Source organism: Candoia aspera, chromosome 9 (genome assembly GCF_035149785.1).
Source record: "Candoia aspera isolate rCanAsp1 chromosome 9, rCanAsp1.hap2, whole genome shotgun sequence".
Classification (NCBI taxonomy): domain Eukaryota; kingdom Metazoa; phylum Chordata; class Lepidosauria; order Squamata; family Boidae; genus Candoia; species Candoia aspera.
In genome coordinates, this window is record NC_086161.1 from 25,030,976 (window position 1) to 25,164,606 (window position 133,631).

Genomic DNA, 133,631 nt, shown 5'->3' on the forward strand with positions numbered 1-133,631 from the left:
AAGCCCTTGAGGTCAACCCCCTGCTCAGTGTTGGGATTCAAGCATGTGCACCATATGACTGCCCATTCTCTGCTTGAATACCCCAGTGGAGTCCACCACCTCTCTGGGTCACTGGTTCAACAAGCTGCTCATACTGATCTTTCAAATATTCATCTGGAATCTGCCTTCCTGTAATTGAATCCCATGGTTTCCAGTCTTGCTTTCTGGATGCTGAATAGGCCTTGACCTTCTTCTGGGCGACGTCCCTTCAGGAACTTGAAGAATGCAATCATCTCTCCATCTCCCTCCCCTCAGTTTCCCCTTCTGATGCTTAACCATACCCCAATACCTACAAGCTCACCTCAAGCTGAGACTATCCACTTAGAGGGAAAGCCACTTGTCTGAGATGGCACAGTGTAAGGATTCTGGTGACAGACAGATCTGGGCAACAGAATGTCAGAAGACCTCCAAAGTCCCTTCGAACCCTATGGTTCTATGAAGCATTTGCCTCCCATGATTTGAAAACTACCCATCTACTGACCAGCCTGGCATTCCTTTACGTTTTTGCAGCCACATCACAGGCTCTTATTTGGCCTCTGACTGACCTCTGTGCCATGGTTTAATGGTGGCTTATTCTAATCATAGTTAAAACAAGACTGGCATTGTCAGCCGAACAAGGGAGATTGGACTAAGAAGCCAATGCTATATTGGTCAGGACTTCTTCTGTTGTAACAGCTTTAGTAACAGAATCTTGCAAGTTTGAATGAGCTTCTCCCTCCCTCACTTAATCTTCACGTGATCAAGGGAGGGGCTTGTCTGAAATATTTTCTCAAGTTACTTTCTTGGCCTGGGCTCAAGCCCCTCTTATCTGATCATTGCCTTGACAGCAGCACTTCTGCCTGTCCTTCAAGGCCTCATAGTGTTTGAATTATATCATGCTGTATATTTTTAACTTGTTTTCATTTTTATGGGATTTTAACATGTACTGTTATTGTATTAATTTTATCAGAAACCGCCCAGAGTCCCTCTTTGGGGGAGATGGGCGGTAACAAAATTTGAATGAACGAATGAATTCAACCACCATCACTTGGAATGGCCTACACCACCACGGCACAGGCCGCCTTTTCACTGATTATACCCCCTCACCTGTCCCTATTGTTATATGCACTCTTGAAAGCCACCAGCATTCCCTACACATCTGGTTTTCTAGTGATATACTTAGTATGTAAACCTCTGCAAACACGATGGTTACTCAGCCTGTTCACTTCATGGACAGTTGGAGATGGAGATGTCCACTTCATGGAAAGCAAGATGCTCTCGCTCAGCAGAAACATAGTTCAACTTAAAGCTTTTGATTCAAAGCAGAGAGAGGACTGTCATCTACTCCTCATCCCTCCCCATGGGGGGCTGAACACCCACTCTTCAAAGCCGAGGAAAAGCTTTTTTTAGAAGCCACCACCATCGGCTGGGGACGTAGTGCTTGCTTCCTGTTTCCATCATAGTGTGGCTTCTTAACTGTGAGGTAAGATTTGCCAGTTCCGGCATGAGTCAACTCTCCTACGTACAACTCTGCATGTGGTCTCGTTGAACAAAGGTCTGGGTGAAAAGATCAGCAGAGCATCCCCACTCACCACCACAAAAACAGAAGGGACAGATGCAGCAGCAACCCCCAACCCACTTCTTGCATTTCCAGCTGCATCCCCCAAGAAAACCATGAGTAAAGCGAGTAGAGAATTAAAGGCTCTGGAAGACTGTGATGGTAGTGGCCATCGCACAACTGTTCAAGCTCCCTGCTCTAAGAGGGAGAGGACCAGGCCCCATCTTGGGGAGCAGAGGTTTAAGGAGTGAAATAACTGCCCTAAGCATCGTCAGGCCTTAATTCTGGCCCTTAAAATCTACCCCCCCCACCCACCCCCCGATAAAAAGAGAGCCCAAATTCTTGGTCCCACTTGCTGGGAGGACTCCAGGCTCTGGAAAAAAGATGTTTGCAGAATGTACTTGGCTCCAAGACCATTGTTTTTGCACCTGACCAGTACAGAAAGTGGCTTTTCGTATGTCTCTTCCCTTTCAAAGAGTTTGGAAGCAGCTAATTCCACCATATTGAAGAGGATCGTCCAATTATTTCCACTGCATCCAACTTATGAAAAAGCACTTTTTATCTCAGCACAATCCCCTGCTGTTGCTTTGCTCTCTTCAAAATATGTACCACAATGAAGAATAACCCACTCCTCTATGTTGGGCATCATCAGATCATTTAATAATTCCACATATAAGCACACGCCTCCAGCCCTCTCAGTCTGCCTCCACTGGAATCCACTAGTTCTGCCATCTGAGAATCACTGAGTATTCCAAAAATGAGGACAAATGAGCCAGTTGCCACCTTGCATGACTCAGAGCTCCCACCATGATGGCCTTTTTCTATTAAATCTCATCTAGCAATAAGAGATAGGGGGATCTTGATGTCAGCTAGATCTTTTCCCACTTTTTTGAAGCAAAAAATGTGCAACAGTGAAGTGTATTTCAGAGTTTAATTTATGGAGGTGAAGAGCAGAAGGCCCCAGGGTACACACCGTGAAGATACAAATTCTCATTCAGATTTTTTAAAGTTGTCCCTGCTGATTTATTTTTGCAGAACAGGAGTATGTGCCAGCACCAAAGACAAGGTCTTCTACTATTTTTCAGCATGCGTGGAGCTTCTCTTAGTGGCTGGATGAGGAAAGACAGTTAAAGAATACACCATAATCACAAGAAGCATTAATATGTATTACTCCTCCAACAGATTAATGGTAAGTTTCAAAACTTGAAGCCGGGCTGTTAAACTGAGTTCACATTCTTGGTACTGTAAGGGTTGGATCAAACTTTGGGGATCTAGCCCAACTCCTTGCCCAGCTCAGGAATCCACTGTTACAGCACCCTCAGGAGATGGTCAGCCCGTTTAAACGCTTCCCAAGGCAGTCTGTTCCATTGCTGAAGGTCTGTTACAGTTAGGAAATGTCTCACCGAAAGCTGCAGGCTCCTTCGAGATTGATCCCACTGCTTCTTATATTGCCTTCTGAAACAACTCTGAACAATTCTGCCCTATCTTCTATATGACAACCCTTCAGATACCTGAGGACAACTCTCACATGTTCTTGCAGTCTTATCTACCCTAATCCTCTCCATTCTTCATAGTTTTTCCCCGCTCTCCTAGCCCCTTTACTAACTTGGCTATATCCCTCTGGACACACTCATCTGTCAATGTCCTTCCTACAATATGGTGTCCATAAGTCAACATGGTAGTTTAAATGAGACCTGACCACCACAGGAGAGAGGAAAGATCTCTTGACCATGACATACAGTACTTTTGATGCAGTCTAGATGTTTTGGGGCAGCTGCATCACATGATGTAGAGGGCAGAGGGAATGGCCTTGAAGGACAAGAGGACTGACCTACATGGCACTGGTTACTTAGTCTGGTCTGCATTACAGGGCTGACCCTGTTGGCTCACGTACAGCTTGTGACCACCAAGACAAGACCTCTTTGTGTGCACTACCGTCCAGGATGCTTCCCCCTCCCCCAGCTCCCTGAGACTTGTGCCTTTCATTTCTCCCACTTTACATTTTTCCTTGCTGAAATCCATCTGGCTGGTTTCTCCCCTTTTTTTCCAGATTGTCAAGACCCTTTTGAATCTTGATACTTTAAATTGCTTGTTATTCACCCTTTGGGGCATTAAAAGATCTGGGTATTTTCTACCCTCATCCAAGTCTGTTATAAACATGTTGAACACAGGGCCCAGAATGGAGGCCTGTAGAATCCAATTTGATGCATCTTTCCAGCTTGACACTGTTGAATATTTGTTGACTATGATTGTTCAAGCAGTGTCATCACACATAGCATAGTCCAGCTCACATTTTGCCATCTTCTCTACTGGGGCCCTCATGGGAGGCATTATTAAATGCTTTGCTGAAATCAAGACATACTATCTCCACATTTCCATGGCCAACTAAACTGGCTATTCTATGGGGAAAAAAAGATCAGATTGATCCACCATTTCTTGAGTTTCCACTTATTTTTTGATAAACCTATGCTAGCTAATCAATGCACTTTTTGAAATGCTCATAAATGCTTAATAATTTGTTCCAAAGTTTTGCCTGAATTCAGTGTCAGCTGACCAGTCCATAGTTACCCAGGTCCTCTTTTTGCCCTTTTAAAGAACGTTGGCCCTTTTCTGGTTCTCTTGCACTATGATTTCTCAAAGCTTACCAAAACAGGGTATGAGGTGACATCCACAAAGTCCTTCAAGAATCCCAGATCCTGAAGACTGAAACTCATTCATGGCAGCAGGTGCTCCTTAACCATTTAGTCACCTTGGAATTCCACTGTGTCATGTATACTGCTTGAGTCCCCAGAACAGCACCCCTTTGAAGGAACTCTACTACAGTTCCAGCATCTTCACCAACCTGTGGGCCCTGCCCTTCCTTTTGCTACTCATAGCCACCAAATACCTTTCATTGTTATCAGCATTCCTTGCAAACTGAAGCTCCTTTTGTGCTTTTAGCCTTTTTGAATCTTGCTTTCTGCAGGTATTAATGCCTCAGTGGTCTGGTTCCTTGGTGATTCCTCCCATCTTGTATTTCCTATTCATGCCCTTAACTCTTGGCAGTCAAAAGCTCTCTATGCATATTAGAAAATAATATGCAGAGGTTGTTCCTCATTAGAATTGTACTTCTATTATCTTATTGGTGAGAAGTTCCTCTCCTGGGTTCCCTTTGATCTGACAGCAGCTGTCCACGGGATCCCACCGTGCACTTTTCTAAGCTTGTTTAAACTGGCGATTCCATAAATCCAGAAAATGAGTCAGACTAAATCTTCTGGATCTGCACTGGCATAGGCCTATTCAGTAGGATGGTCTTCACAGGGCAGTGGCATACTGCCACCTAGTGGGCAATATATGAAAAGGACATCAAGTATAAGATCAGGAACACAAATGAGGAAATTGCAAAAGTTAACTTGAAATTTTGATGTTCAGTTGCTAGCTCAATCTTCCCCAGCTGATGGCCTCCAGAGTACTGGAAATTCTCCTATGGTCTGAAACTGGCAACAGAATATCCCAGTTGGAGTTATAGAGGTTAACACAGCAGTCGTTCAAAAACCATTAGGGATCTTTGCTTTAAGAAAGGGTGTTAAATTTTTTGACTAGTTGGAGCACTGCAACATAGTTAACCTACTGGATAAATTTCCCTCTCCAGATAAGAAACCAAGCCAAATAAATACTAAATTGTAAATGATGTATCTGCGATCTGACCTAAGATGGGGCAGGGATTATAGTGAAGGATTTGGACCATCCCAGAGAAAGTGCCCCTTAATCACAGGGGGGAAAAAACATAGTCCCCAGAATTTATGGGGACTGGAGAGGCATCAGTAATGTCAGCGACTCAGGAACTCCTATTCTGTTGCTGACATATCGCTAGAAAGGTAATGCTGCTCTGTGTGTTTGGTCCATTCCTACCCTAAGCCCATTCCATTTCGGGATGCAAACGTGGGGGGCCAAACCTGTACGGATGGTCTAAACACAAAGAAAGCTTTTAGCGATGGGAGCCTTTTTCTCACCCACTCCCCAGAAGGCAGCCTGGTTAGATGGGCGCACCAACGAGTCACATTTATTGTTTGGTTGTCATAAAAACATTAGTTGAAATAAAAACACGAATCACTCAGCCATTATATTAAGACGGTCCCAGGACAAGAACAAGATCGCCACGTACGTACAGTATCTCCTGACCACTCACCCCACACCAAAGTCCTGCTGTCCCTGATGAGAAGCTCTTCTTAGTCAGCCTATGCATGTCCCACTTCCCGCCACTCAGGGATTTTTTTTTTTAAAAAAAAGATCACATGCAGACACACAAAACAGAAGAGAAGGGGAGGATACCAATTCTCTCTCTACTGGCACAGGAATGTTCTCTGAGGAACCATTCCGTATTTGCAGTAGTATCTAACCTCTCTTTGGGGGGGAGAGGGGGCTGGCAGAGAGCAGAACCTCCTGCTCCCTTAGCATCATGAAGGACCCACCAAGGACCCACTTTGGGAAAACCCCACTTGTGGGAAACAGTGCACAAGCACGCCTGGGCTTGGAAAGAGGAGGTAAGCCTGTTCCCTGTTTTGCACGGGACATGCTTGTAATCCGATCGGTGAGAGAGCCAGACGTATGAGAGAGCCTGCCTTGTACACTCACCAGTCATAAGGCACCCCGAGGAAGCTTGATTGAAATATGTTTGAGCTTGTGGAAGATAATCAACCAGGAACAAGGGCTTAAAAACTGGAGAGAGGGTTTTCCAGCTTCGCTTCCCACCATCTTCTGTCAACACATCCACAGGGTGCCAGGGTTGGAAAAGAGGCCCCAAACACCCTTGGAAGGAAACATGCATAATGCTTAACCACCTTCCTTGTCCCACATGAAGCAGCAATGTTATAAGCTGCCTTTCCCCACTACCTTACACCAAGGAGGCAAAGGGATCTTGGAAGTGCTCACCTGCCACATGAACTCTTATGACATGCATTCTGGTGCCCATGTGAGTCCTCCAAGAAAAAATTATATTCCCTCTTCCTCTTTCTTACCCTGCTCTGGCCACCCAGGAAGCTGGCTAGCTAGCCCACCACCAAGCAGGAATCTCCACTTCCAGCATGGCAAAGGGACACCCTGGACCACCGTGCATGAAGACAGTACAGGCAGGTCCTTCTTTTACTTTAAACAGTTATACCCCAATTCAGAGATGACGTCTTTGGACAGTCAAGGTGGCACTTTCACTGATGTCATCAGATTGGCAAATAATCTCATCACCCCCACTCGGAAGTTGAGGAAGAAAACCAACAGCGGTCAAACGTGATCAGCTCTGAAAGGGGAGGAGGGAGAGGCTTAAGCTGCATAAAAATACGGCCTTCCTTCACTCTGTGGACAGAGGCTTAGCATGAGCCCTAATGCCAAGGGGCTCTCAACTGCCCACTTCTGGTGGCCAAAGAGGCAGCATTCAGTGATGCCTCAGAAAAAAAGGCACTCTGGCAGCAAAGCCGCTCTTCTGTACGCAGAGCTCAAGACTGATGGACACACATACGCAGCAAGCCAAAAAGAAGCCTCCGGGCCGATGCAGGAGCCAGCGCTGGGGCTGGGAACGGCCGGACTCGCTTCTCGCAGCACAGCGACACGGCTGCCTGGCGCTATTAATCTCCGCAAAAGGGGAAAGGCGCAGCAACCTGGGAACTGCAGGGAGCATCGCCCCACATGGCTTGCAGGGGAGCCTCAAGTGGTGGGGGAGGAAGAAGGGAGTCCCCCCCCCCGGAACACAGTGTGTTTCTCCACCAAACGCCCCCCCCGCCTCCACGGCCAGAGCGAATAAGATCACTACGCAGAAGTGGCCGCACAAAACTGTTTTTCAAGATGGCCGAGCCTGGTTCCCAAGGGCTGACGGTGTTGCTTTCTTTCAAGGAGGAGACGTGGCAGAGAAGGGGAGGAAGAGGAGTACAGACGCAGGCAGAGGTGATCAGCTGAATTGAGGTCCCAAGGGCATCCCTCGCCTTGGTTGTTTCAGAGCCTGGAGCAAGAGGCACGGGCTGGCAACGTTGCAAAACAAGCCCTCTCCTTTAAGCATAGTCTATCTGAATAGGGCTGCAGGTGCCTTCGTTCTTATGGTCTTGGCTGGGCCCGTTGGTCTTCCCTTCGCTTGTGCCGTTCTCGCTCCCATTGTCCCAGGATTTGGAAGAGGCAATATAGTCTTTCACCGCAATTTCCATGTTCCTTGCCTTCAGCGCTGCCGTATGCAGTTTATCCAAGAAGTCAGGCATGCCTGTGATGGGGGCAAGGAGGAGGACAGGTGGGTGGAGAGGAGAGCACTCCAGGTGTCTGAAGGAATCCAACACCGACACATGGTCAGTGAAACTGACCCACCCTCAAGCACTAAGCAGTCAGAATCAGTGGGGCTCCCAGTGGGCTGCAATCTCACAGGGGGCTTAGGATCTCACCTATGCCTTAACGTATCCTTGTCTTCTCCCTCTGGGGTTTAGGTTGAAGAGCCCTCCCACCCACTTCAGTTGCTACTTGGCCAAACAGAATGCAGGATCCCTGCTCCCCCCAAAACATGGCCACTTTGGCAGATCAAACCCTGAGCTACCCTCAGGACTGAAACTTTCTAGAGATCTGAACAGGAATCCCACCAAAATTCTAGGGACTTTGTTCTGCTAGGGAGAACCAGAACTTGAAGTGGTGCCCTCCAGGAGACAGCGGACAGAAAGGCCTGGCGTGCTATGGTCCATGGGGTCACGAAGAGTCGGACACGACTTAACGACCGAACAACAAATGCATTAATAACCAATTTTGAATGAGCTCAAAAGGCAACAAAGTACAGGATCTTCTCCAAATTCTTTTAGCAAAGGGGAAAGGTCCTCAACTACCAAACCTGATGGGGAGCAACGAAGCCCCCCTTCATACAAAATCAAGCTCTTTTCATGTGGGGTCCAAGGATAATCTTCTGTCCGTCCATCCATCCATCCATCCCATTTCTATACTGCCTCCCCATTAAAAGAAATCTTGAAGCAGTCCACATTTACTGAAAGCTGTTAAGAGGTCCAGGAGAATCAAGAGGATTGCACCCTCCCTCTCCCAACAAAGACTGCCAAGCAGGGTGACCAAGGCTGTCTCAGTACCAAAACAAGCCCTAAACCCCAATTCAGATGGAACTAGAAAGCCCATTTCAAGATCAGCTGCCACATTCTTGAGAATGCGGTGTAATCAGTACATACATTTGATGGTATGTTGGCTACTGAGCTATAATTATTTAGGTCTTCTAAATCCAACAATATTATTTTCCATCTGAATCGGGGTTTAGGGCTGGTTTTGGTACTGGGACAGCCTTGGTCACCTGTGGTTTCGCTACAGGCTCCTTTAGAGAGCCCGGGACTATTCCTTCATGGAGGAATTTGTAGCTTCCTGCACCCTTCTTAGCCAGGTAACAAGTTATGGGGCACAAAGGGCACGCAAATCTGTCAACGAGAACACCTTATTCACATCAACAGGCCTCCAAAACTGAAACGTATTTTTTTAAATCACCGAGTTCTGAAATCTGAGAACACCAGATGTTTTATGCCACAACAACCAACTCACAGTTCTCATTCTACCACTTGGTAGCCTGTTCTCTAAGCTGAAGAACCAGAATCCCAAAACTCACCACTGGAAACCATCCAGCTGACACAATATCGAGGAAACACAGTTTGTGGGTTGTCACTGTATGTTAGCAGGTAGTCAAAACCATTCTGAAAGGAGAAACAATATGAACTGACTCCTCCTCCTTGTAACAAGGAGACCCCTCTGTATCTGGCACGTTCAGTTAACTTACCCAATTTAACCCTTTACTACATAAAATGAAATTAGTGTAAAATAATAAATTATAAAAGCAAAGAAAAGTGCCAATTGCTATGATAACAAGGAAAGAATCATGAAAAACTTCTCTGATGCCAATCTTAAAGGCTCAGGGAAATTTATACGAGGGATGGCAACTTTGCCATAAGTCAATCACAAGCAATGAAAGGCTTCAGAGGTGTCTGGCAGCAACTTTATTTCCAAATGGGCTTTAAAGTTGTCCCAGAGAGTATGCCCTTCAGTAGTAAAGATGTGATGTAACTGGGGGCATGAATAAATGTGAAGGAAGTAATGACACTGGAGATTTAAACTGCAGCTGTTCAAGAGGCGAGTTCCCATGTCGGCTTGTACAGTATAGCTGATAGTCAAACATGTTCTTGTTCCTTTTCCTAAAGCTGCCTTTAGGAGCTTCACCCCATACCATGGACTTCCGGGGGAGGTATGGCTTTGGAAGAGCCGATGACCATGGTAAAGAGCAAGGAACCAATGAGCAGACTGGTTCCTTGGAACCTCTCCAGATAAGGAGAGGACAGGAGATCGCCCACATGTGCTCTGGATGGCTGTTCCTCGTGAGGAGACTGCAGCACAGTGGGTTTGAGTGCCAGGAGATGACGGGACTAGCCATCTTGCTGGCAACTGTGGCACAGACTTTTATAGGATACTTTCCTCACTTTCTAATCACAAAATTGCCCATTAACTATTTTTATTATTTGTTTGTTTGTTTGTTTATTATTCAAATTTTGTTACCGCCCTTCTCCCCCAAGAGGGACTCTGGGCGGTTTACAATAAAATTCATACCACAACAATAAAAATTAAAATCCGATAAAATAAACAAATTACCAATATAAAGTACAATGTAAATAAATATAAAATCCAAATGGCTCTAAGATGCCAATCTGGTGGGAGGAGCTCTAAGGAGCAAGCCACCCCCAAGACTGGCTACCCACCTTCCCGCCCCAAGTGAGATGGCAGAGCCAAGTCTTCAGGGCCTTCTTGAAGGTCAGGACCAACGGAGCCTGCCTATTATTTTCAGAAATTGCTCATTGAGCTATTAGAGACCTTCGGAACAACAAGTTTTGAAAATGCTGGGTGAGCCTGCCTTCAATCCTGAATGAAAATTTTAATGGTAAGCTTAAGATATTAAAGAATCTGAAATAAACAGCAAAAAGCCAAATAAAATTTTGATCTTAGAAAGTTATAAATGGATTAAGGGTCCAGATAAAATTGGAATATTGAAACTTTTACAATAAAATTATGGAATTAATAATAAAGAACAACAGCTTCATGTGGGAAATAGATTCTGCTTTGGTTTTTAAAAGACATCACAATGATAACCAATTTCATGATTTCAAACACTGGACACTAGAGGGGGCTAAAGTTTTTAGGTCGAGGAAAGATTTACAAGCCTGTAAAATGTTGCAAAACATTTTAACAATAAAAAAACTGAAGGAGACTTTTGAAGAATGGAATCAGAAAATAGTAGTCATAATATCAACGACGTCAGTAATGATGTCTGCTTCTATGACTAGACTATGTCCAAAAGATGTTATTGAAGAAATGACAGATGTAGAACAAATTTTATCTGACAAGATAGAGATGGTATTGAAAGTGGATTTACAATTGATAGGCCAAGAGAATGACTTAGAAAAGGATGTTTCGCTGGATCTGCAAAAGAAACTGGCTGAAGTTTTAAAATTTAAAAGGGAAATGCAAATGACAAACCAAGAGAGTGACCCAGATCATTTTTTCCTATTGGATTTACAAAAGAGGCTTGTTAAAGCCTTGAAGAACTGTGGGCAGTGGGACAAAGAAAAAAATCAAAATCCTATGACAATATTTGAATGAACTAAAAAGTAAGACTGTTATGTTAGAAGTAGAAGGAAGGAATATAAAGTTGGTTTATTTGAGTGAAGTCAAAACAAGGTATGTTGTTACTTCGGGAAGACTTTATGGGCTTTCTGCTGACTCCAGGACTGAAAAGATGATGTTTTATGGATTTGTTTATAGATAAGAGATGGGATATGGGATGAACAAGTAAATGTTTGTAACCTTTGAGGGGGTGATGAGTCACTAAATTTGTTTATCCTTGTGATGAAAATTGGAAGTAACTTCTTGATATATTTCTTTTCTTTGTATTATACTTTTACTTTTCTTTCTCTTTTCTTTTTTCTTGCACTTTTTATTCCTTTCTATACTCTTTTCTTTAAGTTTAGTTTCTATTAGATTTTACTATTATAATTAAAATTCTTAACTCTCTCTCTGTTGCAATATCTAGCACAGTGTTTCTTCAAGTGTGGTCCAAGGACCTCTGGGGGTCCCCCAAGACCCACCCAGGGGTCTGCAAAATCAGAATTATTTACCATTGAACATATTTGCAAAAATTTAAAACAATGCTCCTCTTCTCATTATTATTTTTTAGTTGTTAAAGTGTTTTTCATGAAAATATTTATGTTAATATCTAATGGGTTTAATATTGTTATTTTTATATGATTCAATAAGTATTCTACAAATGTGTCAATTTTAATTTTTAATAAGATAAATACCAATAAATATCACCCATACAAACAAAAGAGAGAGAGAGAGAGAGAGAGAGAGAGAGCACATTCCCAAAAAAGTTCAACGTAATTTTTATAACTAAAGAAAACCTAAAAATACAAAGGAATCTCCTTAGAATATCCTGACTCCACCCATTCTGCATTATCAAATGGTAGTCATGAAATGAAGTAAGATGATCATCGCTGCTACTGATCCAATAGTCAACTTATAAAGTCTGGCAAGAATTATAGAGATGATATATAATGCATGTCAAATGCTGAGGCCTGTAATATAGTAAAACGTGCATAACAAGACAAAGGAACAGGAATCAAACACACATTAACAATGGCTGCTTCAGCCTCTTACATATTCCTGCTCCCTGTAAAGAAAACCTCTTCTAAATTTCAGATTACCTGTGGGGAAAAAAGGGACTCACCTCATCAAATGTTTTGTGAGGATGGATAACCATCTGCGATTCATAGGTTCGGACACGGACAAATTCAGGATCTTCTGGGACACTTGGGTGCTCAACCGCTCTGACCAAAAATAAGGAAGAGGACACATATTTTCAACCAATCATCAGTTCAGTTCTAGGGCTGCAGACTTTGTGCAATTGTAGAGTACAGAAGATGACTTTGACAGAGATAGGCGAGAACTGTTGCGTAGGCAAAGGGGGCTAAAGCATTTTTTAAGTCCAGAAGGAGATAATGTTTGGAAGCAGCTCAGGCAGATGCCTCCCTAATTCACTGGGGTGTAAGGAGGAGGAGGCCCAACACAATCAGTCCTGCAAGATTCTGTTCTTATAGCTAATCTCAGTCTAAGTAGTTTTAGCCTCCCTGTGGAGTTTCCTGGTCTGGTTTGCCTTGCAGGGTTGACATCCATCTTGCAAGCCTGATCATGCTGGACCTCCTCATCTTTCTTATACACCAGTGAATCAGGGAAGGATCTTCCTGAGCTGCTTCAGAATGTTATCTCATGGTTCCGGACTTAAAAAATGCCTCAGCCCATTCTGCCTAGGTAATACTTCCTGCACATCTCTGTCAAAGTTATCTTCCATACTCTCTACACCAGGGTTCCATGAGAGGTCATTAGGAATTCCTTGGGAGATCACAATTTATTTAAAAAATTATTTCAAATTCAGGCAATTTCACATTAAAGAGGTAAGTTTCATTCTTTATTTTTAGTTTAAGAACACTGTTAATGCAATAATGTTGTAAGTTCTGGCCTATATTTGAGCCTGAATCTGCAGGGGTTCCCTGAGGCCTGAAGAATATTTCAAGGGTTCCTCCAGGCTCAAAAGTTTGAGGAAGGCTGCTCTACACAATTCAAATTAGCCCTATCCTACAGCTCAAAAGGCTTTCAGTTACAAGACAAAAGAAACAGGTGGAAGACCAGAGTGAAGCCATCAAAAAGTGCTTCAAACGAGGGATCTCAAATTGATAGGCACGTTGAAACAGAGGAAAGAGCACAATTTAAGTTTCCGGAAGAGCTCTTTATCACCTAGAAACAACGTTGACTTATTGCTCCTTCGTTCTTCCAGCATTTGCCCGAGAACCTTTCCAAAAGACTGAGAAACCCAAATCTTAGCAGGCAATTTGGCAGACTGACTTGTCCTTTGCTGCACAGTAAAGGTGCCTCCCGGGCACTTGATCACTTACCGCGACACCAGCACCATCAAATTGTTTTCTTGGTCCACATCATACCGTCGAATGTAAACGTAATCCCGTGAATACATTGGGTACTGGAAAGGGATGGGTGGTGGAGGGAGAAGAAAGAGCACAGTCATCACATTGGATGCCCACAGGGGATGTGCCTTGCAAGGGGCACAAGCCAAAGAAAGGAGTCCTTACCGGAAAGTGAGTTACCCAGTGCACCACCTCTGAGCCCGTGTCATGGTCTCTCTCAATCACCTCCAGTTTGATAACTAGGGAGTCCCATTTCTTCCGATATTCTGTATCCAGCTAGAAGAGAAGACCCCACAAGCTCAGCCAGCTGTCCTAAGCTTCCCGTTTGCTCATGCAATCCAAAACACACGGCAAGGACTACATCAACCATCTTGAGGCCTCCTTGTTTGTTTTCATCTCAGGGAAAAAGTACTGCCAAGAAGGCAGTAAATCCTTCAGGTTCAGTTTTGGAATCTTGGAGAGAAACTTGTCAAGCTTTCTTTTCCCTCAAAGGGGTAAGTGTATGAGAAAATCAGAATTAAGGAAAGGTAGAGAAAAACCCAAAGGTGCCCTTCTATGCTCTTTTAAATCCAGAACCCTTTCTGCAGAAGATGCAGAACAGCTACCTCTGAAGGCATAAAAAAGGAGGTAGGAGAATGAAGAAGGGAATGGAACAGAAGATATTTTGGAAAGCTGGAAGCAAATGTTCTGGGCCAAGGCTGCCTCCCCTTAATGCCAGCAGCTACTGCATGCGTAATTATTGGTACTTGGTCATTGGACTATCAGCTTGACCGAGGAAAGCAAGTGAACCATCTTTTGAAAAAACTATTTCTTTTTAAAGGAAGAAAGAAAAAAGAAATATACATAAAAATTACAAAATACTATTATTAAATGGAAAAGTTTGCAGAGTAATGCAAGATTTAAAAGAAAACACAAACTATTCCACCGGAAGAAGTATCTCACTTTTCAAGTTAATTTGGATATTGATGTGTTCTCCCCTAGTTTGCCATTCCTCATTTCATTAGAGGAATGGCAAACCAGGGGAGAACACATCACAATTGTTATTTCCAGTAAAAAGAATGAAGCATCCTGGTGGCAGTTATCATATATAAAACCAGCTGTGCTTCTGATCGTGTTCTTCTGCCAAAAATGATAACGCGTGTTCAGCCTGGCTGTGAACTGGGAGGGAGGGGGAGGATTCCAAAGATGCAGCTAATTGTTTGGGTAACAGCCAGGAGCCAAGGCCGACCTCTCTGAATACATCTGGAGCGGGCGTGAAAGAGGCTGTTTGCAGGGTGCTGAGAAATTGAAAGGGAGGGCGCATCCCTCAGACTGTAGAGAGTTTTTTAATTAGGAAAACAGACCGAAATACCAGTTGCAGCTTTGCTTTTGAATTGAAGGTATTGTTCTATTTATTGAATGTGTTGTTCTATTTATTGTTCTAATAAATAAGGCTTTTCTGCTTCTATACTAAATAGACCGAAAGCTCTGTTATTGGAACTTGAGCACTGCAGTTCTTACACCAGCTCAGTGCATTTGGTAGGTGTACAAAATTTAGTTATACAGTATTTAATAGAAAAAAATAATCAGTAGAAAAGGAAAGTCAGCATTTAGGACTTGTTTCAAGCCACAGTGAAATTGTGGCTTGAAATAATAATGCAATTTCAATAATTATAAAATAATAAAATTTCAATAATAATGAAATTATTCCATTTTCCAAAATAGTTGAGCTTGCCACCAAATATGGTAAAACCATCCAGCTTGTTAGATTTCCAACCATTTTTGAATATGCATCACCCATTTTAACAGTCATCATGGGAGAAATGTACCAGCAGAATAACATCTTATATTGACTTCGTCTTTGTGTTATTTGCAGTGACTGGATTATTTTGCTATGCTTCTGAGAGGCCCTTCACACTCCCCCCACCCCCCAAAATAAGAACAGGACAAAACAGAATGTAGGATGAATTAAAGATTTAAGCCAGAGACATCCTACTGTCAGTGAGAAACACAGAAGCACTCACCTGCACATTGAAAAATTGTCTCGGAGTCACATCTGTATATGTCCCAAAGACTACAACAGAAAGACAAATGTCACAGCAGCCATTAAAGCAAACACAGGTCTTGGTTAGGCTGCATGTCATAGCTGGGTGACTGAGTGCCTGTGGGCTCCAAAGCACCTGGATGCACCTCTCTTACCAGTCTCTCTGCCTATGCCCCACCTATCTAATTAAGTTTTTAAAGACCATTCTAATTTGAAAAATAAATGGAAAACAGCAAAGCAGAGCATCCTTTTCTCACATAACCTTTATCTACTTATTCATTTTAGTAAGAATAGTCCTGGCTCTCACACAGACTCAGAAAATAAAAATGGTGGGTGGCTAAAGTTCAGTGCTTTGAATGCCTCCTGGCATCTCAAAAAACAATGTTAAACTGAAGAGCAGATGTTAGAATGAACTGGTGGCGGGGGGTGGGGGGGACGCCTCATCAGCTTGCTGTCTGGTAAATGAGTCTTTCATGACCAACCAGGCCTACTGAAGCAGCCACTTTGTTAATACAATCACAACATGCTCTCAGCATGCTTCTTGGTCCAAAAGACTGCCAATTCCTGCTGCAGACAGTATGATTTGGCCAAAAACAAGGGGTATGAGGTAGTTTGAATAGAAACATTAGAAAGCTAATATAAAAGGAAAAAGAAGGGGAAGTTAACATTTGGAAGACAGAGAAAGGAGGATACAGATTGGCTTAGGAGCAGGAACAGAGGCTAATAAATCATGGCAAATTTTACTCTGCTGTTTCCAGCAAACAGGTAGGTGATATTGGATATGGCAACTTAAATGTCAAGTTAAGAAGGCACATTTTTCTCCCCGCCCGAAACAACTGCTGTGCCATTTTCCACTTGTTCAGTGCGGCAAAATTCTTTGAAAAAGAGCCAAACTTGTGAGCCATCCAGAGTCTTGAGAAGTGGGCATCTTACAAACATTGCAAACTAATTTTTTAAAAAGGCAGCTCCTCCTCCTTTTATTTCTCTCCTTAGCCAAACTGCAATACGAGAGAGGTGAGATTCTACCTTTGACTCTGCAGGAGTGCTCAAGGAGAGGGTAGCCAGGACAAAGGAAGACTTGACTGGAAGGCTGAGCTGATCTTTGTGGGCCTGCACACAGCCTACTTTATCCCTCCCCATAACTGATCATTTTTCCAAGAGTGGGTAGGGCCCTTCAGCATTATGAATACCTGTTATCTCTTTCTTATGCAGGAGTTGGGCTGCTTAACTGCAGGTTCTTTTCTTTCAATAGGAAATATACACAGCTCGGAAGGCAGTGAGGCCAAGGCTGCCAAGAGGAGACCAGCAGAAAATGTAGCACCCGAATGTTGCTAGGAGGGGCCCTGGAAGATTGCCAGTACCTGTGCCAGCCTGAGTGTCAGCATATGATAATTTGGCACATATCAAGGAAAAGGCTTTTGTTTGGCAGGTGGAGAGAACCTCCTACATTGTCTTCTGCAACAGGAACGGAAGACTTATTCCAAACTGCTTCTGTGACACTGCTTTTGGGATAACTTTTTTTCTGCTACTCCTTCATTTGTAATACCCATTTGGTTATTCTGAAGACTTACCTACTGACGGTAATCAGTTTTTGTGGCTTTTGTTACTTAAGTAATCTTCAGTCTGCTCTAACTCTGAAAGTGGGCTGCAACCTATTAACATTAAGTGGGCCGTTTAGGACGCTCCTGGATTCTCAGGAGACAGCAGTGGCGAGGCATTTTTGTTTACAACTCCCACAGTCCCTGCACCCTGACCAGGAGGGTCAGGGCTCGTGAGAGAGGCTCCGTACTTCTGGAGGGCATCGGGATGCCTTCTCATGGCTCTGCTAGGCTCACTACATTGGGGAGCAACTACAGATAGTCCTCAGGTTATGTCCATTCATTCAGCGACTGTTCAAAATTACAGTGTCGCTGGATGAATGGTAGTTATGACTGGTCCTCAAAGTTCTGGCCATGATTTGGGCATTTGGCAACCGTCCCACATTTACAACCGTTGCAGCATTCCATGGTCACGTTCTCCTGCCCTGTGCAAACTGCCCCTGCCTCAACTCCCCCTGCACCGATTCCCTCCCCCTTCTGGCTGCCCTGCACTCTGCCGCCTCCCCCGCCACTGCCGCCCTGAGCTGATTTTTGCTGTCTTCTTCCTCCTGCTGCAGGCCTGGGATCCAGGGGCTGGGCGAGGGTGCAGCCCAGGAAGCGTGTAGCAGGCGTGGCCAGGCGGTGGAGCTTCACCCACCGAAGGAAGTCACTGGGCCCGGCTGGGGAGGAGGCAGCGGGACGTTGCTGGCAGAGTCCAGGCGGCAGTGCAGGGGGAGGAACCTCACCTTCCACTGCCGGTGCGAGGAGTGATGGCCCGCAGACCATGGAGAGTGCAGCGGGACAGGCCAGCAAGGCACGGTGCGCTCCGTCACCAGGCGAGGCAGGAGAGGCGGCAGCGGCTCTCCAGGCAAAGATGGCAACTGTGTGGGAGATGCTGTTTGGGGTGGCGGCGGAACTGCAGGAAGCAGAGGGACGAGGCCGTCCCAGAGGCACAGCGCACACTCTGCCACTTGCATTGGAAGCTGCTGGCCCTTTGGGAGGTCTGGCAGGAGGAAGGCTGGGCCAAGCGAGCAGAGGGCCTGCAGGCAGGGTCTCTTGGCACCAGGCCCACCTCCACCCCTCGCTGAAGCCCGGTTCTCCAGGAGCACTTCCAGCCCGGCAAGCTCCCTTGGGCAGACGAGGCTCTGCTGCTGTGCCTTGCTCGCCAGGCGCATCCCTTGGCTGTGCCCTTGCCCGGCACCTGGATCCTGGGCCAGCAGCGGGAGGAAGAAGACAGCAAAAAGGTCAGCCAAGGATGGCAGGGGTGGGCGGCAGAGTACAGGGTGGCCGAAAGGGCCAAGATAGGCAGGTAGGGGGAGTTGAAGCAGAGGCAGTTCGCGCAGGGCAGGAGAAGCGTCAGGTCCTCACCTAACGACCACAACGGGGACTGCCAGAGCTGCCGTCCTTAAGCGGCACAGTCACGTGATGTTTTGCTTAACAATCACTTTGCTTAGCGAGGGAAATTCCGGTCCCAATTAGGGTCCTAACCTGAAGACCACCTGTACAAACAGTTTGGAACTTGTCAGTGATATAAAATGGGCCTACTTGGATACTGAGAGGCAATGGAAAATGTTAGACCTAACTTAGAAATCCCTGAATCTGGATTCTTTAAAGATCTCCTCTGCCCATAAGTTGGTGCAAGCTTTTCTCCCAGGGCAGATCCTGTATGTTATTATCTTGACTCATATAGTTGGAAGGGGTTAGCAAGTCATCCAGCCCAACTCTGCCATGCACATGTAAGATCTGTGTACCAAGAGAATATGAGTGAATATGAAAGGGGGCACTACCTCGATACTGGTACACATGTGTCTCGCCAACTGGGCGCCTCCATAGTTTGAAGTGCTTCTTGTCAACCACCATTTCCCAACTCTGCTCTTCAGGATCAGATGCAACACTTTTGTAAGCGCTTTGCTCCTGCTCCTGCATCTGGTTTTCTGCCTCATCGCTCTGGAAGAACCTAGAGATTTCTTGCATGTGTTTCATTTCTTCCACAGACCTTGGGAGAACAAAAAAAGACGTACCAGACTCAGCATACTCTCATCTATTACATCTAACAATACATTATATTACTTTATTACGTCTACTCTATTACATCTACCTGCCCCATCAGATCCAGCAGGAGATCTGATGGGGCAGGTAGATGTAATAGAGTAGGTCCCATCCGCGAAAGGGTTCCATCTGACGGGACCTGGGAGACGAGACTTTTCTGCTGTCGCCCCACCCTCTGGAGCATCTTCCCTCCCGAGGTGAGGTTAGCCCCCATCCTTATGGCCTTCTGTAAAGCTCTCAAAAGTGTTTCTTTCAGCAAGCCTGGGGATCCCCTGGCAATAGGGAGCCTGCACGCTGGTTGTACTGCATGTAAACATCTTCCCTCTCATGGTCTTGTTTTATCTATCTTTATTGTTTTAAGGGGGTTACAAACTGTTTTAATTCTTGGTTTTATTGTACAATGCCCAGAGTCACTCTGGGTGAGATGGGCAGCCATATACATTTGACAAACAAACAAACGAATAAAATCTAAAATGAACCTATCAGCTAGTTGGGCTATAACGATATCTGCTTTCCAAAGACTTGGTAGCAAATGGCGACATCAAACCAGGGCAGAGATGGTTGTGAAATAGGAGCCTTATTCCTAAAACTGCACAAAATTGGTAAAATTGCCAGACTACCCTAACTATGAAATACTTCCAGGCAAGGATATTCTTGTAAGCGAAAACCCAAAGTGCGTATGGACTAATACCTTTTTGCGTTTCACTAGAATCTCTCCTGGAAGGAAAAAGAAGACAACCAGCAGCCAGGTGGATGGATTCAGTTACGGTCACGACAGGGGTACCAATGGAAGAGCTGACGGACCAGGGTGGGGACAGATCCTCCCGAAGAAAATCTATCTTTGTGGTGGCTCAGAGTAGGCACTGACTTGATGGCACGGAATCAGAATCAGCCCTTGCCCCTGCCACCCTAAGGAAGTGGACAACTCTGTTCCCATACATACATCATCTGCTATGCCCAACAAGGCCACCATCTTTTCAAAGGCTTTCAAAACTACCTCAGGTTGCGTGTCCTCTTTTAAATCTTTACACGTGCAGAAAGAGACATAAGGTTTTCCCTCCTACAACAGCACCAGTACGAAAGGTCAGAAGCTGGGGATGGGTGGTGCCCCAAACCTCCAAACAGTATAGCTCATTAGGTAATACGCAGCAAACAACTGGGAGAGCTATTATCCGTATTCACAACAACTCCTTGCCCTGTGAAGTCTGCGGGCAATTCCTCCACTTTGGATTCTGGCCAGGTATACCTTTCCAAGTCTGATCCTAGAAACCTGGGTTTCCTTGAAAAAAATTGGGTTGCTCTGAATTCTAAACCTTGAGAGGTTTTTGTCCCACCATGCCACCACTGAGAAAACCTTTCATATATACTTCTTCAAGCTTGCCAAAAATAAAATGTAGTCTATTTAGGGTAATAATTGGCCCAGAAATCCTGCCCTAGTTATTGGCATTTTTTTTAATGAATCACCTCTGGTAAAATTTTGAATACTACATTCCAAGCATCTGGGGCCACCGAAAGGATGCTTTTATCTCCTAGCAAACAGACTGAACCAAGGATACTTACAATCCAACTGCTGTGGCCAGAAGATCTGAAACAAATAATCAAATACAAATGCAAGGCGTGGCTAAACAGCTTCCTGAGCGTCCCAGCTAAGAAAAATAATGTGATGTTAAGTTTGAAGATTTTTCTAGTGAGGGAAAAATGCCTGGGGTCTAACTTGCAGAGGGAAGTTCATCATTTTTGGTAGCCTGGGAAAAATTGTAGAAGCTCAGTCTGTCTTATGACAGAGCCTCAAAAGTGTTCCCACAAGCTGTGTTTAAGATTAAAGGTACATTTTGCATTTAGAATTTATACAGAAGTGGACTTGTAACATCTAAGACACAGTTACTTCATAACACTGTAAATTTATCTATTTTACCATTTACTGAGGACATAGTATCTTAGGAGATCTATTCATATGTATCACTTGGGCATATGTGTGTTAAAGAAATACTGCAGTGTTCCCCCCCAAGCTAAAAATGTTCTAGGGAAGTGGAGTTAACTGTCCTCCTAAAGCCATCTCCATGGACTTGTTTGGTAACATTTAACATATATTTGGCTAGGGAACAGGAAACTATTTTAAAAATGCTGTCCTTAGAAAAGACTCCCTTGAGTCTAGCTTGACTGCTATTGGCTTCTTGAACCATGCTCACAGAGTTTTCTTGACAGCAATACGCAAGCCGTTTGCCAGTGCTTTTTTTTACATGATTTTTAAAAAGTTTTTCCATCCCTGGGTTTTCTTGGATTTCCTTCCAAGTACTAACCTGGTTTAACCCTGCTTAGCTTTGGAAGAACAAGCTAAGAACAGCTCAGTGCTGCCGCCTAGCAAGGCTTTTACAATTTTTTTTGTATTTACTGCCAAATTAAGATGGCAGCTCTATTTGCACTTGTTTATGGCACAGATCAGGCCGTGCCTCTGCTACTCCTGATCCAACAAGTTAATTACAGCCCCTGGATTGTTCATTTGTATTCAGGCAGCAGAAATTCAAGTTGCACTGTATTCAGGTTGGTAAATCACAAATGGCAGGGGGCAAACTAGAAAAAGGGTAATTTGGTATACCTACAATATATTCTATGTTTGTTCCCAGTATAAGAGGATGACAGTAATTCTGTTTCTCCATAGCTTAACTCTGCAAACTCGTATTCTTCCAGCTCAGCAAACAAACAGATGTCGGCTGAAGAGTGACGTCCCGTCTGGGTAAACTAATTCTCATCCTTTTAAAGGGTTCAGATTAAGCTGCAAACATCTAGCATCTTTTTCATCCTACTCACTCCCTGACTGGGTTTGCACAATACGCCAGCCTAGGTTAAAACGGAGTTGGCTGGTTTGTGATTCAGTGTGTTTTGGGACTGCCACCATTTTCTTAGCAGGCTGTCATTTCATGCCATGTTGTGTGACCACATGAACTGTGCTCTGCTAATCTTGAGTTAGAGTTTAGCATATTGTGTGAGTCCAGTCATATTCTAGCTAGCCGTGAGAGTTCGGCTACTAACTCCAACATACATGACAGAGGTTCGGTGGAAAGCCAGATGTTTGAAATATGTCAAATGTATACATGACTAAAGAGGGTTAAATGAAGGCAATAGGTAAATTAGTCAAATCTTCTAGTGATGCTCCAAGAGCTGCTTTTAAGACAACCGCCACATTAAACCTGGTCAATGGCACTTGTCATGAACACACGCCTCTCATTCTCTTCAACTGGGCTTGCGCAAGAAATATCTCTATGTTGACTTTAATTTGCACTGAAGTCAAAGCTGAAGGAAAACAACTCATTCCAAAATGTGTTTACCCTTCATACATTAGACATACCCTTCTTTCCAATGAGTGGCCCAGGTTTGCAAAGGATAGAAACTCAGACTTGAAATTTTTAGAAGCTGCTTGGAACATACAGGGAGTCTAAAAGAAAAGTCACATGCACATACTACACTTGCTGCAGGAGCTGGGCAGTATACTGCTCCTGACTTACTTTATTTTCACAGAAAACATGTTAAGGTGGCTTAGGTGGAGATACAGGGGCTTGCCCAATGTCAGAGAGAACATCAGGGTGAACTGGGAGCCCTCTACCAAATCTCTTTCATCATAGTTCAATGTTAATCACCACAGAGACCTTCACAAAAGTACAAACTAGGATCCAGGTGATTACAGGCAAGTGCTTGGGTAACAGCACCCTGGATTGCACAAAGCATTCAACATTTGCGCAAGATTCAGAACACCCAGAGACCTGAGGTCAACAACACGCAAACAGCAAAAAAGTCAGTTGCAAGTCCTCATCTAATATTGGTTCAGAACAGATTTGCAACACACTGACACATACTATATACGAGTTCCTTTCTATTAAACATTCTGAGGACTCTTAAGCATATGAAGAGTTGCCTTTCCTGAAGTAAAAAAGTTTATTGTGAATTTCATGGCTAGTATATAGTTCTTAACAGTCTGCTTGCATTTTTTTTAATGTTAGAAGCTTCACTAAATAGGCGTTCCAAGAATTTCTGATGACATCCTTTCTTTCTTCCCTTCCTTTTCACATCCTCTGAATCCTGTTTTAATAAACCCCACTGTCAATGCTTTAAATCAATAGTTTGAGCCACACTGTCCCTTTCCAGAAAGAGAAATGTTTCTTTCTGCACAAATTAGCTGAAACATCTTTAGTTTCGGAAAGTGGCAAAGAAGCTTCTTCTTAAGTTAACAGAGACATATGTTCCCCCCACTCCCAGCAAAAGAGTGAATTTCCACTAAACGCAGCAGCAGACAGACAATTTCAAAAAGTCATTTAAAGAAGGCCAATGGAAATGAGGGCTAAGTAAGCCTCCCAAGGAATTAATTTCAAAGCCTAGGAAACATCATTTTTAATACTGTATTCACAAAGACACCAAGCACTGGAAGGTATTTCCCCGGGCAGCTTTACCCGGAAAATGAGGCCTTTCAGATTCTTTGGTCCAAGCTGTTTAGGGCTAGAAAGATAGCCAGAGGAATACTGGGAGCCATTGTTGGCAGCCTACTGTTTAACAATGAACTCACACATTCCCAGGAACTGGCCCCAGCTCTAATGGACTAGGTTCCTGCAGCTTTCGTGAGCTGTGCTCACTTCATGACACACCTGGCCCCTCCTGGCTTTTAAATCTTGCAAGTACATGGTCTGCTAAAGTTAGGGAATCTGGCATGTGCCAGATGTTTAGCACTGCAGATTTCATTAGTGACCAATGGAAAGTTAATCTGGAATTTATCATACAAAACATGGGGGGACACCAGGCTGCCCCACACTACATAGCAAATCACACATCGACATCCACAGAATCAAGTGCACTCCACACAGATAGGTGAAAAAATTAGATCCCAACTTATCTAGTCCGTGTAATTATTGGAAAACACAAACTAACAAACACTGTATGCTTTGACTAGGGACTACACGTCACGTGTTAGATAACAACCCCCATAATGCCCAACGAAGCACCTATTATTATAATACTGACCAGTAATTAGGGGAACTGCAGAGCACTACTTTGGAAAATTCCACCTGTGCGTATTTCTACTTATTCCCCACACTGCTGCCCCTGCTTTCTTAAACAGTCTTAAGCCTGCCTGTGAAAGCTCACTTTTAAAAAGTCAATTAACAGTGAATTAAGAGATAAATGAACAGTGCAGTAGAACAGCAGCCTAAAACTCCTCAGATGCTAGTCAGGAAGGTCATAGGATGGAGGACAAGAGCTGGTGGGTGCCCACTCTCACTCCTTCCCCCCCACTCTGGCCTAAAGAACAGGTGCTGACTTCTCTCTCTTTTTAGAAAGAACTCAGGTGGCTGGGGGCAAAGGGGACAAAGGGAAACCAGGCTCACGTCACCTGTTGGATGTACAGGAGTTGCTAGAAAATCTCTTCACGTCAAGTGACAACCCTGCCCTAGCCCCTGAGGAATTAAAGGAAACCGGGTCACAACGTGCTCCGCTACCAACACAGAAGGAGCCCTTTCCACCTGCAAGGGCCCCTGAGCCTTAGGAGAAACCAAGAAGACCAACCTTTTCAGCTCTTCTTCTTTGATCCTCTCCTCCTCCCACAGGAACACGCCCGTGAGGGCTGCCATCAGCTTGCAGGCATTGGCATGATGACCCTGGAATCGGTGCCACAAGGAAGAGAAGAGATTCTTGCGCGCCCTCTCAGAGTAAATATTGCTGTATAGCTGCGCAATCTGCTGAGCACGCCTGATTCTCTGGCTTGTCACATAACTGCACTGATTGGCCAGCAGGGAGAGGAAGCTCCTCTGCCCCGGGTCTTGCCTTGAGCCTTTCCGCAGCCAGGTGAGCAGCCACCGGTATTTGCCCTTCAAGAGCTCATCGTTCCACCACAAGCACCGTTTCCCTTCATAGCCGATGAAGCGGGCCGAGTTAGCGTAAAAGGAATAAATGCTGGAGGGAGGCCTCCACTGAAGCGGATGGAACATTCCTGCCACGCCTCACGTCAATGCCCTGGACAGAAAACAAAACCACAACGGAGAATTACTCACAGAAAATGCCAGCAGCCTTTTAGAACTCCGCGTTTAGGATCCTACCCTCCTGATTGGACATATGGCCTCATAATTAAAGGTACCTTCATTTTGTGTTTTGGGGAGACAGCACGTGGGCAAGGCAGCTACTATCTACCAGAGGCTCAGAGACCAAATATAAGTCGCAGAAATTCATTATAAAACACCTTTGCTTTGTTCAGCCTATTTTTTTTAAACAAAAAGTTAACTCCCTCCCTATCTATGCTATGTTTTAGTAAATATTCCAGACAGAAAGCACAGTTAAAGAATTATTATTCTGCTACGCTCTTGCCTTAGTGTTATTTGTTCTAAAATAATTTATTTCAAGCTCTTCCGTAGAACAGAACCAAATACACTGAATGCAGATGTATCAGTAACAGCTTATGTAAGAAGGGTCGACAGGCCATATATTACTTGAAAATATTTTCCCCCCATCTGATCCAAAAGTCAAAGTATAAAATGGAATGACTGACTACATTAATATCCTGCATCTCTCGTGCAGGGATAAAATATCTGGACTCATACATCCCACTATAAACTATGGTTTATAAATCACTACAATACATAGGCATCATAAGGTACGGTAAATCAAAAGCAAGCTGAAGGTCCAATGCATAGCGTCAAACTGCATGAAATCACTGTAACAAATGCACCGATGAACAGGGATGGCTGGAGGTAGAAAGAAATTAAGCTTCTATGGAATTTAAACTCATGTCTAGCATTTAAAAACAGTGTATCCAAAGAAAGGTGTTTTCCCCAACACAGGGGAATCGCTCATAAGGACAAGCGAGAATGCATCCAGCCACATCCCGTTCTTCTGACAAGCAGAACCTACTGCCTCACTATTCAATGTCTCCAGCACGGAGACCTTCTCTCTTAGAGAAGCAGGAGTCAAAAACAAGAAGCGTGCTTCCCCTACCACCATTCTCAGCATCCTATGACAGGTCTCAATCACCTGTCACATAATCAGTATTAGCAACAGGATCAGCTTGCTTCACAGCAACCTAGCAATGACCCCAGTGCAGGAACATATAACACATCCCTGTACAGTAATCCAACCAAAAAGGGGAAGAGCGCAGCGGTCTTCAGTTGCAGAAGTAGAGATTTCTGCAGCAGCTGCCAAGTAAGATTCTCACCCAAAGTTTCTTCCAGCCCTCAACAGCATCAAGTAACACAGAAATAGTTAGTTGTACTGCTGCTGATCATGAACACGTGCTCATTAGATTGCCTACTCCACCCAGAGATTAACATGTAGCCCAGAATGGAGTTTGTGCAAAAGAAGGGAAAGGTCCCACAGGTCTGGCTATATCTGCTGGACCAAAGCTTCTGCTAGCTTTTGAGGCTGGGCACTGTTGAATGCTGAGGCTTAACAGATGCAAAATCTAATTAAACCCCAGTACTTCATTACTTTGATTACCAGGACAGCAACTTTTCAAATCTAACTGACAAAAGTTTAATACCACATTCCAATTAATGGAATCCATTAAAATCTACAAAGTATTTCAGAATTAGAAATAAAGACCTGAAAAAGGAAAAAGAAACCCTCTCCTGTCAGATCTACAGGTAGTCCCTGACTCATGACCATTTGTTCAGCGACCGTTCAAAGTTACGGCGGCACTGAATGGACTTACGACTGGTCCCCGAAGTTACAGCCGTTGCAGCGCCCCCGCAGTCATGTGATCAAAATTAAGGCGCTTGGCAGCCCACCTGCACTTAGGACCATAGGAGAGCTTCAACTCCCCCCACCCGCCTATCTTCCCCCCATCTCTGCCACCCCCTGCCACCCCTGTGTTGGAAGCTGCTGGCCATTTGTGAGGCTTTGCAAGAAGGCTGGGCCAAGAGCAAGCAGAGGGCCTACGGACAGGATCTGCCAGCACTGGGCTCCACTGCACCCTTTTCTGAAGCCTGCAGGCTGGTTTTCCTGGAGCGCTCCCAAAACAAGCCATGGAGTGCACGCTGTGCCTCCAGGAAGCCTGTGTCCCTCTGCTTCCTTCAGTTCTGCCACCACCCCAAACAGCGCCTCCAACACCCCCTTCCCCTGTGGAGCTGCCGCTGGCTCTCCCACCTCACCCAGCAATGGAAAGTGCTGCACCTCACCGTCTCGCTGCTGCCTCCCCAGCTGGTCCTGGCAAGTTCCCTTTGGCATCTGAGACTCCACCACGCTGCTATGCTCACTGCGTGCATCCCAGGACTGCACCCTCACCCGGCACCTGGATCCAGAGCCAGCAGAGGAAGGTGGTGGTAAAGGTCAGCTGCAGGCAGCGAGAGGCAGCAGAGCGCAGGCAGCCAAAAGGGCAGAGATGGGGGGGTAGATAGGCGGGTGGGGGGAGTTGAAGCAGGGCAGGGCAAAAGTGTGAGGTCCTGTCCTAATGACCACAATCAGGACTACTGGATCTGCCGTCACTGTGATCACACAACATTTTGCCTAACGACCGCATCACTTAGTGATGAAAATTCTGGTCCCTATTGTGGTCCTAAGTGGAGGACTAATAAGATGCCAACACAACATTACTTCAATAATATGGCCATACCTCATCCCCATTCTTTCCAAATCAATTATTCCTTACTGCCAAGTTCTAAGCCAATCTTTCCTAAGTGGGTGTCCTCTAAACGTAATGGACTAACTCTCATAATCCCCCACATGGCCAACAGCAATACTGGGTGGGAGATTACAGAATTAAAACACTTCTGAAGGGGAAGAGCACTCTACACTGTTACCCATGTTGTGACTCCATAGAGAACAAATCCTATAAAATGATTATCAGCAGCAGCAGCAATCTCAGGTTCCAGGATAAAAAAAACACAAGCCTGCGTGGCTGCGAAGATGTTTAAAAGTCACCCAGGACAAATTTCAGAATGGATGGTGAGAATGATTTCTACTGAGCTTTTGGAAGATAAGGTGAGGTTCAGAATGACGCACAGCTTCTATCATTCTATGACTGCTGACAGCATGGTTACTACAACATGTACAAATTACCTTGCATAATCCCTGGTAGTCTGCAGAGAAACATTTCAACTTGTAGCATGTGCACTACTGATTACATCAGAAGATAACAATTTATAGATATGAGCTAAAATTCAGCCCTCTGAAATCTGAAACGTACTTTTTCGTTCCTTTGCACATGGCCTCAATCAGATAGCTACAGAAATACACAGGTAACATTCATAGTCAGATGGCTTTAAGTTAAAGAACCTTCAAAGCCCTGTGCAATCTAGAACAACTTTCTCCAGCTCAGCTTCCCTTGAAAACCGTCAGGCTGGTAAGTACTGAAAAAGATACCGAAATGTACTAAATACCTGACCCGCATCACGATAAAGCAGCCTCCGTTGCTTGTTTTTTCTTACGTTAGGTTCTTCTGAGAATACTGAGAGCCAGTTTGGGATAGCGGTTAAGGTGCTGGGCTAGAAGCCAGGAGACTGTGAGTTCCAGGCCTCCCACGGGCATGAAAGCCGGCTGGGCAACTTTGGGCCAGTCACTCTCTCTCAACCCAACCCACATCACAGGATTGTTGTTGTGGTGGGGAAAACAGGAGGAAGGAGTATTAGATGTATTTGCCAGCTTGAATTATGTATGTATGTATGCATGTAGGCAGAATAAAAATATAATACTAATGACAGCAGCAGCAGCAACACAGTTGCTTAGTTCTTTTTCATAGGACCACATACACCTTACGCTGCAGGAATGAATATATAATATATATGTAACAGAATAATTGCAATAATAAAAGCACACTTGGGGAAGATCTTGTAGACCCCAGAACCTTCTGGCTCCCCAGATGATGATGACGATGACGATGACAATAATAGTAATAAATTAAACTTGTATGCCGCCCAGCACAGATTCCTCCGCGTGCGACTTTCTTGACAGCCTGTTCCACTGAATTTTCCATACAGTCGGGATAACGTTCGTTGATTACTGTTCCGCAACAGTAACTAAAAACAAAATTACCCCGCCGCCGCCTTCTTCCGAGGAAGATGCCCAAGAAAGACACCCCACGTTTCTCGCCGCTTCGCTGGGCAACCCACCCGCTGCACTCAACAGGCGGCAACTCTCACCCACTCCGACCCACGGACCGTCCTTTAGCAATGAGCCCACAGAGGCTGCAGCCGCGACGCCTTTCCAAGCCTCGATTAACCCCGGCCCTCGTTGGGCCCGAAAGTCAATCCACGCCCCCGGCGTTCGCGCCTCTTCCCAGCATTCCACGCGGCGGCGCCGGGCGGCCCCCTCCCCCGGGACCCTCTGGGCCCTGTAGGCTGAGGCCCTGGACTACAATTCCCAGAAGGCTGCTGGGAAGGGGAGCACTGCCGTCCCAAATCCCGCGGGGGTGGGGAGCCGTGAAGAGGCTCGTCAGCAGCTCCACGCGGCGGCCCCGCCATGGGAGAGGGGGGTGAGCGGGAGGCCGGTCCCTCCGCGGCGGCCTCGCGCAGCGCTCACCTGACAAGCCTCTCCCCGCGGCCCTCCAGCCGGCGGCGTGGCCCGAGCCCGGGGGCCTGTGAGGCGAAGAGCGGCGGCTCGGCTCCGTGCGGCGCGCCTCCCGCCCTTCCTCCTTGCTTTCCAGTCGCGGCGGCGGAGCCCCCAGAAAGCTGGCTCCGCCCTCTAGGCCCGCCCCCGCGCCCCGTCTCGATTGGCCAATGCCTAGGCATCCCGCCTTCCGATTGGAGGAAGGAGACGTCCGTCTCCCCTTCCTCCGACCTCGCGCCTAGCACGCTGTCCTCGGCTCGCTCGCCCGCCCACCAAGCCCGAACTCCGCCTTGTGACCCACTCAAAGGCGCCTTGGAGACAGGAGGACCCCGCCGGGGCTGCCCCGGGCGGCGCCGGCATCGAACGCCTCTGGCAGCATCAGGCGGCTTAGGGCAGCCTTGCCTCAGGGCCTTCCAGCCAGCTAGGACGATGGGAGATGCAGTCCAGTGCCGTGGAAGACTCCCAGATTGCTCAGGCAGTTCTTCCAGCCCGATCTTCTGAAAAGGGAAAGATCCCTCCCTGGGTGCTCCTGGAGGAATCTCAGAGCTATAGCCTGACGCAGCCTTGGTCAACCTCAGCTGCTTCAAGGCGCGGACTTCAACCCCCAGAATTCCCGCACTTCCTGACCATGCTATTTCTCGGTAGTCCCCGCTCCAAGGACTATTCAGTGTAGCTTTTGGAGATCTGCTGAGAACTGCCACCTAGTGGAGGGAAAGCACAGGAACCATCCCTCAGGCAAACATCCCAACAGGACGCTTTCTGTCCTTAGAACAGGCATTGCCCCACTTAGAGATTTCAGATCATTTTTTCTTTAGGCTCATTAGAAAAAGGGCAGTAATATCCATGTCTGCTCATGACTGGTGTTCCTGGGAATATCCCAAAACCAAAATCCATTCCTTCATTTAAATGATCCTTTTCCTCTGAAGCCACTGCACCTTTCAAGCTATCTAGACTAGTGTTTCTCAACCTTGGCAGCTTGAAGAAGCACGGACTTCAATTCCCAGAATTCCCCAGCCAGCAAAGCAAAGCTGGCTGGGGAATTCTGGGAGTTGAAGTCCCCGCCTCTTCAAGCTACCAAGGTTGAGAAACACTGGTCTAGAGTATTATTTCAATGTGCCATGAAGAGTACTGAAAAACAATTGCAGCACATCTATCCCTGAACTTTCCATGCTACTAATACATTTTCAACTAATTTCTGCCACTGGTTTTGCACTTGAAAGCAAGCAACTACTTCCACCTTATCGCCAAAAAATCTTGAACCCAACTTGAAGGCTTTACTTTTTTTTTTTTTTTACCACTTTTACAAGGAATAACACACGATTTCAATCAACAAAACAGGTTGAGGAGAGACATCTAAAATATGTGGTAGCTTTTATTAAAACATTATTTCAGAAATATTTCCCTTCCACAGGATCCTGAAAACAGCACCTTTGTGGAGGCGGAACATTTACCTATATTCAGAATTGATCATCTGGTTAGGAAACCCAAATCTATCATTTAAGTAGCTACTACCCTTAGAAATGGAATGCAAATTTGAGTTGCACAATAGGCTGGGACCACTACCGTGGAGTGCTCTGCATGGGTACAATTCCATTTTTAAAAGGACTGTAAGAAGAAGAATAGGGAAAGAGGGGGAACTGGAAGAAAGAAGTGCCAGATATTTTTAAAATGTGAGATGTTGTCATCCTCTTCTCTCCGGCCTATACTCTGCCTCCTCCCCTACCCTGAAATGTATTACATTCTCAAGCTGATTTCTAATGAAAGGGGTCATCTGGAGAACAACGGAAGCAGTGCTGGCTCTGCCCATACAAGCAGCTACGCTGGCCAAGGATCACAGTTCATTCAAGCAATAGTAGGCATGATTTCTACCCGGTAACGTAACAGTGATGCCCTTGGTAGCATGCATGCTGGTGTTCTCACCTCCCTGCCTCACTTTGGAAGGGACTTTCTTTTTTAACTGAAGCATCTTCAGGCAGGGACGTAAAATTCTTCTGTTTGGGCAAGCAATGTATAAGAAGGTTGAAGACAAGGTTTCGTTTGACTGAATCTTGTTACTTAGCTCCAGTCTTCATAGAAAAGGGTGTTCTTTTTCTGCTATTCTGATTCTTTATTGTGCATTAGCTTTTAAGAATAAAGAGAGATTCAAGGCAGATTGACAAGAGTAAATGCAGTGCAATGCAACTATCATTAAAAAACAGAAACACGTAAATGCAGAACAGTAGCCTCTGCAGGCAGCCAGCCAACATGTAGAGACACCGGCCAAATGGAGTTTGCGCTTCCTGATGGAGGAAGGCCCGCAGGGCTCTCCAATTCTGTGATCATTCCTTTACAAGCTGTCATTCAAATATTTGGTAAGAGGCTATTTACACCCTTGTTTTATTTTTGGTAGAAAAAGGAATTGAGGGTTTTACCGATGGATTTAACCCACGGTGGCAAACGATGCTCCAGGTCTAAAAATGACCCTACGCAAATTACGAGGAGACAGGTTTTCAGGAAGTCCTGCTTTTGAAACAAGGCAAGTGGGGTCACCAGTCATTCTGAAGATGAGTCAAGCTCCCTTTGGCACGTGGAGGTGCTGCCCTTACCGCTTTCCTGCCTCGGACCAGAAGAGAAGAGAGCAACCCACACAATATTTTCCCATGACACCCTTCAGGATCCAAAGACTAGAGATCAGGTGGAAATAGTAAAAGTATGCACAGTATTTACAGCCAATTATGCTCCAGAAGCAACCTGAAGGGAGCGAAAGGCCCTGCTGTCATTGCTACAGACTGTTTTGTGAGCAGGTGGAAAGCACAAAAGTGAGATTGGGAGACATAATTTAACTGCCTTTTTAAAAAAAATTGTCAGTTTTCTTCTACATTCCACCGCTTTGCCCTTCTCCTTCACTGTTTAGAAGATGACGTCTTTGGAGTCTAATAAAAGTTCTGTTCCAAGTTCTCTTCCATGCAATTAAGAGAACATAGGAGGATTATTTTTCCTCCATTTCTGGCCTTGTACCAATTCATACTGGTAGCGCATGAAAGCGCTCAAGCCACAGAGCCTGCCACGTCTCTGCATGAACTGGCACAGGTAAGAGAAGGACTGAAGTCCACTCCGAGTTGAAAGGACAAAAGCACCCTCAGCGGGTGGCTTCGGCATCAGTATCGTGGTGAACACCCTTCAACATCTCAGTCAGGGTTCACTGCGTTCTCTTTTCATCTAGCTGAATAGGAACACACTTCCATCCAGTAAGACTGGTTTTACTTCTTTGCTCTACAATCTCCATCTTCTTTTAAAATGCACACACATTCCTTGACAGACCTCTTCCTCACTCACTCTGTTTCAGGTCAGCTGCCTCCCAGTCAGTAAAAGCGTGTCTTAGTGAATGCAAAACATTGCTGGCTTATTCAAAGCAGGCTTACCTCAGTGCAGAGGAAAAGAAAAAGGTTAACCGGATTCTCTTTGTACAGAAAGCAAACTCTGAAACGCTCTTTCAGTTACGACCTGCAGCTAAGAGGAGGCTTCTGCCTGTGACACACTGGCTTGTCAGAAGCAGCAGCTCAGAGGCTATAGAGAGGGTGTCGGATACAAGGGCGGAGTCGGTTCAGAAAAGGCAAACGGAAAAGGTAGCAGTGGAAGTCAAGCCTGGAATCAGTGTCTGCATCCTGGGGGGAAAGGACGGGGTTCTGATGTGGGCTCAAGGCCTGGCAACTGTGCAGCAGGAATGCCAACTGGAAGGACAGCCCAGGATCCCTTGCCACAGACCAGTGTTTCTCAACCTTGGCGGCTTGAAGATGTGTGGACTACAACTCCCAGAATTCCCCAACCAGCATGTCCATACATCTTCAAGCCGCCACGGTTGAGAAACACTGCCCTAGACCAAGGAGTCCAATCTATTCAGTAGTGGCAATATCCTGGAGCAGGCCAAGTTTTGTTGCCCCTTCCCCCTCTATCCGCCCAGTTGCTTAGGGGAAAGAGCAGACTGCAAGAACAGCAAAGAAAGTGCAAAATGCTTCTGCAAAGTCGCAGGAGGCAGAATGTGGGATGCTGGAAGCAAACTTAACCATGCTTTTCAGGAAGCACAAGGTTCAGCCCAGACGCGTCCCCTCTCTCCACAGACCAGTGCATAGAGAAGGAATCCCTTCCTTCAGGGGGCCGAAGGCCGAGCACGTTAGCCCTGGGTGTGAACATCAGAGAGTCACCTTCCCCTCTTCCCCCCAAGGAGAGAAAGAAGCTCTGTGGGTGGCAGTGCGGGGCTGCTGAATTCCCCGCTGCCCCTGCCGGAGTGAAACATCTTAGCGCAATGCCAAAAATGGTGGGACCCTCCCCCCACCCTTTCCCCACTCAATCAAGCGGCCGTCTTTTTCACCTCCTCCCCCTGAAGCTGCCACAGTTTTCCTCTCATCTGACCTCTCTCTGGAGCCCCCAAGCTCTGCAGATCCTTGCCAGACGCTGCAGCTGGAAAACGCCGGGTTGTTCTTGTGGCCCCTGAATGCAGGAAGTTCAGAACCCACCCCCAACGGTCCCCCCAGCTGCTTCAGAATACGGCTGCTTTGGAGGTCATTGCACGAGAAAGTCCTCTGCTTGGGCACCGGTCCTCTCCCTAGCCAGGAAATGGTAAAAGTGACCAAATCACTGGGGGTGGGGGGATGCGGGGGGAGGGGAGAAGCACCCACGCAAGGTTCTAGGAAGAGAAGGGAACGTATTCCCAAGCAGTCGTGTGCAGGTTGACTCTGAGGAGGGGGGGGGGGGCTGGAAGAAACGCTCCCTGCCCCAGCCATCATCCGGGGGGAGTGTTACGGTGTGTAAGCTGGTGGGGGCTGGAACTGGTTGATCCCTTCATACTCTGCGGGGTAAGGTTCATTCTCCTCCATCTCGGAGAGGAGCTCCAGGGCCTGCTCCTCCTCTTCGGTGGGGTAGTGGCGCAGCAGGTTGGCAGCTGTGGCCAGGATTGACGCCCCGCCGGCGCCAGCCACCAGGTAGAAGCTTACGGCAAATGTCACGTACACTTGCGAGCCGTGGTATTTCTTGTGCTGCTGCTGCTGCGCGAGGATCAGCTCTGAGGCCCAGTAGCAAAACCCAATCACCGTGGCACATTGCAGCACTGCGGGCAGAAGGAAAAGACAGGAGGAAACACCCGGAATGAGGGCCCAGGCCGTGGCTCTTTCTCGGGCTGACCCCCAGATACCACATGCAGGACGCTGGCGGGCATCATCATCCGTCATCTGCTGAACGAACATCTTCTTGCTTTCCTGAACCGTTATGGCAGTGTTTCTCAACACTGGCCACTTTCAGACGTGTGGACTTCAACTCCCAGAATTCAGTGCTGGCTGGGAATTCTGGGAGTTGAAGTCCACACGTCTGAAAGTGGGCAAAGGTTGAGAATCACTGCATTATGGTCTTTCAGGTGAAAGTTACAGATCGCAGGCCAAAGTGGAAAGCAGAAAGATGGCGGGGTGGTGATGGTGGTAGTTAAGAGAACAAACATACCAAGAGAAAATGGGTGGGGTGGGGAGAGAAAGGATCGTTCGGGATTTGGAACTGAATGAACTTGTTGAGCTGGTTTGGGTTATGGAGAACTGACTGGACAAAGCGCTTTCCTGACTGCCTCTACTTATCTCCAAGGGGCATTTGGGAAGACGGGGGGGTGCAATTCTATTTCCTGACCAAGTTTTCAATTTGGAGTGTGCCTATCTGAAGTCTGGGGTTCCAGTTCAGCCAGATTTGTAGCATTTAAACTGTTCTGTTGTAGAAGTAGATGTTATTTTGATAACTGCCATAGTGTAATTTTACTAACACTAAAATTACAGTACAATTTAATGATTTCATTGGTGTGTTGTTGTTAGACGCCTTACGACTATTTTTCAATGGAAACATGGGATATACTGCAAAAGGGGGGTCTAATGCCTTGCCAATTTTTTTTGCTATGCCCTCATAACCTCATTTTGAGATTATTCTGTGGCATATAGCCACACCAAGGGCCAAAGGCTGAAGCGTAGCTTTGAAGGAAGCGAGCAACCTTGTTGGTCCAACAAACTGTGGGTAATTTAATTGTGCCTTCAGTGCAGATGGGACTTTATAGAGCAATATGGCACATAAGCTCTAAAACTTCGTGAGGGAAAAATTAAAATGATAGGAACATGCAAATAAAGCTTGTTTGGTCAAGGCTCAAGACAAAGCATGTATGGAAAAAGGTGAGTGTATCTGATGGGCCAGTAAGAGGGCTGACGGTTGTGGAAGCCTCGCGTGAGCAGAGCCTGGAAAAGAAACAGAAAGCATAACAGAAGGCCAACGCTCTCCACCTACCTGTGAGGATGTGAGCAAATGCATAACGCCGAGTAATCTTCAGTGCAGGGTGCTTGGGCCCAAAGACGTCCAGGAGGAAGGCTGAAAGGCTGCAGGTGATTCCCAAGAAGCAGAAGGCAGCAATAACGCGAAGTAGCAACACGGTCTGGGGGTTCATGCAGTAGTCTGGAAGGATGAAGACAGAATCAAAAAGTAGTTTCCATTAGCGGCATTACTTTTGACCAGAAATTCATCATTTCACAAATTCAGTTTTTCCATTTATAACCCAAAACGTCTACGGTACATTGCAATATCGTTTACTGAATATCCTGATTTCAATGAAGGATACCCTAGCCTTCCCCTACTGGGGTATTCTCCAGATACGTGGACTTCATCTCCCAGAGTTCCCCAACTAGTGAAGCTCTTGCTGAGGATTCTGGGAATTCACATATCAAAGGGCCAAAGTTACAGGATGCTTGGCTGGGTGGAAGGAAAACGTCTCAAACTAGATGATTTATAGAAAATTATGTTTAATGGATCAAGATGAATTATTGTGAAGGCTACCCTAAGGACAAAAATAAAACTCTCGCAGTGCTAGTGCTGCTTAAACACACTTTCAGGCAGCAAAGTGTTTGTTCTGTGCTGGACACACAGTGCTTGTAAGCGTCATCATAAATGCAGCATCGTGAAACAGTATAGATTTTACCTTTAAGACGCACCCATTGAGCTAAGACAAATGTCTCTTCCATATGCATACATAATAGGATTTTCCCCCCGACCCTCCAAGAATATAGCATCAAATCACACGCCCTTCTTTGAACTGCAGCTCAGTCTTTATTTGACAAAATGCTCACTCAGAGAGTTTTCTACCTGGACTTGTTTTCAGTGAAATGGAAACTGCCTCCTAGTTTTTATGGGGATAAATATTGTATATTTCTTTGTACCCAGAAGTATTACAAGTAGTTTATAGGAATCTTGATTTATTTCTGTCAATTTATATGGCTGCCTATCTTGCACACAGTAATACTAGGTGGCTAACAGAATTAAAAGCGCAATTAAAACCAGCTATTACAACAATCATAATGTACACACAATGGCAGTACTGGCTGATCAAGAGTGAGCTGTGCAGCAGTTCAGTCCTTTAACAGTGGAATCCCAGGAATGAATACTCCCATGTGTCCAAAACTCACTGTGAAATAACATATTCTGCCAAGTGACTGTAGGCAGCTACTTTTTCTTTTAAATAAATTATATTTTGGGGTGTCCAATAATCAAATCCATACTTGTGTCATATTTCCAGCTGTTTACAGTAATAACAAAAAGCAGGGCAGGTGCCCTAGGATTATTTCATTGGTCATCGATAATGAGTTTTTGCTCCTGAAGAGCTGCTCAATTGCAATCTTATTATGACCACAGCCTGTTTTTAATGCCTTTCAGCAGGATGCTTGACTCAGCCCGAGTTCTTTCCAGCTTCCTCTGCGGTGCAGAATTTCCTTCAAGCCTTTGTCTTGTTTTGACAGTGCTGTTTGACTCATATTTCAACCACTGCGCAGATCAAGCGTTGTTTCGCTTTAACAGTTTCCTCAAGGACCTTTTCACCTACTTAAATGGGTTCTGCTGTCTTATCTTGTGGCCCTTGCCACGGCAACAAGCTGAACCATAAAAAAGCTGAACCATAAAAAGAACCATAAAAAATTTAAGCAGGATAAAGTAGTTCTTCACCATTGGGAAACAGGTAAGAATCATGTATGATAGGCCCATCACTGAGAATCCAAAATGGAACTTCCTGTAAATTCGGGGGTGGGGGCTTCTTAAGTGAAACAAAATCACTTAAGATTTTCACTTTCAGACTATAGGACTGAGACTGGCAACACGCTGCTTCTGGATGTCCAAGCCGCCCCAGAAACTTCCTTTGACATCTGAGGCCCTCTCTGCTGATGTTCACTTCAAATTTTATTTTCTTTAATTATCCGGGACAGGGAAAAAGCAGCACAGCTCTGGCCTCCTATTGTCTGGCCTCCCCCTCTGATTCCCAGGTGGGCCCTGAACGTTCTTCAGAAAGAGAAAGGAAGAGGATGGGACTCAGCTGTTTCCCAGGTACTCACTGAAGCTATTTGAAAAAGAGGCGAGAAAAAGCCATGGTCCAGTAAGCTTGGGACGATGCCGAAGGCGAGAGAGAACGAAAGGAAGGGCTGAGGAGGCAGCACAATGCTTTTGGGGAGGAAAGTCATTGATTCATACGCACGTCTATCATACCTCCTGATGCTGGTACATCACTAACAGTTGCTGGTATGTATAACAATTATCTCAGAAATGACAGACTGCAGCCATAACCTGATGGCTGAGTGTACCAATCACAACACTCCAACCCTGGAAGTGGTCCACAGCCCCCAAAGACTACATTCCTTTTTTAACAAACGGGTGTTGCTTTGAGCCTTCAGATAAGCATCATCCAGAAAACATTGGAGTAAATACTATTATAACACATCAATATTATGTCTAGCACTTGCTATAGTCTCCAAGCATGATTTAAGTTCCACAAACTTATTTTGTTAGCTGCTTAATTCTTGACTTTTTAGATGCTTAGTTTGGCATCTTCTCCCCAATTTCAAAGCTGCTGAAATCCTTTTTCAGAAATAATCTGGCATGCTGCGTTGGAAATGCAACTCTTTGAGATGAGGTGTTGTTTTGCAAAATCAAGTTTCTTGGATTCAAACATGAATTCCTCAAACCTGGCCTATGCATATGTTCCTAATGTTCACCCTGTGTGCCTAGATTGCTTTCAGAACATCAGAGACTGTCAAATTTAGGAAAAAAAATATCCAAGTACTTCTATCAAGCACGTAAATAGCCACTTTCTTATGGAGCAAAAATTGTTTCTAAATGACCAGAAAGCAAATTTGTCAACAGAGAACTGTGAAACTTCCTCTCCTTCAGATCCACAACTGCTGGTACAGATATCGATGGGGCAGGTGGACTAATGCCACTGTTCACAGTTCAGTCATTTCTGTGGAAGGCCAATTGGTCAATTCCACTGGGTCCCATCTTGTCAAATGTGCAGGCTGTGAATTAGTGAGATTTACTTCTTCAGTAAGCAACTCAGTGGATTTAGAGCTCATGAATGTCAAAAAGTGTTCCTACTTAAATATGATTTATATTTTTCATCCTCACAATTTTTCATCTTCCAAAACCAACTTCTGGAGAACAAGAGCAGGGATACTGGGGTTTTTCAAGCACATGCCAAGAATGGCTTGACACGGTTCCCAATCTGTTACATGCAGCTCCTCCCAATTGAAGAAATTTGAAATCCTTTTGTTTATGTCAGCTCACCAGGGCTACAAGCAACGAAGAGACCCAAAAGACTGTGCTCAGTCTTAGGATGTTTCACACGGAGCAAGTGCACAGTCATAAACTAATATCAAAAGGATATCCGAGCTTGATGTGTAGGACAAGACTTAGCTGGCAATGATTCAACCTTGTTTCAGTATGAAGAAACCGGTCCAATTAACTGAACTGCCTGTGAATACGAGTGTTTGGTGGGACAGCAAACCAATCCAACCTAGGTTCATGACCCAATTAATCCACTTTTAAAATGGTGATTGCAGAAAAACAAGTGAGGGTGGAGGAAAGTTAAACAAAACAAGGAATGAGAATGTGAAAATCTGGTTGATTTCCTTAATCTTCACTTTGGTCAGGGATAGTGTTAGTCCCCCTCGTTAGACCAGACCAAGAAATAGGCTCCACAGGAAGGCTACAACTACTTTGAGATGGGCTACATATAAGAACAGAATCCTGCAAGTCTGATTGTGATGCACCTTCTCTCCCTTCTTATACTCCAGTGAGTTAGTGTGGCTAATCATCATCATCGTCATCATCCTAACAACAATTTAGAGAGCCAGTTTGGTCTAGTGGTTAAGGCACCGGGCTAGAAACCGGGAGACCGTGAGTTCTAGTCCCCCCTTAGGCACAAAGTCAGCTGGGTGACCTTGGGCCAGACACTCTCTACCAGCCCTAGGAAGGAGACAATGGCAAACCACTTCTGAAAACCTTGTCAAGAAAACTGCAGGGAACTTGTCCAGGCAGTCTCCGAGAACTGGACACGATTAAACAGATTAAAAAAAAAACAATGTATTAAACTTGTATGCCGCCTGACTCTCAATGGCTCACAACAATCAAAGAGATTAAAATAAAATCAACAAAACGTAAGACCTGCTTTCAAACGTTTTCTTGTTATCTCACTTAAAAAATGTTTCAGCCTCTTTTGCCTAGGTAGGAGTTCTTGAATAGTTCTATCAAGGTCAACTTCCTTCCTCCTCTCTACATCTAGGGAGCTGTGGGGTTAAACTACAGGGATCATGGGAACCACTTTTTTCAGAGGGAAAAGGTGACCTTTATTGCAAGCTTCTGAGATTTCCAGGCACAGGGAACCAAAAAAATGAATGATTTGTTCATGTCAGAACAGGAGGACCAAAAGTATCTGAAAGGGCCTTTCAAGGAACTTCAAGGGCACTGTTTTAAGTGAGGGAGCCTGCTAGAGAACTACTGATAATCAGGCAGCTCTACGGCTAAAAATTAACCAAGTGCACGGCTGAACTTTTATCTTGACTATTTGTTTATGGGTGATGTCCACCCCCACGCTCAATTATATTTTGCACCATATTTAACAAGTAAGTTGCTCTTTACAGGATACCAGCATCAAGTTGAATGAGAAAAAAAAATATGTGGAAGAGATGGTGAGAGGAAGAAGAGCTGAAGTGCTAAGTTCTTAGAATTGAACAGCAATTAGGGACTTTGTTCCCTACGCAATAATAGCAAACCAGCAAGTTATGATTTGTTTGTACTCAATATAGCCTTATGAAAACAGGATGAGATACATGTTCCAGGACTCAGTCAATCAGCACTAACCAGATGCCTAACCTTCTCCAGATAACCCAGCCTGGCCACAAGCCTACTTACTTAAGAGTAGGCTCTACCAGAGGCTGAATCTTTAAGCAAGCCTGCATATGAAATTGCACAGAGTCAAGAAGGTGGGGACCACAACACTGCATATCACATGTTCTGTTACCACATTTATTACCTCTGGGTTCATAGCTCAGAACCTCAGAACTCTACTTGCTGAACCTCGAGACAAAGTACAGATTTAGCAAGAGGGAGCATTACTTTGATATACTGTTTCCAATGAAGGAGAAATGTCCTTTCTACCAGCAGATCTCCACTAGAAATGGATTTCCCCTTTGTGAGCAGTTACTTTAAAACTACAGCACATCTATCACTTAGATCAGTGTTTCTCAGCCTCAGCAACTTTAAGATGCATGGACTTCAATCCCCAGAATTCCCCAGCCAGGATGCCTAAGTCCACACATCTTAAAGTTGCTGAGGCTGAGAAACACTGACCTAGGTGACCATGACTTTGGCCAAATAAACAGCAGAGGATAAGACATGCAGGCCAAACTTCAATTATCTTTAACAGCACCCTAACCCTAACCCAGTCCACATTTTCTTCTCACCTTTAAGTAGATCTGGGTCAATGTATCCAAGCACATCAGCAACACCCAGCTCCTGGCGAGAACAAGTGCCCCCATGAATCCGTAGCCAGGCGGGCTCTGCCAGGGCAGTACACAGGGCAGTTATTGAGAGGGCCCCGGGCAATGCAGAGGCCAAGCTCCTTTCAGGCTGCTTTGGCAAGGCACTCCCATCTTGGCCTCTTCGCCTTCGGCCACTAGGCAACACTGAACCACTTGGGGTATACATGGATCTCCTTTCAGATGTGAGGCCAAATAAATCCAATGCAGCAGCGTAGACACTTGAGATCTTCAGAAGAAGGTTCTGCCAGTGCTGCTGGATACTAGCCAGGAGGCAGCAGATTAACAGAAGGCCTGTAGACAGGACAAAACATCAGAGGCAGGGTGGTCTCTGGACTCTGTTGAGGAACCTAAAAGAGACAATTGATGACATACAGATACAAGATGGGACAAGAAATTGCTGTCTCTAATTGGCCATGGTGTGGATGCATGAGAGTTCCCTTCTAGGCTGCCAGAGTTTAATTGGTGGCCTCTGGGCTGGTAAATGTTACAGACATTGCCAGGGTCAAGCAGCGGAAAGGCAGCAATATTCTACAGAGCAACATATTGGACCATTGCCTTCAAGGCATGTGAAGGAATCTGGGTTAGCAAAAATATATAAAGCACTAAAATAGCCAATAATTCTCAGACCAAAGTAAGAGATTAAGTCAGAGAGTCACAAGGATAATTTCTTTCAAGCAATGGGGGCCTGGCGCAGTTCATATTTTAATAAAACATTCCTTTGCCTTTTGCTTCAAGGCCACTAACATTATATAAAAACAAATTGACAAAGACCACACATATGTCCTCCACACGAACAACAATATGTAATACTCAGAGAACTATTGAAGATACTAACCACCATCTGAGGAATATAAACATGGGGGGGGGGGCTCCCTTTCTAAAGGCCACAGTTTATTCACACACTCTTTCCTTTTAAGCAAAGCAATCTGTGCCCACTGGAGAGTTTCTCAACACTGAGCAGATTTCAATTAATTGAGCTAATTTTCTTAAATGTCACCCTTGTTGATTTTGAGTACCACTTTTTTGTTTCAAACTAAAGCATTTGTGCATCCCAGGTCCACAAGAGCCAGAAGGTCAGAAGACATGAAGAATTTTCCTGAAGAAAAGCAATATGGAATTTTATATAAAGGATAAGAGGCAGCCCTTCCCCGAATTACCCTAAATAGCATTACCAGGTGTGTTATCTAATTCCAGAGCTGAATTATCTATAAAAACAGCCTATTTAAAACCAAAGAAAATGAAACACTCGTTTACAAAATGAATATGCAACTGCAATTTAGTCATAAACCTAAAAAGTAATTAAAAAGTAATTAAATTTTAAGAATAAACAAACCTGAACTAGAATAACATTTTTTAACCATTTGCCCTGACGATTTCTTTCTCTGCATGCTTCCCCCCCCATCCCCACCCCCGCTGTTATTTATCTTTTGCGCTCAAGCCAGGAACAAGCTACTTCACAGGATACTGTGAGCTCTCTCTCGGTTCTTCCCAAGAAAAAGGTTCCACGAGAGTCCACTGCCAGACTCTTCAGCCTTGTTACCGAGTGTGCTCGAGGCTGGAGAATGCTTAGATTTTTAACTAGGAAGCAATTCAGGCAAGGAATAGTTCAGTCGAAGTTCCACACTTGCAGACTTGCTCAAAGGAGGAAAGCCGCCCCCGTATCCTCTTCCACTATTGATTTCTATAAACAGCTCGGTAATTAAAACGATGAAAAGAAACCATTTAGGCCCTTGAGTTCGACTCAGGGCAGGAGTCCAAGCTGCAGTGTTGCCAATAAATGGATACCTGGCCTCTCACAGAGCATACCCAGCTTCAATCTCCCTTGGCAATGGGTTCCGCCACTGAACCGCTCTTATTGCTGGAAAGTTTTTTCCAACATTCAACTAGAATCTGCCTTCCTGTGACTTAAGACCTGATTCCATACTTGCACAACGGAGTGACAGAGCACAGACTGTGGCTTCCTTCTTCCCATATTACATCTCCCCTTGAGGGAGTGTTTCTCAACCTTGGCAATTGGGGGAGATGGGCGGTGATATAAATTTAATTAATTAATCAGACAGACAGACAGACAGACAGACATCTGGACTTCGACTCCCATAATTCCCCAGCCAGCATTTAATTGGTTTTAAATTTGCAAGAATACTGGGTTAAATAGAGTAAAAAGTGTAGATAATCAAAGGACTGGAAACTAAGCACGGGTGGCTGGGAAATTCTGGGAGTTGAAGTCCAGACATCTTAAAATTGCCAAGGTCGAGAAAATTGCTAAGCTGCCTTAAGGCATTTTTCTCAAGGCTACACATACCGAGTTCCTCCTCATAAGGCTTAGTTTCCAGTCCTTTGATAGTTCACTGCCATTCTCCACACTCATTCCAATTTTTTTCTGAATGTTTCTTAAAACATGCTCAGAATTGGACACAATTCTCAGCGTAGAGTCTGACCAATACAGAATAGAATAGAACTATTCCTTTCCTGTGATTTGGAAAGTATACATTATTGACACAGCACAAAATCCATTTACATTTTAGCAGCTAATCATATTGATTTTTAGGATCCCATCAGATTGACTCACACTCAGCTGCAATTCCAAGACCCTTTTCACGCATACTACCACCAAACCCAGAATTCCTCATTCTAAATTTGCACATTTGATTAGTTCTTTTCCCCAGTTTGGCATCTGTGTCTGTTAAAAGTTCTTCTGTTAATCTCAGTTCACTTCTCTCTAACCTATTTTGAATTTTGTTTGTCTCCCAAAGGATCTGCTATCTCTTCCAGTTTTGTACGATCTACACTTTTTCACTCCATTTAACCCAGTATTCTTGCAAATTTAAAACCAATTAAATCCAATCATTTGATGACTAGGCCCCACTTTACCAAGTGACAACAAGTAGTACTAATTACATGTTTACACAGTTGTCTTATAATGAAGCTTTTAGATCAGGCCCTCCTGACTGGGAATGATGGGACTTGCAGTACAACACATTTGGAATATTCCACCGTGAACCTGGCCAGATGGAAAGCTAACCACCGTTCTCTAAAAAACTGTGCCTGGAAAAAGATTTTTGGGGGGGAGGGGGAGGTTCTGCAGAAGCAGTTGTGCAAAGCCAAGCTGCTCAACTCCATAGAGGAGCCTTTGAGAGGCCAGAAAAGAATGTTTCTCTGTCCCTCCCACACTCAGACTTCCTTTTTCCAGCATTCTCTGTCCACGTAATTTTCTCTCTCCATTTTCTGGGTGTCCTGAAGTCCAATCTAAGTGTTGGCCAAAAGAGAGAAGTCATTCTCAAGTTATATATTAAAAGGTTACTTTTACTGCCTTGGAGAAAATGCAATTCCTCCGATAACATAAACGATGGGCAATTTATGACCCCTCAGGGAAAGCAATTTTTTTTCTTTTTTAATTTGGTTCTTGGTGTTTCCTTCCCCGTATTGCTAGATTTTTTAACTGGTACTGCTTACATTATTTTTTACGGTGACTGAGGGGCATCTAAACTGAAACAATAAACACTGTTAATAAAAATAACAGCCTGAGCCTTAGTCGGCTGCACATCGAGTCAGCTGCACCCCACTTCAATAATAATAATAATAATAATAATAATAATATAATAATAATAATAATGGCTCTACCACGCTAGCATCCCGCCAACTCTGCTAGCTGGGTTCACACAATGCGCCGAACCCGAAACCCGCGTCAACGAATCCCAGAACCCCACCGCCCAACCGAGGAGCCCCATTCCAGGCAGTTCACGTGAAGGGACCCTCCAGGTTCACACGACGCGAGCCCGCGAGCCCAGGCGGGTGGGGCGCGGGACGTCCCCTCGGTCACCGACTCGCTGCCGGGCCGGACCGAACAGCGCCGCCCGCCGCCGCCCTCCCGCGCGCCCTCCTCACCGCTGCCGCTCCCGAGGCCTGAGCCGCGGCAGGCCTCGGTCGGGCTGCCCTCGCGACCGCGCCGGGGGGCCGCCGAGCCTGACAATGCCGCCCCTCCCTCCGCGTCGCCGGCCGCCGCTGCCGCCGCCGCCGCGCTTCCGCTTCCTCGCGCGCGACGTCACGGCGTCGTATCGCGCTCCGCGTGACGTCACGCGGACGCGCCCCGCCGGCCGCTGTCGCCTCGGAAACCGAAGCGCCGTTCCTGGACTTCCCCCATCCCCCCCCCGAAATGGGCTGCGAAACAACCCAAGAAGCGGGAAGGCCTTCGCTCTCGGCCCCTCCCGCCGCGCCGCGGGGGTCCGAGGAACACCCCTGTGTCTTCGGAGCGGCAGCTTCCTCGGCGGGAGTTCTGAAGGGGGAACAAGCGCGCCGAGGGGGGAAAGAAAAAAAAGACTACGACTCCCAACAGCCTTAGCGGGGAGGGGGTCCACTTCCGGGGCGGCCCACTCGTGGGCTTCCGCGCTGCTCTCTCCGGCCTGATCAAAAAGGAACGGCGGACAATCCCCGCGGCGCCGTACCACGTAGCCCATACTTCCCAGCCAGGGGCCGCATTGGGCTGGATCTCAGGTGAGCGCTGGGCCGTAGCTCCCGCGGGACCGAGCGGCGGGGCGATAAACGGCAGCCTGAACACCCTTGTCCTGGTGACGATAACAGCAGTCATTTGCCAAGCGCGTCTGCCGCCCGACGCTTGCCGACTCCGGGCGGCTCGCAACAGTCAACCCAGGAAATTATGAACTGAGACGCTGAAGCTCTCGGAGGACCCGGCACAGGTCCGTGGCCGAGCCGGGAGCAGCGCCTGGGTCTGCCCGGTTCACATCCGGCCCCAGCTTGGCGGCGGCGGCGGCGGCGGCGTCTCCGCCCTGCATCGACTCTGGAAACCTTGCCCGGAAAAGTGGGTGGCCGAAGCCCGGGATTTTCCTTACTTTCGCGTTCATGAGGCCAACTTGTGAAAGTATAGCATAATACGTTCTCAGTGTTCATTGATTGATTATGTGCCATCAAGTCGTTTTTTACTCCTAGCAACCACATAGATAGATTTTCTCCATGAATTTGTCCCCAACCGGGTGGTCCTTCAGGTCTTCCAATGGTGCCCCCATCGCCACTGCAGCTGAGTCCCTCCCCCTTGCTGCTGCTGGTCCTCTTCTCTCCTTCCACCTTTCCCAGCATCAGAGCCTTCTCCAGAGCTCTGAGTCTTTGCGTAAGGTGTCCAAAGTACGATAATTTGAGCCTGGTCATTTGTCTCGAGTTGAGACCTCTGGGTTGATTTGTTCAGTGATCCATTAGTTTGTTTTCTTGGTTGTCCACAGTCTTCTCAGAAGTCTTCTCCAACCCCAGAGTTCAAAAGCATCAATACTCTTCCTGTCCTGCTTCTTCTAAGTCCAACTTTTGCTTCCACAGAGTGTCACAGGGAATACCATGGCTGGAACCGTTCCGATCTTTGTAGGTATAGACACATCATTGCGTTTGAATATCTTTTCCAAGGCCTTCATGGCTGCTTTACTGAGTGCTAATCTGGCATATTTCTTGACTTCTTGTTCCTTTCTTGTTGATGGTTGATCCTAAAAGGCAGACGCTGTGATTAATGTATTATGCTGTTATGCTTATAATGGTATAATAGACAAGCTCGTTTGGAGGTCTGTAGGCTGCCCAGAGGCAACCTAATTGGAATGGCATATAAGCCTGTAAAACAAACAAAATATGCCCATTGGACTCTAGGGACACATGAATTACAGCATGGAAGCCCTGGTTAAAATCAGGAATGAAAACCATTCTGACCTGTGATTTAAATGAAGAAGCCCTCCTGCTGAAATAAAACCCTTTTATTTGCAAGGTTATAGGTTCTGTTCTGGTGTGACCACTTGGTGCTCCAATGAAGGACTCCTTGACCCTCCTGTCCCGCATCCCGGCACACCCAGATTCCTGCTGCTGGTTCCTAGCCTGGAATCCTACAGGGACGCTTCTGGCTTCTTGTGGTGGGGACCGTAGCATCCGCATCTGGGGGAAAGAAGGTAGGCTCTGACGGTCAGCTTGGCGATTACACTTCCAGGGAGGGAGAATATGAAGAGTAGGGCATGTGCAGTGTTCCAGGGTTGAAAAAGAAAAAGGAATTTGGAGCATGTGAGGGCACTCACACGGCACTGTCAGGAACTCCATAAAGAAGCTGTCTTTTCCTGACCTTGCACAGCAGCCTCTTTAAGAAGCAATGATAGGGGCTATGTGTGCGCCCACATATGTTCTGAATCACCTTTTCCCATTTGAATCCAGGTCCTGGCAGTGCCCTAATAAACATGCACCCAGTCTCTGGGCTTTAGGTTTGGAATTGAAAGCTCTGTTCCCTGGATTCCGTGGTGCATCTCTTAAGAGAACAAGAAGGAACCTTTGATATCTGACTCAACCATAGATTCTTGCAGTTGGATAAGATATGGCCTATGTGCTTGACCAAGTATTGGATGTTAAAGCCAACGTTTCCTCTGGCTGCATTCACACAAGATGTGAAGCCAAAAAACTTAATGCATGTACAGACCATCATTCCCCTCCTGTCATATACTGAACTTTATTTATTTTATTTTATTTATTTATTTTCTATCCCACCTTTATTATTTTTATAAACAACTCAAGGCGGCGAACATACCTAATACTCCTTCCTCCTCCTGTTTTCTCCACAACAACAACCCTGTGAGGTGGGTTGGGTTGAGAGAGAGTGACTGGCCTAAAGTCACCCAGCTGGCTTTCACTCCCAAGGTGGGACTAGAACTCTTATTCTCCCAGTTTCTAGCCTGTGTCCTTAACCACTAGACCAAACTGGCTCTTTAAGTATACTTTGTGGCTTACCACACTGTCTGCCTCCCAAACTGAGAACTGCTTTGGTTGGTTTAATGGGTATTTCCCAGTCTAAGTGGATTCTTATCTCAACCACCTTTAATGACTCGGTCCTCTGTCAGTGCAGCTGGAGCTAATCTTTTAGGAAGATTGAGTAAACACTGGCGGTTAGCAGAGGTATGATACTTCTCCCTACCCTCTTCCCTCAGCTCCATCACAGAGAAGCTAGATATTTGATTAATACGGTTTATCTTGAGATGCCAAGATCAGGCAGGGATGTTACAAACCACATCGCCAACTTTCTCTCTTGCCAGGTGATGCCTGGGTGTGCAAGTCTGTTCTGGGTGAAGGACATCAAAGGACCATCCGCAAGGTGGCCTGGTCCCCCTGTGGGAACTACTTGGCTTCAGCCAGCTTTGATGCAACCACCTGCATTTGGAAGAAGAACCAGGAAGATTTTGAGGTACAGGAACACCATCCTTTGCAGCTACTTAAAATCTAACTCAGATTTGTTCAATGGAGAGACAATAATCTCCATTGTTTGGACAATAATCTCTTATTATTAACGGGAAAAAAATTAAGGTATCTTGAATCCTTTGTTATGCAGTGCACTTCCACACTCATTTGGTTCCAATATTCTCAAATAAGCACCACAAGCAACATGTAAAAATAAGGGGGAATATAAACAAAATATGACTGAATTTGACAATGTTATAACTCATAACAACAAACATTTACTGGGCACAATTTATTATATACTAGTGAAATACAGTTCAGAACTGAACAATTCAGATATTGTGTGACTACATGGATGCAAAATTTAAATACAGTTAAAGAGATGAAACAGTGAGAATCTCAGTGGAAAAAGAATATTAATTCACCTTAAACATTATACTTAGAGACAACCGGTGTAAGTTGTTTTATTGTTAGAACATTACTCCAGTTATGATTGCTTAGATTAGCAGCTCTTTTTCCACCAAATGCTGGAAATGCAGAGAACAGACTGGAAATTAATTTATCATAAAAGCGAACTTACTTTGAAAGTTGTAATTTCATTTCAACTGAGATATTTTTATTAAATTTCACCAAACCACACATTTCTTCCAGATACGCTGAACTGGCGTTGTATATGATAACAGCTGCAAGGATATTATATGCTTCTTTTTTCAAAAAGATCTCTGTTATGATCCCTGTATGGAAGCATGGTTAACTAAACTGTGGGAATATGCTTTGATGTCTAAAATAGCATATCTAAAAAGTAAATTTGATGTGTAGTTCAGTCTTAACCCTTACCATTTCTGGACTATAATTTTATGCACGGAAGTGCCACATCCAAATTTTTAAGATACGTTACTAAATTTGACACATGTCAAATTTCTAATCCTGTTGAAACAACAAAGGCAGCATTAAATTGGTTCTTAAGGGCAGTGGACCATAACAGAAGAACTAAAAGATTAAACAGGCAAAATTTTATATTTCATGGGCCAGTCAGCACTGATGTCAAAATGAGCTTGGTTGTCAGAAGACCGTCCTGCTGTTGAACATTTTTCTTGGTGTTCTCTGATCGCTGGTTGCCCTTCCCATCAGAAATACCCCCTCTCTTTCTCCACCAGTGCGTAGCTACTCTGGAGGGCCATGAGAATGAGGTGAAGTCTGTAGCCTGGGCCCCGTCTGGCAGCCTCCTGGCTACCTGCAGCCGAGACAAAAGCGTCTGGGTTTGGGAAGGTGAGAGCGCGCTTGGAAAAAGGTTTGGGGCAGACTGTCCTTCGGCAATGGGGGGCGAGGGGCGCGCATTTGGAACTCTAAGGGCCTGTCATGGCGCTCTCACAAAATGGCTGCCACGTTAGGCATGGCTAGTCCCAACCCCCCTCCATTTGATCCAATTTCCCTGCCGCTTGTACTGCTGTCGCTTCCGTTCTTACTTTCTGGGTATAGGTCCAAACAACGGAGGGACTACTTTCTAAGAATGCCAAAGGGATTCATGTAAATCAGGCTGATAGCTGGGGCTTTTAGAAATCTTTTTTAAATAATAAAGTTGGGGAGGCTGCCAAGAACCAAGGGAAGGTGCCCTGAAGTCCCAGGAACCATATTTCTGTAATAAAGGAAATTGAACTTCTCAATATATTAATATACGTTCAGTCTGTGTGTTTTTATTGTAAATCCATGGAATGCAGACATAGGGGAAGATGTGTTTCCATCTCTTCATTTGGTTCCCATTCTCTCCCAAATTTTTATTTGTTTGTTTGTTTGCTCGTTTGATTTTTATCAAATCCCCCCCTCCTCCTCTGTTGTAGTGGATGAAGAGGACGAGTATGAATGCATGAGTGTCTTGAATTCCCACACGCAGGATGTCAAACACGTTGTTTGGCATCCTAACCAAGAGGTGAGTATGGCTGTCTTCGGTGGGGTGGGGGGCTCTCCTCCTGCGTTGCCACAGCAGCTAGAAGATTGCTTTTGTAAAACAAATGCTGAGATTCTCTGGAAATGGGAATTTTACATTTGGCCCAACATGCCGCAAATCTTGTTGTTCATCCGCTGGCACTGATCTGGGATTCCCTTTTGGGGTTCTCCTGCCAGCTGCTGGCATCTGCCAGTTACGACGACACTGTCAAACTGTACCGGGAGGAGGAAGATGACTGGGTGTGCTTCAGCACTTTGGAAGGACACGAGTCCACTGTGTGGAGCTTGGCTTTTGACCAGAGCGGAGAACGGCTGGCTTCCTGCAGCGACGACAAGACTGTGCGCATTTGGCACCAGTTTAAGCCAGGCAATGAGCAAGGTTGGTGGTACAGCAGGGTGCCCTGGGTTAAGCCCCAGGGGATGTGACCGTGGACGCTTTTCCTTCCTGCAGCTCTGGAAGGAGGTTACTGATGCTGGTTTTCAAGAGCTCGGTGCAGACAATGCAGAAACGCAGGCACTTTCCAGTTATGCTGCCTGAGTCTTGTTTCTACGTGGTAGCCAAGCAGTTGCCTTGTAAAGGAGGACAAGCCACATGGGTGCGCTCAGTGTGGCTTGGAGTGCAATTCAGTAAGCTCCACCCAGCATGGGATTGTGACTGTTGCACTTCCCAAACTCCTGAAGGGCATCAAGTTGCCAGGCCTTAATGCTTGTCCTTATGTAGTTGGATCTATTCATTTATAGATTTACATGCCACCTATTCCAGTAACTTTGGGCAGGTTACAAAAATACATACTGTATATTGCATCAAGTCTTAAAGTTAAATGTGAAGACCTCTATAAAAAGGTAATGTTTAAGCCGTCTTCTAAATTGTAAGAGGAGGTGGCCGGCTTCAAAATCATTCCGAAGTCTGGAGAAAGCAGAACTGGCTTTTGGTGTTGCATGTACAGTACCTGTGGCAGGACCAGATGCCCATGGAGGACTGGAGAATGTGGGGTGGACTGCACAGGAACAGGTCGTCCTGTGGGCAGCTTGGGCCTAACGGCCAACTTTGGCCACAAAGTCTTAGAACTGCTATTCTCCAAAGCAAAGTAAAATAATGAAATGGGAGAGGAGCTAAGCCCATGATTAAGAAGCATTTTTCCTCGCTGAATTGTGGAGATTGAACAGTAAGTAACGTCTACCTGTATCACCGATTGGGTGGATGGATTCCTGCAGTGCGTGCTGTGCAGGGGTACCTTTGTAGGTGACTTGGAAGCTACAGCTGGTTGAAAATGCAGGGGGAATCTGCTGCTGCATAGCGACCCCTATTTTTAGGTTGCTGTACTGCGTCCTGGTAAGGTTCTGGGCCAAATGCAAAGTCCTGGTTAATACCCATAAAGCCCTCTGTGGTGCAGTGCTAGATTACTTAAGGGACACCCAATACCCCCCCAACCCCCCCCCCGGTATGATTCTGCCTGTGCTGTGAGTATATCTAGAGAAGGTCTGCTGAAGACCGCCCCCCTTGGCAGGTGGTGACAGGACCGCAAGGCAGGCCATCTCCATGGCTTCCCCCATACTGTGCAGCACGCTGCACCCAGCGGTGTGCCTGACCCTGTCATGTCTGGCGTTGTTGAAGAAGATGGTAAAACCCTCCCGTTTTAAAAAGGCTTGTGATACTTAACTACGTTAGACAGGCATCATTGTACTTTATATTTTTAAGTGTTTTTTTTTATTATTGTGGCAATTTGGAGGTGCCTTTCAATAGTGTTGGACACCCTTCAGGATCTCCAGATTGGGTGATCAAATCATTGCAATAAATAAAGCAGAGGAATTCAGACAGTGCCTGTAGCGCCAAGCCTCTGAGTTAAAAGATGGTCCGCAGACAGTTCCCAAAACGTTGCGTGCTTATTCGCCCAGAATGTAGATTTGCGTTATTCTGCATCTACCAAACTAAGGGGCGCAGAGGAGAGAGGTTTGTTTTCTGTCCCAGCAACTTTCTCCACTCCCAAAGCCTTGACTGGGTCTCCGTAATTTAAATCTCCCCTCTTCCCAGGAGGCTTTAAGCCCCTGCAGCAGAGCCAAGAGACAGCAGCCCAAGGAGCAATCTTGTGTGTTTCAGGCGTGGCCTGTAGTGGTCCCGATCCCACTTGGAAATGCGTTTGCACCCTCTCTGGTTTCCACACCCGGACGGTCTATGACATGGCATGGTAAGTGGAGAGAAGGCAGGACAAGCTGAGGTCTGTATCAAGAACTGGTTCTTGTGAGGATGTTTTGCAGGTCGCACCACTGTAGATGGAGGAGCAGCACGAATCTAAATGCCCCTTTTTAGGAGAATGGGCATAGATCAAGGCTGTTTTCCACTGCAGAACGTTGGATTTTGTGACTGTTCACGGCCTTATTTCCAGGAGGAAAGCCAAACTCTGCCGCATTCTGGTGAGGGGAACGCATTCGGATAAAGATGTTTCAGCTACTATTCTACCCTTGTCTTCAGACACTAATCTTGCCCCTTGCAAATGCAGAGAAAAGTATAGCCACATCTATAAACTTGCCGGAAGCCACACTCTAAAAAAGGCCAGGTCCAGAACAACAACAGAATAACTACTGATTAAAATTAATTACCTGTAAAATAAGGTATCCCATGTGTAAAATTAATGGTCCCTCTCCCCTGCAAGTATTAATCATGCACTCTGCCCATCCTCCCAGTAGAAACAGCAATAAAGAAAGAGGGAAATGCTGGGGTAAAGGGAAAGTGTAGCTGCCCTGGAAAAGGAGAGCGGGCGGGGGGCGGACTTGGGATGGAGAAGATCACTCAGTAACTGTACAGGCAAGGCTACATTCAAAAGCATCCAGACTTTTCAGCAGCCCCGTCTGCACCCACTGCCCATTCTTTTGTCCTTGGTTGCTTAGTTTTATATTCTAAGAAGGTTTCACACAATCCTCCCCCCTCCCCTAATTATTTTGAGGAAAAACTCGTAGGATCCCTGTTTTGGGCCTCTCCTCCCACTTGGAAAGCCCTCCAGCTAGGGTAATTTGAGCAGAATTGGGAGATCTTGGGGGAAATTGCTTAAAATATTGATAAATTGTCATTCAGGGTTGCTCGCATCAACATTCTAAGTCAAGACAGGAATACATTTGTGGAGAACGAAGTAATTCATTGGCGATGATCAGAATAGCCACAGCAGTTTTCGAAGACTCTGAAATGGTGATTGCTCTGAATTAGCAGCTTCTCTTTAAAGTGCCCCAGTATATTCCGAAGCATCTGGTCCTGTTCCACAGTTGTTTTCTTTTCCAAATTCCCGGCAGGTGCCACCTGACGGGTGCTTTGGCCACTGCTTGTGGAGATGACGCCATCCGGGTGTTTGAGGAAGAGCCTCTCTCGGACCCTCAGCAGCCCACCTTCTCCCTGACTGCCCACGTGGCCCGGGCGCACTCTCAGGACGTGAACTGTGTGGCTTGGAACCCCAAGGAGCCGGGGCTGCTGGCTTCGTGCAGTGACGATGGAGAAATGGCCTTCTGGAAGTACCAGCGCCCAGAGGCTTGCTGAGCACGTGGTTGTCTCCAGCGCGGTCCACAAGCACTGGATCCCCCAGAAAAGGCAACTAAACATCCTACAAATCGATTGAACGGTGTTACAGCCATCTCTGTCCTTCCAGAAGTTACTGCAGTTCCCAGGTGAGAACTACTATCCAAAAGGAACACACTGGCTTCAGCTCAAGAGGGAATCTGATGGTTCTTCGGTATGGATCCAGGTTTTTGCCCAGGCAGGCTGCGCTGAAGCTGGATTTCCAAGGTAGGCCTGAAGTGAACCTTGGAAAGCTTTCCTATCCCTGCTGCACTGGCTTCAGTCAGTGAAACAACAGGCTTTAGATGCTGGTTTCTACTTAGCAAGCCAGACTCCTAAAGATGTCTGGTGGGGGTGTTATGAAGGGAGAAGAGCAGTTACTGTGACATCTATAAAATGAATAAAATGTAACCTCTGCTGTTGTTCATCTCTTGACTTCTTTATTAAAGTTCAGCTTCCCCGACCTGGTGCTCAGGTGGCTAGGGATGATGGGGAAGATTTCTCCCTATGTTTGGGGAGAATGAAAGAGACTGGCGTTGGAGAAAGATGAAGGGGAGTTTCAGAGAGCAGGACTAACAGGTCTTCAGGTGGGACATGTTTTTGCTAAGGAACTTCTTCAGAAAGGTATTTTTCTTCCACTTACGATAGGCACTTGGATTCTCTCTCCAACCCCCTTCCCATTCCATTTCCAAGAACAGTCATCTCCAATCAAATATCTCTCACCTGTGAATGACCTTCTGATATCGGCCAAGTTTTTCTTGAAAAAGATCACAGGAGAAAAGGGGAGAAAAAAAAAAACAAGTAGCCCTTGCCAGAAAGATTATATAGGCATCCCAACCTTCTGGGGTTGGGGTTATATTCACTACTCATAGCACAGAGAAAACAGTCTGTACGTTTTCTGAAAATGATGAGCTTTGGCTGTTACACAGGGGAAGGGGAGAGTCCCAAAAATTGAATGAAGGGCTAAGAACAAGTATTTGAGTAGAAAATTAAGTCTGAGCTTATTTCCCTAACCCAGCTGTTGTTTTTTGCTCTGAGCAACCTTGTTGAAACTACAAGGCTCGTTCCCATACACACAGGCATTGACCTCCAGCACACCCACCTTTTGATTCCCAAGGGCTGGCAGCTAGTATCTTCCTCAGATCCAGAGTGCGCCTCAAGCAGTGGTTTTGACCCTAGCTAGCCCCCCACCCCAAGACTTTATTCCTGCAGGACAACTGAGTCCATAAGGACTGGGTAATTCTTAGAAAATGAAGATAGTGAAAGGCTGAAGACATCCATTTTGCCCTGAAATGATCCTAGACAGCCATCACAAATAGGGAAAGGATGGATCTAGTGGGCGATACGTTGAGAACCTCTATGTTGAGAACATCAGGATTAAAGGACTTGGATTGCTAACTATTAATATGCAATTAACATGAGTTTTTGTTTGCTGACCATAGCTTTAAGAGAACGGCCTTTACTGACCCAAGATCGATTAGTTCTTCTTGCAGCCCATAGCAGTTGTCTCCAGGTCCATAATATGAAGGGATCTTAATTTTTTCCCCCACTCTTGTTATTTTCGCAGCTATACAGTATCATTAGAAAGGCAATTGCATTATTCTGATCTTTACCCAAATATTCTTATCCTGTTTGGTTTTACCACGGCCTTCCTCTCTAAGGTTATCCTCTATTTGTTCAGCATACTGTACTTCTATTTTTGAACCCGAGGAAACGAAAATACGTCATCCATATCTTCACTAAGCACGCTGGTCAATACTACCTTTGCTTTAATACTGTACTTAACATCAGCCCAGAAATTTCACATTCCAAATGAGTTCTTCTAAGCCATCTTCATTTTGGGCTAACGAAATGGTATCTTCTGCACAGCACAAATCATCGGCGTTTTGATTCCAGGTGTTGTCTGTTCCAATCCTACTGTGCTATGCAATATACTATATACTGAGGCAGTATGCATCCTTGACTCTCTCTTCCCAGTTCTAAACTAGTTGGCTTTTAAAGCAGCTTGATGTTCATTGTAAAGAATCACAGAATTGGAAGGAGCCATTTAAGCTGTCAAAGCCATCCTCCTCTTGGTACAGAAATCCAGATTGGAGCATCCCAAAGAAATGGCTGGGTAATTGGTGGCAATTTCTAAATCTTTATCAAAGCCCAGTACCCAGAATTGGATAGAATTTTGAAGGTGGGGGCAACCAAAGCAGAATAGTCTCAGACAATTACATGCAGTGTTTGATACAGCCTTAATCACACTGACCTTCTTTGCAGCTTTTATTGGTTTGTGGACTTACTATTTTCATGATCTTTTTTGCAAGTAGTTAAAAAAACCCAGGTATCCCCAGTTGGATATTTGTGAAATTGGTTTTTGTTTCCTTAGTGGAGAACTACGTAGTTACCTATTCAGTTTCATTCTGTTGCTGTTAGCCCATTTCTCTATTCCAGCCTTTCTCAACCTTTTGACCCTGGAGGAACCCCTGAAATATTTTTCAGGCCTTGGGGAGCCCCTGCACATTCAGGCTCAAATATGGGCCAGAAGTTACAAAATTATTACATTCCTTTCATGGGCAGGCCTGCATAGATGCATCAACGGTGTTCTTAAACTGAAAATCAATAAAACCTCTTTAATGTGAAGATGCCTGAATTTGAAATATTTTTTTAAATAAATCGTGGTCTCCCAGGGAACCCCTAGTGACCTCTTGCAGAACCCTAGGGTTCCACAGAAACCTGGTAGAGAAACCCTGCTTCATTCTAACAAAATCTCAAATTTTACCTGTCAGAGTAGTAGCTATTCCACCCAATTTTGCACCATTTCCTCCACCTTGTCATCCAAATAAATCCTTGTTCTTTCTCACCCACTGAAATGTAGCCACACTGTCATGAGCACTGATGGTGAGCAGGAGGGGGCCCCTATCCAGGGGGGGAAACGCATGCGTAGTACTGAGGAGTTAAGCAGCCATTCAAAGAGACACAGATCAGACCCACCTTGACTTTTGGGGTTCATCTGTCTGGGTTTTTCCCACGCTTCTTCAGTTTGTTAGGATTTTCTGTCTATGTAGCAGTAATAAAACACTAGAGACCTGCTCCTTGTCTCAGCGTGGTTCCTGGCTGTTAGGACACACATTCACTATTCCAGTTATCTGACTTTTTTTCCCCCACGCACTGCTAAGACCTTGCATTTGCTGCAAACATATCCCAGCTTCTTTTCAGGCAGAAAGACAAAGGTGTGAGAAGTACAGCAAGTCGCTGTGCAAATTTCTGACTTTTTGACTTCTTAGAGCATCTCATCCTCTTCCTTGGAACTCTTGACTTAGTGGGAAAATGTCTTAGGGACACCCCCTGAAACTCACTTGCCAGTTTCCCCAGACAAGTTGTTTCAGTTTGGGATCAGAAGAGTCATCAGGTATTCTGGTCAGCCCGCTAGCTTCCACATTTGGCATGACCCGCACAACAGCCTTGCCATAACCGTCAAAGAAAGGTAGCTTTATTTAGGGCCTCTTGGTTTCTCCATTATCCATCTGCAGTTAGCTCTCTGATCCTGTGTCCCCGTCACTTCTGAAACCTGCTTATTCTTGGCATATATTTTTTCCATTTACGCCTCTTCTTCGTGGCAAGAGAAACTTGCAGGATGAATTAGTGCAACGGCTCAGTAATTTGCACATTCTCTGCTATCACCCTCCTTTGACGCATACATCAATCTGTTCCACTTCCTAAGCCACATAAGCTAGTTCCGTATTTGGCAATAAAAAAACTATTAACCCTTTTAAGTACCTCGCCTCCTGCACTTTAAAGCAGTGTTTCTCAACCGTGGCAACTTTAAGATGCTGGCTGGGGAATTCTGGGAGTTGAAGTCCACCCATCTCAAAGTTGCCACGGTTGAGAAACACCGCTTTAAATAGTTCAGTGATTATTCCATCTGCACCTAGTGTTTTCCTGACAGCTGATCAGTTTCCTGACATGCTTCACTTCTTAGAACTGGTCCCTCAATAGAGTCCTGCCACTTCACAAGCACTACCAACAGCTGATTTCAAATCCTAACAGCATCTGTTCACCCCTCTATTGCAAGGGAGCCATTATAGTCAGTCAGAAAACTAAGAGAAGAGATTCCGCTTCAGCAGACATCAACACTGTAAAGCCTGCCTATTTGGTTTACTTGAACTCTGAATTCCATTAAAACTGATGGACGTGCTGAAAATATATCATCTATTACAAAATCTGGGACCTGCAAAGAGATGTTTTTTGGTACTGGAGCAACAGAGATAGAGGAACAATTGTGTCAGAAATGGAAGAAGTGGTGCCTGCAGCTTCTTTATTTAGAGCTTCCTGCTGTGAGGAACATCATACCCAGAAGAGGGCAAGTCTGTACTTAGTCTCCTGCCTTGGAGATACAAAACTTTGATTCTAATTTTATACTCGATAATGAGTGGCAGAGGTTACAAAAGTCTGATGCAAAAGACAAATACAAATCCATAGTGTGTGTAGAGGGTTGGGAATATTTGAAAGGCATCAACAGATACGCAGAATAATTACCTTCAAAAGGAGCCCTGAGTTTGTTCCTGGAGGTTTTTATTTTGGAAAACTAGCAGGATCTCAAATGAATTAATTCAGCTCATTTACTTAAAACACTGTACATAAAGCTGCTGCTTGCTTTGCTGAGTAGAAAACAGAAAAAGCTCAAGATGTTGGAAGGAACACAAAAAAAGGAAGTCCCCCTATGCCTGGTGGCTGAGGCTTAGACGATGAGACAGCCAGGAGCTTGCTTTTGGAGGGAATCTGAAGGCCAAGAACATCTACGGCACACACGTGAAATAACTCCCCACCCAGCTACAGTGGCGATCTGCTCCAAGAGAGTCCGGAATGGCTTTGTGGGGTCCGTCACAGAGGATGTTAAATGTCTCAGTCAGAGTCGCTGTCACTCTCTGCCTCCTTTACGTCCACACTGAACTTATATTCCTGGTCACAGCCCATGTAGGCGTCGCTCATGAAGTAGAGAGTGTAGTTGTGAGTCCCAGTGGCTGGGGCCACAAAATCCAGTTTCACCTAAATAGCATAAGAATTGGGTTTTTAGAACAAATCAGATCACAAGTGACTGGTAGAGTGAGCGTTTCCTACAAAAAGCAGGGCCCATGGGGCTTGCTCACAGTGCAAAGCCAGATCAAAGCGATTGGCAGCCCTTTGGGAAAAGCAGGAAAGCACACAGGCTGGATCAGCTAAGCTAAGGGCGAACAAAACAGGGACACAACAAAACCAGATGCAGTTTGTAGCTCTTTTAACTTCATAAAGTTTCATGTTGATATTTCAGATTTTCACAACCAGAAGTTTTTAAAAATTCAGTAACCACTGAGCACACAAGCAGGACAGTGGACTTGAATGTGAGACGGGGAAAAATGACACAACGAACAGAATTCAGCTTCACAGACTCCTGGATTCCTACCATAACTGTTCGAGACTGCCTTGGGGCCCTCCTACTTTCCCCTTTTGTTTTGATATGCCTGCACTGTCATGATAAGCCTGTGAATTTCAGCTTATCACGGTCCAGCAAGCCACTTCCACTATCCAGAAAGAAAGGGTCCTGTTAAGGAAATTTAAAGTCTACCAGCACATTTTCTTCCTTCTCGTTCTTCCACCCTTGAATTTCCTTCCCTGCTTTTCCACTGTTATTCCAAGGCATCCTCAGCATTACCAGAACTTTCTCCCACCACTGAAGAGATCTAAGTCTCTCAGATAGCACTCAAGTAAGATTGGCCTTTCCCGGATCACAAGCATACAGTCTTTAAAAACCTTCCTTTTGTACTCAAAATTGTCATTAAGTGCCTGTAACATAAATACTGTGAATCCTGCCCAACATTGTTCTTAATTGCTCGGCCTCTTGACCACTAAGGCTCACCAGAATGTCCTACCACTGTTCCTAGCATTTCCTTGTTTGTAATTGTCCTGCTGACTAAGCTCACGTATGTATGGGAAGTATGGAGCAAGGTGAAAGAGAAAGATGCCTGTGTTACAGACACGTCTTTAAAGCATCACAGCCTTCTGCCCTGTCTGCCAGGGCTGCTCGTTTCCCAACAGGCCCAGCTTACCTTAGCCTTCTGCTGCAGCGTCAATCGCTTGATGGAAATGAGGCTGTTGGACTTGGAGTCACCAATCACCACCCACCAGCCTTCCTCACGTTTCTGGGGGGAAGAAGGAGCAAAGAGGACAAAGTGGGGCATGCAACAACTGTATGTTCTCAGCCTGGACATGCCCTTGGCCCCTCACAGAAGCTGCTTCAGCCATAGGCTTCCCAGAATCTTTCTCCACGGACTCTGCTTACCTGTGGGAACAGCGGGGCAATCACTGGCCCAGTAACCTCCTCCTCTCGCTCCAGCTGCACCAGCACAACCACAGGCCCTCCGCTGGAGAAAGAGAGCAGAGCAGACCTCACGTGTTTCCCCAGTACTGTTTACCCTCCCTGGACCACTACAAGCCAAAGGTAAACCTTGGTGGTTTCCAGCATGGAATCCCGTCCCATACAGATTTTTTGTTGGTGCCTTTGAGTCAGTCTTGACTCCTGGAGACTGCCTGGAAAATGTCCCTGCCATTTTCTTGGCAAGGTTTTTCAGAAGTGGTTTGTCCTTACCGGATTCCTAGGGCTCAGAGAGGGACTGGCCCAAGGTCACCCAGCTGGCTTTGTGCCCAAGGTAGAACCAGAACTCCCAGTCTCCTGGTTTCTAGCCTGGGGCCTTAACCCAGTGCTTCCCAAACCTGAGTAAATTACCCAACATTGGGTAAAAGTGGTTTTTCTTTGGTTAACGACACACAGACCCATTAAACTGACTTAAAGTGTTTTACCTACTTTCTGATAAGCAGCTTTGGGTAATGAAAGAAAAAGTTTGGGAAGCCCTGCCTTAACCGCTACACCCAACTGGCTCTCACAGAAAGTTTACTACCTGTGTAACTCTGAAGGCAGAGAAGTGGCCTCTGAATGCCCCATTTAGTTAGGTTGAGGAACCCTGCTATAATAGTTCCTTAGAATGAACTGCTGCCAAAGCTGCTTACTGAATTTGTCATTCTTCAGCTGGCACCCCATGGACAAACCGGCTCACTGTGTAACTGAAGAACCAGACCGTCTCATTAAGCCTCAGGCCCTGATCCTCCACCCTCCTCCTCATTGGTAGCAATGCACATTCAACAAGGATCGCCTCTACCGATAAGCCGTGAGAATAGAGAGAATCGCTGTTGTAAGCTACATCTCCAAAGACCTTTCCTTGCACCTTCCCAGCCCCGGTACCTGCGGATGCCGTCCTTTTCCACCACCTCGTAGGAGAGCTCGATGTTGGGGTAGCGGTTGCAGAAGCGAGCCACGTCGGCAATTTGGGCATCAGAGAGCTGAAGCAGGGCGCTGCGGTCCTCGTCTTCCATCTCCATGATGTCAAACACACTCTCCACTCCCTGCACAGAACGACAGGCATGGGGTGAGCCGAGGCTGGCAGCCCAAGGGGAAAAGCTCCCGGGTCACAGTGTCATTCGGCAAGGGCCCCCATGCAGTATCAGCTGACGCATGTATGAGGATCAGCTGGAGGTGCTGTTGTGGCCCGCCTGGGGGGTGACTCTAAGTCCACCTCTCGGTGGAGGCAGAGCAGAGGCCAGCTGGGAAGGAAGCAGGGCGAACCACCCCCGGCGCCTGTCTTTCTGGGGGCGGTTGGGCAGTTTCTCGAAATAAATTCTCCAAACCGCAAGCAGTTCATGCTACTCTGAATAAAGCAGGCCTCCTTCAGGACAGGCCACCCTAGAGCGTCTTGAACTGGAAGGGTTTGCTTCCAGAAACTGCCCCGGAAGAGCCGGATACATTCCACAAACTGGGCCCATCCCTGGTGCTCAATTACTCCTCGGGAAAGACAAGGGGCCCATTTATAATGCCGGCTCAAATCTGCCTGCTGACCTCAGCACTTGGAAAGGTGACACTTCTAAGCAGGTGGCTGTTTCTTCACTAGGCAGCTAGCCAGGGCCGCCCACGGTACTGTCCACGCAGGCAGCATATAAACCTCGTAAATAAATGGTGGTGGTGGAACGGCCTTCTCAAAAAAAATTCTTGTCCAGTTCAGCACTCTGTTTTCCCTGTTTCCTGCTGTACCCAGCTGGTAATGACTGTTATGCCCTTTTCCTGGGCTCCTCCATTGCTCTGGCTAATGGACCAAATGGGAGCCCAGGCCTGCTCTCACCTTCTCCGTGCAGCGCTTGATGTGTTCGGAGGTGAAGTGTGGCAGCTGCTTCAGGTAGGAGTCCTTCGACCACATGGCCTGGGTGACCATCTGGGCCAGCTCCATGGCGGCCAGGGCGGGGCTCAGCCAGCCGTTGCTGGAGAGGACGTCCACGCAGGCTTGGATCAGCCGGATGGCCTGGGGATGGGCAGAGCCGGATTAGTGTCTTGGGTGCGGCGGACAGGAAAAGCACCCGCTGAGCTCCCCAGCTAAGCAACGCTCCTGCCAGGCCAGAAGAGGTGGGACTGGGCCACTTGCTTCCATTCCCCCTCCCGCCTCCCCCCACCGCCGGCACCTTGCTCAGGATCTCCTCGGTGTCCGACTGGAGCTCTGCGCTTAACTGCATCCGTGACAAATGAGCTTGCAGAAGGAGGTTGGTTTTGACGTGGGGGTCGTTGAACTTGGGGTTATTCAGCTTGTGGGGCACTTTCTGGGCCAGCTGGAAAAGAGAGGGAAGGGGGAGCCGCCTTAGCATCAAACACGATCAACCATACATTGGCGCACATTGCCGCCTCCCCATGCTGCCCATGGAAGCGCCACTTACATTTTATCCAACAAGAATTTAAGCTACTGAAATCAGAGCATTCCTTAGGCAAAAATACTGCGGGAAGAATACATGGGATTCTGAAAGAAGTGCACACCATTCTTGCAGTCCACTAAGTTTATTCTGATAGACTAGTCTGAAACCGGCCACTGCGGATTTTATCATTCTGTAAGCTTCTCAACAAACTGATCAAGGAACAGAGCGCTTGTAGCTGTCCATCTCATACTTACGTGTATTCTGACTTGCAACTCGGATAGGAAACATGAAGCAGATCACAGGCTGAATAGTGAATACAAAACCAGACTGAAATTCCCATAGCTTTTTTCACTTCAGCTACTGTAGGCAGCCGAAAATCAGGAGGAGCCTGGTAGTGCCCTTTTCAACTAACAAATTTCATTAAAAGGCAGAAGCCAGTAAACTATTTCCAGTTCTTCTACGCTAGTTGGCTTTTTGTATGAAGCTTCCCAAAACATTCTGTCTTTCTAAGAGCAGGAAAAGACAAGCTCTGAAAAACCCTTATGGATTTGGGGAGATGGAGCGGACACAGCATCGTTGCCACCTGTCTGCTGGGGACAGAAGAATCCCAGCTGGGTCACCCCAGGGCTTCCCTTGTTAGCCAAAGCCAGTGCTGGGCTGGCCATGCAGGCACAACAACTAAGTAACTCACCAAGCAACCCCAGGAAACCCCTCAGAGAACCAGGAACCTCCTCTGGCATAGGGATGATGATTTCCCTACCTGCCGCAAGAGATTGTCCTCATGGTGCCTAATAGGAATATTCTCATATTCTGCAGCATTAGAGATAATTTCAATCAGACCTCTCACTTTCGTCTTGGCATTCAGGGACATGCTGAAGAGTTCTAGAGAGGATGATTTGAGAAAGAAAGAGAGCCTGCATCAGATACCAAGCTACAGCCTCAGGCAGAAAAGTTGTGGCAGCAAGGGGCATGGCACCCCTCTCCCCCAGACGCTTTACCAATGGTGGTGTAGTTGATGTAATAATACGCCGCAATCATTCCCAAATTCAGAGGTGCCACGTCCATCTCATCTTCAACGCTGATGCACTTGGACTGCTCCAAATCACTCAGAGTCTGCTCCACTAACTCGGAAAGGTGATCAGAGAGATGCCTGTGGGACACACCTGGGCAGAGGACAAATCAAGTCAGAAGCTGCACATCTGGAGGGGCTGGGAATAAGGAACTGCCTGGAATGGGTCAGGAAAAGAAATCCACAAATATTGGGACACTGCCCCTTTCACCTTGCAGGTTGTAGTAGTTGGGATTCTGAGTCATCCTGCGGTACAAGAAGGTCCAAGTGAGATAGTCCACAGCATCCTGCTTGTTCTCAATGGTCTTGGTGACAATTTCAGCATTGAAGTGGTCATGCATGCAGTGATCTAGATGAGACTCCACAGGAAGGGGCTCATAGAGGAACTTTTTGAAGAAATCCTTGAACGGAAAAGACAAAATTATACTTAACATTGGAAAAGTTGCCCGCTCATGGTTCAGGACAAATGATTCCAGAATGCTTCAAACAAACCATGCCAATACAACATGCAAAATCAATGAAGGATCTTACTGGCGTAGGCTTTCACAGCCAGTGTCAGTCAGGTAGTGATGAGTTTTCAGGCTGAATGACCATGATCTAGTTTTCTGATGTCCTGACGTTTTCATTAATTAAGGACTGTTTAGTGTGGCGTAAAAAGAATCTGCAGAAGCCTCACCAGAAAGAACACTTATCAGTATCCTGGCTCAAGGACAGGCCAATCAGGAACCAAGTTTCTTGGAATTCTCCAAAACAGACCAATCAGAAATCTACCTACACAAAGAACCAATCAACAGCCTGGTTCAAGGCCAATCAGGAACTGGTTCTCTTGGAATTTCTTCAAAATAGACCATTTAGAAGTCTATCTAGATGAGGAACCAACTTTCTTGGACTCCGGTGACATAGGCCAAGCAGAGATCACCTTGCTACATTCAAATACAAGAGCCCAGTCAGCCCCTGTTCAGTTGCCTGTGAGTTGCTGAGAAGTATGTTACTTAGCAGCTCACTCTGCCTCTGAAGATGCCAACCACAGTTCCCCGCAAAACATTAGGACATCAGAAAGCTGGACCATGGCCACTCAGCCTGAAAGCTCTTCACTGCTAGAAGGATGCTAAATTCCTAGGAGCCCCAGCCACTAAGCAGCAGAGGAATCTTCCTGCTTCCCCATCGTTGCTCACCTTCTTGGACCCCTGGCACATAATAACACAGCGTCCCTCGTCATCCTGCAGTGGGCGGTTAGCACGGCCCACCATCTGTAGGACATCATAGATAGGATAGTCCACATACCTGGCACAAGGAGAACAATTCGCTCTGTTAAGTGAGTTAGTCAAGAATCCAGCATTCTCTCTGGGGGAGGGATTGCAATGTCCACAGCCCTGGAAACTGGATCAAACGATCTCAATGCCTTCACCCATGACAAAGGTTAGCAGCACACAGAGAAGGCAGCTGTGATTTCGACTACTTAATGAAAGCCCCACTTACATTCTCTGACCTCTTTGCCAACAGAAGAAAGAGATCATACACCTCTAACTGCACTAATCATAAGGAGTAATAAAAATCCATGTTTTTACAATGTTCCAGTGTGAATATTCTATAGGTCAGATCACATTTGCATCTAAGGAGAACCCTAAATCTAGCAGCAATCACTCTGGACACTGAAGTTGTAATGCACAAGGTACCCAAAGAACTCATATTTCAATCCTAATTGAGTGACGCGTCAACCCTGCAGGCAGACCAACTTCCAGGTCAATTGACTTGCATTTCAGCAGCAAAACCGCACAGATGCATTGGAAAAATCACCAAATTTGAACCCAGGTTCAACTGGAACCCCACCATCCGTCTCCCTCTAACTCCCCTTGACACCCCGAGGTGCTGCCCAAACAGCCGCCCAGTCTAGCAGCTGTTCCAGCCCCCGCTTCACTCACGCGTGGATCTTCCCGTTGTAGTACTGTGTGTCCATGATGATCACCAGGTGGGCAGCTAAGTTCATTCCCCAGCAGAGGCTCCGTGAAGCCACCACCACCTGAATGGCACCTAAGAACGAATCACAATGGCACCTAAGAACAAACCCTCCCAAATCACAAGAGAGGAACAGTCCAGAATTCAACCACTCCCCTAGGCACATATTCATCTGGCTGTCTGCAAAGAACTGTCCATAGTAGCCAGGGCACAAATAAACCTCCACAGCTTGGAGGAGGTACGTCCAGTCTGCTACTCCCTACTCAAGCAGATTCATTTCTACTACAGCTGATCAGAAGCCTCTTCAATATGCAACTGGCGTTCACCCACTGCATCTCACGCTACCAAATCAACAAGGGAGATGATACAAGCTTTGATTATTTCTTCTCTGCAGACCTTTTTCAGCTGAAACTGAAAACACGCTCTCCTCGTGCTCTTTTACTGCAATATTACAGTGTACTAGTTGGTCTTCCCAGATCTACAGAAAGCATTTAATACATTAAGTTGTTTCCCTGTGAATATGATATTTTCTTTCTCTTTTTTTTAAATTAGGCCTGTTTATTGGGCCCAGTTAGCCTTGCTTTTCCTTGCCGGTTTACCTGAGCTGAACAGCTGCTCCACAACCCTCCGTTCCATCGCGGTCAGTCCCTCATGCAGGTAGCCCACCCCGTTCACCACCGTCTCTTTCAAGGTGTTGTCGTTCAGCTTGTCCAAGTAGGGAGCCACGTCCTTCTCGGTGCAGTGCAGAAACCTGCCGAGACAGGAAGCCGGGCAGATCAGAACCACTAGCAGGCCAGGTCTTGGCCAGCTACTCCTTCACAGAGGAGAACGTTGCCTTTGTGGAGGGCCGGACTCCCTCTCGCTGTAGGGGGGCTACACAGAAAATGAGAAGGGCACCCTTTCCCTCTTGTCGCCCCCCCCCCTTCGGCAGCTTCCTCTTCCACCACCCAGCAGACAACTGGAGAAGCAACCAGTGGTTCCTGTTGGAGGTCTGGACTGATTGCCCCCCTTTCCAGCCCCCCTTCTAAGCATTTCAGTTCCCTCCACCTCCTCCGGCTTCCCTCCCTGCTCCCACCCCACACGCTTGAGATCTTGGACCGCAGGTGCGAAAGGCTTGCAAGACTGAAGAGAAGCATCTTTTAGAAAAGGGAAGCCACCCAGACCGGCACGCTGGAAGAGAAGGACCCTGTTATCTGTAAAGACTGAAATCAAAACGGAACAAGCTGTATTACGGACAGTGACCAGTGAGAGAGAGAAAAAAGAGAGAGAGAAAGGGAAAACAGAGCAAACTATCCATGTATAAATAGGTAAACAAATAAGTGGGTACCTTTAAAATAACGTAACGATTTACAGACGTAAAGCCTATAAAGTCTGTTCAGCTGACCTAGCTATCCAAACCTATTATCTATACAACTACTACTTTCTTTGCTACTTTACAATCCTCGATTGGGTACATGTAAGAATAAGCAGGAACTAATGAAATGGAGGAAGTAAACATCATCACGGCATACATAACTATAGTGGGATAACATGCCTTGCCAAGCCCACTGGCATCTTTGGCATCTTTTGCTTTTGAATCTCTTCAGAACAAAATCCTGCAACTTGTGCCAAAATATGAGGGGGCTGAAAGCCTGAAATCGGCAGACCCACTCAAGGAAACGGAGAGGCACGAGAACGGCAGCCCTCTGAAGAGCCTTCGCTGCTTCATTCCGAGCCTCCAGATCTGCTCTGCCCTGAAAATCCCGCATCTCCTTGACTGCCTCAGACTGATCTTGGATTTTTTCCCCCAAACTCAGTTCAACTATATGGAAGTCGACATTCAGATCTACAGCAGGGAACAGATAACACATGGAGAACTGAATCCATGACCTCCACATTTTAACTCAGTTATGCCACTTTTAGGACCACGGTCCAAGAGGCAGCCCATTAAAGCCGGGGTGGATGGCATACCTTTGTTAAGGGCTACATTCCCTCAAGCAAAAATTAATTGGTGGATGAAGCTGAAGCTCAGAGTGAGTGGGGAAGGCCCTGTCAGCCTCGCGAGGTAGTCCAGACAAGAATCACCAACCATGAGTAGTAACACTACCTTTACTGTAAAGTTACTTCAACAGAATCTTGCAAGTCTGAGAGTACATCTCTCCCCTCCCTCTTCCTTTACAGTCCCAGGAACTAGGGAGGGTCCCTTCTGAGATGTTTCCCACTTCCCCATTGCTTCTGCAGGCTCAGCTGCCTCTTACCTGTTTCCTAGCCTGTGGATCTTCCTCCTGTCTCCCAAGGTCATTCCCGCAGACCTTTACAGGCCCAAAGGGTACCCCTATTGTCTCACGTATCGTTTTCCCCTCCCCCACTCTTCTCCCTCTCCCCCAAGCAACAGGTTATTTTGCTGGCTTCATTTTCTGATTCTGATTGAACCTTTCATCTATTTTTGCATCTTTCTCTTCTTTTTTATTGGTGTTTTATGGGATTGTTAGCCACCTAGAGCTTTCTGGGATTGAGTGGCATTCGAGAAAAGTAGGTAAACAAAGAAATAAATGCAGAAAAGGGGGAGAAAGGTTCTACCAGAAATCTCAACAGATTTTTTGCAAAGAGCATTTTACAGTAGTAGACTAAAGGGTTTGCTTGCTCACTCCTGCATTAGAGAGACTGAAGCTGCATTACTGCTGCTTCAAAGGCCAACTTTCTCTGTGTGTAGCAGTGGGAAGGAAGGAAGGAAGGAAGGAAGGAAGGAAGGAAGGAAGGAAGGAAGGAAGGAAGGAAGGAAGGAAGGAAGGAAGGAAGGAAGGAAGGAAGGAAGGAAGGAAGGAAGGAAGGAAGGAAGGAAGGAAGGAAGGAAGGAAGGAAGGAAGGAAGGAAGGAAGGAAGGAAGGAAGGAAGGAAAATTTTAGCTTGCTGTTGGAAAATGAACAATTTACTAAGCCATGCAGATTCAAAGGTAATGATTAAAAATATATTGGCAGTTTTGGGGGCAACTCAAAATAAGGAGGAAACAGATTTCAGCAGTCAACAAGCAGAACTCAGGACACTTTGTTAAGTCTTTCCCTGGCTAATTAGAGAGAATAAATTCACCACCACCACCACCACCACAAAAGAATCAGGCACATTTGCTCAATGGTGATTGCAAAAGTCAGCCTCACTTTGCATAATTACCCGACTACACAGAACCATGCTCCTACCTTTGTCTCTGGACATCTGAAGCGCAGGTGGTGAGGATGTCAATGGCCGTCAGACGCGTCTGCTTGCGAGAGGGAACAAACACGATGACCGGCTTCTTTGGAGAATGTTTCATAATTGCGTGGTAGACTGGCTTAGCCATGGACAGGAGGCGGGTCTGTGTGTGGCTGATGTTGAAACCCTGAACAAGAAAACCAAGACAGCTGACAATAACACCAAATCTACTTGCTGGGGGAGACTTTAAAAGGAAGAACTGCAATTAAGTGATAGAGCGCACAGACAGCATGGAAAATAAAGCTGAAGCCTGAAGAGCTCCAGAAAGGGCTGGAAAAGGCATTTGCTTTGCCTAAGGGCACACAAAGCTGCTGCTAATCAGTGAAGATGATGCAGAGATAAGTAGACCAATAGCTGGTTTACAGTAGCTTCATATGGGTGGAGCTGCCCAGAAGGTGGGAGACTTACTTGGATGTGTAACTCCAGAGGCACAGGGCGCACATTGGGGTGGAAATTGAAAGTGGCTGTAGCACTGCAACCAAGCCAATGGGCCACATCCTTGGCATTGGACAAGGACGAGCTGAGGGCTACAATGCGGATGGGCCGCTCGATCTGGGAGGAGATGTAGCGCATCCGGGAACAGATCACCTCCAGGACTGGCTGCGGAAGGAAGCCAAGGAGAGCCAAGTTATGTCAGGAACACCCTGTGACTTGGTATTTAGCAATTTGGAACGACTGAGCAGGAAAGGCATGCAATGAAGTGCTGAGCTTCGCGTACCCTTCCCCAGTTTTGAAGAAATCGCCCAAAGCTCTACCAGTGAACTAGAACGGCACTAGGTCAAGTGGCAGAGGTCATCTATGATCCTCAAGTCACCATCCCACACATACATTTTCAGTTTCTCAGGAAAGCAGAAGTGGGATTCAAAGTGGCAACTGCTTGATTTAGCCATTCTACAACCCTGTCCCAGAAAGACTGAAGGACTGCAGATTTGGTTTGATGGGTGACCTGAAACCCTCTGGGAGAGAGGGGAAACCTAATACTACCAATCAACGTGAGCATTTGTAGCTCAGGGTTGAACTGGGGAGTCCTTGGTGCTCCCTGAGCCTTGTTGTTTTCTTGCAGACGTTTCATTGCCAGACTAGGCAACATCTTCAGCATGAAGAGGGAGTGGGCCTTGCTCTCAGTTTATATACTGTATATAAACAGAGAGCAAGGCCCACTCCCTTTTCAGACTGAAGATGTTGCCTAGTCTGGCAATGAAACACGTGCAAGAAAACAACAAGGCTCAGAGAGCACCAAGGACTCCACAAACCTAATATTGTATAATAAGTTCTTCTATAAGGAGAACTTGTCTTCTTAGTATTTAGATCTTTACTCATTTGAACCTATCTCAGACGTAACAAGTTTTTAAAGGACTATATCAGACATATTTTTGATAATCTGGTTTACTGAACAGTGGATTTCATGCCTACAGGGAGATCGGGAGATAGGTTTGTTTGTTTGTTTGTTTGCCAAATTTATTCAATGCCCACCTCACTGAGAGCGACTCTGGGCAGTTTACATAAAAGAGGAATAAAATTGGTTAAAATACAGTAAAACAATAAAACAATACAATAAAAACAATCTTCTTAATAGATAATATGTTCCAAGAGGTATATGGTAAAAAGTTCTTAATTTAATTTCTAGGGAGCGTCTTTAGGGTGCCAACCACCCCCAGCGTTGGTTACCCTCTTCACGCCCCACGTGAGACGGCAGAGCCAGGTCTTCACTCCTTTCCGGAAGGCCAGGAGAGAGGGGGCTTGCCTCACCTCTGGGGGAAGAGTATTCCACGGGGCGGGGGCAACGGCAGAGAAGGCTCTCTTCCTGGACCCTGCCAATCGACAATCTCTCGTGGGCAGTGTCTGTAGCATGCCCTCTCTGCCTGACCGGGTGAGACGGTCCCTCAGGTACCCTGGCCCCATGCCATGTAGGGCTTTAAAGGTGATAACCAATGCCTTGAATTGGACCCGGAAGCAGACTGGCACCCAGTGCAGCTCATGCAGTAGAGGTGTTACATGTGCCACCCTTGGGGCACCCAAAATTGCTTGCGTGGCCACATTTTGAACCAGCTGTAGCTTCCGGATACTCTTCAAGGATAGCCCCGTGTACAGCGCATTGCAACAATCCTCAGCATCTGGGTAGAGATGTTGGCCAGCTGCTACCACAGGCGTGTCAGCAATCTCAGACCAGAGATGGCTATATCCTGAATCACATCACGCAAGGCCGTGACTCGTGGAAGGATAATGTAGACGATAAAAGCCTGTTGCTGAAACATGCCGCACCCTGGAGCAAATCCCAATGGCTGCATTTGCAAATTACACCAGCATCCAAAGGGGAGGTATAAACCCAGCTGAGACAGCTCCCTCCGTGCCGCCTCTCCTTTTCAAAGAAGTGGTGAAGGTGTTTTCCAAACAGGAAATGTATGTGGGCTTGGAGCAAGAGCACCCCACTCGCGCCTCTCAGCATCTCTCGGCAGGCGCTCGGATGTCTCCTAGACCAGCGTGTCTCGACCTTGGCCACTTTCAGCTGTCTGGACTTCACTCCCATGCCGGCTGGGGAATTCTGGGAGTCGAAGTCCAGACATCTTAAAGTGGCCAAGGCCGGAAAACATTGATCTAGACCATTCTTTATGCAGCACGAAGTACTAACCCAGTCAGTTGGGGAGGAAAGGAGGGAACTGCTCACCCCAAATTTCTAAAGCAAGCACTGAGAAACCTCCTTTCCCTCTAGTTTACCTCCCCCTCTCTACCACGCAGGGCAAAACTGTCCTTACTAAACTGGGGTGGGGGGTGGGTGGGAAACGGGCACTCTAGAATACAGGCTTCCTCTCCAAGAGGGAGGGAGGGAGGGAGGGGGCAGCGCCCAGCCTTCCCCCACCAGACGAGCGCCCTCCTCCTCTGCTGGAGACTCACCCCGTTCTCGCCGCCAATGAGGTGAACCTCGTCCACAATGAAGAGATTGACGTTCTGAACGTTCTTGCGCTGCTTCCAGCGCCGGGACAGGATGTCCCACTTCTCCGGGGTGCTGATGATGATGTTGCCCTTTCCCAGCAACTTCAGGTCGGTGCTCGTCTCCCCCGTCAGCAAGACGACTTTGAGAAGCCGCTCTTGGAACTTCTCATACCAGTCCAAGAAGATCTGTCTCGGAGAAGGAAGAGGAAGACGACCACCTCTGTGACGGAATACGAGGCGGCCGTGGGAGGAGGGGGGGGGGAGATCCCACCTAGGGAGCGATCAGGTAAGAGAGAAAGGGGCCCGCAGTGGAGGAACGGCCAGAGGAAGGAACGTAGGAAGGGCCCGCCCTATCAGGCTGTTAAGAGAGACAGCGCGAGATTTGCACCTTCAGACCTGCCAGATTCTGTCAATGCAGCCTTACGATAAAGTAGAATTAGCTCATCTCATCAACTTTCCTGTCTGGTCTACCTGGGAGGGCTGACATCTATCTAGCAAGTACAAATCTCCCACCCTCCCTATTTACTGCCTGAGTAGCTAGGGTGGGTCCTTCCTGAGTTTCTTTCTCTGTCCATTACTCTATTCCGGGCTCCCTTCTCTTTTATCTGATCATCCCCTAAGAGGCATCTCCCCCCCGCCACCCGTCTTCCAAGGTCACCCTCATAATCCATCACACATCTTAGAAAGCCTCCAGGTCAAACTTTCACCCAAAGAGCTTAGCCCCTTCTAGCCTCACCATAAAAAAAAAAAACCCTCCTTTTCATATCTGCTGCCTGTGTGACTCTGTAGAGGGAGCAACATCTGCTGAGCTCTGATCTACTCCCTTTCTTGGGAAGAGCAGGCTCAAAACACGGCAAGTCAGGAGCTCAGCACCTGCTCGGCGAGCGCCTCCATGGGCGTGATGTAGACGCAGCGGCCCTCCACGTTCTGCAGCAGCATCCTCAGGATGGCAAACTCAGCACAGATGGTCTTCCCGCTGCCCGTTGGCGCTCCCACGAAGACATTTTCATCACTGTTGTACACAGTGTTGAATACTAGACACAAAAAGAGCCACGCTGAACAACCCGCAGTGGTCACTCAATGCTCCAGCCATCACAGAGAAGGTGTACCAGGTGCCAGGGAGGTACAACACAGGAAAGCAATGCTCACATGCTGCCATTCTCTAACCTTTTCCATCCCCCATCTTTTTTTAACATTTTACTTGATGAGAATTCCCAAAGAGCAATTTGGGAAGCAAAAGAGGGATTTTGACTAATCTGCGATTCTGCAGTGATGCTATTTTATCTTGTCTAACCACAGCAGGAAATACTCACAGATTCTTTTATTATTAGATTTATGTCCCACCTTTGCAACTCAAGGTGGTGTACATAATGCTCCCTCCTCTCTCCTCTCCTCTCTCTCCCTGGGACAGTGTGACTGGCCCAAAGTCACCCAGCCGGCTTTTGTGCCCAACAGAGGACCAGAACTCACAGTCTTCCTGCTTCTGGTCCAGAACCTTCATCAGGATACCAAACCGGCTCTCACAGGTAAATGTTCATATACACAAAGCTACTTTCTCTGCTTACAGGGAAATATTTTCTCCCACCCTCCCCTCTGAGAGCCCTGCTTTTCAAGCTGGGCAACTTTAAGATGTGTGGACTTCAACTCCCAGAATTCCCCAGCCAGCCATGTTTTACAGTGTTAGATATCCCTGTGTTGTATTTGCAAAGACAGTCAATCCCCTTGAAGCTCCCCATGCCTGAGAAAATACTCTTTCTGCTGGGATGGCCCTCCACCCCCCGCCGACCCTTTGCAACGCCCACCTTGGGTCTGGATTGGATTGAAGAAGGGGAATTTGTCCTGGTAGAGGCTCTCAAAGGCGCTGTTCCGCAACGCAGAGACTGGCAGGGGCTGCAGGTCCAGCAGCTCGGTCGGAGGAGGGTACTTCTCCGGCAGGATTAAGTGCCGGAAGGACACTGGCAGCTGGGTCTCACAGGCTGGAACGATCAAGCACACGCGCACGGCTGAGGAACAGGTGGCACCAAGAGCTTGAGAGGAAACCACTGCCCAGTTCCCCCCATTTCTCTCCTGCTATGGCCAGTCTCCTCTGGAGGAGAGATCAAGCAGCCAGTGTGGAAATCCTGAACTGCATTCTAGCCTGGCTGCCAGGGGCATCCGCAGGACAGCCAAATGACATCACGTGGGCCACTAAGTCATCACATGAATTGCACACTTTGCACAAGGTGGGCAATGGTATTACACATGATGTCACTGTGGCGTGTACCAAACACCTATACCGGCTGCGATTAACCTGGGGGAGTGCAACAGAACTGGCGGCAGCAATGCAGGCGGGACTGGCATTTTGGTCTCCTTCACATTCCTGATGGGTGCTGACTTGTAACTATCTATTAAGCGTAAATTATTCTATTGCCGCTTTTAACCACCGTACATCATTCTTGAATCTGCGGTCAAACTGCACTTTTTAAAGCGTGATCTTATATTCCGATGTGCCGGTACTTTCGGGAGCCACCCTGGACCCAGGGTCCCAATGGGGAAAAAAGTGTATCGATAATTGAAAGAAAAAGAAAAAAAGGAGAGAATCACTTGTATGCCAAATTCCCTCACACAAACCAAATCTCAGACAGGTTGGCTTTTGCAAGAAAATGCTCGCGCCCAGATGGAACGCCTCCATAATGTATCCCCCAGCAACACAAACTCCAGCAGGAGAGCAGAAGCTTGCTCAGAAAAGCCCCCTGCTCCAGGGACTTACAAAGCCAGCGATCTGAGACCACCCGGATGAAGTACTGTGGAGGAAGAGGCTCAAAAACCGGCACGAAGAAGGTGATGAGGTGCTCGTCTTGGGCGTATTTGGCCTTCAGAAGGAAATACTCATGATGGAGAATCACCTCGCTGTCCACGTCCTCCACCAAAATCCAGAAGGCCTCCGAGGAACCATGGACCTGGCCGCGAAAGAGGAGAGAGGCAGGACTGTACAAAGGAAGCCAGGAGGGCCGCCAGACCAAGAGTGAAGGGACTTCTCCACCATGAACCGCCTCACCCCCAGGCTACCCGCAGATGCCGCCTCCTCAGCGTTACTGGAGGCTGCTCCTGCAGATCCCAGATGGTCCATTTACCTTTTCATCCCACTGGAAGTCAGGAGTAATCGTCAGCTCCACTTTCAGAGTAGACCGGGTGATGGGCTGCAAGTGGACAGACAGCTCCAGTTTGGGGAACAGGTGGACATACTTGTGGATTGTCTTTCCCATCTTGGGCATCCGAATGAGCTCGCCTGCATAAGGACAGTATCGGTGAAGGGGAGGAGAGGTGTCTTTTCTCAGCAGCATCATAAATCAGGGCTGGATATTCCCTATGGTTGGGTTGGCACGTTGTGCTAAGCTCCTTGTGTGGTTCTGCCTAAACATGTTGTGTGAAGCCAGTCACTGGATTTGTAAATCCTGGTTTAATGGCTTACTGTTTCAGGTGACCTCAGTCATTTGTGGCTTACTCAACAAATCAAGCTTCACTGTGAGTACAGTATGTGTGGGGTCAGTCTTTGTGTCCCACAGTGTAGAATTTGGATTGAAGCATGCTGGCTACTCAAAAGCTAACCCAGTATTCTTGATCTTTAGCCTGCATTTTGTGTTCCTGGATTCTAGGGGATAGACTGAAGTTCTTTTGCGCACATTGAATTTGACATTATGTGTCTCTTGGGGTTGATCCAAAATAAACCAAAATATTGGTCCAAAATAAACACTGGTTTTTATCAGTACATTTGAATAATCTTTAGGAGTTTCCTATTTTTTTAAAAAAAAATACTTAGAAATACCAAATTAATTACAAATTATATTTATTGCAGTGATTTACATAACACAAGGTCTCTTCTGTTGGGTCCTCCCTGGTCTCAGTGCTTGGTCTCTTCAAATTCAGCCATAATCAAAATATTTAATTCAGGGTCAAAGGAACCAAAGCAAAACCAAGCAACGCACACGCTGCAAGGGAATACAGTACCTTTCCTGGCCTCCAGGTGGTGCCCTCCCCAATTCACATCCCTACCCCATGGTCCAGAGCACTGACCTATTTCGTTGTGATTCAAGTCATACAGCCGCTCAAAGGGGAAGTTTTTCTTCTCAATTTTCTTCACCACCTCTTCAGGCAATTTCCTGAACTGACGGAGAGGGCACATGGACTGCCACCTATGGGAGCAAGAAGGCTGCCACTCAGGGTCCAGCACATGCTTTCCTTCAATTGTTGGCTTCTCTACAAACAATGTCTAAAACTGCGAATCAGTGCAGGGAACTGGTGGGGCCATGGGACTAACTCCAGTGTTGCACCTCTCAAGATTCAACCCTCAATCACAGCTGGTAAAAGATGAAAAACTAGAAATTTGCAGTTTTGTTCCTTTCATCTGGCTGAATCTTTCATTTTTAATTGCAGAAAAGTCGCCTTTGGTGAGGGCTGCGAGACCAACTCTGCTCATTCTCACTTGCAAGACTTCCTAATTTTACTGCCTTGGGGATGTTGGCATTCTCTCTATGTGTCCCTGTGCAGGTGCAAAACAGAACATGCTCTTCCCAACATGTAACGTGGGAACTCAGAAACCTGCACTGTTGCAGTCCCACTTTTGGTTTTCTAACAAGATCTCTTTGGAAATAGGGGACCTTATTAAAATATTTAAAAGGTTTCTAGAAAGTTCTGATGGCAGGGACTACTTCAAAATGTTAATCAACTGCCCAGAGTCGTTGCAATACGAGATGGGCAGTAAAGCAATATGATAGATAGATAGATAGATAGATAGATAGATAGATAGACAGACAGACAGACAGACAGACAGACAGACAGACAGACAGACAGACAGACAGACAGACAGACCGACCGACCGACCGACCGACCAGAAGCTAGCAGGGTTAAGGACACAACACACCCATGCTCCCATTTCCACAACTCCTATGGTCAGTTCCCTTCTTTTCTCCATGTTAATCCTATTTAACACTACTGACAAACTGTTAAAATTCTGCCAGATACTTAAATTTTGCTTTCAAAAGTACGTTCCTCCCCACCCCCCAAACACAGACACAGTTACAGAATCCAGGATACCAGGACGTGGGTACCACAAGTAAATTTTAGCCAGATGCATCATTTGAAGGAAACCAAACTTTGGGTATACTCTTTCTTTGAAGTTTAATATACATTGAACAGATTGGTCCTTTCCTGTCCTAATCCTTATGCCCCAGTTCACACAACCTAATTGTTGGAGTATTTACATGCAACTAAACCAAGACTTATTTCTGAATAAACATGCATAGAAACAAACTGAAGGACAGGCAGATGGCATTGCCAGATAGACGCTATGGAAAATATTAAAAAATTAAGAGCAGCTGCCTTACATTCGCTTGTCAATCATCTTACAAAGGTTTAGGGTCTTGTCGGTGAGCTGTGCCCAACCACGGTTTAGGACAATCTCAAAGATGGCACGCATGAGCCGTCCAGCAGACTGAGAGGAATACAAAACAGAACGTCAATTTCAACTTACAACTGAAATCTGGGGAAAGAGGAAAATACTGCATATCTCATTTTAATTTACTGACAAGTAAGTATTTATCCACCACCATCACATTTTGAATCCTAAATTGTCTGGATTTGAAGCTCCTGATCTGCTATACAGATGATCAGACTTCACTGGCATCTCTCCTTCCCCCACACCCCACCTGTACACGTCTGGACAATCAAGAGATGAATCAGACAAACTGGACTCTGGTCCACAAAAGACTTTATTATTTTTTTTAATAGGGGGGGGGAAAGCATCTTCGGGTCCCACAAGGATCCTGTGACCTTGGGACAGTCTTCCCTAGCACTAGAACAGCCACGCCCAACTATGCAGGCATCAAATTATCTTGGAACTGGGGCTCACCTGAGTGACGTAGACCATGTCTGCCATGAGGGCAAAGCCTTCTAGTTTCAGCTGAGAGATGAAAGCTTGGAGGAGCACATTGATCTAGGAGAGGAAGAGAATTTAGCACCCTCCAGAGAACATACCCTTCTCCCCCTGGAAGGGGAGGTAGTGGAACATGTTTGGGGTTTTTAAGAGAATGTTAACCCTGCTCTCCAGTCTTACACTTGGGAAAGGTTACAGCAATCAAAACCAACTTGAACATAATGGCTTATTCATCTGAATCTCCCATTCAGCCTTCTAGGTCCTGGGCAACATTTACGAATAGAATAAAAATTGGCCCACGCCGTAAAACATGAGCCAATCCAGACTTGCCCTGGGGAGATTTTCCCACAGGACATGGAAGAACTTGCCTTAGCACTTGGCTCCTCAATGCTCTCTTTCACTGGAATTGGGACCCTCTCAAGCAGCTTCTGAAGTTCCAGTTTCTCTTCCTGCAAAGATTAGGAGAAAAATGTAAGAACTGAATCACCTCTGTTATGCTCTAGAGTGGACAGTCTTTGAACAAGCAAGAAGAGTTTTATTTTTAGAGAGTTCCACCAACTGGAATATGGTGAATGAGATATACTGCATGAAGTTAAAGAATGTTGAGCTCAGAATTTGGTTCCAAGTATGAGAACTGAATGGAGCTCTTTTGATACGCTTCTTTTTAAGCTTTCTTTATTTCAGCAGTATCATTTGGCTATAATTTGGGAATCATTTGGCTAAGTTGCTGGGTGAATTACTGCACATCACCCACAGATCTACCCATGTTGAGTCAATCAATTCCCGAGGCTAGAAGTGAGCAACAGAGGGTTACACTTGAAAGCAAAAGTTGCAGTTAGGTTCTGTACAAAATGGAGCAACAGCCAGAATGCCAGATACTTAGAAATGGACGCATTTATTTCTATGAAGTGAGCCAAGCAACAATAACATTAGCTCTAATGTTAATATTCAAGCCTGTTTAAATCCCTTAAAGAACAATATTATTTAATTAATAAGAATCAATAATCCTTATAGAAACTAAGATAGAAGGGGAAAAACTGAAAAAGTTTAGAATTAAGAGCTGCTCCATCCGTCTTAACATTGCAGAAGTTACTGAAGACAAAACCTTTTCCTAACAGCACTTGGCTAAACAGTTTGTTATTGTCATCTTTCATTCTGAATTACATACTTCGATTTATTTGTTGATATTATTTTGATTTCGTTATGATTGGTTTTTCATTAACACTATTATTACAATTAATTTTTTTATGGTTGCAACTTTGTTTATTGGTTGCTTTTATCTGTATCTACCATGGACATTTTATAGACTTTTTTCTTGTCATCAAGAGTCTGTATTAATCTGGCATGTACAATACAACAAAATAAAAAAAATCATTCCACATTGTGACTTCTCACAGCCCTCCTCCCCAAATAAAAGCAAAGATTTGGAGAAAGCTCTTGAGCTACACAAACTGGACTGTCCCAATATTAGCAAAATGGTGACAGAAGGCAGCTGCCATCTCTGACTTCATACCTCTCTCACAGTGATGTTCTTGAACTCGGAGGACAGAGAGAAGACACGAAAGAGTTCAATCTCACTCAAGGTGGGCTTCAGCAGCTGGTTGTAGGTTTGTATGGTCTCATTAGTGATGTAGTAGTGGCTGGCTATACGGCCCAGCTCAGTCACCTGCGGAAAGAGAAGGATGACTGGGAAAGAAGCAGCTAACAAGGGGAGAAGGAAGACTCAATCATAAGAAGAGTAACTGTAATTGTGTTGTTTTAAAACCACTGCAGCAAGTGGTGACCACCACCTTAGCAGGCAAAGAGGTTCATCTGTTAATTGAGCTTTGTGTGATGTAGCACTTCCTTGTATCTTGAAGCTGCTAACAATGCATTTCATTGACTGACCTGAAGACTGGGTGACCCGGCATTACAGGAAGATAAATAGCCCCTCTCTACACTTTTCATGGTTTTGAACGTCTGTCAAGTCTCGCTTGTTAAGTTTCATGGAGCAACAGCACTGAGGCTAACCTGCATGAAACTACCAAGCAAAACTTTGTATATTTTCTTGCCCTGCCTGCCTCCTGGAACAGCATCCCACCGAAGCCCAAATGGCCCCATCCTGCTGCTTTTAGGAAGACTGGCTCTTTCCCCATATTCTGGGCTAGGATGGTGTGTGGTCTCATTTATTATTATGTGAGCATGATGTAATTTTTAAGTTGATCTTGTTTTTCCTCCCCTGAGTGGTTGTCTTTTATTGTTGTGGTCTTTTCCACAATTTTTGTAATCCTCTGTAAGCTGCCCACAGTTGCAGGAGAGCGGGTGGCCGATGAAACGAAACGAAACAAAACGAAGAAGGAAATACAGAAGGAAATACTTTGGGCCTCACACGCTATTGCCAACACGAGTGATTACCCATGGCTGGGCCATTAACAGATGCTGGTGGAATTTGCTCTGGCAAAGTAACCTGAATATCTCTGTACTAACCTGGAAATTCCCAGTCTTCTTGTCATATTTGACTAAATTGTTCTTGTCCAGCATCAGGGCTGCTGTGTGCACCAAGTCCAGTCGGCGCTGATCCAGCAACGGATCTCCTTTCATGTCATCATGGGAGATGCCGTAGAGACTTGGAGATCTCAGCATTCGTATGTAGAGGTAAGTGTAGCCGAGCCAATTTACTGCATCCTGCAACAGCCAAAATAGGAAGTAACAGGACTATTAGCCTCTGAAATGCTACAAGCAGAGGGGAACAAAATGATGTCACCAATTCTTGCTTTGAAGACCAGCAAGGTATGGTGAATAGGCTCACAGATTACTAATAAAAGGAAAAAGGAGAGCAGGGAGGGAATATAGAATGGCCTTGAGGAACGGAAGGAAGAGCCGCAACCAAACCAGCAGTCAGATAAAAGAAATCTGAGTCTGGGGCAGAACTGTAATTTGAGAACGTGATCTTCCCTAGTTCACACAAGTATAAAGTGAGGGAGAGGAGAAGCACCTTCAGACTTGCAAGAATTTACTACTGTGGGTTTACAATAATAGTAGTGCTGACCTACGTGGCATTGGTCTACCTTGAAGGCCTGGCAAAGGGGGATCCAAGCCCATCTTCCCCTGGCACAGATGCTTTTGTTGTCGCTATATTTATTTGTCGCTAGTTGTTTTCAACCCACTTGAAAGCTACCCAGAGTTGCTTTTTTATTTTATTTACTTATTTAAATTTATCACAGCTGCCCAACTCCAGTGGGCGCTTCATGAGTGGGTGGCCCCAGAAAGTAAATAAAGATAAACCCATACATCATGACAAGTTGGGGGGAGGGGAGGTGGGGAGAGAAACAGAGGACAGAATTCTTGTAACTGTCACAAACTAGGTCCTTCCCAATTGTAGGCTGACAGATGTTACAATCCAACAGGGCACCAAGAGACTTCAACAAGAATTGGCAGTGGCTGTCCCAAGCCTTCCCAAGCCCTACTGGCGTCTTTCCCATCCTGGTATCCTTGGGTTAGACTGGGACTGCAGCTCCCAGAATTCTGTGCCAGCAGGAGATACTGGGAATTGCACGCTCAAGACATTATGAAGGCACCAGGGTTGAAAAAGCTGCTGCAGATGGTAAGCACTGAAGTAGGACCACACCTGGATGAAATCTAGACTAGGCAGAGATTTGAGACCCAGGCCAGTAAGGATGTCTTGCAAGCAGCTGGATGCAAACAAGAATCAACAAAAGCAGAAATTGTCTGTATGCTCTTCATCCAGTGCAAAAGATTGCAGCTAGGGAATTATTTATAGCCCTAACTGCATGCTGTGTATTGTTATTAAACTCCATCCTAACCATTTATTTACTTATTACAGGTAGTCCTCAACTTATGACCATTCATTTAATAACCGTCTGAAGTTACAACAGTGCTGGGAAAAGCGACTTGTGACCAGTCCTCATGCTTACGACCGTTGCACTCTCCACTGCGGTCATGTGATCAAAATTCGAGTGCTTGGCAACTGGCCCGTATTTACGATGGTTGCTGTGTCCCAGGGTCACATGATTGCCATTTGTGACCTTCCCAGGGGGCTTCCGACAAGCAAAGTCAATGAGGGGAGCCAGATTCAGTTAATGACTGCGGTGATTCCCTTAATGACCGTGGCAAAAAAGGTAACAAAATCAGGCGCAACTCACTTAACGACCGCATCACTTAGCGATGGAAGTTCCAGTCCCAACTGAGCCGTAAGCCGAGGACTACCTGTAAATCTATAGCCTGCCATTTGTTCCACACGGAACAGCTTACAAGTGGCGCACAAGCACAACCTCCTTTTCTTACTTCATTTCTGTAATGTGTGAACACAGTCAAGCCTAGAGTGTTTCCAGATGAAGCGGAGACGGGCACCCAGTCCTCACCTTTGCGTTCTGGACGTTCCCCAGCACAATCTCCGCATTGAGCATGTCTGGGAGCTTGGCCACCATCTGGCTCTCGATGGGAAGCTGCTGGTTGAGCAGGGAGAGGTAGTACTGCAGCTCGCCGTGGGACGTGATGAGGATCCCCTCGCCCTTCGTGTCATACTGAGGTCTTCCAGCACGACCCAGCATCTGAACAAAACACACCAGCGCGCCTGAGATGCAAACGTAAGGCCTGGTAAAGCGTTTAAGCAGACCAGCCAAACCTCTTGGGAAAGGCCCAACAGTGAAGTTCTGAATATTTAAGCGCATCACATGCCGGCGCGCCCAACTCGTGAGCGGGACTTACCTGCAAGATGTCCAGCGCACCCAGCTCAGTCCAGCGGCCCTTCTCAGGGCTATAAACCTGGGTCCCTTTGATGATGACGGTGTGAGCAGGGAGGTTAACGCCCCAAGCCAGGGTTGCGGTGGAGACCAGAACCTGTGAGAGAAGGATGCCCGAGAGCTTAGATCTAAGAGAGCTTCTAATATTTGCGTTATCAGTGAAACAATTAGAGCTGTCATTGCAATAACAACTGATTTTTAAGCACACGCAATTTAATTGTTATATACTGTATGCTACAGAGAATATCCGTAGCTCAGGGTTGGACTGTGGAGTCCTTGGTGTTCTCTCAGCTTGGCTGTTTTCTTGCAGACGCTCCCTCATCTGATTAGGTAACATCTAGATTACATTTATAAACTCCGTGTGTGTGTGTGTGTGTGTGTGTGTTTGCAAAGGAAGAAAAACAGCACTGAAGAAAAAAAAATAACCTGCCTTCAGATTGTTGTAAAAACTGCTGTTTTGCAGGCTATGGGAAGGGAAGCTGTCTTCTGAGGGGAGCTAACCCATGCAAGGCAACTTTCTAATAATGCAGCGGCAAGAGTAAATACATTATGCGTAACTTGCACATGTTATGATACAAAAGGCTGGATCAGAAATCTCCAACTAGGAATCCTATTTTACAATTGACTGTGAACCGTTTCATATATTCTCCTAGAAGATTTGCTTTTCACATATGATTCCTTTTCTTCCAAATTTTACATTTCACGTCGCAGTAAGAAAACGGTGGGGCAAAGGAAAGCTAAAGATCAGTGGAGTGGCAAGGAACAGTGGTTTGTGAAAGAGGAAACCAATACAAGGCTGTTTCCTGGACCCACCGCAACTGAATCCTTCCAAAACAACCTGGCGACCCAGGAAGAGGAAGGACACGAGGTCAGTACCAAAATACGGAGTAGCAGCTGCTATGGGAGAAGAGATGTTTTGTTCAAAACCTGATTTTCCAGGATGAGTAGGATGGAGTCTGGCGACCAAAAATAAAATTTAAAAAGGCTGTTCTAGAGAGCAGACTACATAGAAAGGATTAGTCTGGCCAAAAAAAAAGAGTCCTCCAAGTCTGAGATGTAATCAAGAGCTATATCTGCAGAGTAAAAGTCCCCTAGGCCAGTGCTTCTCAACCTTGGCAACTTTAAGACGTGTGGACTTCAACATGGCTGGCTGGGGAATTCTGCGAGTTGAAGTCCACACGTCTTAAAGTTGCCAAGGTTGAGAAACACTGATATAGACTAATCTTTGAGCCCACTACTAACTCTTTCATGTCTTTCAAAAGGAGCCAGCCAGGCAGAAAAGTCAGAGATCCATCGTCACGAGGTAACCAGAAAGTGGCTCTTCTTCCCTATTCCAAAGATCCCGAAGACGAATGAATAGCACCTCCCAAATATTTCTGCCTAGCAACAGAATGGGGCTGATATAAGCAATAGAAAAACAGTGCAATAGGTCATATGGAACACCAAAACCTATCAATTTAAGTCAAGAAAAGCTTAATGTGTAAGAAGTAAATGTTTACAACTTTAAAGTAGGCAAAGTATTCCATACACCCCCAGCCCTACAGGTGGGTATAGCAGCCCTTAACGTATAACCTTCCCTGAGAACAGAACAACAATCTACAATGACGAGGAGACATTTCAGAGCCTCCTTTACCTCTTACCCATCAAGTATTTTAGAACACTCAACAACAGGGAACCCATCGCTGCAGGAAGCGCTGCCGTACCTGAATGTGCTTATCGGCAAACAAATCTTCCACCAGCGTTCGGTCCACCCTGGTCATGCCCGCATGGTGAATGGCAAATCCATAGGGCAGCAAGTCTTTAAGTTCCAAATTCTGTACAGGGGCAAATAACAATGTCATTAGAAGGCGAAGAAGAACATTCTGCTCAACTGACTGGCAACGATAGAAGACAAAGACAGCGATGTTCAGGAACGGACAGGGAATCCTTGCTAGGTACCCACTCGCCCTTAAAGGGCTCGCCAATCCATAGAGACAGCCCGACTTTTGCTAGAAGGAAGAACCAAGTGCAGTTCTCTATGAGATCTTAGTAAAAAAGAGCAGAAGTTGGATCTTAGTAAAAAATAGGGCTTCCTCTTCTGGTCCTTGGATTTGACACTTGGCAACCCTTTGCACGTGACTGCTTAGACGGGATTATTGTTTCATGGGCGCTTTGTCCAAAACCTCTTTCGAAATCAGCATGAAACGTGTTGGAACATGAATACCTTGCACTGCTCCGCCTCTGTCCTCAGGACCTCTGTGGAAGCAGACCCCTCTCGCAGGAAGAGGCCCAGCGTGTCCTTCTCCAGACACATATCTCGGATGGCTCGTGCCGTCTTCCCCGTCTCCTTTCTGGAGTGGACGAACACAAGCACCTGGTTTCAAACATCAGAAACAAAACCCTTGATCAGAATCTCTGACAGCAGCACTGAGTTTGCAGTGAGGGAGGCTAGAGAGAGATGAGACTAACGAGGCACTGAGAACAGCAGCATACAGGTAGTCCTCACTTAATGACCACAATAGGGACCGGACCCCGATTTTACCATCATTTTTACGATGGTTGTTAAGCGAATCATGGGTCATTAAGTGACTCGCCGCAGTTGTTAAGCACATCCAGCTTCCCCAATGGACATTTTTTGCCAGAAACCGGCAAAAAGGTCACAAACTGCTATCACGTGACTGCAGGACACTGCAACTGGTCATAGATGCAAGCAGCTGCCAAGTGCCCAACTTGCAATCACATGACTGCAGGGTGGTGTGATGTTTTGTGATGGTCATAACTGTGAGTACAGGTCGTAAAGCACTTTTTCCGAGGCCACTGAACCTTTGGCCTGTCATTAATCAAATGGCCATTAAGTGAGAACTACATGTAATAAAGGAGGAAATCAGCAGAAAAGAAAAAGGCATCAACATCAGAGTTGCTTCTCAGACTGGAAAGATTCAGGCAATCCACAACTATGGGCTTTATTACAGAAGAGACCCACCTGTTCTCCTGAGCACCATCAGTGATGGGAAAAAGGCCCAGGAAGTCCCTGCCCTTATGTACCCATAGACATCTTGGTCCTCAACCGAAAACAGTTCACTTGCTGGAATTTATTTATTTATTTATTCAATTTATTCATCATATTTTTATCACCAACCATGTCCCCCACATGGGATTCTTGTATCACTACCACTTTCGTCTTAATAAAACTTGCTAACCAGAAATCTGTGAGATTCGTGCTTGGGAAACATCACATTCAGTTCAGGCAGCTACCCAAAACCTGACAGGCAACTGGTGGGGGTCCACAGCAAGGAGAAACATGGTATTTCAGGCTATGCATGATATCTACTCTTCACTAAATTGTTGCTTGTGTGCTGGCGGGGGGGGGGATCTTTAAGCTGCTGAATTGTGCACGCAAAGTTAATCGTGACTTTCTGTGATGAACCCAGTTCTGTATTCCCCTCAATGCAACTTAATCACAAGCCATGCAGGATATGAATTAATTTTATTCAGTGAGAATCAGCATCCAGTTTCAAAGCGAAGTCATTTTTCACGTGCAATTCAGCAGCTTGAAGCTCCTCCCCCCCCACAGCACACAAGCAGTGTTTTCTGTAACTTTCCACATTCCCCCTGGTTGCCCCCCTTCGCGCCTCTTTTCCGCCATCTCCCGATGGCACAGGAGTCTGACCTTGACAGTTCTTCTCTTCCCCATATCTCCCACCGGCTTACCAAGGAATGCCAGCCATTTCACAGGCGCAGGTTTCCGTTCAGCACCACCTTCTCCTTTCCTGCACAGCAGCAATCCATGGCAGGGTGGAAACTCTGCATTAAAACACCTTGCAAAGATTCCATCCTGACACATATATTCCACAGTTCTATTGGAGTGGGTGGCTAAGTAGTAGTAGTAGTAGTAGTAGTAGTAGTAATAAATACAACTCAACTAAACTTCTCTAACCTACTGTCCAACCATGGAAATTGTGCTCAGCCCTAAAAAAAGGGTTGCATTACAACTGATTGTATGCTGCTGTATCTCTGATCCTTGTGTTTGCCTTGTGTTTTTCATTTTTTTTTAATGTTGCAATGCTATAGCTCTAATATTCTGCCACAATGTATTTAAATGCTACTTTATACCCTGCTTTGGAATTATGGTTATACTAAAAGCACGTAACACATTTTATAAATAAAGTAAGTTTCTAAACACACAATACAGCTCGACTTCTCCAGATACTGGGTCCAACTGTAGAGATTTTTAAAAGTGTAATGCTATAGATACTGCCCAGCCACCACCCAAAACCCCCCCACTTGATGGAACTTAAAAGAATTATCCTGAATTGTGATTTTGACTATTATGTTCCTAAAACTGCAATAGCTAATTAAATCAAGAAGAATTTGGCAGAGCTTACATGTGGTCAATAAGTAAGTCTCTCTCAACTGGTACCCGCCAGATGTGTAACATTACATCACAGCTCCCATCAGAAAGGCACCATGATCATTCACAACTGATCTCTCAGGAGTTGTACTTAAATATTTTAAAAATGCATTTCATCAAGAGATATCAGGAACATACTGTACAGTGAATTAAATAGATACGGACTTTAAAAAAACTAAAAAGAAGAATCATAAAGCATTCTCAGCCAATTTAAAATGCTCCACTGAAGAAGGAAATTGGAAGGCCAGCCAAGCCGTTCCTGCGGGGAGGCTATTCCACCGCTGGGATTTGGTCATAGCTCCGTCCCTAATCACCACGTAAAAGAAACTCTTGCGGATCTTCAGGCACAGGAAAATTCCACTAGGAACAATATCCTCTTCAGCTATTTGGTCTCAAGACGTTGGAGCTTTAAAGCCAAGCTTCACCGCCTCGAGTTGGCTTCAAAAGCACACGTTCAGCCACCCACTTCACTCAGAACCGCCCCAATATGACCGCATCCAGGTACGGTTCTTTCAGGTGGTGCTTCCAGGAACACTAAGTTTTGCATCCAGAAACAATCTATCTATTTTTGCAACCCCTTCAATCCAAAAGAGATTAAATTTGTGGGGAAATGAAAGGAAGCCCAACCCATCTTACCTGGTTCTTCCCAGCATGCTCCATGATTTTCTCATACACTATTTCATTCATAATCTGGAAACGCTTGATGGCTTTTTTCTCTGTGATTCCCACGTAAGTCTGTTCCAGAGGAACTGGGCGAAAGCTACAAGGGGAGACGGGCAGGATTAAGAGAGCTGAAGACACCACCAGCTTGCCTTGCAAATCTTAAATTAAGAGCACGAGAAATGTTTACTCCCAAGACACACTTTACACAGCTCTTTGTTCGGTTTGACAAAAACATGGCAGTGTGTGTGTATAGATATATAGTAGATATAGATATATTCTGTAGGTATATATATATATATATATATATATATAAAACATTATGCAGTTTTCCTATGCAAAATTCTATGATTGTCATGTCCTACTGTCTCACAGGACTGTAGACGGGCTAAAACCTGGCATGAAATCTCTCCAAGGACTTTCTTTTGTAGGTTTGCTTTCAATTCCATATCATAACCGATGGGAGGAGATGGGCGGGGACAAATTGGATAAATAAATGCATGCATGCATGCATACAGAACCGTAACACTGCTGGGAGAGGATGCTCAAAGAAATATATGCAAAACACAAATATATTTTCTTAGAGTTTAAGTCTTCACACTGGGGGAAGAATAGTTTTTATGCCTGGGAGCAGAAATTGCCTTTGCATGAAAGGAGGAACATTCATCCCTGCGTAATGCATAGAATGAGAGCCAACTTGGCCTCGTGGCTGGTGCCGGACTAGGAGTGGGGAGACCTCAGTTCTAGTTCTGCTTTAGGCACAAAACCAGCTGGAGGACTTTGGGGGCAGTCCCTCTCTGTCCCCCTTAGGAAGAAGGCCAGGGGAAACCACTTCTGACAATGCTGCCTAGAAAACTGCAGGGACTTGTCCAGGCATTTGCCAGGAGTCACGACTGACTCAAAGGTACAAATATATACATACTCATTGTACTAAACAGTCCCTAGACCAAGACCCAGGAGCATCTGTGTCAGCCAACCAGCCCCTTTCCAAAATTCCATCCCTCCAGCCTTTAAAAGAACATTACAAGGTCTCTTCTTCCAGAAAGTGGATTAATGTGTTGTGGGCCTTTTTGTCTATTTTTGTCTCTGCTGGTGGGGGAGGCAGTTTGGCTGCTGTTCCCTCCAGGTGACAGTATCTATTGGGCTTTATTGTCGATTGCATAGTTTTTGTGTATGTCAGGCTGCCCGGAACTGTCTCCAGTTGGGCAGCCTAGAGATTTGATGGACAGATGTCACCAGTTACCCTGCGTCTTCAGTAACTATTCAGGTTAACCCCCACCTCCCGCCAACCTGTTGTCAAAGTAGAACAATCCTTTGGCAGGCTCCACTCTCAGGAAGGTGGCCACATCCTCATAGTTGGGAAGGGTGGCGCTCAGCCCGATCAGCCGCACGTCCTCCTGCGTCATCTCAATGTTGCGGATAGCTCTGGCCACCAAGGCTTCCAGAACTGGTCCCCGGTCGTCATGGAGGAGGTGGATCTCATCCTGCCCACAGGAGAAAGTGTGACTTCCGCGCACAGCAAATGGAAGAAGCTAAAGGAAGCTGTGCTGACATATTTCCAGTGGATCACACTGCAACCAGCAATGGCTGCACAGATCCCATTTGGTCCCGAAAAGAGGCTTGCGGGTCAACTCACCAAGATAATGAGGCGCACCAACTGAGTATAGGTGCGCTCCCCTCCTTTGCGAGTGATGATGTCCCATTTCTCTGGGGTACAGACAATGATCTGGGTGGCATTGATTTCTTCCTTGCACAACTGGTGGTCCCCCGTCAGCTCAGCCACTGTGATGCCGTAAGTGGCCAAACGCTACAAGGAGGATGGGAGCAGACATCTAATATCAAGCGACTCATGCTTTTAAAACAGGCATCTTTCAAAATATTCCACAGGTTATTTCAAGAACAGATCAAAGCAGCACTGACAGGTTGGTCAAAGACCACCATCAAGTTTACCTACCTACCTATAACAGCACTGCTCCAGCTGGCATTTGGCCCTTAGTTAAGTGAACAGCATTTCTGATGCACCAGGGATTTTGATTGTTGATTTCTATGTGTTAATATCTTTCTTTAGTGCATTTTTTGGGGACTTCGTTTTAGCCCACCTAGAGTCCATTAGAATTTGGGTGGGCCGTAAATATCATGAAATAAATATTATGCAATACAGATGGTCCTCACTTAACAACCAGTCATTCAGCAACTGTTCAAACTTACGACAGCGTTGAATGAGTGGTACTTACAACCAGTCCTCGTACTTAGGATAGTCGCAGCATCTCCACAATCATGTGAATGCCATTTGCAACCTTCTTTGCTGGCTTCCTACAAGCAAAGTCAGTGGGGAAGCTGGCAGGAGGTTGCAACTGGCAACCACTTGATGTTGCACTTAACGGCGGTGCAAGATTCACTTAACAACAGGAACCAGAAGTGCTGGAATTTCCATCACTAAGCAGTGTGGTCACGTGACGTCATATGTTACAACTGCGTCACTTAGCAACAGAAATTCCAGTCCCAATTACCATTTGTAACTGAGGACTACCTGTACAACTTTTATAAATACATCAATGTTCCAAATAGACACTAATGCTGTAACCCTTGCAACACATATGTAACTTATAGCCAGTGTACCTTAGTTTACAGAGGAAGCAAGTTTCCAACTAACTTCCCTTCCCTCCCCCTGCAAAGGTCAGCCTTTCGTTGCTATGCTCCACCAATTCTCATCAGATGTAACCTCTGATTTTGGCTTGTCCTTCTCAAATTGGCCATTCCACTGTGTCCTTGATTTAAAAAATGAACTGCTTTAGTTTGCTTTCCTCTTCCTTCAATTAGTCATTTCTCCTGTCAAGCTTTGTTCATTACTTCATTTAAGTTTTACTCTGTTTTTCTTCCACCAAGCAATCTCCAAGTGGGGATTAACAAAAGATGTTTCATATCTTTCTATTCCGATCCACTGTATTACACTCAAATTACACATAACGTTTATATCCTGTGTTTTCACTGTTACACGTGCAGCAATATGAACTGAGAAGGTCCTCAGAACTTGGACTTAGTTTGCATGCTGCATTAAGTCATGGTTTTCTTAACTATGGTTTATTGAACAAACTACAATCGGTTGGGTTTATATAACTTGGAGAACAAAGATTAAACATCACACTTGCTGGGTTTATATAATGTACCTAACTAGCTCAATGGTGGGTGTTATGCAACCTTGCTAAGCTGGTAAATGAAGCACAGGATGGAATGAACGCTGCACTGGGACAGTTGTGAGTCAAAGAACAATATTATATGAACCTGAAATCCCAGTCCACTGTGCGAGCCCCACCCAGCCAGTCCTCCAAGGAAAAACCATGGGATTACACAACAGCCAGAAACACAAGGGGCCCTTTAAAGAACATGCTCTCAAGGCATGGCTGTCATAGAACGCCCCCAGCAGGCTGACCGGCTGCAGTGCCAAAGCCACACACGCTGCCACCACCCTAGGTGGAAAAGGCCACTGATTAAAGGAAGCCTTGCCACTGTTCTCCTGACGCCTGAAGACCACCAGACCAAACTGGAAGTAGGTGGGAACTCTCCCAAGCCGGCACCATTTGTCCCGGTTAGCATTTTTGTGTGTTGCCAGTTCCAACAGCAGCAGTTTATGACTGGGCCAGTGAGCTGAAGGGCACTGGGTGAAAGGGGCTATTAAGACTTAGTGCTACAGCATCTCTCATCATTTCAGCTCTGCTCCACTTGCGCTCACTCTTGTGCATGTCTTCTTCAAACTCAGAGTAAACTCTTCTTACCTTTCCAAAGCTGCCCACCATCTCCTGTACTAGGGACCTCATGGGTGCAATGTAGATAATTTTGAAGTCATCTACGTTGATTGTCCCATCAAGGTTGATATGCTTTCCGATCTCACGCAGCATGCACATCAAAGCCACGTTGGTTTTCCCTGCCCCCTGGATTAGGAGAGTGAGTCAGAGCAGAAAATCCTCATTCCCGCTGACCCCCAACCCCTTCCCCGTAGAACACATAGGTAACCCACCAATTAAATATTCAGGAACAAAACAGAGAGTGCAGCCTTGGCCTTCTAGGTGTTCTGGACTACAACTCTCATAAGAACTACAGGTGGTCCTCACTGAACGACCATTCATTTCACAAAAGTTCAGACTTACAACAGCGCTAAAACCCAGATTGCAACCAGTCCTCGCCTTTACAACCGTCACAGTGGCCACGCAATCATGATTTGGGTGTTTGGCAACTGGTTCACGTTTACGTCGCAGCATCCTATGGTCACGTGATTGCTATTTTCGACCTTCCTAGCTGGCTTCCAGCAAGCAAAATCAATGGGGAACCATGTGATTCGCTTAACAACCACATGGCTCACTTAACAGCCATGGTGATTCACTTAAAAAGGCCATAAAATCGGGTTGGATTCACTTAGCGACCGCACTGCTTGGCAACCAAAATTCCAGTCCCAATTGTGGTCGTTAAGCAAGGACTACCTGCACTCTGGTGGGAATGAGAAAATGGGATGTATTTTTACTCAACAGGTCAGGGGGCATCTCACTGGGGAAAGCTCAGCTAGAAAAGGAGAAAGAGGGGAGGAGGGGCACTTGCCGTGGGTGCACACAGTAGCAGATTCATGTCGGTCTCGAGTGCCGCACGGTAGAGTTTGCTCTGAATCCTGTTTAGAGTTTTGAACCCTTCAAATCCAGCCTGTGCGTATTTGGGGAGCTTCTCCACAGAAACTAGTTGCTGAAAAAGATAATGAAGGAAGAAGGTCATTATGCAAACCCTACAGCCACAGGTTCCTAAAACAGCATCCTCGGGCCCAGAAGGGAAGTGAGAGTGCTACCGACCTCTTCCGATCCAAAGGGCTTGGGCTTGAGGGCAGGGACGTGAACCTCCTCGTACCCTTTGCGCTGTTTGCGGAAAGAGCCGTCCGGCAGCTGGCATCGCTTGTTGGCCATGAAATGGCTCCCTTGGGCAAACACAAGGTCCTCCAGGTCCAGAACTTGCCGAGGGGCCAGGGCCTGGGATTAAAGAAGACAACGCAGGCAAATGGGAATTCTTCCTCATTCTCCTCACCCAAAGCACTTGATTAAGATGCACCGTGTCTTTTATGCACACACAGGCTGGGGGCCCTCGCTGGCGTCACCCCTACGACTCACTCCCACAAAGCTTTGCTTTGCGATCTCTCATTCCTACCAAAAGCTTTTGAGAGCCGTAGTGGGGGCTGCGTCATAAGCACGGATCTGCCAGGTCTGTCCCCGGGGAGCGATCTCACCACGCTCCCCCTCACTCACGATTCTCCAGGGCGGCCTTTCCGCTTCCAAACCGTCCTATCCCCAACTGAAGTGTTTGGGCTCAGGGGCTTCCCAGATGAAAAGGTTCCATCATTCCCTCTGTCCAGAGCAGAGAGATGCTTGCCCTTTCCTCTGGGGTCCGGATGGGTCAGAGCAGATCTCCCTTCCCCACAACTAAACTGTTAACGCATGAATTCAGCTTCCCCCTGACAAGGCTGACACAACCCAAGCCGTTGTGGAGCGTGTGGCGCTAGTACAAACGCAACGCTGGAGGAACAACACATAAAAGACTTTTTAATCTAATGATTAAGCCAAACTAGAGGACAGCGGCTTTAGACAGGTATAGAAAATCTGAGTACCAGCCAGCCTGCAGGCCCTTAATCCACCACATCAGCCAAATTACCTCCCCTCCTTGATCCAGATCCATGGTTTCTAGGTCAGTGTCCATGCGGGACTGACGGACACGCTCCCTGCGGCAACGTTCTTCCTGAAAGAGGAAGACAATGCCCACAAGTTAGTTTAATCTTAGTCCCGATGATGAATGGCAGACAGATCTGTAAAAAAAACTAAACAGCTCTCTCATCCGAAGGCGTTTTTTGGAGGTGGGTGGGTAAGCATCTTGTTGTTTGAATGTCTCACTAGAAAGCTTCTGCTTTGTCAATAGCCAGCACTGTGAGTTTCAGTCCAGTAAGACTATAATCTTAAATATGCTTCCCAAGGAATAAATGCCACTGAACGATCAGGGGTCATTTTACAATTAACACAGACAATTGCAGTCAGTCACTCAATGTGTAAGGATGTAGAAACTTATATGGGTGAGAAAAAAATATGGCTACATATTATATGGCTGCAATACCGAAGGAACGGTCACTTGTTTTAAAGGTACTTAAATTCTGCGCCTCCCTTAACACAGCAACGCTACACACACCAAACACAACCTACAGGGTGCAGCCGTACCGCACAAAGCCAACACTGGGCATGGATTAACCTGCCTCTTAACGAGATTCCTCTCCGGAACGTTGCTACCAAATCCTTACCCGAATCAAATCTTCCTTCTCAGTCTCATGCAGCTGGTACAGGACTTTTGACAACTCAGGGTCCGACTCCATCTTTCCCATAATCCTCTCCTTCTCAGCTTCGCTCTGAGCACTTGCCAGGAGACTACAGTATAGGACTAGTAAGAAAGCAAAGTATCAGTTGCACTTGACACACACAAGAGCAAAAACAGGGACACAACTACAAATTCTTCCAAGGGGAATACACAGCACGCAGCCTAGGACTATGAACGTTTTTTTGCATGCATTTTCCAAAGCTAAGACGTCTTCAAGCTTTCTGGAGCGCAACCATATTCTTAAAAATTCCTACAACCTCTTCCTAAATAGCATCTAGTATTCTTGCTACTAAAGATTCATTTTAAAATACACGAATCCCTGCAAAACAACCGCCAGTGCACCAAAGTGCACCATCTGCAACTCTTGGTTAGGGTTAGCCCTTAAAACCTCTGGTGGGAGTTTCATCTACTCCTTTTTTTACAGTTTGCTGCTTGGATGGGAGAGAAAAGTGTGTGAAAAAGTGAGCATGAGAAATGGGGGGGGGGAATTGTCCCAAGGAGAGGGAAGTGGGTTTACCCCAGCCCCAGAAACCACTGCATGCACGCACACATCAACCGCAAGGGGATGAGATTCACAACAGATGCAAAATGTTGCCACCCAGGGGGACACTAACTTTGCAAACTGTACTGGCACTTGCTCTTTACTACTGTTTTCAGAACGAAGCCCAGCATCTTTTACTTAACAGAGCTTAATCTCCAACTGTCCACATCAAAACATTCACAATTCTCCAACGTAACCTTTGCAATTTGCAATGTTTTGAGCACAAAACCTAACATTTCACACTGTGTTCTGTTCTGAGTGCAAAAGCAAAAACGTTTCAAGCATTCTGGATCTATCAGATCCATCCTCAGCTCAAAACACTCAGTCACAAGCCCAGGACAGCCACCTTCACACGCGGAACAGCAGGTCTCCCCTTGAAACTGGATGTTCCATGAAATTCTGTGTGCCTGATAGTTCGAAATGGAACATTTAACATACTCCTATTCAAGATAAAGCAAAAAAATAGAAGCTTATGCATTTGTCGGCACATTATGCTCTTACACTGAACACAGAATTTTAAGTATCTTTTTTGAGGGACTGAAGAGTACCATTATTCTAGCAACTGTGGGTCACAGCCAAAAGCAGTGTCTCTCAACCTGAGCAACTCTAAGATGTGTGGACTTCAACTCATTCGCTCTGCTGTTTTCAGAAGCCAGAAACAGCAAAAGAGACTCCTGAAGTTCAACCTGCTACGTATCTCAGAGGACCTTTTCTGACAGGAAGCCAATTCTCGGAAGCCCCACGAAGTAACATCCCAACATCAAATACTCACTCATCATTCTGTGTTGCCTCAGCACTTTGATAAAATCGAACGTGTTAAAACCCAGGAGCAGGACCAGCTGGTTCTCACATTCTCGGTCATCACTGGCCGTCTGGAGAAGGAAGAGAGGAAAACGGATAGAGCCTGCTGTCAGTTGGTAACAATTTCATCCTACAGGGAGAATTCAAATTACAGTAGGGCAGACAGAACCACCTGGCAGTTGGTTCTGTCAGACAGAAACACAGGGCACTAAATTTGACCAAGCCACATCTGCATTGGTTGGCAGGTGCCCTCCAGGAGTTTCAGACAATTTTACCAGCCCTTTAGAGATACCACGGACTGCCTGTGGGTCTTTCTGAATGCAAAGACAACGATCCACAGAGCTTCTCTGTCTAAACACAAGTCCATGGCGCCCAGGGATACCAAGCTGGGAAGAAAAATGAAGCTGGAGGATCATGACTAGATGGCCGACAGAGCTTTTCCCCAAAGCCTCCTGGTTCCTCTTTCAGGGATCAGAGACTGAGAAACTGAAGTTGTGCTTCACAAAAAGATACAGAGAAAATTTCCTTCCTCTTTGAGTCAAAGGCTGAAGGAGCAAATGGATCTTTCGTATATGCACATTTGTGAAGGTATGTTGGGCTGTTAACAAACATTATCTGCAAACATTAAGCCAAACAACACAGAAAAAGTAGGACCAGGATCAGATGACCAGGGTCAAGCAAGTACAACACCTTCAGGATTTCCAACACTTCATCAGCCTTTTTCTGGGACACGATGGCATCATCATAGAAACGGCTCAGCTGCCGCTGAAGCCAAAAGGCATCTATGTCTCTGGGATGCAGGTCTTTCTTCTTGGAGCTCATCAGCTCGCCTGAGGCCACGAGCTGGAGAGACACACCGTCATTTGCACAGTGAGCTTTGCTAAAAACACCCCCAAAGCCCAAATATAGATTTATCACACTAGTACCATAGCATCTGCCTCTCTGATTCTTCATGAAATGAGAAAGTACTACCGACCTGCGTAAGAGCAAGTGATTCCCAAATTATTCTGATCTTTCCCCACCACCAGGATTATTTTTTTAAAGCTACGTGTTGCTAGTCTCCATTTTGATCAACTTGTAAAAAGCGTGTTTTCCTGGGGACTCACGTTAGCCGAAAGGGTGCAGCGGACAACTGCTTCATCTCCTTCCATGTCTTCATCAGATGCCTCATCCCGTACTTCACCATAGACATCCTCATCACCTTCCTGTTGGTTCACAATCGCTGTTACTTAATAGTCCTTCCAAGGACAATTCCTGTTTCTCAGAGACATGGCAAGCATTGGGGAAACCACCGATGAGCAGTAGTCTCACGCAGGAAGCAGAAGAGAGCATGACCACACCAGGCAATCAAGGGTTTACACGAAGCCAAATCCTAGCTAGAATAGACTAGGTTTCCCTAACCAAAAAGACCAGGAAGCACTCATTCCTGGTCCCTCCATCTGTCTCTCTGATAAAAGAAGGGGATTTGGCAATTATACTTGCTTGTAGATAAATCCATCACCCAAAAGTGTACCATCAGGCACTTCAAAAAGAGGAACAGAGAGGCTGCACTCTGGAGAGGCAGAAGGCACAGAAGACGCCCCACGCTGAACTTTATTCAGCCACAAAGGTCCCTGGATAGTTTTGGATCAGTGAGTCTCTTTCTTAACCCTGATCCACCTCAGATTTGTTGCGTGGGTGAAGCGGAGACGGATGACCAAAATACATACCCTGCCCTGTGCTCCTTGGGACAAAAAGGCAGAATAAAAAAGTAGTTCGTAAGTTCACTGATCCTTTAACAGGAAGAAATAATCGACTAGGCAACCTCAGACAAAGACAAGCACAATTGTTGTTGGACCTTCTCTTCTGACAATCTGAGGCAGCCTTTTGGCCCTGGAGGAACCCTGGAAATATTTTTCAGGCCTCAGGAAACCCCTGCACGCTCAGGCTCAAATGTAGGCCAGGAGCTACAAAAGTATATTTGTTTTATTTGTAGACCTACGTATATATATGCATTAACGGTGTTCTTAAACTAAAAATAAAGAATGAAAATTAATTCTTTAATGTGAAGCTGCCCAAATTGGAAATAATTTTTTAAATAAATCGTGATCTCCCAGGGAACCCCTGGTGACCTCTCGCAGGACCCTGGTTGAGAAACCCTGATCTAAAGCGAAAGAGCCTGCATGCTCACCTCTTCGTCAGACTCAAACTGCACATTCACTCCGTAAGTCTCATCAATGTTGTCATCTGCAAAGGAGGACAAAGGTTTCTTAGAGGAGAGGAGGTCCCCTACCCTGCACACAAAGGTCCAGGCTCTACCTGAAAGAGTGGTGCTCCTAAGGGCAAGTGAGCAACCACCTCTATCGCCAATCAGACCAAACAGCAGGCGTGGATTCATCAGCCCTGGGTGCTGGAGTCAACATCTTATGCCATTACTGGCCCACATTTATGGTGCCAGCAGCAGAACAGAGACAGGCAGCACCTGCAAGTCCAACTACCCGGCTACCTCGTTGCAGACCAGACCCTTGGCCTGTCTTCTCTCCAACAAGGGAAGGCGGACGTCTTTACCTCAGGAGCTGAGATGCTTGTTCAGCCCAGGGAAAACTTCCCTTCATTGTTAGTCTTCTAGGCAGCGCCTGCCAGAGATGGCATATCCGTCCCCTACTGACCTTCAGAGGAGGTGTGCTGACTCAGAATAAAGGCCTCTTCAGTCCCGTTTTCTGGGTCACACCGTGGCCCGCTGCCAGAGTGCGTGAGAAGCATCAAGCAGAATATACGGTCATAACCCCCTCCTCTTACTGCATGAGATTCAAGTATCGGCATACAGCCATCAGGGACTGCCCAGTCCTCCAAGAATTGCTCTAAAAGGGGCCAAATTAGTGCTGTCGCCACCTCTGGTAGCAGGAAATCCTTAGCCACATGTAGTTTCAAGTTAATAGATAACCCGATTTCTAATTTTATGAAAAGGAGGCATAATCCGTTTCTAGCCGCATTCTACAACCTGCATGACTCAATCTTACCTCTCACGAACCTTTCCGTTATCTTGTCCCTAAACTAAAAAGCCTTCAATCCCATGCGTTCCTTAGCATGGTGGTCGCTTTACCCATTAATCATTTTGCTTGTCTTTTCTTTATTTTGCCCAGGCTGGGATCTGATTCTGAAGGTTACTCTCTCGTTCACACCGCGCAAAGGCTTTCAGCCATGAACCCAATTCTTCCTTCGCCAGCTGGAGTTTCTACGAAGTTCCCAGTGCAGCAGCTAGGCTTGCTAAGAGCCTCCTGTTATCAAAGTTAGCAACACAGCACCAACAACAGCCCAACCTCTAAACGTTTTTCAAAACTTACAGATCTCGTGATGAAATCATCACAATCTTCTAAGGTTTAACCATCTTGGAAGCTTTGGGGCTTTGCTCTGTGACAAGTCCCCCCCCGCAACTAACAATAAGGCAAACAGAATTTGTTCATGTAACCTCTCACCACCAGCACATCCTTTTTGATCAAGAAAACCACAGAAATGGTCCGATATTGTAAAACTGCCCCCCCGCCCCCAAGGATGAAACAATACTGCCCTAATTCAGAGAGCAAAAGCTAAAGGGACTAAGGCTGCAGACTGTACCCATATTCTGGATCTCCTTGTCTCCACCATAATCTGTGATCTTCTTGCCCAGGTTAACCAGTACATGGTAACGGGTGTCATCTGTCTGCCCCAGCAAGAGGTCGATTTCTTTTCGCCGTTCCTTGTCTCGCAGCTTCTCATTCTTCAGGACAGCCAGGACTTCATCGGCAGCTCCACAGAGAATGTCTCGGGGCTGCAAAAAAACACGTTGAGACCATTCCCTCTACTACTCAGCTCAAGTGATGAACGCCTTGAGAAAAGCAATCCTAACTACGGGACTTATCTGTGGGACTGCATGCTCCCATGAGTATTTGCCCGCCTTGCACACTCCAACAGGGAGGGCACACTCATTGAACAATGTCACCCTGCAGCCCCAGGAGGGTTCCTGTGGTGGCCCTTGCCCTCGCCCGCCCCCAATATACGGTTGTTCCCCACCCCGCAAGCCTTTCGAAAGGCAGTGCTGCTTCTTTGGGCCTTTGGACCAGGATAACCAGAGTTCCCAACACGACGACATAGTATATTTTAGCTCTGATTGCTATTTTATTGTCTTAGTTGGCTTTAATGGTATATGTTGTTTTCACTTGGTAACTGTTATTTGATTATTTTTTGTATATCAAGTTGTCTAAATAGGGAGGCCATATAAACGCTTCAAATAAATAAATAGCCACTGAAAAATAAGACAGAAATATAAGCATGTTCAGGAAAGCCGCAAGCATTTGTGGAAACACAAAAATAATTGGAAGCAATTATTTGGTAATACTTCAACTCTACCGGCAAATGATATACCCGTTAAAAAACCAGAACTGAGTTCAAACGCCAGGAATCATATCTAAAAATGCCTACTGAAAAGGGCTGGGTTATGTTATCCTTCAGAAGATAACAATAATCAGGCACAAGGTTGCTTTCTTTAGCAGAACATGGGAATATTCAACATCTCAACACCACCAGAAAAAAAGTGGATCTCCCATACACCAAACTAGCTTCCAGTTTCCACACTGCACCAAATGATACGTTTATTTCACTCAGTTGGTAGAAAACAACAAAAATAAAACAGTCGATCGTCTTAAAGTGGTTACTGTTATCACTGTTGTTATTTATTTATTTATTTATTTAAATTTATTGGCTGCCTAACTCCAGAGGACTCTGCAGAAATGATAAAGCTGATCTGATTGTGTTTCTACACAAGAGCCCAATGATGATCTCTTACAGCTTTTGCACAAAAGTGCAAACACTGGACGCAAGGTAGGGGAACTTGTACTCAGCCAAAGGTCACACAGGACAAATGCCTTCACAACACCCGTTTTTCACTCACCTGATCACCAAGAGCGGCCTGAATGAAACTCAGCAAAACTTCATAGGTTTCCCGGGTCTCCTTGGTTTTGGGTTTGTAGATAATTCCTACCATCTCATCAATACCCTCAGAAAGCAGTGTGTAGCCTTTCATCTTGTTTATGTCATGCCTGTCTTCATCACGTTTGCGCCTCCTAGAAAACCAGGAGGAAGGTTAGCTAGCAGTCAGAAAAGATGCAAGAATGTCTATGTCAGATCCCCCAATCAAAGGTTTTATAAAACCCCTTATTGGAGCATCTACCATCATTTACTTCTCCAAGGAATGGACTCCGTGTCGCCAGACAGGAGGGGGTATGAAGCTGAAGTGTGAAGTGGTTTATTATGGCTATGGAGGACATCAAGGACACAGGGTTGAGATATGCCAGGAATACCATCTGGATGGGAGGGGGGTGACATGGGAGGGGGGTGACATGGTTTCATGGGAAAGGGGACTGACTAAGAGAATGTAGTTTTTAAGTTAGGCTTGAGCAGGAAATCTTTATTCGCAGCTTGCCTTCTGTACCGTTCATTACGCTTCATTAAAACAGTTAAAGGAATCCCAGACTACTGACTGTGATTGTGTGAATGCTCGAATGAGCAGGTGCTGACAGTCTCTCTAAGTGTAGTCAGAAAGCCCATGCTGAGGATCCATATAATATATACACAAAAGCACATTTTCTCTCTGTCTAATCAAAATTATTCTGATATGAACAGTGTATTCAGTCCAGTATCTTCCTCTAGAATTGCCTTGTAACTAGAAATCCATAGCTTTAAATATCTACCTTATTTTTTTCCCATCCTCTATTTTGTAGCAATAGCCTTATGACAAGCTATTGAAAAACTGAAAGTGGGGAGATGGGCGGTGGCTAAATTTGAATAAATAAATAAATAAAGTCCGTCCTTTGTATTAATTTGATTATCCTCGTAAAAGTATCATCCAGCTATGATTTATGATAATAAAATGTATATAACTTAGTTTCTTCCTCCATTAACCAATTTGGCTATGACTGCTTCTGAACATGCAAATGTCCTTTACTGATGATGGGATAGCTGGTATCCCTGTTATACTACTTGGAATAACAGCTATCTTGTGTTAGTGTATTTCACAATTATAAAGTCCTTCTACCTCTCTCAGATTTCCAAACATGCTGAAACCCAATCTTTATCATCTCGAGCACAATAACAATCTTCTCTTCCTATGTACAGAGGAACATTCTCATTAGGTCTTCTTTACCTTTGTTTGAAAGTCAGTTTGGTGCAGTGGTTCAGGCACCAGGCTAGGAACCAGGAGACTGTGAGTTCTAGTCCCACTTTAGGCACAAAGCCAGCTGGGTGACCATGGACCAGTCACTCTCTCTCAGCCCTGGGAAGGAAGCAATGGGCAACCACTTCTGAAAAACCTTGCCAAGAAAACTGCAGGGACTTGTCCAGTCTCCGAGAATTGGACATGACTGAACAGATTAAAAAAAAAAATCTGTTTCGAATTTTCTCTGCCCCAGCACTCAACTTCTATCAATTCAGAGCCTACTGCCTAATCAGAATTCTTTCTTCAGTATCTCCAGTGTGCGAAAACTCTAGTTGGATCTTGGAGAGTGAGGTTTTAGTGCCTGCCAAACTGAGAGTTTTCCAGAAGCTGATCTGGAAATATTTAATATTCTGATCAACTCAATATGCTGCACTAGCACATCAGCTCAGCCAGCTTGCAACAGAAACCTCAGTATCGTAAACAGAAGATGCAGTGAATGTGTCACATCCATCCCACTCTAGAATTCAATCAACTATGATACTAATAGGCAGCAAGTACATCATTCTTTACATCACCTTGCCAACAAAGGTCTGTATAATCAGAGCTATGGTTTTCCTGGTAGTGATGTATGGCTGTGAGAGTTGGACCATAAGGAAGGCTGAGCGCCGAAGAATTGATGCTTTTGAACTGTGGTGCTGGAGAAGAATCTTAAGAGTCCCTTGGACTGCAAGGAGGTCAAATCAGTCAATCCTACAGGAAATCAACCCTGACTGTTCATTGGAAGGACAGATGCTGAAGCTGAAGCTCAAATACTTTGGCTACCTAATGCGAAGAGAAGACTCACTGGAAAAGACCCTGATGCTGGGAAAGACTGAAGGCAAAAGGAGAAGGGGACGGCAGAGGATGAGATGGTTAGACAGCATCACTAATGCAATGAACATGAATTTGAGTAAACTCCAGGAGACGGTGAAGGACAGGAAGGCCTGGCGTGCTGTGGTCCATGGGGTCACGAAGGGTCAGGCACGACTTAACAACTGAACAACAACAACATTCTTGGCTTACTTTGCTCGTCTCTCCTCCTGCATCTGGGGTTTGGTCCTTTGGGCCTTATCACCCATGCGGGTGCCCTCCAGCTTCCCAACCAATGACAGAACCTCTCCTGTCGGCTCATCGCGTCTGGTCCGGTCAATCAGGGACCGGTCAGCTTGAAGCACAAGATTAGAGTTCTGAAAGAATCGCAGCGGAAACAGACAAGAGGAAAGGGAAAGAGAGGGATCAGAAAGATGGTGGAGGCTACGCAACAATGTATTTCAATCATTTCCAGTCAGGCAGTGCCTAAATCCGTTAAATTAAAATTAAATTAAATTAAAAGGCACATTTTGGTATGGCAATTATTTGTACCGTTGCCCTGAAATTAGAATCGCAAGAGCTGGCAGTGGCAGTGGGTGAGGACAGTGTTTTTCAAACCTGGCAACTTTAAGAGGTGTGGACTTCAACTCCCAGAATTCCCCAGCCAGGATGGCTGGCTGAGGAATTTTGGGAGCTGAAATCTACACCTCCTAAAGTTCCCAAGTTTGAACAACTCTGGTTTAGGAGATTGAGTTCCACCTTGTGCTTGGTGGAGGAATCCACATCAAAGCTTCCCAACTGAGGGCCGAACACATCCGACCTAGGGGATCCCCCCCACGCCCCACTTCTCCAGGTCATCACTTTCAGGGTGCTTTGGGAGGAACCCACTTTCCCATAACAAAAAATCGTTATCCCTAGTCCTGCCCTCCGGAACAGAGAGCAGGCCCGACCTCCCGCCCGGAGCAGGGAAGCCGCGATCGCGCCCCTTCGGCCTTCCCTTCCCAAGGCTAGACCTGGCCGTCTCCTTCGATGCCCCTTCACAGGTCTGCGCGGCCCAGAAGGAGACGCAGAACGGGGGTCGGACCAGCCCGGGACAGAAGGCCTCCGTCCATGGAAGCAGGCGTCCCACACAGGCGGGTTTAGCCGCCTGCTCGCTCAGCCCGAGACCCGCAGCCGCCCCGCCACCCGGCCCGGCCCGGCCCGGCCCCGCACTCACCGCCTTGTACTCGTACTGCAGGCTCCGGGCGGTCACGTCCGCCATGGCGGCGGTGCGGGGGCTGCCGCTGCTTCCTCCACCCCGGCTCGGCCGACCCTTCTCCGCAGCCCCGGCCGCTTCCCTGCCTCTTCTGGGCGGCCCGCGTCTCTCCCGCAAGCGACGCTTCGCGCACGCACAGGGAGAAAGCGGAAACGCTTCGGATCTTCCGGTTCCGGGGCAGCTCCGGAAGTTCTTCCTCTCTGTCAAAAGCCGCGGGCGCCCGGAAGGGGGAGCTTGGCGGGCAGGTCCTAGAGGGGACGTGCTTTAGCGCGTGCGCTAGACGTGCGGGCTCTTTTCGACGCCTCTGTGCCTTGGTTCCGCTTTCCCCCTTGCCCACCTGAAAGGGGCAGCGTTGGCAGCGAGGGGCGTGAGCGGGGTTGCCTTTGTGGCACGAAGCGTCTCGTGGAGCATCGTGCAACCACCTCGCCCAGGCATCCTCCTCAGGAAGAGAGGTGGAATCCACAGCAGACCGCTGATTCAGCAGAGCAGTAAATGAGCTCATTTATTTATCCTGAATTCAGCAGAGCACGAAAGAGACTTCCAGCCAAGCTGAAATCAGCTCCTCCAGCTTGAAAACAGGAGGGTTCTCCTCCGGATTCTCCCCAGCCTAGGGTGAGAAGGTTCTTCTCCCTGGCTTTCATTTTATGCCTTGAGTTTACATAGCGGTCGTTCATGTTCCTCATGTCCGTATTTCTTTCCTTGCAAGGGTTGGGTGGAGCATCCTAACTGGTCAACCATGAAGGAGGAAAAGGCCTTAGAACTTCACCCAGGTCTCAGCAATCCATCTCTCTCCTGGAAGGAACAGGAAGGGACAAGAACAAGGCTCAGTGAGATCAGCTCTACAGGTAAACCTCGCTTAACGACCACAATTGGGACTGGAATTTTGGTTGCTAAGCAAAGCAGTCATTACACAAATCCAGCCTGATTTTACTACCTTTTTCGCAGCAGTCAGTAAGCGAATCACCATGAGCATTAAGCAAACCACATGGTTGTTAAGCAAATCACACAGATCCCCACTGATTTTGCTTGCCAGAAGCCGGCCAGGAAGGTCAAAAATGGTGACCGCGTGACCATGGGATGCTGCAACGGTCATAAATGCGAACAGGTTGCCAAGCATCCAAATCATGATCATGTGACCGCAGGTATGCTGCAACAGTTGTAAGCGTGAGGACCAGTCGTACGTCGTTTTTTTCAGTAAGTCCAAACCATCACTAAACAAATGGTGGTTAAGTGAGGGCTATCTACAGGTACGAGAACTGCAGTGTTAAAGAATGGCAGGAGCTCCAGAATGAGACAGTCCAGCTCTCCATTTGGAGCAGCCCAAGGTTGGACTCTTGGGCCTTTTCCCACCCTCCTTGCATGGGAATAGACTCCTGGCCTTGGAGGTGGAGGATCCCTATGCTGCATTTTGATCCGGGTCTCAGGATCTTTGTTTCTTGCCTTGGCAGTTTCCACCCTAATGTCAGCAGCCTGAATCCTATAAACATGTGGTTTTCAAATGGGCCGTTGCCCCTTTCCTTTCTCCATGTTGCACTGCCCAAGATTCCCTGTCATCAAGGAACCCCAAAAGGTTATGATTGTCATGAGTACTGATGGCGAGCAGGAGGGGGCCCCTATCCAGGGGGGAAAACGCATGCATAGTACTGAGGAATTAAGCAGCCATTCAAAGAGTCACAGATCAGACCCACCCTAACTTTCAGGGTTTATCTGTCTGGGTTTTTCCCACACTTCTTCAGTTTGTTAGGATTCTGTTAAATGTAGCAGTAATAAACACTAGAGACCTACTCCTCGTCTCAGCGTGATTTCTGTTAGGACAATGATACTAGCCCAGTAGATATCAGACTTTTCTTTTAGATTGTATCTTCAATGCAGGGTTCCTCAACCTTGGCAACCCTGCTTCAATGGACCAAGATGAAGGAGACAACAGACAATTCATGTTAAAGTAATTCAAGTCATTGATGAAAATCAGTCATTAAGCTCATTGGCATAAATATATTCCACAGTTTTCTAAGCCAAGAGTAAGGATTGGTCCATCTGCAAAGAATTCCTGAGCTGCTGAGAGATGTGACTCTTTTTCCTGTTCTACTATGAAGACTCCTAGAGTCATGGAACCATAGATATGGACCAAATGCTTGTGGCTGTGTGTTTATGGCTATTTTATCTTGTCACTTTCCTGGCTTATTCTGTCTAGCATGAAGCTTGGGCTGGATAGGTCCAGAGTATGGTATGATCAATGCATCCTTGTGGGAGAGGCAGCATGGGAAAAAGCAGTGTGCCTGCTCCTTAAAAAAGCCACTTTGGATTCTTGGTTCTGAACAATTATTGTCCAATTAGTCACATCCTCTTTCTAAAGAAGGTACAGTATTTGAGATAATAATGGCTGTATAGCTGCAGATGCTTTTGGAAGAAACATCTTAGATTCAGGTCTGGTTATGGCCTCAATTGACCTTGATCACCTAATGGATGACCTTCATAAGGAAGAAGTTTCCATTCTCCTTGATTTCTCAGCAGCTCTGATCCTGTTGACTAGGACATCTTTCTGGACCAGTCTGTGAGTTGGACATTAAGGGCATTATATCGTAGTGGTTCCACTCTTCCTAATGCGCCAGATTCAGAAGATTACATTGAGTGATCATCCTTGGCTTTGAGACAATTAAGCTGTATCACTCTGACCCCAGTGCTGTTTACCATATGAAGACACTTGGCACGATCATCAGGAAATTGGGCATGAGATACTCATGATATCCAGTTCTATTTGTCTGTTATCTTTTAAGTCAGGGGAAGCTGTGAAGGCTCTGGATCAGTTTATGGATGCTAAGGTAAATAAGAGTCAACAGGCTGATGATGACTATTGAGAAGATGGTGGCACTTTAAGCAGTTTGCTTGCTTTGGATATGGTTGACCTCTTCCTGAAGAAGCAGGCATACAACCTGTCATTGGAGTATGAATGATAATAGGAGGAAACTGTATGACAAAGTAGATTCATGATGCCAATTCTACTTACTGTTAACTAGTTACCAAGAGAAAAGTCTTGCAAATATTCTTTCTGGAAAAGGAGCCATTGATAAAAAAATAAATAAAAAATAATTGAGTCCATGGAATGTCTGTCTTCTTTTCCAACTTGTCTTCCTCACACATGGACAGGATGATTGCAATGTGCGGTCCGGGAGGCTGCCCTTGAGGTTGGCCTGGAAGCTATAACTAGTGCAAAATGCCACAGCTACTTTGCTGAAGGAGGTAACCGCCATGGCACTTATTTGGAAGGCACTGCCTTAGCTGCCATAGTGCCACCAAGCTGAGGTCAAGACCCTGTCCTGATTCCAAAGCCCATGATAGTGAAGAACGTAGGTGTCTGACAGACAGACTGCTGCCTTTTGAACCAGCCCACCAGTTCTCATGGGGAAGCTCTCTGGAGGGTGCCACGTAATCAGCCAGGTGGTGACCTGATAGAGAGTATTCTTAGTAGAAGTCCTCCATTTATAGAATCCCTTCACTGTTCCATTAAGTTGTATCCGTTCATCCACGCCTCTGGTTAACTAGTCCAACTGTTGTTCTATTTTCGTTTTCAGATATTTAATCATTTTAATGATAACCTTTCCATTTGATTCACTTGAACTACAGCTGTTTTTATTTGGGAAAAAAAATGAAAAACCAGGATGTACATGTTGTAAATAGAAAATAAGGAACTGAATCCCATGAGAAAACCCAGTAATGATTTAAGAAGTATGTGCGTCGTTAGACAGGAGCTGTTGTCTGACGCTCCAAGCCATAGGTTATCTGATCTTCTGTGTACTCACTCAGAAGTTAGGTTTGCTTTGCCCAGCGTTGGCAGCCAAGCATGGAGAAGATAGGAATCTCAATGAAGCAAAGTTCTTTGAGGACATGTCACGGTGACCTCTCCCAGGGGCAAGGTGTGTGCATGTCTGTGTGTGTGTTCCCTGGTCCCATCACTTCCTTCGTGGTGGGACTGAAATATACTCCTAGCATTCTGTCAGAGGCTCTGTTCCAGGAGGCTGATGACTTTATACAGCAGAGATATTTTTAGATCTAACCAAAAGGCCTCAATTCACCACTAGCTGACACGCCAGAAGAATCAAGGCTAAGACCTTTGCTGCACTGTAATAGGCCTCTATTACAATAAATGCCATTGACCTAGAAACCTTGCAACCAAGGCCACACCCCAAATAATCATTGTTATATACTCAGAAAAGTCAAATCTGGAACTTAAGCAAGAGAATAAAATGTGGTCTGCTTTGTCTTCCCTCCCCAACAATTTGTTCAGCCACGTGGATCTTTCTGCAAGGCTAAGTGGAACAACAAGTGGTGTTGGCAAGTGTATATCCCATATGATTAGTCTATCTCTGAGGCATTTAAAGGTGAGATTGAGTGAGCAGGAATGATCACTCCTAAACTCTCTTCCCTTGGACCAGTTCTGCAGCCAAAATCTTGTAATTCAAACAGATGTTCTCAACCTTTTTCTCCCCAGAGACACACAATAAGAATTGCCATTTGCCCTCCTCTCCTCAATAGGACTGCTGGTGGGGAGATTACCAATCAAAAATAAAGCATCTGGTCTCTCCCTGTTGATTCACTGTGGAAAATTCCAAATGTCTGCAGGCACATTTTGTTTATTTAGAAAAAATACATCTCTTTCTGTGACCCACTCCCTTAAAGGCTCTGGGCACAGTAAAAATATCATTAGCTAGATGATAGATAGATACTGTAGATAGATAGATAGATAGATAGATAGATAGATAGATAGATAGATAGATAGATAGATAGATAGATAGATAGATAGATAGATAGGACAGAGAGTGAGATAACATCTTAAAACATGTTAGTAAAAGTTTAGGGAAAATAAATAACTATGGACCTATATGGGAAAGGGCTTGTTTCAACGTCAGTGAAGGTGAAGACTATCCTGCTGTTGTGAATTCCACTCTCCGGCAACACACTGAGCAAAGAAGTATCTCCTTTTATTTGTTCTAAATTTATCAGCTGTACTTCCCAGCAATTCCAGATGGATAAGGCAAAAAGGACACGATTAGCGGTCTCCAGATAGTTTTCAAGGACATCCTTATTTTGGAAGGACAGCAAAGTTATAGAAGCTACTTAGATGTGATGGGGGCTTTAGTCCAAGCTAGCTAGAGGTCACCTGGAGGGGAAAGATGGATTATGGGGATTAAAAATAGGGCTACCATATGACACGTCTGTACAGAAGGAGAACATTCTGAAAATCTGCCTAATATAAGAGGAAAGGGTTGCAATGTTCTGGATGATTTCTAAGTTATTTGCAATAGATTGCAAATAGTAACTCCGCTTGAGGATGGCTCCTAAGCTGACAAGTTATTGGTGTGGGTTTGTTTGTATGTATGTTTGTTTCCTAAGGTGCAATCCAAGGATAGGAGCAGAGCTGTTCAACATTCTCTTACATGCGTAGCTACACCTAGTTTTGCCAAAGCATTAACATGGGTGAGTCTCATATGTTACCAAGATGTCCATTTTGGAAGGCTTTAACTTTTTATAAATTCTTCCAAATATCTGGGTTAGCATCGAGCACAAGCTGAGAAGCTTACTATCCATGAAAACACCTGCAGAATCCAAATCCTTAGGCACACTTTTGTACTGAAATAGGAAAAAAAACATTTATTGATAGGACATCAGAATTCACTCCTAAAATGAACATTTTAAACATCTGCCTTCGAAAGCAGTCCTTTGTGCTTGTATAGATGGTAAAGCAGTCAAGCCTTGTATATTCTTGTGTGTCTAAAGTATTCTTTGAAGACTTTCTTCAGGTTATTCCCAATTTCGTATCTAGAAGGTGACCAGGTGGCCACTGCTGTCCTCAAAGCCAAAGTGCCTTCTTGCTTGTCACCTTTCTCTTTCATAATCCTCTACTAACGCACATTTTCTAAGAAGGAAAGGATGGCCAATAATGTAACTCTATTCCTATAGCAACTATTTCATTTTTAAGATGGATGTTCAGTCCTGATGTTCTTGGAAAGAAAAGTCTTTACCAATCGAAGCGAATATTTGTAGCTCAGGGTTGAACTGTGGAGTCCTTGGGGCTCTTTGAGCTCACCTGTTTTCTTGCAGACGTTTCATTGCCAGGCTAGGCCACGTCTTCAGTGCGAAAAACTGAACTTTTTCTCACTGAAGAAGTTGCCTAGACTGGCAATGAAATGTCTGCAAGAAAGCAACAATGCTCAGAGAGCCCCAAGGACTCCACAAAAGAGTTTACCCTTGGATGGGAGAGGGTTTCTTTAGCCAGTGGTCTAGTGTTTTCTACCTTACTGATGGACAACAGAAACATTTTCAGAGAGGGTGGATACAGAGGGGACAAAACCATTTGAAAAAAGTTTATGGTAGTAGGACGTTTCTTTTCCACCTCATGTAAATTTAGGTAGAGAATGTAAGTAGGACGCTACCTCTGAGAAAGTCCCTTTCAGAATGTCCAAGTTGTTTAAAGCAACTGACAGTTATTTACTCGGGGGTATATGGGAGGCTCTGCCTTGGAGAAGCTCACCTTGTCTAGATATAGTCCGCATATCCTCCTAGGGTGGTGTAAGAGAGAAAGGACGATAACCTTGATGGAGGTACAGAGATACCTAGGGCTAAAGTATCTTTTAAGTCCAGAACAAGATTACATTCAGAAGCGACTCAGGCAGATGCCCCCCTCATTCACTGGAGTATAGGAAGGGGGAGGAGATGCAGAGCAATCAGACTTGCAAGATTTGGTTATTATAGCTAATCTCAATCAAAGTCATTTTAGCCTTCCTGTGGAGTGGATTTCCTGATCTGGCCTACTTCATGGCTGGCATCAACGTTGCCAGTCTCTTACTCTCTTTCAAAAGAGGCTGAAGGTCTTTTTCTTTGTTAGTGGAGATGACTTCCAATCCTCAAGGTACACCACTGCCCATTGAGCACCTTGTTGCTGTGTTGTTGCAACGCCAGCAACAGGTGGATTCATCCTGTTTTCCATTGATCATTGTTTGTGAGGGAGGTGCCCCCTGCAGCTTACAGACTAGAAGAAGCTCCCCCTCCATCTATCCTGGTGGTTGGGGAGGAAGAGTATGAAGTGGAGTCTGTTCTGGACCCTAGATGCAAGGGAAAACATTTGGAATATCTGATTCAGTGGGCTACCCAGAGTCACAGGGATTGTGGGAGAATGCAACAGACATGCAGGCCCCCACAACTTATATGCCAGTTTCATCTGCAGTGCCTAGGGAAACTCTGTCCACATGAACTGCCACTGTTACAAGGGACTTGGTTGTCCCAGGATGAACAAGTTTATGGGCTTTCTGGAATGGAGGAGGCCACAGAGCAGACAGGGGGAAGGGGAAGCTTTGGGGCTGCAAAACTGGTGGGGTGGGATGCAGAAACAGTCAGAAAGGGATGGTGAAACTCAGCAGAAGGAAAGGGAGGGGAGTAGCTTCTCATTGTGCAGCTGCATTACAGCACCTGTCTAGTGATCTAGGGAAGTTGGCCAGCATGGGAGGAGAGCAGTGAATCTGTAGTTCATTTTCATGGCCCTGACCAGGAATTCTCTGGGCACACAGGAGGGAGAACTGAGGTTAATGGGGAAGGTGCTATAGAGAGTAAGGAAGATGACCTTGACAGAGGTGGTTCCAATTATCTGGCTCCTTAGGCCTATTCTCCAACTCTGTAATTACTACCTGGATTGAATTTAAACTGTTATGGCCATGCTGGCTGAGGATGAAAGGAACTGTAATCCGACACGCCTGGAGGTGGCCAAGTTGAAGAAGATTGCCCTGGTAGAGAAGAGGCTTGGTTTTTTTCATTCTCCTTTTTTGAGAGCTTCTGCTTTGATGATCAGAAACAGATGGGCTTTTCCCCTGTAACTGCTCCAAACATCTGATTACAGCCCTGCCAATTCATCTCTCCAGGACCGCTACTATTAATTAATTAATTAAAAAAAAACATCTTGGGCATCTGACCCTGAATGGTTCAGATGAAATTAGAATATTGTTGGCTGCTTATAGCCCTCAGCCAAAGCAAGACCTGGGCCCTCCAAGGAACCTCTGCCTACAGGACAGGTGACTGGATGCTAATAGTGAAGAAAAAGCTTGAAGCTGACATGATGGTCTTCAGAAAGGAGGAAACCAAAAATATTTGCAAAGCCTAATATCTCCCCACACAGGACTTAGAGAGGCAAATTTTTATTTTTATAGGGGCCACTGGTAAGATTCTTAATGGGATACAATTCTGATAATCTTTCACCTTACACACAAAGGTCACACTGGCCTGTCCAGATTTTACTGGCTGAAGCTGGGGCCAATACCTGTATTTTGTGGAGGGCCGTAATTGAGAGCAGATTGTGGCTGTTTTGCTCTGAGTCTCAGTCCAGCCAGGCTTGAGTTACAGGGGTCCCTATACATGTATAGTGAAGGGGCACCAGGCCCATACATTGACCCAGAATGCCCAGGAGGACTTGCCAGGCTGCTGAAGTTCTCCAGAGATGGGACTCCAGATATAGTGGCTCCTGCAGGTGCTGGGAAGACACTCTGGGGTCCAAAGGAATTGAGGTTCATGGAGTTGAAGAGTTGGAAGCCTTTGCCATGGATAGGGTTGCTATGTAGCCCCTTGGGGGTCCAGGTATTATAGGCATAGGTTGGGTAAATGTCGTCATAAGGGTTCCCAGTCAAGCCATTCAGCTGTGACCCAAAGGCTCCTTTGCAAAGCTCCTTCTGCTGATGACGTTCCTTTTTCCGCCACTTGGCTCTTCGGTTCTTGAACCAAACCTTGAAAGAAAAGAGGGAGGGAGGGAGAAAGTACTCGCTTATGCAAGGTTGAGGAACAATTCAAAAACTAGTTGTGTTAAATCATTACCCTGTGGTAGTGATAGTCATCCATCGATCATTCTTGTCTTCTTTTGAAAGAGAATAAGAACAATCCATGGAAGGCTTTCAAGAGCTACTGGTCTTGATGGCTGTGAAACTGCAGAGAGCATTCTTTAAACACCAGCTGCTGTGGTCAAAAATGGAGGAGGGTTATCGAGCCCTTGTGCATTTGTGAGCTTCCCAAATGCATGTGGTGGGTTCTGTGTGGCACAGAGGTGCTCAGCTATGTTGAGTGAAGTCCTTTCTGGATCAGAATCCAATTCCAGGTCACACCAAAATGTCCTGGGTTCGTTTTGGATTACTCACAGCTGTCCTTGTCCAAACCCAGAAGAGAAGGTTAACAGAGCACTGGTTCTCTCTTCTGGCCATCTGCACATAGACAGGAGCCTGGAGCAGCTCTGAAAGAATGAGAGTTCTGTATGGACTGTCCTCCTCCTCTTTTTACCCCCAGAGAGAGCAAGGGAAGTGAAATGGATATTTGAAGGGGATATGAGAAGGCTTAAGTCTTTACCAGCCTATTCATGGTGACTCCAACTCCAGTCAGGCCACCACAGATTTTTTTTTCTCTTTTTGGGAAAGAGGATAAACCCTCAAGATGCAGGGGGCAGTGTTCCATAGCCAGCCTTTGCAAAGGAGATTGCCATACCAGCCTACTCGGGTTTACGTGCCATTAACATTTGCCACTGCATTCCTGCATAAGTAATTTAAGGGGTAGTGGAAGATTCCAGATAGAGCATGCAGAATGTTGGGCTAGATGTGCCTTTCGTCTAATCCTGCAGAGCTCTTATGTTATTAATACAGATCAATCTTCCTTCCTATGAGCTGCTACCTATTCAACTTGAAACCAATCCAGTTGGAGAGCTGATGAACCTGAATTGACAAACGGGGCTTATTTCAAATGAGACACGATCTGGGGTCTCAGCGCAACTGTGCTTTCAGATGCTCTTAGCTGCTTCTCTCCAAATTCCTATACCAGGACTTTAAAGGCAATGGTTCCTAGACTTTTTTTACTTTCTGGCTGGGTTCGTACAAAATGATTAATCAGGCCAGATCATATGCCAAGATCAGAAATTGGGAGACTGCTGTGGAAGCACTCTGCTAAAAGGCCACAGAGAACCACCACCAATCACTAAGGACATGAAAAAGAAAAAGGGGAGAGACTTAGTCATAGCGGCAAAGGATGCACCATTGGAAGACCTGGAAGATCAGGTGAGGGACAGACCTAGAAAAGATCTATTTACGAGGTCAATAAGATTTGACAATGACTTGATGGCACATAATCAATCAGTCAATCAGAAGGATGATTGGAGAGCAGGTGTGGTATAATGATTAAGGCACCAGGCTGAAAACCAAGAGACCGTGAGTTCTAGCCCTGCCTTGGACACAAAGCCAGCTGGATGACCTTGGGCCAGTCCCTCTCTTTCAGCCCCGGGAAGAAGAAGGCCAGGGCAATCTACTTCCCAAAATGCTGCCTAGAAAACTGCAGAGATTTGTCCATGTATGTCACCAGGAGTCAACCAAGAAAGGAGCCAGATTGGTGCAGTGGTTAAAGGTACCAGGCTAGAAATCAGGAGACCACAAGTTCTAGTCTTGCCTTAGGCACGAAGCCAACTGGGTGAACCTGGGCCAGTCCCTCACTCTCAGCCCTAGGAAGGTGGCAATGGCAAACCACTTCCAAAAATGCTGCCTAGAAAACTGCCAGGACTTGTCTAGACACCAGGAGTCAACACTGACTCGAAGGCACCAAAAGACAAAACAAAAAAGGATAATAATCAGACTGTGTTTAATGTGATTTCCTGGCAGTCACAACAGCTTTGTGCACAATCATTTTGTCCTGTGCATCACTCTCCAGAAAACCAGTCCATGCACGGTTAAGGCACACTTGGGTGCCTTCTTCCAACTCAGAGATTCCCCATGCCAACCTTCAGGTTGGAGAAGGATCACTTCTTGGGTTGGAGGTCCCATAGCCATGATCAAAATAAAAAATGTTGACACATGAAAACAAGCCCCCCCACCAAAGAATGAGAAAGAATGTAAATGTCTTGATCCAAATAGTCCCTGCCAAGTAGGTCCTATGAAATCTGTCTATCAATGCTTTCCGTTTGCACCATTCTCCATGCTTTCATGGAGTGAACAATCATAGGGTATATGCATTTTAACAGAAAAGAAGCTCAAGGCGTTGCAGCAACATTTCTTAAGCCAGCCTGCTAACCTACAGAATTAGACATATCATCTTGCTGTGATTTACACAAGCGTTCACTCCAGTCTTTCCCAGCCTGCTGTCTTCCAGATGCAATGCCACGGCAACTCCCCCAATTTCCAACCAGAATGCAGTCTCAACACAGCTGAATGTGTAACAGATCCTGGAAAAGCAGAGGAGGAAAGAGGTCCATTGCAAAAGAGATGCCTCCGTCCAGAGGAGGGCAGAGCATGAGAAAGTATTAAGCACGCTAGGTAGACCAGACCAAGAAATTAACTCCTTAGGAAGTCCAAAACTACTTTTTTTGAGATTGGGTATAATAACAGAATTTTGCAAGTCTGATTGTGCTGGACTTCCTCCTTATAGCCATGTGAATTAGGGAGATGTCTGTCTGTCGTGGGCTTAAACTATTTTTCATCCCTCACTGTCCTAGCAATGGATCTTGCATGTCTCCATCCAGGTCATCTTCCTTACTCTCTAAATCAAAAGACTCAGAAGAGCAATTCCACCTTAATTATGCTAGGTATAAGTTGAGCTGGAGAATTGCTCTGACAGACTTTCAAGATTCTGCTACATTACCCAACTGGCAGTAAAGATCTCTCCTGAAATCCAAGGGGCCTTGTTTCGTGAGTCTGCCAACCTCACAAGGGTTGACAACTCCTGAAGAAGTTGGGGTAGAGGAAGGTGTTTTATCATTTAGTGGAAGAGATCTGAGCCAAGGACCCCTGACCTTGCCAAGGGTTGGCTTTCAGCTCACTCCGCTTGTCAGGGATTCATCTTTGGTGTGGCTGAGCTAATATGAGGAGCTGAATCCCTGGTTCAGCCCATCACCTCTGCCAACAGGGACCCTCACCCGTATCCTCGGTTCCGTCAAGTTGGTCCAGCCTGCGATCTCTTCCCTTGTACTCATGTCCGGGTAGCGATTTCGCTGGAAAGTGGCCTCCAACTCCTGCAGCTGCTGGCTGGTGAAATGGGTCCTCTGCCTCCGGGGCTTCTTTTGGCCCATAGTTGCTTCTTCTTCACCACTGGAATCAGAAGATTTGCACTGAGCGGTCTCACCATTTTCTCCTGAAGAGAAAGAGAAAAGAAGAAAATCTCGGCACAGGCCCTGGACATTAGAGCTGATCTTCTGTGGACTCAAAGTCAAAAGTACAGGTAGTCCTCACTTAACAACCACAATTGGGACGAATTTCAGTTGCTAAGCAAAGTGGTCATTAAGTGAATCTGACCTGATTTTACAATTTATTTTATTTTATTTTATATCCTGCCTTTATTATTTTTATAAATAACTCAAGGCGACAAACATACCTAATATTCCTCCCTCCTCCTATTTTCCCCACAACAACCACCCTGTGAGGTGAGTTGGGCTAAGAGGGAGTGACTGGCCCAAGATCACCCAGCCGGCTTTCATGGCTCAGGCAGGACTAGAACTCTCAGTCTCCTGGTTTCTAGCCCATTGCCTTAACCACTAGACCAAACTGGCTCTTTCTTGTGGTGGTTGTTAAGCAAATCACCATGGTCATTAAGCAAACCACATGGTTGTTAAATGAATCACATGGTTCCCCTCGATTTTGCTTGCCAGCAGCCAGCTGGGAAGGTCGAAAATGGCAATCATGTGACCACAGGATGCTGCAACGGTTGTAAATGTGAACCAGTTGTCAAGTGCCCAGATCATGATCATATAACTGCAGTGATGCTGTAACAGCCGTAAGTGCAAGGACGGGTCACAAGTCAGTTTTTTCAGCACCGTTGTCTGAACCATCACTAAATGCATGGTCATTAAGCGAGGACTACCTGTACTTATTTCGGTCATTAACCAGACTTGAATAATGTAACAGAGTAAGAATAATGAAAATAAAATAGGGTTTTAAAAAAAAGGAAAAAGATGTAAATATAAAAATGTAGTCAAATCAAGCTGGTCCTAGCAAGGTCCTGACAGACCTTGCCAGCTACAAAACTGGGGTTCTCTTCAAAATTCTGGTTTATCTTCAGATCATATTATTTCCTGTGAAGCAACTTATGAAGACAGAATCCTACTGGGAGCAAATTTGGATATTCCTGTGGATTCTAGGAGAAATGGCTACTACCAAGAACAAATGTTGATCTCCATTCTGTCCTTCCTTAGAAAATATGTTACTTGGTCATTCCAGGAAGTGCTAGTTTATTCCAGAATAAGCCTTGCTGAAAAAGGTCCCTTCTAACGTGCCTTAAATATATCCATGTCCATATGCTGAGCTTATGTAGGCGGGCTGGAAACCATGATATATCCACCATTATATTGCAAATATTATTGAGATATTTGTCATTTTTACCTGTCCCTCTTTTTAAAAGACTATCCAGGGGAAGCCAATGTGTTTCATGTCCGTTTATTATTATCAGATTCAAATGGTCCAAGGGCCTTAGACGTTGCTAAATTTTGTTATGTAGCGCGCGAGGCTGGGCAGAAGATCAACTGATCTGAAAGGCTCTAGACCAGGGGTGTCCAACCTTTTGGCTTCCCTGGGCCACCCTGAGTGAAGAGGAATTGTCTTGGGCCACACATAAAATATATAATATAGTTAATGTGTATAAGTAATAAGACTTCATTTATTTTTTATATTTTTTTATTATAAAATTTTTAAAAAGAGGGCAACATAAAACTAGTGGGATATTCGACCTTGTTTTTGTGAAACTAATGCATCAATGTTTGGTCCGATGAAAGTGGTTGCAATTCTCAGTGAGTTTTCAAGGTGCTCATCAGAAATTTTAATTCTAATTTTACTCTTCGTGTGCTTCATCCTTGAAAATAGTTGCTCACAAACGTACGTGCTGCCAAAAAGCGATGTCATGAATAAGGCGTGATTGTGAAGCGAGGGATATTTTTCTCTGGGAATATAGGTCTTATAAAAGTCCAGTAGAGAGACATGATCACACTTTTTCTTTGAGTTGAATGTCTGATTGCAACTCTGTGCATTCCATTTGAAAATTCAGAGGTAATGTAGTTATGTCGACTGAAAATGGAGTCGAAAATATACCAAAATTTTGATGATTTTACAGAAATCTTGAAACCGGTTCTCAAATTCCTGTATCAAACCAAAAAGCAAGGCTGCATATTTCTTGTTGTTCACAGGACTGTGTTTAGCCAATGTATTAAAATGTATAAAATTATTTTCCATAACTTGAGCTTGCCATACTTTAAGTTTCATTTCAAATGCTGTTATGGTTTGAAACATTGCGGTGTCAAGTTGGTTTTCACCTTGAAGACCCATGTTTAACTCATTTAAATGAGCAATCAAATCCACCAAAAATGCTGAATCTGTGAGCCATTTTTCATCTTCAAGTTCTGGCACAAATTTTCTTTTTGATTCCATAAGACTTGATTTCACATTTTGCAAATCATAAAATCTTTTCAGCATTTTACCCCGACTTAGCCACTGTACTTCAGAAAAGTAAATGATGTCCCCATAATCAGCATCCATACTTTTAAGGAACTCCTGGAGTTGGTGGTGATTCAGTCCCTTGGCCCTTAGGAAAGTCACTACTTTGATGACAATTTGCATGACATTATCCATTTTTAAAGCTTTCGCGCATAAATTTTCTTGATGTAGAATGCAGTGATACTTCATCAAACATGAGTTGCCGGCGGCACTCGCATCATCTTCTATCAATTTTGTAAGTCCCTTGCTTTTACCAACCATGGCTGGGGCACCAACAGTAGATACAGCAGATATGTTGACAATGGTTAAAGAAAATTGCTTTAATGTCATTTTTACTGCTTCGTACAAATCAAGCGATTTAGCTGTGTGTTTTAACGGCACCAAAGAAGCCATTTCTTCAGTGACGTTATATCTGTTACCAATGCCTCTAATAAAAATGGCAAGTTGAGCCATATCTGTAGCATCAATAGTTTCATCCATCACCAAAGCATAAAATTTGAAATTAGCAGCTTTACTCTTCAAACCTCTTTCGATAGATTTTCCTGTTTCTTCAGTTCTCCTGGCTATAGTCTGGTGAGACAAACTGATTTCAGAAAAATCACTTTTTTTTTAATCAGGACAAATTACATCTGCCACATTGCTTAATAAACTCACCATCGGTGAATGGTTTTGATTTTTTTGCAATCAGATTTGCTACCAAATAACTAGCTTTTATAATAGAGTCCTTTTGAGTTGTAACTTTTTTTTTAAAAATTGTTGAGAGGACAGACTTTTTTTCAGTTCCACTAATTTGTCTTTACGACAAATTCATGTTTTTCCATATAATGCCTTTTCAAATTGTAGCCTTTGAAAACTGACACATTTTCCCTAAAAATTAAGAATAGTGCCTTTGTCTCGACAAAAAAGTACTCATCTGTCCATTTTTCATTGAATACTCTTCCTTCATCTGTGATTTTTCTTTTTTTTTCTTTTCTTTTTTTGGGTTCTGTTTTCTGTTGAAATGACGTTGAAGCCATGCTGGAATCAATTTATTTAGGAATAAATATATTTTTTTAAGAAATAACACAACAAGCCCATCGTAAATTGTTAGATAGGCAAATAAACAAAGCAAAGTTTAATAATCAAATAAGGAAACTTACATGTCTACTTAATAATAATAATAAATGCCTGTTGTCACAGAACACGTGTAGGTAGGTTGAAATATTACATATAATGCCAAGTCGCCACAAGCTGACGTGTGTAGCGGGCGACGGTGGCGTTAGCACTGCGCTGCCCCCTCCCCTACACAGCATTCCGTTGTTTCTACCTACACAGTCCGCGCTTGAGCACTGCACAATCGAGTCATGAAAAAAATCGCAAAATGATGTTAAAAGTTTACAATTTTTTGAGGCTGCATTACTAGCTCTTCAGGGCCGCGTGCGGCCTGTGGGCCGTGGGTTGGACATGCCTGGTCTAGGGATATATAACCTGTCTTTCTATATTAGCTGTGAATGAAATTTAAGTGGGTTTGTTTTTTTCCTTTTTCTGATCAATGGCTATGATAAAAAAAAATTGCATGCACCCATTCATTCATGTTTGACTGCTTCCTATGCAGAACAGTTGATAGAATTTGATAGAATTAGTCTTGTCTCAGCCATTCTCAGTTTGGGAGGGGGTTTATATATTAACTTGCCCTTTTTCCTTTTCTTTGCTTAGTACATGAGTGTAATAACAAGAATAAACAAAGGCAGCAGTGATTACTTCCTCTTTTCCCATGGAAACAGCTACTGATTGATTAAGCACCACTTCATATCCAAACCACCCGGTCCCTGAACAATGGACCGAGCTTCCAGTTGTGATTAAAGCAGGCTGACCACACATCCCGTTTTGAACAGGACAGTCCTGTTTTTTTAACATTTCCAGACTGTCCCTTGTTTTAATATAAATGTCCATTTTGTCCCGTTTTCTTAAAAACCTTACTTAAAAATGTGAAAGTTCCTGCGAACCTGTCAGAATGCAGTCTGACTGAGTGGAAGGAGGGGGAGCTCAGCAGAAACGGTGGGAAAAAAGCCGCAGAGCTCAACCCGGCGGGAAACCTAAAAAGAAAAAAGGATCAGCTGATAGGTGGTGATCAAAGGGCAAGCCGATTGGTTCCCGCCTTGAAAGGGCGGGAAGAAAAGAACGTAAAAGCACGGCCAGAGGAGGAATGGCTTGTCAGGGACAACCGTTCACTAGACTCTCCAGCCCAGCCTTGCCTCTCACAAACAAAGGAATTCGAAGATTCCCAGCCTGAGAAAACCGGGGAAGTTCCTGCCTGCCGATCCAGCCCGTCGCCCAGCCCTGCCCCGTTTTGCCATCCCAATGTCCCGTTTTTGTCTCAAGGAAATACGGTCAGCCTAGATTAAAGCATAAAATCCCTTGTCCTATCTTCCTTCATGGGTGGAAAAAAACAGAAAAGAAAAGAAAAGAAAATGCAGCCCTGGAAGAATGTGACCTCCTCTGGAGCCTTCCTTCATGAAAAGTAGATAAACAACTTTAACAGCACAATTGAGTGAGAGATTGCTGAAATTACGTACATCGAAAGATGTCAGGCAATCCCTGAAGGGCTCAGCAAACACAATGGGCTTGTAACAGATTACAACAGTTAGCTGATAAAATGGATACCTGTAATCTGTTTCACGTGTAACGTGCCTCCACATAACCGACCTGTCTTCCCCCATTCCACCCCTCACCCCAACTTAAATCCTACATCAGTCTAACCACTCCATGCCTTTGACAAGCGTGCTGCAATTTCAACATACAACAGCTGCTGGTTTTAAACTAGCTTGGGACCTCAACATTATACCTCTGCTCTGCAGGCCTTTCATATTCTAAGTTTCAGGAACATTTTTCTCTACTGGTGCAGCAGTGGGTGACTTACCTGTAGACACCTGTATATTTTTCTAAGGGGGATTCTGCTGTGTCTCATTAGCCATTATCTCCTTTTTTCTTCTTCTTAAATTCCTCTGGGTGGGCTGGGAGGTCCAAAGGGTTGCCTGAAATTTCTTCCCTTAAAAAATCCTATCTTCCCCACAAACAGAGCAATTTCCCCCCTTTTCGGGAGGATGAAGGGGCAAAATGAGGGCCTTCAGCATCTGCCAATTTTTAAGCATCCGTTTTGACCCTGAACCACCACTCAGTTGAAAAAGTCTGGAATGCTGAGAACTTTCCATTTTGGTGAGGACGTTACATCCCTGGTCATGCTCCTTCTGGCCTGGGGAAGCCAAACAAATGTTGTAAAGAATCATAAAGTGAACCTCGAACTATAGAAAATATGCCTGCTCTTGGAAGATGGGATAGAATGGTTCAATTAGGTTTGAATGGCAATGCAATCTACTTGAGATAGCTTGTGGAGGTGACCCCCAAGGCCGCAGCTGCACATGGCGGTTAGACTGCAGGCAGAACAGACCCACCACTTCAGGGTAGCATCTATCTTGGAGACGGTGCATGGGTGACTTTTTGGATCATAGATTTTGATCCATTTTGAATAAAGAGGTCCCCCATACCTCCAGGACAGATTTTGAGAGCCTTTTATAAGGGGCAGGTTGGGAGAAACTCAACAATAGATGTATTTACATACCACACTTAGGCTGGAGACAGAATTAACCCGTTCTCTGTGTTTTCACACCGTGCTGACTCACTAACTCAGCAGAAGGGCTGGATTTACACAGCCTGAAGTCACAAAAACTCTATCCAAGATTAAAACAAACCAAACTTAGCCAGTTGTGGGAATACAGTTGCAACATCTTTAAATGACCTGTTTAAGCTTTCTGGTGGGTACGTGATATTCACCTCATTTGAACCTGGATACCCCTTCTAGTGTTTGTGATTTTATAATCCACAGTAAACAGGCACTTTTTATTTCCAGCAGGGGAAAAAATATAATTAAACCAAAAGGAGGGGGGGCTTATAATTTTATGATCAAGATTACATGGCACTTATACTTTAATTATAAATTTTAAATAGATCTGCCAATGGCTGTGTAAAACACCTGCATGTGCACTGAAGTCTGTCCCCTTCGTTGTGTGGATCAGAGAAAGAAGGGAAGAGTGGCTGAAATGGTGTGGATAAGATACTGTAGGTTTCTCTGAAAGAAAACATAGATGAGGAATGAGCTGGGTAAAATGTAAATTGCCATTTGTAAAGAGCAAAAGAAATGGAAAGGTATACTATTTGATCTATGGCCTTGTACTGTATTAGTAAATACTGATACTGTTCATTCAGGATGTGACACCGTTCATGGTACAAGCTATGAATGTTCACACACAGCTGACCCAACACCATCTTAGGTTACGCCATCAGTTGTCTAACACAGATCTCTCCTTATCCAAAGACAGTTATCTTTATTCCAAAACAGCAACAGGAGTTAAGTAACATCTGTGCACTGAAAAGCAGAACTCAGATTGGTCTGGGAATCTGAGATACAATGCAATACAAGGCAGGGCTGAGATAGGAAGCTTGGGTGCATAAAATTTTCGGACTTAAACACAATAGCAACACGCCCACTGAAAAGGAAAGTGGGAAAATTGCATCTTCACCTCCTGCAGTTCTTCTGAATTTACATATAGAGAGGTTTTCTGCTATGAACATGGAGTCTTCTGTTGGAAAAAGTGGGTGATGAGAAGCCATAATCCATATTGGAGTTGTATCTGCAGCTGGGGCATGCAGGGGGTCAAAAAGGTCGGTTGCATGGTCCCAGCCACCATCTTAACCTTTCTTGTCCCCCGTGTACACCCCTGTCTGTAGCATGTCCTTGTCGACTCTATTCTGCTTGAGAGGCATCTGTATTATATGCAGGTGAGGTGTTAGCAAAGGGTGAGGGATGATGGGACTTGCAACCTCGAGGATGGGAAGGCTGGTGTTAGTTCATGTCTCACAAGACCTTTGAGTCTTGCCTCTGACACTTTTGAATGTGCCGCCCCGTCGGTGGCAGCCACAGCAATAAAACTCTTCGCAAGAGTGATTATGAAGGCTGAACATGGGCGAAATGCTTGGAATGCCCTGTAAGCATCAAATACTGTTATTCTGAGAAATATAATTATTTTGCTTCAAATAAGGAAAATGCAACAAGTGTTGCACTATCCTTAAAAATAAAGGACAGATTATTTTTCCAAATAAATAATGCCATTCAGGTCTCCCACCTGGCCCTGCCTTTCACCTTGATGCCTGTTCCAACTGGACTGGGCAATTAGAAGCCCCAGAGCTGCTTGACCCCAATTTTAAAAAATGCGGCCCGTTAAGTCCCAGTGCTGCCACCACGTGCAACGAACGGCACTATTCTGTCCTTGTCCAAAAGTCAGCGAGGCTTCCACAGCGCACGACTCACCATCTACTGAACCCAGTTTTAGCCCAGATTAGTGTGTTCTGTGACTCCAGGTACAAAGTACAGTACATATGAGGGCATAAGAATAATTAGGAACGTAAATACTGCCTCCCTAGTTCGCACTGACCCTGATTACTTACACTGCATCTCAGGGAATACAGCAAAGCAGAGTCTTTTAGGTTCGGGCCCAAATGTCCTGAGAGCAGTTCTTATCGCAGGGCGTGACGCTGGGGATCTTCGAAATCCTGCGGGATTACACGTAACAATTTGCTGTGCTCTGAAGAAGAGGCTAGCTCTTTAATCTTGCTGTTGACACCAGCCTTGCTGAGTGGACCTTTCCTCTCCAGAACCTGTTAATAGCCGTGAAGTCCAGTATAACAGCTATCCTGCGAGTTGTGAGTAGAGGTCCATCTTGTTCAGCAACTTGAGCAGACAGCGGTCTCTCGAGCGGAGGGTGAAGGCAGATGCCCTTCTCTTCCACCGGCCCCTGGCATCATGGGGGCAGAAGGGACCTCGGAGGGCTTCAAGTCCGACCCCAGAGCAGGAATTCTCAGAGTGTAACAGACTGCTGGTTGTCCAACCTTTTCTTGAAAACCTCCAGTGGTAGGACATCCACAACTCCAGGAGGCACGCTATTGTGCTGCTTAATGGTTCTCACAGTCAGGAAATTCCTCCTTTTGAGCTTGGATCTTGTTCTGTAAAGCTTCGACCCACTGGTTCCTGTCCTGCCCGTGGGAGCTCTGGGGAATCAATCCACCCTCTCTGTCCCGTGACAGCCCTTCAAGGACTGGAAGACTGCTATCATGTCTCCCCTCAGCATTCTCTTCTTTAGGCTAAACCAGTGTTTCTCAGCCTTGGCCACTTTAAGATGTGTGGACTTCAGTTCCCAGAATTCCCCAGCCAGCCATGCAGCCATGCTGCCTGGGGAACTCTGGGAGTTGAAGTCCACACATCTTAAAGTGTCCAAGGCTGAGAAACACTGGGCTGAACCTACCTAGTTTCTTTAACAGGTCCTCATACAATTTAGCCTCCAAGTCTCTCACCATCTTCTCTGTACCCTTCCCGGTTCCTCACTGTCTTTCTTGTATTGTGGAGACCGGAACTGGACGTGGTAGCCCAGCTATGGTCTGACCAGTGCAACAAACAGCAGAACTATCACTTCCTTTGATCTTCAGGTGTAGAGAAAGGTATATTTTATACCCAAAGTCACCATGTTTAGAAGCTGCTGGGTGAAGAAGCATTGCATTGTCTCTATCCTGAAGCATGAGAATTTCATGGCCTGATCACACATTTTGGTTCAGCGTCCCCAAACCTGGGCACCCTCCAGATATTTCCTGGTTATGGATTCAGGGAGTCACAGCTCCAACATACCTGGAGGACACCAGGTTGTGGAAGGCTGGACGATGGTGGACCTGTTCCTTTCTTACTACCTGTCTGCATGATGCACTGTTTTATGAAAGACCTCTGTTGATCGAAATAACATGCAACCTATAGTCTGATGCTCAGCTTTAAAGTTTAGTCATGACCCCCCTGGAGCAAGACTTTACTTTCTTCCTACTGCCACTCTGCATGCTATCAATAATAATAGTAATAGTAATAATGTAATACTGTACTTGATTTAGGCCAAATGCATTTTGCCGTTACTTGAGAGAGGAGGGGGAGGAGGAAGAGGGGAAGGGCGAGAAGAAAAAGAGGAAAAAGGGGTGGGGAGGAAGGAGAAGGAGAAAGAATAACTTCTCTCAAATGGAAACTGATCAGTGCAGAACAATAGAATCCCCTGCCATCAAACTTGCCGGGGGAGTGAGAAGCAAGCCCATTATTGCCTCTGTCGAGAGACCAGCTCCTCTCGGTTCCTCTCCCCACTGAACATTTTTCATCCCAGCCAGGCATTTTAATCCTACTTTGCAACAATTTTCTCATTTTCTCCCTCCTTCCTTTCTGGGGTCAGCTGTTCTGGATGTCGCCTTGGATTATCTTCATTTTGTTGTTGCTGCTCTGTGAATTGTTTCAGCTGTACTATCAGCAAAGCTTCTTTAAATACATACTTCAGGGAGATTCAATATTTTGACAACTGGAACTGCACTTTTTAAAGTTCTTTTTATCAGCAGAGGGGCATGGCAGAAATATAGGGACATCACCGAAAGGGACCGAGGCAGAATTATTGGTTGTTCTGTATTTTTTAAAAAAACACCAAAATAGCAGGGATAACCCTATCGTGCATGGAATGTAATACAATGTGACATCTGTCCCTGTTCCCCAAAATGGCATGACATTTACAGTGGCATTATTTGTCTGCTGCTGAATCCTGAAGGCTATCAAAATGGGGCTCAAGAACAGCAGGTAGCTCTGGGCTATGCCTGTTCTTCCCTGAAATACACGGTATCCTAGAGGTTTTGCAGGCACGAAGGAAGCTGGTCATCTCAGCATTAAAGATCCCCAGGAATTGTGAGGTTTGACAACAGTGTTCAAAATCTTGCCCTTAATGTAAGTGACCGCCCCTTTCTTATTGAAGGGGGATTCTACAACAGTCCCTCGAATATTCTGAATGCATTCTTCGGTCCCCTTTCTTTTCTTCCATAAAAGCTCTTCCTGATCCTGGTTCCTGGTTCCTGAAAACTGACATACATCGGAATCCCGTCCTACACTTTGAGCATACTGTATGCTGGGTGAATGAAAGCATTTCCCCTTTGGCCCGTGTTTAACAATGTCAACACTGTGGTAGTAGAGTGGTGGGATCAAGGAAAGGGCTACGCTTGTCTGACCCGAGGCAACATCGGGACAGCGCGTGCATCGGACATACTCCACGGAAGGCAGGACCTTTTTCAAGCAAGTGTCGGCCTACCATGATAAATGGTACCACCTGAAGGGAGGTCGCATATCCTCGAAAACACCCCAGTGCCAATGGCTTGGAAGCCCCAGACACACCCAAGTCTTCCAAAGCTCCACACCTCACCTCCACTTTCCGTGCTGGACGTTCCCGACAGACCTCCTGGCTGTGGCCCCTCTGCATTTCCATCTGAGGCTTCCAGCAATGCTGCCATGGCTCCCAGAGAGGTGGAAACAAGGCCCTTGTTCCAGTTCAGGGTGGAGGCGCAGAATGAGCCTCCTTCGTATTCCACGCGTTCCAGAGGACCTTCCCGTGGGAAGCCCTTTAGTGGACTGATGGGAAAGGCTGGAGAGAAAGAGCGGCGGCAATCTCGAGGCAACGGCCTTTCAAGAGAAGAAGCGGTCCAGGCTAGAGAAAGCCTTCCCAGCAGGTACCGAGAGAGACCCTCTTCAGTTCCAACATCCCCAGCAAGGGTCTCTTCACAGAACCGTCCCCCAAGAGCTCAGCTTTCCTCCACCAGACCTCCACCAAGGCCCGGCTGCAGGGTGTCCCTCCACCAAAGACGTCTATGGCCTCCTAGGAGATATTTTGCTCTCGGAGTCTGACTCCTTTTTTCCTTCCACCCTCTCCCACCTCCTTCTGTCACATGTTTATTTCCCCTTCCCAGGGCTGGTGTGTTTTTTGGTTTGGCAGGAAGGAGGTGCATGTGTGTGTGTGAGTGAGTGAGTGAATGTCTGTGTGTCAAATATCAGGGACAGCTGAGTGCAGCCTAACCAGGTGCCAATCAGCCATGGTCTCCCCAGCAGGCTGGGGAAGTTGGACTGTCGTGGGGATGGATGAGAAGATGGCAGCTGAGAGGCCATGGTTTTGCTCAGCATGCTCCAGAGGCGAGGCGAAAAGGGCATATTTCGGCACCGGTTGCCCCGGGGTTCACACTTCCTTGGAGCTAAGAGCCCTTCTTACAACATCGGCTCTAAAGGCTGTCTGATTCCGGACTGTCAGCCTACTGGAACCCAATCCGAGGCCCACCGTTTTGGATTCTCCCAGGGTGTGCAGTGGGGGTGGTACACCTTGATATCAGGATATCATGCCATAACGTCTCCCGTGAGATTCTAGTAGAGAAGATGGCAAAATGTGGGCTTGACTAGATGGTTACAGAGCCAACTGAACAATCATACCCGTTCAGGGTATGTCAATAGCAGCATATCAGGCTGGAAGGAAGGGCTCTTTGTAAGCAATTTGGATGAGGGGTTGGTGAAAGGTGAAAGGTCCCCTGTGCAAGCTCTGAGTCGTGTCTGACCCTTTGGGGGGATGCCGCTTTTGTGACGTTTTCTTGGCAGACTATAGAGCAGGGTGGTTTGCCATTGCCTTCCCCAGTCGTCACCTTCCCCAGCAAGTTGGGCGCTCATTTCACCGACCTTGGAAGGATGGAAGGCTGAGTTGACCTGAGACAGCTACCCAGAGAGAATCCAGCTTCTGCTGGGATCGAACTCTGGTCGCGGGGAGAGTTTTCAGTTGCAATGCTGCCGCCTACAGGGTATGTCAATAGCAGCATATCAGGCTGGAAGGAAGGGCTCCTTATAAGCAACTTGGATGAGGGGTTAGCAAATATAATTGTCAGATTTGCAGATGACACCAGAATAGGGGAGGTTGCGAAACTTAGATAGTATGAAGATCTGGAAGGGAAGCTGAAACAATGGGAAGTAATCAGTGAGATGAATTTCAACAGGGACAAATGCAAAGCCCTACATTGAGGTTAGAAAAATCAAAAGCATGATTATAGGGTGGGGGGACTCAGAACGAGCAGCAAAATAGGGAGGCAAACTGGGTAGAAGTGCATGTGAAAAGGAACTGGGTGCCTTGGTGGATCTCAAGATGAACACCAGCCAACAGCGTGATGCAGTTGCATAAAACACAGATGCAATTCTGGGTGCATCAACTGAACTATAGTGCCAGGACTAAGAGAAGTCATCGTTCCTTTCTACTTTGCATTGGTCAGATCACACTTAGAACGTTGTGCCCAGTCCTGGGTAACACTTTTAGGAAGGACATGGACGTAGAGATATCCAGAGGATAGCAGTGTTAAGGGGCCTGGAAGGAAGACCTTCCGAGGAATGTTTGGAGGTGACTGGTATGTTTAGCCTGGAAGAGAAGACTGTGCTGAAACATGAGAGCTATCTCCGAGAATCTGAAGGACACTTCTAGAAGTTCAGAGCTGCTCCAGAAGGCAGGGCAGGAAAGGGGGCTTAAACTGGAAGGAGATAAATTTCAGTAGCGTATCAAGAAAAATCCTTACAATAACAGCTGTTCAACAATGGAATACCTGCCTTGAGAGACAGCGGACCCTCATTTGCTGACGGTGTTTAAAAAGGGGCTGCTCTCTGTCAAGGGAGCTATAGTAGTGGATTAATGCAATAGATAAGGAGTTGGACTAGATGATCCCCAAGGTCCCTTCCCAACCTGTCATTTCTTGTTTCCGTGAGCTCTTGCTTCTGTAGGCTGCCAAGTACCATGCACAACATCTGCAGTTTCACTTTTGGAAAATTGATAAGAGAACCTTCTTGTCCCCCACTTAGCTTGGCAGGGAAAGCAATCCAGAGAGTTCGTTTTTCACACTTGGAAACTGACTACAGGATTACAAAACTGAATACCTCAATTTCTCTTAAAAATCAGGAATCGAGTAGCAAGATTTCCAGCTAACAATTTTTGTTAAAAGGCATGAGCTTTCACGAGCTGCAGCTCACTTCATCTGAAGCATAGAGTGGCTAGACTGGTGTAGGATATAAACGGGGGAGAAGTTGTGGAAAAGGGAGGGAAAAACAGGTTATGCAGGTGCAGGTTACGTGTGAGACATATTACAAGTCCTTTATCCATTAAGAACTGTAATGTGTTAAAAAAAACCCTACCATGTGTGAGTTCAGCAACCTTTCACACAAGGGTGGAGTTAAAGGTACACATTATTGCCCAAGTGAAGTAGTTGATGGGTGAGTACCAAGTCACACAGTGAGGTGGCAAGGGTGTTGTTTTGGAATCAGTGAAAGCCCCCTCCCTTGCCTAAATTTAATCTGGTTAACCCATTAAACCTAGTGGCTGCACTCACAGAAAAGGCCATACCTGATTAGTTTTATCCCTGAATCTCTCTCTCTCTCTCTCTCTCTGCAGCTTAACATGTTGTGTGAACCTGGTCTGTTTGGTTAGTTCAGGAATCAGTGTATTGTGTGAAGTGTGAAGCCAGGAGGTAGGTAAAGTTAAGCATGTTGTGCAAGGAAACCACAGCGTTTTCCAAAGCAGTGAGCCTCTTCTACACGGCAGTGCGTCGTCTTGCAGGATCAGGGCCAAGAAGGGAACCCCACAGGTCCAAGGTGGACCACTGCCCAGAAATGGCTACATGCTGGATGCAGATCCGGTCTGCTCCCAAACTGCTAGGTGGAGCTGGATGGTGGGACGCTCAGGAAGGCTCTTCAGTTTCTTTTGTCCAGGCTGAGCATTCCCAGCATTGCTGGCTGACGTCGGCTGGCTGAAGAGATGGGCAGGAGACGCCAGCACTCCAGCTGGCTAATTAGGCCTTGAAAGACGGGATGGAGAAGCTGCTTCAGAACCACCCCAAGAAGAAGGTCAGGTTTCCATGATTCCTCTTGGCTGGACGGCTGAAGAAGCCAGGGCATGCCTCGGGCTTGCTTTCCTTCTTGCAGGCCCTCAGACAGGCTGGCTTCAGCCAGCCACTTGGGAATCCTTTTCTTCACTCCAAGCAGCTCCAGTTTTCTGAGAACTTTCACCTCGCAGCAGGGATGTCCTGTGTGTGCCATTTGTTTCCTCATAAACCTGAAATTCAGCCTTCCCCAATCAGCCACCCTTCAGACGTGATGGGTGTTGCATTCCCAACCCATCTGGAAGGCACCAGATTAGAGAGGTGGCTACATACAAGATCAGGGGAGCATCTTCTATTCTATGAACATTTCTGTTTCTCCATTGGCTGGACTTCCTGGGTTGCTGGTAAGGGGTCTACAGGAGTGGATGGCTTCTTAGTTTACAGTGGAGACCATTTTTGGAGAGGGGGAAGATGTTGTGAGAAATGAATATGCCTATGACCGTTATATCCATTCATAGGACTTGTTGGTACCTTGCAATTGTTTCAAGAGGACCAGGAAAGGTGGCTAATAAATATGAGCATTTCCAAAAACCAAGTAGCGTCAGACCTAGTTAGGTGTAGAGAACCACAGAGATGACCTTGGAGAGGGGCTGCAATGGCAGCTAGCAAAACAAGGACTAAGCCTGAGAAAGGAAGAAGAGGTTAGAAAGAAACTTAGTGACTCCACCATGACTATTTATGGTATAAGAGGGAGGAAAGAGGAAACACTGTCAGACTTTCAAGATTCTGTGATTATATTCTGTATCAATAAAATAGACTTCCAGTATTTCTTATTAGGTCTGTTTTCTGACTTGGCCCACCTTGAAGGGCTCACAGCAACACTGAGAGGGAAGACCACCAGGAATTCTTAGAGGTATAGATAAATATCTTGGGAGTAAACCCTGGCAAAACACTTCTGTCTTGTTGCAAAGAAATCTACATGGCTGTATCTGGGAAGTTCCAGGAATTAAGCTCAACTGGAGGAAAAGTTTGCTTTTACACTGGTGAGGCAAGAACCACTGATTCCCAGACTAGACATGGCCGATATATAAACATATTTCAGGTGCTGGCAAGGTTGCCAAGCAATTCGCCAAGTATTTGTTAATTCTGAAGAGTGGAGGGATGAAGTGTAGACATATAAATTCTCTTTGGACTGCCTTGACAAACAATTGTGTTGGAGGGTTCACTCTTGCAGGCAAGAATCACTAATCCAGCTGCTATACCAAATCTTGGACTCTCTTTGTGCTCCCCTGGAGAGAAGAGGTTCACAATCCTCCTGGGCAACTGGGTCCTGCTAAAGGAGTAGGCAGCAGCTGTGGCTCGGAGGGTCTTTGCTCAGTTTTGGGTGTGGCGCCAGCATGGGCTTTACCTGGAATGGGATGCACTGAGGTTAATTACTCATGCCCTTGACATCTCATGTGTACATTACTCTATAGGACAGAAACAAGACAGAAAAAGTATGGAAGCTTTTGAAATTTGGCATTGGAAACAACTCCTGAGAATACCATGGACAGCAAAGGAAACAAACCAATGGATCATCAAACAAATTAACTCAGAGTTCTCTCTCAAGGCAAAAATAATCCTCCTGTCCTAATCACAGCTATTTTGGCACAATCGTAGCTGGATGATTCCAGAAGATGTTCTAAGCTGCTGGTGGGGGAATGCAATCAACACAATTGCAACAACCTACTGACTCGCCACCCTTGCAAGAGCCCCATGATCATCCTTGCCCCACCCAAGGCCTTCTAGGTACATGTATGTATGTATGTATGTATGTATGTATTTTTCAAATTTCTATCACCGCCCATCTCTCCCGAAAAGGGGACTCTGGGTGGTTTACAATAAAATTGCATTGCACTACAGTTCCTATCACCCCCAGCCAACAGATACAGGAGGGAGTGCTGTGAATGGTATCAGCCACTGGAATTTATATTCTGACTTGGCACAAAGCAGTTTCCTAGATGCCTCATTTTGAGTTCTCATTTTGCTGTCTGCAGATGGGCAGAAAAAGACATTTCAAATCAGCAATAATGTTTACATTTTAAATTTGCATACTGTGTGTGCATTTTTTAAAAAAACTATAGAACTCTCTCTCCTCCTTTTTCTTTGCTACCTCCCCCTGCTCCCCTGACATGTTGCTCAGGAGTTCTAGCTTCTTCTTAGGACCAGGACAGAGGCACACACGTCCTTCTGCTTTCATGGACTAGGGCCATTTCCACGTGCTGTTTTCTTTATTACTCCGGCTTTTACCCTCCCTAAAAGCTCCCCCCACCCACCCTCTGCACACACAATGCCTTTCCATTTTCTCAGACAGACAAGCTGCCCCATTGGGCCAGGCCTCCCCATCCGTCAACAGCTGTGCTGAAACTGTGAGACAGGCTGGAATCCGGGGACAACTGGGAACAGCTGAGAAGCCAATCCTGCTGGGAAACATTCTACTCTTTGGCCAAATTGGCTCTAGCACTGAAGTTCAAGGGGGCAGCCCCCCTTCTCCTCCCCATCATCCTATACAAAGAAATGTTTTAAAGGAGTTTCTGCATGCAGGACTGGTGACCAGATCTATAAGCAAATGTTGTAAACTTTTTTCCATGAATCTCGGATGGGTTCTGTCAGAGCTCCAAAACAGCTGGAGCCCACTGAAAGCCTTGGTGTGTTCCCCCAGAACCCTCCATATTTTTTTTTACAGCAGTAGAAAAGACAAAAGATTAAATAATTGGTAGGTATTTTAATACTATTCATGGTATCATTAATTTAACGTGATTTTAATTCCAGAAGAAGGCAATGGTAAGTTAGATCCACCTTTTTGCCAGGAAGAGAACATGAAGACATCCAGATAATCACCAGGACTTGCGCTCAGATTATCGGAGGCTTTAAATTTAGGCAAAGTCTCTGCAACGCTGAGATCAAATCCTGGTGATTATCCAGACACCTCCAAGAAAATAAGAGCGGGGACCTTTCTTGCCTTGGAAGCTAAGCCAGTGTTTCTCAACCTTAGCAACTTTAAGATATCTGGACTTCAACTCCCAGAATTCCCCAGCCAGCAAGTCCACTATTGGGCCCCTTCCCATCACACCTCCTAGTACCTGGGGACCCTGAGCAGGTGTTTTCTGCCTGTTTGGGTCCAGAGACAGATTTTATCAGGGAAAGTTGGGTTCTTAGATGCCCAGGCCAAGTTGTAGGTAAAGGTAAAGGTTTCCCTTGACGTAAAGTCCAGTCGTGTCCGACTCTAGGGGGCGGTGCTCATCTCCGTTTCTAAGCCTTGGAGCCGGCGTTGTCCATAGGACACTTCCGGGTCATGTGGCCAGCATGACTCACGGAACGCCGTTACCTTCCCGCCGAAGCGGTACCAATTAATCTACTCACATTTGCATGTTTTCGAACTGCTTGGTGTGCAGGAGCTGGGACGAGCAACGGGAGCTCACCCCACCGCGCGGTTTCG

General features: G+C 45.8%; 5 protein-coding genes across 5 annotated transcripts; 1 reads left to right on the forward strand and 4 right to left on the reverse strand.

The window, feature by feature from the left end:
• Positions 1-5,588: 5,588 nt before the first annotated feature.
• STARD7 (StAR related lipid transfer domain containing 7) lies at positions 5,589-25,442 on the reverse strand. Its single transcript, XM_063311200.1, has 8 exons — positions 24,781-25,442; positions 18,972-19,180; positions 15,588-15,637; positions 13,750-13,860; positions 13,558-13,640; positions 12,336-12,435; positions 9,174-9,258; positions 5,589-7,796 (listed from the first exon to the last, which is right to left on the reverse strand). The coding sequence occupies exons 1-8, from the start codon at positions 25,200-25,202 to the stop codon at positions 7,594-7,596; spliced, it is 1,263 nt and encodes a 420-aa protein (XP_063167270.1). The 5' UTR covers positions 25,203-25,442; the 3' UTR covers positions 5,589-7,593.
• A 7,681-nt stretch (positions 25,443-33,123) lies between these two features.
• Positions 33,124-42,949, reverse strand: TMEM127 (transmembrane protein 127). Its single transcript, XM_063311508.1, has 4 exons — positions 42,928-42,949; positions 41,517-42,882; positions 36,031-36,195; positions 33,124-34,828 (listed from the first exon to the last, which is right to left on the reverse strand). Exons 2-4 carry the CDS (start codon positions 41,758-41,760, stop codon positions 34,521-34,523), a joined length of 717 nt encoding a protein of 238 aa, XP_063167578.1. The 5' UTR covers positions 41,761-42,882; positions 42,928-42,949; the 3' UTR covers positions 33,124-34,520.
• Positions 42,950-47,084: 4,135 nt separating this feature from the next.
• CIAO1 (cytosolic iron-sulfur assembly component 1) lies at positions 47,085-54,704 on the forward strand. Its single transcript, XM_063310923.1, has 7 exons — positions 47,085-47,527; positions 48,653-48,801; positions 49,952-50,063; positions 50,633-50,721; positions 50,916-51,117; positions 52,837-52,924; positions 54,021-54,704. The coding sequence occupies exons 1-7, from the start codon at positions 47,389-47,391 to the stop codon at positions 54,259-54,261; spliced, it is 1,020 nt and encodes a 339-aa protein (XP_063166993.1). The 5' UTR covers positions 47,085-47,388; the 3' UTR covers positions 54,262-54,704.
• A 3,854-nt stretch (positions 54,705-58,558) lies between these two features.
• On the reverse strand, positions 58,559-104,032 carry SNRNP200 (small nuclear ribonucleoprotein U5 subunit 200). The gene is made up of 45 exons (XM_063311192.1): positions 103,881-104,032; positions 102,878-103,041; positions 100,553-100,724; positions 99,241-99,433; positions 97,817-97,872; positions 96,753-96,851; positions 96,337-96,489; positions 95,618-95,717; positions 94,231-94,367; positions 93,597-93,680; positions 92,747-92,920; positions 92,505-92,642; positions 91,688-91,843; positions 89,551-89,721; positions 89,205-89,398; positions 87,891-88,014; positions 85,068-85,217; positions 84,568-84,678; positions 82,830-82,961; positions 82,484-82,672; positions 80,589-80,786; positions 79,636-79,788; positions 78,491-78,571; positions 78,099-78,182; positions 77,575-77,681; positions 76,265-76,383; positions 75,325-75,479; positions 74,961-75,150; positions 74,014-74,187; positions 73,085-73,245; positions 72,173-72,397; positions 69,689-69,880; positions 69,229-69,407; positions 66,655-66,806; positions 66,022-66,130; positions 65,275-65,383; positions 64,311-64,500; positions 64,029-64,193; positions 63,791-63,912; positions 62,806-62,949; positions 62,472-62,648; positions 61,541-61,701; positions 60,584-60,665; positions 60,351-60,443; positions 58,559-59,313 (listed from the first exon to the last, which is right to left on the reverse strand). Exons 1-45 carry the CDS (start codon positions 103,923-103,925, stop codon positions 59,170-59,172), a joined length of 6,408 nt encoding a protein of 2,135 aa, XP_063167262.1. The 5' UTR covers positions 103,926-104,032; the 3' UTR covers positions 58,559-59,169.
• A 7,119-nt stretch (positions 104,033-111,151) lies between these two features.
• LOC134502670 (pituitary homeobox 2-like) lies at positions 111,152-116,044 on the reverse strand. The gene is made up of 2 exons (XM_063311124.1): positions 115,834-116,044; positions 111,152-112,681 (listed from the first exon to the last, which is right to left on the reverse strand). Exons 1-2 carry the CDS (start codon positions 115,984-115,986, stop codon positions 112,196-112,198), a joined length of 639 nt encoding a protein of 212 aa, XP_063167194.1. The 5' UTR covers positions 115,987-116,044; the 3' UTR covers positions 111,152-112,195.
• Positions 116,045-133,631: the final 17,587 nt, after the last annotated feature.

Coding starts and splice junctions, on each gene's coding strand:
- STARD7 (XM_063311200.1), bottom strand. CDS start 25,202: ATGTTCCATCCGCTTCAGTGGAGGCCTCCCTCCAGCATTTATTCCTTT. Junction 15,638..18,971: donor ACATGTGTACCAGTATCGAG/GTAGTGCCCCCT, acceptor TTTCTGTTGTAG/TCTTTGGGACATATACAGAT. Junction 7,797..9,173: donor CAGCTGGATGGTTTCCAGTG/GTGAGTTTTGGG, acceptor CCCCCATCACAG/GCATGCCTGACTTCTTGGAT.
- TMEM127 (XM_063311508.1), bottom strand. CDS start 41,760: ATGTATACCCCAAGTGGTTCAGTGTTGCCTAGTGGCCGAAGGCGAAGA. Junction 36,196..41,516: donor TGACCCAGATCTACTTAAAG/GTGAGAAGAAAA, acceptor TCATCCTTCCAG/ACTACTGCATGAACCCCCAG. Junction 34,829..36,030: donor ATTTGCTCACATCCTCACAG/GTAGGTGGAGAG, acceptor TTCTGCCCGCAG/TGCTGCAATGTGCCACGGTG.
- CIAO1 (XM_063310923.1), top strand. CDS start 47,389: ATGAAGGACTCCTTGACCCTCCTGTCCCGCATCCCGGCACACCCAGAT. Junction 47,528..48,652: donor CCGCATCTGGGGGAAAGAAG/GTAGGCTCTGAC, acceptor CTCTCTTGCCAG/GTGATGCCTGGGTGTGCAAG. Junction 50,064..50,632: donor AAGCGTCTGGGTTTGGGAAG/GTGAGAGCGCGC, acceptor CCTCTGTTGTAG/TGGATGAAGAGGACGAGTAT.
- SNRNP200 (XM_063311192.1), bottom strand. CDS start 103,925: ATGGCGGACGTGACCGCCCGGAGCCTGCAGTACGAGTACAAGGCG. Junction 93,681..94,230: donor AGAAGGAAGATTTGATTCGG/GTAAGGATTTGG, acceptor TTCCTCTTTCAG/GAAGAACGTTGCCGCAGGGA. Junction 61,702..62,471: donor TCAAGCGCTGCACGGAGAAG/GTGAGAGCAGGC, acceptor CGTTCTGTGCAG/GGAGTGGAGAGTGTGTTTGA.
- LOC134502670 (XM_063311124.1), bottom strand. CDS start 115,986: ATGGGCCAAAAGAAGCCCCGGAGGCAGAGGACCCATTTCACCAGCCAG. Junction 112,682..115,833: donor TGACGGAACCGAGGATACGG/GTGAGGGTCCCT, acceptor TTTTCTTTCAAG/GTTTGGTTCAAGAACCGAAG.